We start from the raw sequence: 144,179 nt of genomic DNA on the forward strand, positions 1-144,179 counted from the left end.
TGATGAGTTTGATATGTACTATGTGTGCCACACAGTGCATTACATAATCTTAAGGGAGCGTGTGTATGTCGCAGTTGCAAGGACAGAATTAACTCTGTTTTTACAGCAAGCGTGTCTTGCGCAATGCATTGTTGTGATTAGAAATCCATTGACTGATGTTATCGCATTGTTTGATTTCAGGGGAGGAGTCAAGGGGAGAGAAAACAAGAAATCTTGTTCGAAGACAGACACTGATGTTGAAATTCAGATCACACACACGCCTGCAAACCATGTTGCTCACTGGGGGGGTGGGGGGTGGGGGGCAGGAATGTGACAGGGTAGACTATGAGTCTAAATGACAGAGGAAAAGCGATATACATTTAAATCACTTGCATGTAATTAGATGACTTTCAGCAAAGTCACAGGACTGAGGAGCTGTCATCGAAAGAAAAATCCATCACATAAAGTCTGTAGCATATAATCATATATTATCAGTGATTGAACTTAGATATTGCTTGTTTGTAAATATGAGGAAAAAACAAACAAGCAAAGCCTTATAGCCTCATTATTGCACAGCTATACCTAAAACCATACAATATTTACAAAAAAAAAACCCCGACTGTTGACCTGGGTCAGCTTAAGTTCAGATCAACAGGATAGCAGATAATGTTGGCTCATCAATGTTATCTCGCCAGATAAAAGTAGGCTGTGGTTCACCAGAACAGTTTTGTCTGGTCAGTCTGTCTGTGGTGTGGTAAAATCTACAACACAGATAAGCCAATGTTGATGTTGTTTCCTTACAGACAGTCTCTCACAAAGGAACAAATACTGATCATATCGTTCCAGTAAAGTAAGCCAATGAGACATTTGCTTTTGACACAACAGCTTTGATTTGATAGATAATTATGTTATGAAATTGTTTGTTTATTTGTATTAACATGTTAAAATGCATTGGACTTATATACAGTAAATCATGTTCCTGTCTCATTGTGTTTAGGGAACTTAGTTGTCCATTTTGTTGACGCTATCTTACACCTTATTTTTCAAGACATTTTTATCAGATAGCAGAGTCGAGAGGAAACAGGGTTAACTGCGCAACCATTTTAGCAACATGTATCTTGACAACAGCCTATCCTGAATTCTTTAATTGATTAATGTGCTTAAGATTCAACACAAATTTGAATGCCAAAGAGTGGTCTTAATGTTATCAGATATAGGTCATTGCACAGTCAACATTCCTGGGTCTAATGAACATGTTAGACATGAAGGATTTTCAACTCGAACTATATTGATATTAAACTTTGACTGAAATTCTCTTTTTTCTTATTTTGTTTTGTTGTTGTTGTTGTTGTTGTTGTTGTTTTTCCCTTGTGAGTTTATGTTCTTGTTGTTTTATATTGTTGACTTTTACATAAAGCAAAATCAGTATTATTATTAATATTAGAGTCAGATTCAATTGAATCTGTTTTGCTACCGATTCATAATAACACATGTCAGAATTTCATGTCAGCAATACCTGACACAAACAATTTAGTGCTCATAACTCTCTCTTCTTTGATCTTTCGTCATCACAAAACTGTCCAGCAGCAACTGTGTCAGCAATGTTTATTGTTGTCAGTTTGTGAATTTCAGTTTCAAATCTGTGAGGTTCTGGGTGGATACTGGAGTAGTTAATTGCATTTTCTGTTTCATGTGCATTTCTGTGTATGTAGATGGAAACGGATCTTGATGAACTAAAGTCACTTTGAGGACAACATGTGACTGCAATTGGTTGCAGACCTGGTCCCCATCTTCAAAGCAACCACTTCAAAAGGCATCAAGATCACTGCAAACAGTTGCAATACTTTTGGCGTGCTATGCTCTCTAATAACTGTTTTTCCCAGTGTGACTATAGCGTTAATGGTGATCTCATAGAGTGGCTCACAGAGTGATGATCAAACAATAGTAATCATCCAATTCTATAACTTTGATTTAAAACTAATTTTTAGCCAAGATTACATGTTGACACTGGGCTTTTCACCGAACAGTAGCACAGTACAAATCAGGTGTATTAGCTACGTTAATCTGCCTAAGAAGATAGGAAATAAGCACCCTGTACAACTTGCTTCTGAATTCCCCGTATCTGGTGATTATATCTAAAGTTTTTTAAAAGGTTCATTTTAAGGCTAATTCCAATAATATGGCTGTAACAGTGACCAGGCAGCCAAGCACATATTATACACCCCAACAGACAAAATAATCTCAAAAACACACAATCACAGAAATAAGCTATTTTAAGAAATAAGTAGGCCAATAAGTGCTTTTCTGGTGCCAGCAGCTTTGCCCTCAAGAAACTTCTACTGCTGGATCCTGGTTTGTCTCAGTTTTATTGGGACAGTTGTCTGTCTTTATAAAGACTCTCTTTACTTTGTAGTATCCCTGAAACAGCACTACACCACTTCACTTATCTGTGTCACGTTTGAATAATGTGGTATGGTGACAAATGTGTACACAGAATGAAGGTGGGTGCATGCAGATAGAGCCAGGTGAGAGAAAGAGAGGCAGACAGCAAGCCAGATGAAGAGCCTCATGATTCTGTAACTGCTACTCTCACTTGTTTGCACACTAAAACAGATGGATCAGTGAATTACAAACACACATGCACAGAGAGAGAGTTATTCATCACAACATAGCACAGCAGATTACAGACCTAGTGCCTGTGCTTTTCTGCCAGCTCAAATATTTAAGGGTGGAAATGTTCCCATATTGAACAGTATTGCAGTGCAGTTTTAGATTCATTCATTCAATAAATTATTACTAAACCATGACTTCCTCTGACTATCCAGAAAGCTTTGAGTTAAACTGTTCATAATGGATATCCTCACAAAATTCAACGAGTTGCTTGTATGATTTTTGTTTGGATTTTAGTTTTGAATTCAAGGCAAAGTAAAATGTATATATTTCTGTTGTTATAATGTGCTTTTTATTGTGCAGACTTTTTATATTGTGCTATATTTGACCTTTTCCTTCCCTCCTCCCCATCTAGATGATTCCACACATTAAGAGAGATGAAAAGGCGTCTTCACGCTGTGAAGAAAGGCTAAAGAGAAAGAAAATTTTTGAAGGTGTGTGCTGTAGCAGGCAGGACTCGTACACGGAATGAAAACTTAAAGTGGCAACCTTTATTGATGGATGACTTTCCATAGAAAATAAACTCTCAAAACACAAACCAAAACCTAGAACATGAAAACTAGAGACTAAACTGGAAACTAGAAAATAAGAAACCCAAACAAGGAAAACAAACCAGGGACTGAACACAAGAATTTCATCAGGAACATGAAGGGGGGGAAACACAGCACAGAGAGGGTATGACGGGACACAGGGCTTTAATGCACAAGCAAGACAACGAGGCACTGGGAACAGGTGGGAACACAGCTGGAACAAATCAGACATAACAAGACAAAGGAAGCATAGCAGAATACATTGACAAAGGACACCGACTGTCAAAGTAAAAGAGGAAGCATAACTCAGAGACACGGACTTGACACAGACATAAAAACATGACACACTGTGGAACAGTTGGAACATGAAGCACAGAGACAAAAGTAACAAGACGTGGGACACAGGGAAGACATAGAGATAGAAAACTAAGACTAGGCATATAACACACAGAGAGCAGAAACAGAACAGAAAGCTAGAAACCAGGAACTGTAAATACAGTACAAAACAAAAAAACACATAATTCAAAGAGTATAACTGAACCCCCAAAACACAAGCACTGGGTCATCAGACCCAGTGGCGTGACAAAAATCCTGTTGCCTAGTTGGGATTGTTGTTTTGCCCACTGTCCAACTTCTTTGTTTCAACCAGTCCTCCCTGCTGCTGTCAGAATGTTTGAGCGTGTTTATTCTGGGTCAGAGGAGGTCAATGAACTGGGGTCGTTTCTCTGAACCAAGCTCAATGCCCTCCATTGATCAGGAAATGAGGGAGTGAGGCACTGAAACACTTTTAGCTCCTTTTGTTGTTTGTTTGTTGTTTACTGTCCTGAAATATTTGACTTTGTGCGTGTGTGTTTGGGTCATGCATCGTTGCAGGGGCCCAGAAGAAAAACGATTTGCTATATAAACAGTTGATGGAGACAGATGGGGCAAGAGCACTAACACGTTTAGGGGGGGAAAGCAGAATAGAAGAAAGGGAAATCGTTTGTGCCATCAGTTTTGGTTGGAGAATATTTGTAATAAAAAGTGAGAGATTTGATGATTACAAGCTGAGAGGGTAATATTTGTCCTACATGTCTGGCTCTCAGTTTTCCATCAGTATTTTGATATAAATTCTAGGGTGAATTGTTCCATGTGTACTATCTAAAAAGGAATCAAGTGCAGAGAGCAGCAGATACAGATCAGTGCTGAATATCAAATTCAGAGATGTTTTCACTGCATTGGAGGTAAATGGAGCCTTTGCCACTTACCAGATGGTACCGCATTCAAAATCTGATGTTATTTTACTACATTCGTAATTTAATCAAAATCTCCAACGTCAGTTCAGTTTAATTCCTAATATAGTGTTCAGCTGCTGTAGATGGTTCTTGCGGCTTGGCAGTTCTATTTTGACCTCTACTTGTTAAGTTTCCTCAACTTTTTTAAGGACACACTCCACACCATAACAAATTATACCACATCTGGGGGTTAACAGCTGCTTTGATATCATGGTTGGGAAAAAATAGTGCTTTATTCTTGTCAAACTGTGTTGTTTTTTGGGCATTTTTCCTAAATTCAACCAACGAAATGGGAAGAATGAATTTGTTTTTGTGTTAGGTTGCTAACATGCCTAAATAGTCAGTTTATAAATATTTTTTGTTTGTTTTTGTTACACTAATACAAAACAAGTAGAAGAACAAGTGAAAGGTTTGGTGCCAGCAGACCACCACTATAAAGATACCCTGTTAGAATCATCCTTGCAGCAGAGGTGGAGGAAGAACTCAGGGAGTGCAGAATTATTAGGCAAGTTGTATTTTTGAGGAATAATTTTATTATTGAACAACAACCATGTTCTCAATGAACCCAAAAAACTCATTAATATCAAAGCTGAATGTTTTTGGAAGTAGTTTTTAGTTTGTTTTTAGTTTGAGCTATTTTAGGGGGATATCTGTGTGTGCAGGTGACTATTACTGTGCAGAATTATTAGGCAACTTAACAAAAAACAAATATATACCCATTTCAATTATTTATTTTTACCAGTGAAACCAATATAACATCTCCACATTCACAAATATACATTTCTGACATTCAAAAACAAAACAAAAACAAATCAGCGACCAATATAGCCACCTTTCTTTGCAAGGACACTCAAAAGCCTGCCATCCATGGATTCTGTCAGTGTTTTGATCTGTTCACCATCAACATTGCGTGCAGCAGCAACCACAGCCTCCCAGACACTGTTCAGAGAGGTGTACTGTTTGCCCTCCTTGTAAATCTCACATTTGATGATGGACCACAGGTTCTCAATGGGGTTCAGATCAGGTGAACAAGGAGGCCATGTCATTAGTTTTTCTTCTTTTATACCCTTTCTTGCCAGGCACGCTGTGGAGTACTTGGACGCGTGTGATGGAGCATTGTCCTGCATGGAAATCATGTTTTTCTTGAAGGATGCAGACTTCTTCCTGTACCACTGCTTGAAGAAGGTGTCTTCCAGAAACTGGCAGTAGGACTGGGAGTTGAGCTTGACTCCATCCTCAACCCGAAAAGGCCCCACAAGCTCATCTTTGATGATACCAGCCCAAACCAGTACTCCACCTCCACCTTGCTGACGTCTGAGTCGGACTGGAGCTCTCTGCCCTTTACCAATCCAGCCACGGGCCCATCCATCTGGCCCATCAAGACTCACTCTCATTTCATCAGTCCATAAAACCTTAGAAAAATCGTTCTTGAGATATTTCTTGGCCCAGTCTTGACGTTTCAGCTTGTGTGTCTTGTTCAGTGGTGGTCGTCTTTCAGCCTTTCTTACCTTGGCCATGTCTCTGAGTATTGCACACCTTGTGCTTTTGGGCACTCCAGTGATGTTGCAGCTCTGAAATATGGCCAAACTGGTGGCAAGTGGTATCTAGGCAGCTGCACGCTTGACTTTCGTCGGTTCGTGGGCAGTTATTTTGCTCCTTGGTTTTTCCACACGCTTCTTGCGACCCTGTTGACTATTTTGAATGAAACGCTTGATTGTTCGACGATCACGCTTCAGAAGCTTTGCAATTTTGAGACTGCTGCATCCCTCTGCAAGATATCTCACTATTTTTGACTTTTCTGAGCCTGTCAAGTCCTTCTTTTGACCCATTTTGCCAGAGGAAAGGACGTTGCCTAATAATTATGCACACCTGATATAGGGTGTTGATGTCATTAGACCACACCCCTTCTCATTACAGAGATGCACATCACCTAACATGCTTAATTGGTAGTAGGCTTTCAAGCCTATACAGCTTGGAGTAAGACAACATGCACGAAGAGGATGATGTGGACAAAATACTCATTTGCCTAATAATTCTGCACTCCCTGTATTGTCTTGTGTCTGGAAGATAAGTGGATGATGGGGTGGGTGCAGTTTTCTCTGTGTTGGGGTCGGGTGGCGCTGCTGAACTGGAACCCGGTCAGGATGGGCCTGGGCCCCCTTTCCCTGGTGGGTTGCAGAGTGTGGGGGTGCCTACTGGGGTCAGCGGGGGAGCTGGCCCAAGGGAGGGGCCACTTGCCACTTGCCACGCTACACGTCATCCAGAAATCCATCAGGGTGTACAACCTCACCCCTGGCGTCGTTGCCCACCTTTCAATTTTAAATACACGTAGACATGGGAGGAAGGGGGCGATCGTGGCTCAAGAGTTGGGAGTTCGCCTTGTAATCGGAAGGTTGCCGGTTCGAGCCCCGGCTTGGACAGTCTCGGTCGTTGTGTCCTTGGGCAAGACACTTCACTCGTTGCCTACTGGTGGTGGTCAGAGGGCCCGGTGGCGCCAGTGTCCGGCAGCCTCGCCTCTGTCAGTGGTGGCTGTGGCTACAATGTAGCTTACCATCACCAGTGTGTGAATGTGTGTGTGAATGGGTGGATGACTGGATATGTAAAGCGCTTTGGGGTCCTTAGGGACTAGTAAAGCGCTATATAAATACAGGCCATTTACCATTTACATTGAGGGCAAACAGGAGGGGCTATGGGCTTACCTGCTGCTCTCTGGCAGGTAGCTCCATGCCCCCCTGGGTTTTCACACATGCATCAACACTACATATGAGCGGGTGGACGGAGGTTTGGAGTCTTCACACACATCCCTGTTCTCTGCTGCCTGTTGGGGCGGGGGGGCTGGGAGGAGGAGTTGGCCATCCGACTGGGGTCTGGAGTGTGGGGCCTCCCTGCTGCTGCAGAGTCAGGGCGGTCTGCTTCTCTCCACCCCAGGGAAAAGGGTAATACTACCTGGGTCTGGGTGCGGTTTCCCCCTCCGGGGGCAAGGGTACCTAGACCTGGAGTATAGAGTACGCTTGGGGAGTGTGATCGTGTGTACAGTGTCTCTCTATGTCTGTCTCCACGTTGGGTGAGTGCTGAGTATTTGCATATGAGAGCATGAGGGTGGGAATGGATGTTTGTATCTGTGTGTGCCTGTTTTTCTTTGTGTCTATATGTCAGGTCGGGTATCAGACGGCACCTCTCTGGGGACATCTCAGGCCCTCCAAGGTATGGAGGCCTATCTCCCCCTACCACCACTTCCCCTGCCAGTGGCAGACGGCCTCAGACATCGGTGCATTGGTGGTTCTTTGTGTCCGGGGATGGGCATCCAGGTACACACCAGCTCACTCCTGGTGGCTGCTTGTCGGGGCCTGGAGCCTGGGGTTCGATCGGGCTCTTTTGGGGGTGGGGTGCCCTCGGCCTCTCGGCCTGGGTCACTCTGGCACAGCTGGCTGCCGGCGGAGCTCACGGGTACGTCACTGCAACCCCCCGGCTTCTGCTCCGCGGCTGCTGAGCGACCCCTCATTTGGGGCTCTCCTCAGCTCTTTCTGGGATAGTGGTGCAGCTGCCCCTCCGTTGGTCTTCCTTGGTCTCCTTTGCTCTTGGGGCCTCTGGATGTCTGGAGTTTTGATCTCCTCCATACCTGCTTTATGCCCTGGAGGACGGGGCTATGGCCCCCACACCCTCTAGCAGATCATTACATGAAGGAACCTTTTAAATACAAGCGCGCTCATGCTCACAGATGTACACACGGGTGCTCACACAAACAAACTACACCCTTTTTGGCTGTTACCTCAAAGCACACTGTGCGCTGTCGATCTTACGTGCTGCACAATAATATTTAATATTTACTGTTATATTCACATAGATCATCACGATGATGTTGTTTATTATATTGCTCTCTTTTTCTTTGCTTGTTTTCTCTTTTTTCTTTCTCAACAGGTGATCCAGGTGATTGATATATGTATTTTTAGTCTGTTTGTTTTGTTGCTTTAGCCCCGTCCCTCTTCCCCGCTCTTTTTCTTTCCTTCTTTCTTTCTCCCTTTTCTTTTCCCCAGTCAAGTCTGTCCCGTATTCAGCAAATGAAAATTAAATAAACAATAAAAGCAAAGGTGAATCAAATAGATCTATACAGCAAGGCTGGGATGGTCCATTTGGTAAAGTAAATCCGTTGGGCATCTTTCTTTGCCTTTAGACAACAATTCTGATGGCAAAAGAACCAAACGGGACAGGCAAAAAAAAGAAAAAAAAAAAAAAGAATCATGCTTGCATATTGTGCAGTCAATATTTTATGATTTATGAATGTATACTTTGAAAAGGCTATATAATTTTCCAAACACAGGAATCCATTGAATAACACCAGTACCGATTTAATCAGGTCAACCTCTGAACATTGTTCTACTGTCCTGTTCTATGTAAATAGCACAGGACATATATAATGTAATCATATATAATTTTGCCATTTGTTTTTGATGGCAAAATTATATATGATTACATACAAAATATGAGTTTTCCAAAAGATTTTCCAGGAGATGTGTTTACAAGAAATGGCTTGTTAAAAACTAAATTTAAAAAAATCAATAGTTTATGTCCACTGAAATGTTCATGGGCTTGAAATAGACACAGAATTCATTTTTAATAGTTATGACAGTTAATGCACTTAATATACAGTTATAGAGTCAGGTCCATCATGGCTGTTGGCTAACCCATTACATTCCTAAGGTCAGATTTTGTGTCAAGTGAAGTGTCACTCTGCTCCCCTGCCTTTTTCTCATATTTAAAAGATCATGGCTCAATCAGGAAGAAATGATGGAATGAGCCTAAACTTATTCTCTAGGCTAGAATTCAGCTCTGGATCAAAACAAAAGCTGACGACATTGTTTTGCACAGTATATCAAGACTCATTGATTAAAACTGTGACTGTTGTGTACAATATCTTTATTCATTTATTTTTTAACTATCATTATACAGGATTTGATACTGAGGGCCAGTATAAATTGTTACCATGTGGTAGATTAGTCATTACTAAAATGTAGATAGTAAGCACCTAGACAAACCTACTGCTATAGGTATTTACACGCATACATCCATTATATACCCGCTCATCCAATTCAAGTTTGTGGGAGACTGGAGCCTATCCCAGCTGCCAGAGCAAGAGTTGGGGTAGGCCATGTACAGGTCACCAGTCTGTCACTGGGCTAACAGAGACAGACTGCCACTAACTGCTATTTAGCATCACCAATAAAGTTAACCCCACTAACTCTATTTGTTAGTGTTGTGGTAGGAAGCTAGAGTATTTGGAGAGAACCCATGTAGAAATGGGAGGAACAGCCAAACTCCACAGAAAGGTGTCAGATTGTTACATAAGGCTGATATGAAAAAAAGGTTCTCTGAATGCACAGCACAAACAGTACTGTTAAATCCGACAAATCATTTTTAACTTCTGCACTCAAGACAGACAATATCTAGTATCTGGTCAATACCTGCAGAAAGCTATTGCCTCACCCATGAGCTGAACACAGTCTTAGCTCTCATGACAAGTGGAGAAAACACATTTTGACAACATGAATTTATTTTAAAAAAAAAAATCCAGATGACAGCATTGCTATTGCTTAGTAGAGCTGTCATGAGGATTTTTTTTAGCTTAAAACTGAGGACAAATGTTTTAATAAACAATCACTTAGATGCTCTATGTTCAACTTTATATACAAAACTAGATTAAAACTACAGATTAAAAATGTAATGTTTGCTACTTTCTTGGACAGACACACACAGTGTCCTCTGTAGCACCTACAGATAACTAATCACCATGGCAACCAAATAGAGCCTCATTTCCTTCTCAGCTTCACCTCATTTAAGAATAACAATCATGCTACAGCATCACTTTGTGCCCCCATGTAGTGCCATACCTAGCAGTTGATCACATATTCTGGTATTTGTCTTGCTGTGATCTGCTCTGTCTGCTATCCAGCAAGGTGTAACTGCTTACAGAGGTAATTAATGGCAACAAGCAGGACGCTTTATGACGTGCAAAGTTGCTTTTGATAGCATGCATAAATAAGCAGTAAACTGCTGCTCACCACTGAGTCTGTTTAAAACAATTAATGAATGAGCCAATGGAGGAGATTAAAAACGGCTGCAGTCTGCACTCCAACATCCGCCTAATCATTGTTCATTGATTCCTGTCCAAGACTAAAGGAGGACAATAAATGATGTGTAAAATTGTAACATTAAATGACTGTTAATGTTACAATTTTGCTGGTAGCTCTTTTGCTGCTCTGGTTCGGTCTCCACCTATTCACAAGGAAAAATATTTGAGTCTGGGTCTGGTGATGGACAGTGACACTTAAAGGGACCCGTCAAATGACGTAAATAAATTCACAGTTATTTTCAGCTGTGTTACATAAAAATCTGACTGTTTTTACCACAAAGGCATCTCTTAACATAAGGTTTAAAGTTCCAGCGTTTTTCTCATCTCAGATAGTAATAGAAGACCATTTTGTCATGTTACAGGCAAGGTGTTGTTTGCACAGGGACCCTGAGTACAAAATTAACCACCAAGAGAGAACATTCAGATTTTAGAGGACTTCAAAACCCACATGAGAAAGCTAGAAGCTATTTCCGTTTTCGTTTTCCTATTTCCATTATGTTTTGCAGCGTTTTTCTTATTGCTGGTGTTTTCTTAAGTTGCAGTCCGTTTGGCCTCTCAGGGCCACCGTAAGATAGACTGAGTACTGATTTGATTTGCTAATTTACCTAAAAACAACCTTGATCACTAGTTGATTCAACAGCTTGACATTTTGTGTTCATAAAGACAAATGTTGCTTCCAGTAATACAGTAGCTATCAGTAATGTTATTTGACATTATCCATGTCTGAAAAATAAAGGTTTTTAGACTGTATTCTTTCATTCAGTATTAGATAACAAAAAGCAACAGTGCTGCAAATTGCTCAGCTTTATTGCCCTCAGTGTATATAACTAATTTAATACAAGGAGGAATGATGGCTGTATGTCCTCCCAGTGTCTGGTCCCCTGTGAAGGATGACGACTTGATGATTCAGCCACTGTCCAGAGCATGCGAGGGAGATGGTGTGGGCGTACACAGTGTTTACTTCCGTTAATTTGGACTTTAGGCAGGTAGGCAGACAACCAGAATCACATCAGTCTGCTTAATCGGACTGAATGAAGTCCTGGTTTCTGTTTTAAGCATTTGTAACAACCACTTTCTAAGCTGTGTATATTCTACAGATCATTTCCAGTATCACATAATGTCACTATGACGCACTAAACACAACAGAAACTGAGCCCTGAGGAGGATAATTTTTCAACCACAACAGCCACAGTCTCACCCACCCACCCCCAGTCTTTTATTCACACACACACAGACACACGCATCACAGCAGCAGCAACAATAGCCTGTCTCCAGTCTCCAGGCTGGCAAAGTAAAGGAATGGAAATGTATCAAGCCTAAAACATCTCCAGGGAGACATTGTGTGAAAGAGACACTACTTCACTTAGAAGAAATGCCACACAAGCTGATGACAAACGCAGAGTGGCTACTTATAGTAATAGAAAGCTGGGTGCTGCAGACCTCTGAGGCTCTTTGCTAATTATGCAAGTCAAAGCATTAGATCAATGACTTCAGGTAGCTTCAAATTATTATGTACCTTTATTAAAGGTGTTAACAGGGGAGAAAGTACACTGGTAGTAAATGTAAATGAAAGAAAGGAACTTTGCAGTCCACATCAAGGAAAAATGATAAAATAGCATATAATAACATATATAACATAAGGAGGCTTCAAAGACGATCATAACACAATTAGAAATTTAACTGATCTGTTCTTGTTGCATAGGTTTTAAAATTACCATTTTGAATTTTGATCTTAAAAGTCACTAAAAAAAGAAAATTTTAGTGTCATTTAAGGTCAAAGATGACATTCATATTAGAGGTCACTATCTTTTTATAATCTGAATTACCAACTGAACCACCAGCACAACTCCTGAAGAATTAAAACACCAACGATTTTTAAAAACACTCCTCTTCAGTGTGTCTGCCTCTGCATCACTGTCCTCACCATCATCTGCAGATTCCCTAAATAAACCCATTCTCTTAGCATACATTGTAGCTATAGTCAAAAAATTGTATTAACTAAGTATCAGGTCATTTGAGTTCTGGTGTGGGGAGGCTGACCCACCAGAAAAATTCCAGCCCCTCAGAAAGAATTTTAGTTCTCTGCATTGCCCCATCTCCACATCCCTTTCTTTGTTCTGACAGGATTAAGTATACCTGCAGGAAATATGAACAACATGCTAACTGTCTAACCCCTGACCCCGTCCTGCTTATTCAGTGTCACTCATCCCCATATATCTTGTACCTGCCAAATCCCCCTGGAGTCTCACCAGCTGGTATCTCTTACTCTTCTAGTAAATACCTTACATCGCCTGCTGGTATTCACCAGCTTCGGCTAAAACATTAAAAGAAGATAGAGCCAGGAAATGTAGATTCTCTATTTTGCACATTACATTTTTGATGACAGGCAAATATACATACAAATAGACATTTGTAGAGTAATAAAACATGTCCCCTAAATAAAAGCATTATGTGTAATAATGTATGCAAAAAGACATGGACCAGAGCCCTCAAAGAAGGCATCCATGGCAACACTGTGTCAAGCATCGCTTCTCAGAAGCTGTGAGATGTGAACATCCATAATCTCAACATGAGCTGAAACACTTTCAAACATCTTACTGCCTTGAATAGGTGGAATTAGCTCATCACATACAGAAACAGATTTAGTGAAGATTACAAATGCTCTTCTTCTGATAGTGGACTCTTATCTGTGCTTCTCCTACTAGACCTCAGTGCAGCGTTGAGTACTGCTGACCATATTTTAATTACAGAGAATGGAGCATGTGGTAGGTAAGTAAGGTAAAGCGCTGCAGTGGTTTGAATCATATCTATGGAAAAGACTCCAATTTGTCCACATAAATTGAGAGTCCTCTTCACACAGAGGAGTTACAAAAGGAAATTTTCCTTTTCCTGAAAGGGTGTTGTTTGATTGTTTGGGTTTCCTCTCTATTTTTCTATGGTCTTTACATTATAAAATGCCTTATAATATAAAGTGCCTTGAGACAACTGTTGTTGTGATTTGGCGCTATAAAAAAACTGAACTGAAATATCACTGTGTTATCTTAAATGATGTTTAAGGGGGAAACTATATTTCATGACCCAGTGACGCGCCCACAGAAACCACAACAGAAACATATGATAATTTAAATTCATTACTAAATAAAAAGTCATTAACAGATTTTTTTCCCCCCTAACATTAGTGCAGCCTGATACTCCTGTTGATGTTTCCCGGTAATTATCTTCTTGATATTAAACCTGGTGGTATTGTACAGTGTTACACAATGGCGAGCTATAAAGAGTTAATCAGTGCAGCAGCTACTGCAGAATGGTCATGAAATGATTTTGCATAGATTGTACCATCTTTCCAACAATCTTACTGCAAGAGCTGAGTTATAGGGTCATAGAAATAAATTACATCCAAAAAGGCCAATAAAAAGTGAGTCACACAGCATCAGTACTGCTATGAAAATCTATTCCAACACAGGCTGTGAAAATAAAAATAAACACATTATCTTAACCAGTAAAGACATATATTTTATTGATAAGTATATACAGAATATGCAGTGTTGACTATCAATGTTAAGTGGACATTTTTGTGAGAAGATGTTAAAATAATGTCAGCATTCTTTTTAAAGTATGTGATTTTAAAAAAGTTTGGTTTAAAAAAAAAAATTAATCTTATATCTTATGAATGTTGCCAATCAACATGCCTGTGACTGTGTTCACACACACACATGATAAGACCACCATGCAAACCAAACACGTGCATTACATTATGTTTGGTGTTTCACATCCTCGACCCACTCATTACATGTTCACACGTTCAGGAAAATAAACAAAGGAGGGCTTTCAAGAGGTCACTTTTGTGTGTTCTCAATGCATGTGTGTGAAATGTGTCTGCTCTGTCTATTAAAGCTGGCGCCAGCGTTCACATCCGCCTCTGTAATGATGGATGATACAGGCACTAGTGATCATGAGTCTCTGAAGACTGTAGACTTGTTATCATTATCCACATTGGACTTTTCTCTCCAATAAGCCATGTGTAACTTATTCTGCAAAATATAAAAATAAACTGAGTGTGTTGAGAAAGTGCAAGGAGTACTTTAAAGAGCTAAGGAATGAAGAAAATGAAAGAGCAAGGAGGACAGACGAAGGACAGTTATTAATTCAGGAAGTGCAGAGGATCTGTAAGGAAGTGAGGGCAGATATGAAGAGGATGAAGAGAGGAAAGGCTGTTGGTCCAGATAACATACCTGTGTACAGTAGGTGTGGAGCTGTCAAGGAGAGAGGGCAGTGGACTTTTGAACCAGATTGTTTAACACAGTCTTGGAGAGTGAGAGGGTGCCTGTGGAATGAAGAAGTTTACTGGTATCAATATTCAAGAACGTGGGTGATGTGCAGAGCTGAAGTAACTACAAAGGGATAAAGCTGATGAACCATAACATGAAGCCATGGGAAGGAGTTGTTGAAGCTTTCTTAAGAAGAGAGGTGATGATCAGCGAGCAGCAGAACAGCTCGAAGCAGAGAAAGAGCACTACAGATGTGATGTTTGTTTTAAGAGCATTTTGCTAAATACTGATTGTTTCTTATATAGCACTTTCTGCTCTACCTGAACATTCAAAGTCTTTTATACAACTGGCCTTATTCACACAACCACCTTTTACTATGACAAATGAGAGCAACTTGGGGTTGGAGTAGCCAGGGTTTACAAACCTTCCAATTAGTTAGATTAGAAGGCAGTCTTCATTTTAAGGACAAACCCTTCTTTAGAGCATCATACATGCACTTACCATTTTACTGTATATATTGAAGATTTAAAATATTGGGGGATATATCTATCTATCTTCATCATTATTTTTTTAATTAGCTATCATTAGTTATTATCATAATAATAGTAATCTGTACTGTCAAACAGAGTTCAAAGAAAAGAAAAACAAATACATGTGAGACTGGAGAAATGAGGAGAATGAAAGCAAGCAGTTCATCTCATCAGATCTGTTTTGCAATCATCACAACAGCTTGTGAGCTCCTGCTGTAACTCCTTGCGGAACGAACACACCTCCACTTCGAGCAGATTTAGTTTGGGCCTGCATGCTCACTCTTGTCACCTTCTGTTATTATATTGCGTTTACAGTCAGGTGCATCAGATGTGCTGCACTGTATGTGTGTTACTAGTATCATGTCTGCAGTGGAAATGCAGGCAGGCAGGCTGAACAGGCGGCAGATGGCCAAACAAACAGACAATTGGTGGTGGAGATTGGATTAATACAAGGATCTAATTACATTTGAGAAACCAGAGAAAACACGTAAGGAAAAATTAAAAGTGGCATCCAAATGATGCCTGGGTTTCATAGCAACCTTGGCACAAACACAAGAAGTCTGAAGTTTACAACAAAAGCTCTTTGGTGGTTGTCACAGTAATTAGGGCTTAAACAAAAAAGACTATTTTTAGTAATCGTCTGTCAATAAAATCTCTGGAATCTCTCATAAACCAAAGGGTCTGAAGTGGCCCTCCAGGCCAACAATATTGATCTCTTTATAAAAGATTCAGTTAAGTGTAGACATGTATTAATTAAAAAGCATTCATTAGGTAATAAATTCAGTTATTGATTCTGTGGTGCTACAGATATATCTTCTTTCCTGTTGTGAAAGTGTCAAAAAAATATATACATCTCAATAAAAAAAATAGATTTTCTCTATACAGTTAATTGTTTATCTTCAGTTGACTTTTGGTTTTTTGCATCTAAAAAGAACAGTTGTTCTAAACACTTGTATGTAATTACATGTTGAGTGTAAGCCAGGATCTTAGTATGTGGAGACTTACGCTCTGTTATATTTTCAGCCATATTGGAGGAACAGTTCGCAAACTGTAATATTTATGTTTCAGTTTGCATGCATAAGGCAAGAGGTGTATTTCTGTGTGAACTGTACATATGCGTTGTATTGGTCTTGATATTCTTCAACTCTGATCAAGAAAGACAATTAGCTTAATTCCCTAGCTCTTTTTACATGTCCACAGTTGCCACTAGTCTACAAAGCACCACACTAAGGTGAGAAACTATTTGATTAATCATTCAATTTTGGGTAAAAATGGCTTGCAGTGTATTCAGTGTAATACCATTATAAAATAGAAAACAAATGTACACTAATATCCTTCTTTTGGTTTTTAATTGTGAGATCTATGTGTGAATAGAACTAAACATGATGAATGTTTAATTTCTCACCTTGTTTTTTCTTTCCAGTAAAGCTGAAGACTGAATTTCTGTGAAGCCTCTCTGTGGTTTCCCTGGGTGATGGAGGCTAGATGGAGGCAGCAGGATTTTAGGAGGGCTGTGGGGCTTTACTTTTGAGGAATAAGCCCTCTCTCTTCTCTCCCCTGAGCAACTGGAGTGGAATAATTACATAGCATGTGCAAAACTGAACCGGGACAATAAATGGTCCTTGTGAAAGAATAGACTGGGTGGTAAGGAGAGACATGAAGCAGAGAAAAAAGAAAGATGGCTGCCAGATCATTTGGGTAACTGTGGAGACCTGCACAGCAGTCATCACATTATTTACAACTGAGAATTTAATGCATCGTTCAGTAATGAGCAGCCAGCCAATGGCCTGTGATCTGAAGCTCAGTTATTCACTCACTGGGCTGAACTCCAGGCAGAAAAAAGCTGGAGGAGTCCCTCCGGATGGAAACAAAGCCAGCTCCCATTGCTATTTTTCACTTTATTCTTTTGCAGTCAAGTGTAATTCATTATGTGTGTCTGTAAAATGCATGTGACATCAGTATTTCTCATATACTGCCCTAAGTGTGTGTGTGTGTGTGTGTGTGTGTGTGTGTGTGTGTGTGTGTGTGTGTGTGTGTGTGTGTGTGTGTGTGTACATATATATCTATACATCTCTCTCTATATATAGAGAGAGATATCTCTCTCTATATATATATATATATATATGTATATATATATAAAAAAAACACCCAGCACGCCCCTGCGGGCAGTTTATCCTTCAAGCTCGGGTCCTCTACCAGAGGCCTGGGAGCTTGAGGGTCCTTGTCCATGTTGTACGCCACATCCTCATTGAGTTCCTGATGAAGGCTCTTAGGGTCCCATTGAGTCATAGGCCTTCTTGTAATCAATCCAGGCAGTGCACAGGTTGGTCAGTCTGGTCTTGCAGTCTCGGCTGACTGTTCTGTCTACCAGTAGCTGGTGTTTTGCGCCTCTGGTATTCTTGCCAATTCCTTTCTGTGTCCCGCTCATGTATTGACCCATGTGCCTGTTCATCTTAGCCAATATGATGCCTGACAGGAGCTTCCATGTAGTACTGAGGCAGGTTATTGGTCGGTAGTTGGAGGGGACCGGTCCCTTCTTGGGGTCCTTGGGGATCAGGACCGTCCGGCCTTCGGTTAGCCATTCCGGGTGTCTCTCGTTAACTAACAGCTGGTTCATTTGTGCTGCCAGACGCTCGTGGAGTGCAGTCAGCTTCTTCAGCCAGTAGGCGTGAACCATGTCAGGCGGTAGGCGTGAACCACCTGGTGCTGTCCAACTCTTCATACTGGAGACCCTTTCTTGGATATCTGCCACTGTGATGCTTACTGGACCCTGTTCAGGGAGGTCGCTGTGGTCTGCCCTCAGATCCACTAGCCACTGAGCATTGCCGTTATGGGTTGCGTCCTTCTCCCATATGCTCTTCCAGTATTGCTCCGTCTCCAGCCTTGGTGGTGCTGTTCACTTATTGTTCCCTTGCCACTGAGAGTACACCTTTGCTGGTTCTGTGGAGAACAGCTGGTTTATTCTCCTGCCTTCTATCTCTCTGGTGTACCTCCTCAAGCGGCTGGCCAAGGCTGTGAGTCTTTGCTTGGCAGTTTCCAAGGCCTCAGATATGGACAGCTTGCTGTATTTCTTAGGCACCTTATTTGTCGCACCTTTCTGCAACTCCGTTAGTTGGCTAACCTCCCTCCGTGCTACTTTGATCTTGCCCTCTAGCCTCCTTCTCCATGGAGGGTACTGCCCCTTGTCGCTGTTCAACTTGTAGCCAAGCATCTCACTGATCACTGCTGCCGTATTGTAGATCAGCTTGTTAGTGTCGGTAATCGTGGTTGTAGGTATTGCCCGTAGTGCTGCATTAACATCATCTAGCAGACCTTCTGAGGGTACTTCACGTAATCTTGGTAACCGGCTACGCGGGATCCAGGTTTCAAGCTTGGCCATTATCCTATTTTTCAGGTCAGTTCCCCTCGCACTCAACGATCCTTCTCCTATCGCACTTGGGGCTATGTACCCAATCTCGGGTGGGGGTGATGATATCTTCCCCCTGACCTGGCGTCCTGACTCCTCCTTGCCGTAGCATTTGTGTTATACCTCGTCAATCTCTAGCTGTGAGAGCAGTCCCTTCTTTCGAATGTTGGAACACTGAGCTACTAGTTGTTTCGCCGTCATTGTGGATGTTGGGTATCGAAGAATCCATAGGTCCCTCATCCTATTCATGTAGCCCCTTCCGCCGGGGTTACTTGCATAGTAGCATTCCAATAACGCCCTGTTTTCGTCTCTTGCCCACCGATGCCTTCTTGTTCCAGTAGCCCACTTTTCGTCAGGGTGCCCTGGTTCCTCAACACCTGACGCGGACCTTGTTGATCCGGGCGACGTCCGAGTCGGCATGCCTTCATATTTATCTGTCTCGCTCATGTCTGCGGTAGGCTTGCTTAGCATAGGGGGTCTAGCCTTAGGACCCTTACTGGATACAGACGCCCCAGGCAGGAATCAAACTTGCGATCCTCTGTTCCTCTGTTCCAAAGGCGTGTAGTCTAACCACTACGCTATCCAGCTGCTGGTAGCAGAGGATGGACCGTGAGATTCTATATATATACATATATATATGTATATATATGTATATATATATATGTATATATATATATATAGAATCTCACGGTTCGGATCGGATCATGGTTTTAAGTCACGGATCGGATCAATTTTCGGATCAGCAAAAATAGAAAAAAAAAGACCAAAATTCGACTCGCCATTTACGTATTTAAGTATTTTTTGCCTATTAAAAAACATTCAACTGAAGACTCATTCCATGTACTTATTGTCACGAATCGCTGTGCGGCAGGCAGGAGTAGGACCCAAAATGCAGGACTCACAGGCACGAGGGAATGAACTCAAAACTCAGCTTTATTTGCTGGCAGAACAAATATACAAACTAAACTAAACTGGGAAACCACAAACTAAGAACTCACAGAGAGACACAGGGAGATCCACACAGCATGAGGGACGACGTCACGCTGAACAGAGGGAGACGCAGACAGAAATACACAGAGGGTTAACGAGGAAAGTGGGAACACACGGGGAACACAGGTGACACTGATAATCATAACGAGACAGGGCGGGGTGAACTGAACATGACATGTACGGGCGTGAGAGTCACAAAGTAAACAGGAAGTGCACAGAGGTTCAGACAGGAGGAGAGAGAGAGCACGGGGAAAACACAGACATAACGGGCTGGGAAAACATGAAACAACCACAAAGGGAGACGAGGGCTCATAAATACATAGAGGGCACACAGGGGGAAGAGAGAGCACGGGGAGAACTTAGACATAATGGGCAGGGGAAACATGGAATAAAACATAAGGAGAGACGAGGGCTCACAGATACACAGAGGGGCACACAGGGGGTAAAAGCCATGAAGGGAAAACACTTAGGGAACAACACAACAGGGCAACTCAGAAAACATGGCCTAAGCAAGGAACAAAATACAAACATACAAGAAAACTAAGAACACTGGGCCAACATGGCCCAGGACCATGACACTTATATAAAAACAAATTAAGGTGCAATATGGACATTATGGATCATGCTGGGCATCCTCTGCATCCTCTGCACACGGCCAAAAACAACCAGAGGAGTCTGTTCAGTGACAGGTTGCTTCTCCCAAAGTCAAGGACCAGTAGACTTAAAAAGTCCTTTGTCCCACACGCTATCAAACTGTTTAACTCCTCGCTGGAGGGGAGAGGGAAGGAAAACTGGGACAAAGGAGGGGGGAACAAGTAAGCTGTAGTGCCTTTTCACTGTGCAATAGTTTTTGTTAATATCCAACGGTGTAATAGACTCACAAAACTTGAAATGTGCCGTTCCCTTGTATTCTTATTCCTATTTATTCTATTTATCCCTTTTGTATTCTCTGTATTTATATATGTGTATATATGGTATATTTCTGCTCACATTCTGCAACTTCTGTCAGTGCTGTGCTACTGGAAACTGAATTTCCCGGAGGAACCCATCTGAGGGATAAATAAAGTTTAATGTAATCTAATGTAATCTATAGGGCAGTACAGGGCTTTGTATCTATCACTCGCTGTGATATAATGAGCGGTCACGGTCACGTGGCTTTCCGTTGCCCTGGAGGTCCACCCATTTGTAGTTAGAGCAACAGAAGACGCCTGCACCAGTTCAGCCATAACTTTAAACTTTTCCTGCTCATACATGCTTGGAACGATCTTGTCACACTGAAGTGGACGCGCAACGAGATATCATAGCATGGCTTAAGCACGTTCATCCAGAGGGTTGGTTCATCACAGTTTAAACCTCTTGTTTTACACAACGGAATACGGCCTCCCGTCTGCAGCTAAACACCCCAATAGCTTTAGCCCGGTCGGATTGGGCAGCAAAAGGCTGCTTAAATGCCGCAAACTCATTTATATATATGTATATATTTAAATATATATATATATATATATATATATATATATATATATATATATATATATATATATATATATATATATATATATATATAGATCTACAGATATCTATATCTATCTCTGTCTATCTATAGATCTATATAGATCTATGGATCTATAGATAGATGATGGAAGGTGTTGGAAGTAGTTTTAACAGTTTATGGCTCAGGTGACTGGAGTGTTTGATGATCCTCCCAGCTTTCCTCGGGCACCGCTTCCTGTAGATGTCCTGGAGGGAGGGAAGTTCACTTCCAATTATCCTTTCGGCACACCAGACCACTCTCTGGAGAGCTTTGCGGTTGTAAGCGGTGCTGTTGCTATACCTGGTGGTGATGCATCCAGTGAGGATGCTCTCAATGGCATAGCGGTAGAAGGTCCTGAGGATGCGGGGACTCATGCTGAATCTTTTCAGTCTCCTGAGAAAGAAGAGGCATTGCTGCACCTTCTTCACTGTATTGTTTATGTGTACTGACCATGTAAGATCCTCCGCCAGATGTACACCTAGAAAAGAGAAGCTGCTCACTCTCTCCACAGCACTGCTGTTGATGGTGATGGGGGTGTGTGCTTCTCTGCACCCTCAGAAGTCCACTATCAACTCTGTTGTTTTTGTGACGTTGAGGGTGAGATGGTTGTCTCGGCACCAGTATGTCAGGGTGCTGACCTCCTCCTTGTAAGACCCACCACTGTAGTGTTGTCCGCATACCTTACAATGATGTTGGAGTTGCTTGTGTCTGTGCAGTTATAGGTGTAGAGTGAGTACAGGAGAGGGCTCAGTACACACACCTGTGGGGCACCAGTGTTCATTATGACGGGATACAAGGTGATGCTGCCCAGACTGACCGCTTGGAATCTGTCAGACAGGACGTTAAGGATCCAGCTGCACAGAGAGCTCGTCAGAGCTGCCTAGATCTTGCCTTTTCCTGTCCAGCTTCGAGGGAACGATGGTATTGAATGCTGAGCTGTAATCGGCAAACAGCATTCTCACATACATGTCTCTGTTCTCCAGGTGCGAGAGGGCAGTATGCAGTGGCAGGGCTATGGTGTCATCAGTGGACCTGTTGTGGCAGTAAGCAAATTGTAGAGGGTCCAGTGAGTCGGGTAGTGCAGAGCAGATGAAGTGAATGTGAATGGCCAAAATGCAATGGTAGGTGTGTGTGGCTGGAGTTCTTTCTCTCTACCATCACCAAGAGATTGTTAATATGATAAAAGAGATCAGAAATTGTTCAGTAAATTACATTTTTTTGGCATGGCTTTAAGAATATTTGTAGACTGAAACCCTGAAAACAATCACTGAAAATTATATTCAGTCCTTAAGTCGAAAGCTTGTTACACTGTGGGATTTTGGCCTGTCTAAAAACCAAAGTTGTATCCCAGGGAAAAATTTAGAATCCCTGCAAATTTCAAACACTGACTTTGTAGATCAATGAGATCATTGCATTACTGTATCTAGGGAGCTGGAGCAAGATGGATGTACTGTATGAACAATCTGACAAAACAGGATGAAAACACATTGAAGAATTATAGTATCTTTGGTCACAGCTCCAAAACGGTGGTTCGGTGTTATGTAGTGAGAGAGGTTCAATATTGGTAATTTCACAAATTAAGAATGATCACAAAATGTGATTCCAGTTTTAACATACGCCTACTAACAAACAAGCAACAGAAATGCACAGGCTGTTCAGAAGCTTGCTTGCACGATGTGTCCTCCAGCTGTTATGATAATGGAGCCAAAGACCATGTAGAATGAAAACGGATAGCTTAGGAATCGTAGCAGTGTGTTTCAGGCTGTGATACAGTGCGTGTTATCATTGTCTTTGTGTCTTACCCAAGTTTAGTCCATTTGCAACTTGGAAATAAATTTTAAGATTTCTGATATTTCCCTTTTTGTTTCCGCCTTAAAGTGGATACATGAGTTCAACTGACACTTTTCACATGTGGAGGAAAATACATTTATAACTGATATGAAGAGAGGACACTGATAATACACAGACAGATAAAACAGAGATGAAAGCACAGACCAACCACCCTCCTCCAAGTATCTGCTTATTTTGTTGCTGCTGGTCAGCAGCAGCAGCCACCAACCACCTACAGGCAAAGTAGCACATTTAAAGGAAAAGCTGACAATGACTCCTGGTGGTGACCAGGAGTCATGTTTTCAGTTTTTCTTCTAATGATGTTTTTTTGGATTGAATTTAGAAAATATATTTGGTTTTTATAGTTATCTTGAACAAAACAGAAATCATCACATTGTTTGGAGCAATTTTCCCAAAAAGATTTTTATGAAAACACACATGGAGAAAATAAAAACATTAAAAAGTATAATTTAACAAATAAACACTTGGGTCAGTGACTGAAAAGTAATGATAAAGTTTAAGATGTTACTATTTCAAAATAAAATCTCCACCACAATCAAACATTACAGTGAAGTGAATACATTTGAAGAAAGACTGAAGTAGCTGTAACCTGTGACACAAAGGTGTACATTTGATAGTATGCAAGAAATCAAAACCTTTGCCTGTTATACTAAAAGTACAAAATGTAATTGTGAATAAAGAAAAAATGTTCCCAGATCATTTTCACTTCACTAAAATGTTTCAGCTTAAATGAACTTCTGCATTTGCTGTGTATATGATTGAGTTACAGACCACTGGGCACAAACGTTTGATGGGTCCTAGCTCCTTACATGACTACTGCTTTCTTACACTGTCAATCCAAATACTGACGTCATTACTCTGGTCCAATCATCTTCTCGCTTGCCTTCTTTGAGCCAATTAGCCTCTGCTTTGCATGGTTTAAATTGGTGCTCTCCACCATTCTTCCTTTCAGACTCCTCCCCATTGCTATCTCAGACACAGAGGAGTTCTGTCCTACCTCAATGAAAATACAAACTTCCTCGATCTAAATGACACAAAGTAAAGTTTGGGAGGGTTTAGGCTCCCAGTGAGCAGAGGGTAATTCAATATAAATCCATCTACTTACCAAGTTTACACTGGGACATGTGTCTTTTTTTATTCTGTTTTTTGTAACAGTGGTGATTTGAGTGTAAAAAAATATGAATTAATGAAATTTAGTTTAAGGTGGGACACAAAGATCATGTAGTGACTTAGCCATTCATGGAGATGCAACAATGTACAGTGTTGTGAAAAAGTACTTGTCCCCTTCTTTTCCTCATTTTTTGTGATTTTGTCACAAAAATGACACGAGTAAGTACAAAATGTAGTTTTTTATGTTGATGGTTGATGATGATTTAATTTATTAAGGGAAAAAAGCTATCCAAACCTAACTGGCCATGTGTGAAAAAGTAATTGCCAGTGCCATCCTTGGCATAAAGAACTGCAATTAAGTGTGATAACCAGTAATGAGTCTTTCACATGGCTGTGGAGGAATTTTGGCCCACTCATTGAAGAATTGTTTTAATTTAACCACAATGGAGTGTTTTTGAGCATGAATGTCCTGTTTAAGGTCATGCCAAATCCTCTCAATCAGATTCAAGTCCAGATTGTGACTAGACCACTCCAAGACCTTTGTTTTGTTGTTTTAGCTATTCAGTGGGAAGTTTGCTGTTGTGTTTTGGATCATTGACCTGCTTCCTAAGCTGTGTGTACTTGAGCTTCAGAGCACGAATTGTTGGCCACACAGTCCTTCAGGATTTTCTGGTATAGAGCAAAATTCATGGTGTGGCACTGTTTTTTACTTCAAGTCATGTTTCTCTATTGCTATTGCTTTATGCTATTATGCGTTTTAAACTAAACTACAGTGTAGTTTAACTAAACTAAACTACACTGTAGTTTAGTTTAGTTAAGGTTAAACTAAACTAAACTTTAGCCCATCCTGGAAGACGGCAACAACCAGTTTACTGCCAACACTTACTTATCACTCATGCTTTCGCTTATGTCCAGATCTGTCCTGCTTCCACGGCATCTCCACACCAGACTAGCAGCTATTTATAAACACAATATTCTCAAAACATTTTGGGAATTTTTACTTTTACACAAAGTGATCACTAAAAATCTTAGTGTTTTAATTACCAACAGTTTAACTTCAGTGTAATCAACCAAAATCAGTTACTGCAGAGTGGTGGGGCTGCTTTCAAGGGCTCCCTTAATCACACGGATTTGCCACATATTTGTTTTGGATTTTTTTTTAACATTTATTTTTATCCCAAATGCCCCACTGACACAGCCCTCAAGAGATCTGTGGTTCCTCCCGGGACTGCGTCAGGGGGCTTTTGCTTGTTAGGGAAAGGTGTGAAAGGGAGAGTGGCTAAACTGCTGGTGCAGAGTATCAGTGCATAATCTGGTTAAAATGACAGATTAAGGTTTAAAGAGATCTCTATCTATACAGTAGTATTCACAGTTGATTTTATGTACAGTAACTACATTATTGGTTACATTGTGCTGCAAAGGAAGCAACAGCATTATTATTAAAAGGTGTTTCCTTCATTCTGTTGTTGACATTTTTATCAGGCAAGTTTTTCCAGCAGGCGATGGTGGAAAGAACGAAGGCGTGCCAAGATCTCCTCCAGAGTGGAAGGAGGAGTCAAAATACACAGCCTGAGAGAGAAGGAAAAAGAAACACACCAACACAACATTAACATATACTACCTTGAAAAAGAACAGTCACATGAAAACTACTTACATTTTTAATGTGTTTAGATCACCAAGCATTTGACCTTTGGAATAGTGCCTGCATTTGCTCGATTTTACCAATTTTAAATATATACAACGAAACTAAATAGAGCCCTACATTTCATAAAGTTACAAATAAAGGATCCAGATTGTGTGCTAATTATTAGAACCTAATTATTAGTATCTGATTAACTAGTACTTATATAGCATTTCTTGCACTTGCTCTAACTGAGCACTAGAAGCACTTTATTACAAGACATGTTTCCCTATTCACACACATTCATATAATGCTTTAATCTGTACTAAAGTGTTAGCCAGTAAGCGTGGCTTCACAGAAAGATCTGTGAAACTGGTTTATTTTATTATATGTCTTTGTGTTGTTTCTGTGCTGCTAACCAACCAGGCTAGCAATAGCTGACAACTCTGTAATATGGCCACTTCTGGCTTTAAAAAACAACAACAACACAGTTAGGGACTTGAATGTTAACATTGAGGCTTCAGAAACCAAAGAGTGACAGTTCGTGGGTTAACTTAATCTTTTACATACAGTTTGCTATTTAAGATTTTTCAAAAACCTCTTTAAATAATGCGGTAGGAATGAGAATGCAATTCCAATAAAATTAAGCAATTAGCAATCAAAAAAGACCCAAGTAAAAATGTTAATGAGATAATGGTCAGCACAACAGCATCAGCAAACTGTTTATTTTGTCTACAAATCATTCTCTACATTTTTTTCACAAAATCACACATTTAGGGGACTAAGGGCTAATTAAAGATCTGACTAGAAACATAAAATAAAATTTTACCTGATGTGATAGTTTTTATCTTCCTGTCCATTCTCACAACCTGCCCCCACACAAATACCCTCTTCTCTCAGCAACCTCTGACAGTAAAGCACATCCGCCTTCACTTCCAGCCTCTGAAATTAAAGACAGTAAAACATTGTATCAATTTATGATTTTCACTGTTACATAAAAATGCAAGCAATTAAATGCTGGATTTTTAATGTTAACAATTTTTTTTACTCATATATACTGCTCAAAAAATGAAGGGAACACTTGAAAAATCCTAACTTTTCCTGACTGAAATCCTTACTTTTGGTAAGATTATAAATCTCGCTCATCCAAGTTGTGGGAGACGAAAAAATGCTTCTCCCGCTAAATTGATTCTTTCATTCACCCAAGTGACAGAAGAAGTGACTTGGGTGAGATCCAAGTGAAGAGAGACCTTTTTTTCTTCAGGGTGCATTTATGTTCCCAAACTGGGAAGTCTAATGTGATGTGGGGCAGTTTATAAGTTAATATAAACTGCAGTGGGCTTTTATTTTGACATTATTTTAATCTTAAAAGCAAAGCTGTAAAAACATACTGGATTAAATTTTACCCCTGAAATTTAAAAAAGTAGGAATGTAAAGTTCCCTGAAATCGAATTAAAAAAAAAACAGGCACACAATCAGAATAACATCCATATTTTTATCTTTGAAATCTCACCTTAGCCTCCTCTACGATGTGAGGTGGCAAGTGTACCCGGGGATAAAGAAAGAGTCCTGCCATTGATGTCTGACAGCTCATCCCTTCTACTCTATTCAGAAACTCACACGCCCGTTTAGCATTCTGGGAAAGAGTATCCTCAATATGATGAATCTCCTTTAAGAATAAAATAAATATTACTGTAGGCTGGGGAGCTCCTTGAAAAACACTCATTTACTCAACTGCAGTTTTATTCAACATATTGTATCTCATATCCTCTTGGATGCTATGGCTCACTGGGTCATGCTGACGCTGCACCAATGCTGTAAATATTCACAAGACTTTGGATTCACCTAACAGAGTATATCAGGGAAAGGAACAATCCCCCTGCCAGTTTAACAGTTCAAGTGTTATGATAATGGTAAATGGCCTGCATTTGTATAGCGCTTTTCTAGTCCATAGGACCCCAAAGCGCTTTACACTACATTCGGTCATCCACCCATTCACACACACATTCACACACTGGCGATAGCAAGCTACATTGTAGCCACAGTTGCCCTGGGGCGCACTGACAGAGGCGAGGCTGCCGCACACTGGCGCCACCGGGCCCTCTGACCACCACCAGTAGGCAAACACGGGGTTAGTATCTTGCCCAAGGATATTTGGCATGCAGCCAGGGTGCAGCCTGGGATCGAACTACCGACCTTCTGATTAGTGGCTGACCTGCTCTGCCACCTGAGCTACAGCCACCCTCAAACACCCTTATTGGGATGTTTACATGCCTACATGCATTGAGTTGCTGCTGTGTGATTGGCTGATTAGATATTTGCATTAATAGCTGAGTCGGTGTACCTTATAAAGCATCTGCTAAATGTACCATGACAACATGTAATGTGGATGCTGCGGCTTATGATGATAAACCAACAGCAAATCTAATTTCTCTGCAGTTTCCTTTAGTTTTGTGAATGTGTTTATCCTTGTTAAGCTCCTTATTGCATTTTTCCTACAGCATAACTGTTTTGTCTCCATGATTACACTTTAATACAATGCATTTACCAGAGATCCTTTTTGATTAAATAAAGACGTTACCATAGGACAGTCCCCTTACCTGTGTGTATGAGTTATAGGAAGAATCTTCAGGTCTAGGTGGATTAACACTAAGTTCCAGTGCCAGCTGTGGTAACACTGAAGCGCTGGAAATGACAGTTAAGTACTTTTTCACTGCTGGGTCAATGTTGATTACCTCCATATACCCTCCTCTCAGACCACCCCTAAACAAAGCAAATGCAGAGTTTAATAAACAGCATTGATTAACACTGATGAATGCTCTATCATTCAGGAAAGGAAATTCCAAAAGGTTAATTGTATTGATCTGGACATTGTATTTTCAGAGGCAGAGAAAACGCTTCTCGAACTCATTCCAGTGACTCCTTCAGTCACTCAAACCAGTGACTGACTAGGATGAGTGACAGAATCAACTTTGTAGGGTGTTCTTATATTCCCATCAGCAGTCGATTTGTATATTAAAAATGGACCCTATCGAGATGCCAACCACTTTTATGCTCTGAAGCTTTAAGAAAAAGTCAATTTTAGAGTTATTATATTTGAAGGCAAAAGTGATCATATTTAGACATGAGTGTTCATTTATCAACTAACAGTAGCAAGCTTGGTTAGAAAGTCCATAAACTGTACAAGTACATAGATATCTGTGAAATAGAGCTAACTAATAAGGACATTGGGATAATAGGGACAATGACTAACACATGTTGAGGTTAGACATTGATCATTGAATGACACTCACTCTCCTATGTGGGCTGTGGAAATTGAATGGAAAGACACCAGCTCCATTGTCTCAGCATACATTTTACCCATCTCAGACAGCACTTTCTTGTAGGAAATAAATTCTTTGTCCTGGCCGTACACACTATCCTGGTGCACCTAGACAGTACAAGTGACCATCAAAAGAAAAAGTGAAAAGTGAAAACCTGCACAACTCCTCCAAAGGGCAAGGGCTAAACTAAAACAATGAGGTTTTATGATATTTGAATTACTACGTGCTGACCTCGAGCTGCTTTTATAATAGCCCACTGCTTTCTGACCTTGGAACTATGATCTTGAAGGATTACATACTAAAATTGTGTATTTTATTGTCTTTACCCATATGGTTGGAGAAGAATTTGCTTATGTGTGATTTTCTGAAACATTATAGCATCATTGTGGTAATAAAAACTGTTGTATAGCTCTCTCCATGCCCTTTTTAATATGACATATTACTTAACATGGTTTCTTGAAGTCAACCTTGGATGCTAACAATGAAAGTTTGAAGACAATCTATAAAAAATTGTGGGTAATATAAGTTTGTTTGTTTTTTTTTTTACATATTTTTATATTTGGTTTCACTTGATTTTCACAAACATTAAGTCAGCTCGAGCTGTTACTGGTAGCTACCATCACACAAACTTTGTACATGATATTTTGAAAACTGTGGAGGTTAGACTGCTAACAAACAGGCAGGCAAAAACAGCCAGACTGATGATGTACTCTTTCTCTTTGAGGGGAGAGTAAACGTTATGCTTGTGGTCACCTCTTCAGCCAGTATGATGAGGCCATTGGTAGCAGCAAAGTGAATCACCTTCTCAATAGTTTCTCTGTCTTGCACGTAACCTACCAGGGGAAAAGTCACATTATTGAATGAGCTTCTATGAAGTAGCTGTAAACCACAAATCCACATGTGCAGTGCAAACAGCTAGAAAGAGACTCACATTTTAGTTTTTATTTAACTCTTAGGCTTTAAGACAGTTGACCTCTTAGCATGATATAGTTTTAAAAAGAGGACGAGGATTCTCTTAACGTATACACGAATATAGAATAGATCAAAAGCTGTGCAGGATGTACCAACAATGGGCTGCTCACCTGTAGGTTTTCCTGGGTTGCTGATGTATATGGCTTTGGGCTCACAGTGGACTCTTCCAGCCTCTAAAGCTGTATGCAGCTCATCCAGGTTTACAGCCCAGCCTTGTTCTTCAAAAAGACGGTATGGAACCAGTGCCAGCCCAGTCATGTCCAGCAGCATGGGCAGAGTATGTGGACAGGGCATGGGGGTCAGCACACCTGTCTGAGTTTTGCCCTCTCCGCTGGTAAGCAGGTTCAAAAACACCTATAGTGCAAAAATTATGTTGTTTTTGTCATACTAATAATAATAATAATAATAATAATAATAATAATAATAATAATAATAATAATAGATGAAAATAGTGGGTAGTTTTGTGCATGATCAAAAGATGTGGTTGCAGCAAAGTGGTGAATTCACAGTAAGGAATGGTGTGGGACTGATACACAGTGGCGGTGGTGCTCATGGTCAGTGTTCGGTTACATCAAGCATAGCAGAGATTAATTTTAATTTAAGCTGAAGAGAGTTGATTACAGCTTAGACTCATTCACTCAAGTCCTCCTTTATGCCAGTTATATACTATGATAAAGACACTGTTAGTGTAGGAAATAGAAATCAGTCTAAATAGCTGGGGGGGTTTTTGTTTTTCATTCACTGCTTGTATCCTAGATACAGATTCAAGCTAAGTACATTTGTATTCTCGTGTGCTGATATTTTTATATTAAGATACCAGCAGGTTCAGTTACCTTTGTATAAAAATAGATGGTAGAATTGTCCTTCAAGGAGCTACCTTTTACTTTCTTACTCTGAGTACATTTCAGAGTCTGCACTTGTTCGCTTCTGCAACTTCTTAAGTGAAGAAGTTGCAGAAGTACGTTAACTTTTACTGCATTTTACTTTTCCTTTTTCTTGGCTTTGCCAAGTGGTTACATTTCTGGTGGTTACAAGTTAAAGGAATGGTTGGCCTGCGTCTCACAATCAGGATTTAAAGTGTCTGTCAGAGTCCAGAGAATAAGAATGATTTGCTAAGAAACACACCACATCACTCACAGATTACATCTGGTGGAACACCTTTCCAAGAATTGGCCAATTTTTAAGCATTTCTTAAGTAACTAATTATACAAAGCAGAAAGATATAGCTTTATTTAAAAAAGAAAACAAAAAGAAACCTTCATTAAAATGTTCAGTATAAAGTGTCACACCGACAAACTCTTCTGTAATCCAGTAGTTAAGATAATGTCTTCTGGATGAGAAGGCACGCCACCATCTCGCCTTGTGATAAATTCAGAAATGCTTTTCTGGACTTGTGGTAAACCACCGGAGGTTGTGGAGTATGAACCTGTCACAGGCAAAGTGATTAGACTGGCCAGCAGAAGCATTTATACTCACTTTGTGCATTGCTTGCAGATATAATTGTTTTTTCTCACCCACACTCCCTCCAGAACACATGTCCAGAAGCTTCTGTGCCCTTTGCCTGACATCCAGAGGAAGGCTTTTTTCTTTGAGGAGCTCAGGGTACAGACACACTGCCATAACCTAAGAAAGCAATCAGAAAGTGATGTGCTCAGGTTGACAGAGAAGTGCAGGTAAAATTCACAGATGATACATAAAACACCAACCTGGCGAATAAATGAGATAGGTGGCATTCCTGCCTTGTGTGGATCACCTGAGCTGACATCAATCACACTCTTGAAGGGTTTTTTTACACTCTGGAAAAATACATCAGTGTTTATCAATATTGACCGTTTTTTAAATTGACAGCTAAATTCTATCTATGCCAATCATGTACTTATCTCTTTAACCCTTTGACATTTGGTTTTCTCTTGGCTAATTTAAACTATATAGAGATAGAGAATGAATTCAATATTAACCATATATGACATAACCATAGCTTATACTTGTGGTTAAAAATGTACACTCATCCTCATCCATTTCCTTGACGTGGAGGTCAAGGAAATGCTGGCCTTTTTTTTTGAATAAGTAGAAGAATAAGAGAGCACAAGGGAAAAAATAGTCTGATCTGTGGCCTTAATATTTATTTGGTTTTCAGACATTTCATTTGTAGTAACTATCAAGTTACTATATATATATATGTATATATATATATATATATATATATATATACCACACCACCCAGCACTAGGTGCGGTGACTCCCAAGCTAGGCGAGTGGCTCCAGCAGATCCCGAGAACAACATCGGAAATCTCTGTCCAGAAGAGCGCAGTCCTGGGAACAGCTAAGATACTGCGCAGGACCCTCAAGCTCCCAGGCCTCTGGTAGAGGACCCGAGCTTGAAGGATAAACCGCCCGCAGGGGCGTGCTGGGTGTTTATATATAGATAGATAGATAGATAGATAGATAGATATACCACAGGTGGATATAATCCTTTGACAAAAGAGGATAAGCTGCAGATGTGTGGTTGACCAAATTGAATGACTACTATTTACTATTAAACTGCTAACAATGACTCATAATTTATACTGTCTCTCAACTTCTTTACAGCTGACTCACCTGTGCAATCTGCTCTGAGATGCATGCTGCTAGACCCTGCAGGTTCACTGGGGCTCGGATCCCACGCACCCTGGGATTCACGTCCTGCACAGTGCTCATCTCTCCTGATTCAACTGTCTAACTGATCAAGGTCCAGTGAGAGGCCTGGAAATACACTCAGGAGGCGGGTACTTTGTAATTAGAATACCCGCCTCCTGATGAGTCTGGTCTTTAAGAGAAGACGGTGTCAGATTATTCAGCACCTTTTAAATTCAGATTTAGAAAAGAGCAAATGAGGAGAAACTAATACGGAAGAAATATACTCTTTCCTTCAAAGTTGCTGCTGACTGGTACACTCCAGGCTAATCACAGTTTGCCAGTGGTAACGCAATAGTGTTATCTGATTATATCTGAAGTTTTTGTGCCTTAATTGTTAAACTGCCTTTAATATCTGAAATTGTCCATATGACTTTTTCAACTGTGACACTTTTTGTATAAATAAAGCTTAAAAATGAATTTTACATACTTGGATATCAGCATATGTTTGAATCGGAATCCTTTGTAGTTTTTCTGCAGTCTGTTCATTTTGTTCGCTTTTAAATGTTTACCAGAGAAGTCTACTATTCTTAGAACTTGAACTTGTTCGTTTAAGACTTTTCCTACTTTAAAAACAAAAGAAATGTTTTAACCTTGTGACAAGCAGCACAGTCTGGAGTTTAAATATAAAACTAACTGCTTGTTACTGACTGACATAATGGGCCTTAAGTTCAAAAGTATAATCATACAGCAAAATAAGATCTTTTATTATTCCTTGGTGTAATAACGTTTTAAAGAGTTAGTACAAGCAGATATTGTCATGCCTTTTTAAAAAACTGAGTATATTTTAATCTGGGAGTATTTCCTGTAATTATATCTATTGTCGCTCTATGAATTATGTTAACTTTGCAGCTTTCTTCTTGTTTGATGGCAGATACTCCCTTCACCCTGGCCAAAAAGCCTAAAATGACCAAAGAAAAGTGGGAAACAGCTAAACATGAGAGGTTTTTAGACAAAATTGGTGTTTTTTTTCCATTGATTAAGCACTTTTTCCAGCCAAGAGTGATACCATATATGCCCTATAGCTGCAGAAAAGGCTAACATTGTTATCTTTTTACAAAAAAACCCAGCTAAACATAAGAGGTTTTTGGACAAAGTGTGTGTTCTCCATTCTTTAAGCACCGGTTCGAGCACCAGTTCGAGCACCGTTTAAGCACCGGCACCATTTCAAAAGTACCGGTTTGTTACTGGTATTGAATAAAACCTAAACGATTCCCATCCCTAGTGCTCAGTGTGTCTGGTTTTGCTTCCCCTTGTCTCATTAGGTCTGATTCATCCCAGCTATCTTACCACCTGTTTCCATCCTCTCGTTGTCCTGCTTGTGTATTTAAGTCCCGTGTTCCTTCCTGTTAGCTGTTATGTTGTACCTTCACTATACTGTGTTTCTTCCCTCCGCATTCCCACTTAATTCCTAGTTGTCAGTTCCTCATTTATTTTGTAGTGTTTTAGTTTGAGTTTTTTAGTTTCAAGTTTTCTTTTTGTATTTGTAGTAAGTTATTTACAGCGAAATAAAAGCTGCTTCCTTTAGTTCATTCCTCTGTGTCCTGCGAGTCCTGCATTTGAATCCAATATCCTGCTTGCACACAAAACATGACATTAATCGTATGCTAATTGTTGCCTACCTACCGAGCTATGGTTAAGATAAGGTAAACACATTAGAAGAGCAAAGATGGAGGATGAGTGTTAGAAGGATGAGAAAATAAACTTTTTTCAGTAAAAGTTAATGTGGGAATCCCTGATAGGCAGAGACAAATGCAATCATATAGTAAAACAGACGCTGAAAATGGACCAGACTTCAGTCAAGACAACATCTGAGATCCATCCACAACACAAGGTTAATTAAGCTCCATTCTGTCCATGTAATCTTTCAGATATACCACGTGTTCATGTGTGTGTTTAAACATTCAACGATTACATTCCTTTTCAAGATAAATAAAGCACATAGAGACAACATGTTTCCATGCACCTCAATTTATTTAAGATTTCCACAACACATATGAATCAACGATAAGACCTAGACAGTTATAATTCATCTAAAAGCGTCACTCTTAGCTTTGTTCACATTAACTGGAAAACCAAAAAATCTGTTTTATTTGTTGTTGGATATCATCCACCTATGCTTTATTCAAATTTTTTATACAAGCCCAGATAAATGGTGTGGGTTGTATCATGAAGATCATAAAGAATGAAATTTCTGTACCACTTTGTTCGTGGCCCAGGTTAATAATGACTGACTCTAGTGTTGTAAGCTGACAGAGTGCTGGCTAACACTCTAACTTCTAAATAAAGTGCTCTGATTTGTAAAGCTGATATGATGGAGAAAAGGAAGGTTTTGCGTGTGAATGAGACCAGGAAAGAATGAGATGGACATCAATGATTTACTGTGGCACACAAAAAGGGAGCAGCTGAAAGAAGAAGAAGAAGAAGACGCTCACTACTGAGAATCATGAGCATCATGTCAAAACTTCAATATAGCCTATGTTGTTTTTGGCTAAATTCTTTACTGTTGGAACTGTTGCAAAGCAGATGTTACTATTGCAGAATGACACTGAAATCTTTCTAAAAAAAAATATTATTTTAGTTATACAGACAGTTATTTGAATTATCCTCTTGAGATACTTCACATAAATCTGACCAATCTCAAGTTTACACTTAGTTTAGGCCACCCTTCTCCACAGGGCACTATAAGCTGACTTCTTGCTTCTCTTTCTTTACACTTCTGTTGGGGTCACAGTGCCACCCATGAGACGGCAGTGAAAGGAGGTGAGGCGAGCTAGGACCTCTACCAGGGTGTAATGAGGAACAAGGATGCATAATCTGCGGGAGAGCACCACAAACAAGAGTCAACTTTTTGAAGCAATACAACATGCAGTACAAACCTCAAAAGGTTTTATGATTTCATATACTTTACCTCAAATGGAAGCTGTCAGTCATTTCCCCATGTTCACCTGCACCAGCTAATACACCCTCCTCTTCCAGTAATTTCTGACAGTACAGAACATCAGCTTTCAGCCCCAATAACTGAAAACAGAAGTGCATATAGGACAGTATGGCTTTCAACTTTTGTACCATCAGAATGATGTTTTTTTTTTTTTAATATTCACATTTTTTTCACAATCCCTCAATAGTCTGTTTTCAAGGTTAAGCCATGTAAGGAATAAAGATGGAATCAGGTTCAAGTAAGGATAATGGTTTGGCATTAATTTGTAATGGCTAAACTTAGTGGTTAGACTTGGTATTCCATTAACATTGATAATAGACTGATGGAGAAAGAAAGATGGAGGATTGTTGGAACATTTCCCACCTTGGCCTGCTCCTTAATCCCACATGGTAAGTGCAGGCGAGGAAAAACATAGATTCCTCCAAGCACTGGCTGACACCTTACCCCTGGCAGTTTATTTAGGAGCTCCTGAACCCATTGAGCATTATGGGACAGAGTAGCCAGGATGAAGAAGGTCTCCTTTGTGAACAGAACAACCAGTAATTAAAAGTAAGAGTGTAACAGAGGACAACTGTTGGCTTTTGCTGTTTCCTCACCTGCATGTATGTGTGATACGATGGGTCTCCAGATTGTGGCGGATTGACCATAAGATCCAAACCAAGCTGTCCTGTGACTGGAGTACTGATATCACAACACAATGTGTTATCAAAATAATAAATCACCTCTGGATCCATATTAACTACCTCCATGTATCCAGCCCTCAGACCACACCTAAGATGCAGACACAGATTATCTTAATTAATTTATCAATATAATGCATTTAAAATTTGAGAAATGTTTAAACTATTCATTTAAATGCATGTATGGTATAAGAAGGCATGAAAAGTGAAGCTTGAAAGTATATTTCAAAGTGTATTTAGCCTACATTAATTCTAATGATCAGTATGTGGTTGCATAAACAAGCTATGCTATAGAAGCCTAAAGCCCTTTTCACAAAGGATACGGCGCATACAGTGCTGCGCACAGAAACACATTCATTTCTATTGCTTGTGGTGCAGAATAATGGTTTACTGCTGCGTCAAGCAAAGTGCAGCGCAAGCATATCAGCAAAAGGTACTGACACATCCCGTGGTCAAAGTTCAAACCAGTTTAACTTTGACTGCTGCGCGTTGTTATGTAAATTTGTGCAACCAATAAAAAAGAAGCCCACAGTTGCACTAAGTTCTATGAGGTGCCGTAAGGGACATTATTACTGAAACGCTCTCACACACACTACTGAAACGCTCTCACACACACAACTGAAATTTTAGCTCTCACACACACAACTGAAACGCTCTCACACACACTACTGAAACGCTCTCACACACACTACTGAAACGCTCTCACACACACAACTGAAATTTTAGCTCTCACACACACAACTGAAACGCTCTCACACACACTACTGAAACGCTCTCACACACACTACTGAAATTTTAGCTCTCACACACACAACTGAAACGCTCTCACACACACAACTGAAACGCTCTCACACATACAACTGAAACGCTCTCACACACACTACTGAAACGCTCTCACACACACAACTGAAACGCTCTCACACACACTACTGAAACGCTCTCACACACACTACTGAAATTTTAGCTCTCACACACACAACTGAAACGCTCTCACACACACTACTGAAATTTTAGCTCTCACACACACAACTGAAACGCTCTCACACACACTACTGAAACGCTCTCACACACACTACTGAAATTTTAGCTCTCACACATACAACTGAAACGCTCTCACACACACTACTGAAATTTTAGCTCTCACACACACTACTGAAACGCTCTCACACACACAACTGAAACGCTCTCACACACACTACTGAAACGCTCTCACACACACAACTGAAATTTTAGCTCTCACACACACAACTGAAACGCTCTCACACACACAACTGAAACGCTCTCACACATACAACTGAAACGCTCTCACACACACTACTGAAACGCTCTCACACACACTACTGAAACGCTCTCACACACACTACTGAAATTTTAGCTCTCACACACACAACTGAAACGCTCTCACACACACTACTGAAACGCTCTCACACACACCACTGAAACCAGAGGCATTTCCGCTGAACAGGAAGTTGTTTCCTGACAAGGAAACTGATGGAAAAAGTGGTATATTTCAAAACACTACAAGGATGTCTACTCAGCAACCTGCTAGTACAGCAGTCCCCAACCTTTTTTGCGCCACGTAAACAATATAAAAATAAAAAAACGATAAATACCATGAAAACCATAAATAGAAATGTGTTCGAATTTTTGTGGAGGAATAAAACCCATTACATAGAAAGATCTCAGCTTGTGAAGGGATACAATAAAGGTGGTATCAAAACTCCAGAATTGGAATTTATGGTTGGCACCCTTAGAATTAAATGGTTAAAATCTTGTCTGTCACAGCCAGACTCTACTTAGCTCCACATCCCATGATTCTTGTTTAATAAAATAGTATACAGGATTAGAATTTATTCGAAATGTGATTTTGCGGCAAATAAAATCCCCATAAAGATATCAAACTTTATAAAACAGACGTTGCATTTTTGGGAAAATGAGATTTACCCACAACTTCTCCTCATAATTCAACCTTATGGAATAATAGGGTAATAACACTTAATCAAAAATCAATTTTCAAGAGTGACTGGTTTGAACAAAAATATTATATTCATAACAGATTTGTTGGATGATAACGGTGTCATTCTAAGTTACACAGACTTTTCAGAAAAATATTGTCTAAACTGTTCTCAAAGAGAATATAACAAATTTTGTGAACTGGTCCCACTGCCTCTGCTTCATTTGATTAAAATTTTTATGATATACAATAATTTCTCATCAGTGCTCCCAAATTTATTGCTAGGGCAATGTCAGCTGTTTGATAAAAATGCAATAAGAAATTTGTTAGTAGTTTCTTCAAAGACAAAATATTTCATAGTTACAACAGAATGGTTACATGGCATGGTTCTAATTTAGTTATTTCATATACACTGGATAAAGCATACTAAAAATTTATGAAATAGCCTATTCTACCTAAAGTTAAAGAAACACTTTAAACAAAACTAATACTGTGGCAGAATTTCTAAAAAAAGAGATTTGGCTTTGAGGTGGATCAGTGTTCTTTTTGTACTGATGAAAATGAAACCCTAGAACATCTTTTTTTTTCTATGCCCTATCAGACAATGTATTTGGTGCAACTTAAAAAATTGGATTTCCCTAAATATTAATGATGTGCCACTGTTTGAATTACATCATAATTTTTTTTATATGGATCATCTAGCATTGGATGTCTCAGACATTATTAACATCATCATACTTTTGAGTAAATATCATATCCATTGTGCTAAATGGAGGAACGCTAAGCCTTCTCTCCCTGGTTTTATTGATGATTTTAAGATATTTTTCTTTGCTAAAAAAGACAAAAAGCACATATGCCAAAAAAATAACCAGGATAATGCACGTCTCCCGCTATTCTAAATTTTGACTTATGCTGAGGCTAATATATTGTTAAGTAATGCAGCTGTCTCACTAAGGTCCAGAATCGATTTGTTCCACGATTCGATTCAATTCAATTCAATTCGATTTGATTATGGGGAATTTTGACAGTCAGAAATATTATAATTCAGATCAGTACATTTACATATTTTTGTATTTAAAAAAAGGAAGCTGACACACGCAAGACTTTATCAAAGGTGTGAGCATCACAGCAGATGCCTTTGTGTCAAAGTAGCTGAAGATAAAACACATAAAAACATGAAGGTGGTTTTCCTGGCCTGGGATTTTATAAAAAAATATTCTGCAGTACATCAAAAACGAAAGAAAACCATTAATCAACATATGAACGTTACCTCTGACGTTACAGCGGTTTTATTAGAGACACGGCTAACGTTTTGCATTTTGCATAATTTTAAAAAGTTTAAATTTATTCAGTATTGAACGGCAGAAATTAGGTTTTCTTTTCGGAAGTATGTAAAATGAAAAAAAAAAAAAACAGCGGCCGACTGCGCTGTAAACAACAGTAGACTTGTGCCTAACAAGCAAGCGAATAATGCAGAAAACAGATTTTTAAACGGAAAACTGTTCTTGAAGTACAGAGAGAGAGAAAGAGAGAGAGAGGGCTGTGCATGACGTGCGATTTTATCGTGGTGGAAGCAAAACAGTGAGGGAATTCATGACGATGTTTATGTGAAGCGCAGTTTGGATCTTCTTTTGCTGCTGGTTCAGTCAATATTGTTTGGAGAGAGATAAAACTAACAGCTTTAGAATCGGCGCAAAAACGGCGTGAAAACGAAGCGCGGACCTGCCGACAGATCAGAGTCAGCGAGCTGTCGGCTTTCAGCCCCGACCGTGTCCGTGCTGTCGGGTGAGAAAGGCGACATCTCACTGATTCTGATCCGCGGGTCCGCGCTGTGTGTTTACGTCTTTGTGCAGAAGCCGTGTACCTGCTCTGATTTACTGTCTTAGCTGTTTGGTGGTTGTTGAAATTTTGTGAGGTTTCACCAGAGATTCTGGCATTTCGGGCAAAATAAATTTATATTAAAAAATCGATTCAGGATTTTAATGAATCGATTTCACGTTATCCAAGCCAGAATTGATTTTAATCAATAAATCGATTATAAAAACCCACCCCTAACTAACAGGTTGCTGAGTAGACATCTGTGTAGTGGTTTGTTTGAAATCTAACACTTTTTCCTTCAGTTTCCTTGTCAAGAATTAACTTCCTGTTTAACTGAAATGCCTTCCTGTTCAACTGAAATGCCTTCCTGTTCAACTGAAACGCCTTCCTGTTCAACTGAAACACCTTCCTGTTCAACTGAAATGCCTTCCTGTTCAACTGAAACACCTTCCTGTTTAACTGAAATGCCTTCCTGTTCAACTGAAATGCCTTCCTGTTCAACTGAAATGACTTGGTTTTTCAGTTGTGTGTGTGAGAGCGTTTCAGTAGTGTGTGTGAGAGCGTTTCAGTAGTGTGTGTGAGAGCGTTTCAGTTGTGTGTGTGAGAGCTAAAATTTCAGTAGTGTGTGTGAGAGCGTTTCAGTTGTGTGTGTGAGAGCGTTTCAGTAGTGTGTGTGAGAGCTAAAATTTCAGTAGTGTGTGTGAGAGCGTTTCAGTAGTGTGTGTGAGAGCGTTTCAGTAGTGTGTGTAAGAGCGTTTCAGTAGTGTGTGTGAGAGCGTTTCAGTAGTGTGTGTGAGAGCTAAAATTTCAGTAGTGTGTGTGAGAGCGTTTCAGTAGTGTGTGTGAGAGCGTTTCAGTAGTGTGTGTGAGAGCGTTTCAGTAGTGTGTGTGAGAGCTAAAATTTCAGTAGTGTGTGTGAGAGCGTTTCAGTAGTGTGTGTGAGAGCGTTTCAGTTGTGTGTGTGAGAGCGTTTCAGTAATAATGTCCCTTACGGCACCTCATAAAGTTCAACCATAGGATGAAGAAAAAATTTTTGCGCATATTCGAGTTGGGTGAACTTTTTGACAGAAGTTAAGGTGCATAGTTTTTAAACTTCCAGAACTTCTTCTTTAAAGCTTTCTTCTTTGAGAGATACTTTTTTTTTCTTCACATTTGAACATAATACAACACAAACTCTCAAAGAGGACACAAAGTCACAGAGATACATGTTTTGAAATGACACGGAGCTGGGGCATCTAGTACATGTAGAACGGCCATAAACAAAACTGACATACAAGCAGAGCGCAGCGGCATTTTTAATAGATAAAAGGCAAATGGTTTGAACATGAATTAAGGCTGTAGATTGGGGAGAGCCTCAGGTGGGACTGGCGGAGGCTCTCAGGCCAGGCAGATCTCCGTGTACTAATGACAAGCTTGTATAGCAGAGTGTGTCAGATATAGATAGAGCCAAAGCAGACCCAGCAGACTTGCTGTGGTGCAAGTAGTGGTAGAATGGCCTGTTCTGGCTGGAACCAGGCTGGAACCAACTCCGGTGTTTCCTAGCATTTGCTACAATTGATTCATTTGCAACTTCAGCCAAATAGCCCAAACACTCACTAACCTAACATCTCCCAAAATTCCTTTTCAGTGGATGCCTCCACTCAAGAAGCCTTTGACACACTCTTCGGTTCAGCCTCCATCCCCATTAAGCCACATCCATCTCAGGTAAAATGCACCCATATGCCTTTTTCTCTCGCTGTCTCTTTCCCAAAAAACAATAGACAATGATGTTGGAGACATTGGCTAGAAGGAGTTGAGCACCCTTTTCTTTGCATGGACAGACCTTAGCCATGCCTTTTGCTCATCAAGCCATACAGATGCAATTTTTTCTGCACAAGTCTGGAGGCCTCCACCCGAGCCGGAGGTTTCTGCACCTGCTGGTCCCATCACCTCCGCCGGTCCACAGTGGAGCATCGCTGGACTGGCAATATCTCAATTATAAAGTATAGAAAATTGACTGAGGCCTAAAATGATATTATTACAAATATCTTTAAAAAAAACTACATTTTTGCGCCTCCAGCTTCCAGTTGAGCTCCAATGCCACCACTGTCCATGCGGCCATCCACCAGAACTTTTGTCTAGGATCCTGTTGGAAATTGTTGTTGACAAACATAAGAGACAGAACTCACTCTCTAATGCAGGTACTGGATAAAGAGTGGAAGGAGATCAGCTGCACTGTTTCTGCAAGCTCTATATCCATTTCAAACAGGACTTTCTTATAGGAAATAAACTCTCTGTCCTTCCCATACACGCTGTCCTGGTACACCTGGAGTGCAGAGGAAAGAAACTGATAGATAAAGAAAACCTGACAAATGCATAATAAAAAGCCAATCTGAAAAGACAGCTCATGGTCACCTCATCAGCTAACAGTAGGACTCTCTCAGCTGCTGCGAACTGAATCACTTCCTCTATTGACTTCCTGTCCTGCACATGGCCTAGAAAGACAAAGGTAATATAAACAGTGATGAAAGAAGACTGTATCTCCATCTAATGTACAGTACAGTGCAATAGTTACACCATTTGGCACATCCTCTACAGTGAAAATAACAAATAGCAAAGTTTTACAGATTACAGTCTAAAGTAAAATGTCAGTCATATATATTTAACCTCTTTAATATTCTGGATATTTATAATTGAGCTATTTGTATATATTAGAGCTATTTCTAATATTTTGTAACTTTTTAATATATTGTATTATTGAATTTATTTCAGTCAGTTGCTGTCCAGCAACTGTAACCACATAATTTCCTTCGGGATTAATAAGGTGTGCTGATTCGGATTCTCATTTCACTTAGCTACTGTGTTTTACTTACCTGTGGGATTTCCCGGGTTGCTGATGTAAATGGCTCTGGGCTCACAGTACCCCCGAGCAGCCTTTAAAGCTTGATGCATGTTGTCCAGGTCTACAGCCCACCCTCTCTCCTCTGTCAGCTGGTACGGTACCAAGACTACCCCAGCCTCCTCCAGCACATTGTACAGCATGTGTGGGCAGGGCCCAGGTATCAGCACGCCTGTCCGAGTATTCCCCTCACCACTGGCCAGCAGTTTCACAGCAATCTTATAACAATAATCGAAAAAGCTATATTTTTTTCCTTTAGGGAGAGCAATCTTTTCTGTCACTTTTTGCTACAGGTTATTAAAAAATCAGGAATAAATGAAATAAAATAAATGTTTGAAGCAGAAAACAAAGTAAAACTGTTTCCCCTCGCAACTCCCTTTGCAACAATGAGAGATCACTCACACATTTAAGCTTTTCTTTACAACTAACTCAATAAACTATGTTTAAAGGCTAAATTAATACAATACACCTGGTTGTTTCAAAGATTCTAAAAATATGTTACATGTAGAAGTAAAAATGTTTAAGCTGTTGTTTGAGAATATTTTGGTTATTTTGGTTGAGGTTTTTACAATGTGTAAAGACTGGACATTATTATTAATACAAATCATATTATTTTTCAGTTAAGTGCAAAGATAAAATGTGAAAGCTAAACAACTACTACAGTTTGCTATAGCAGAAGATACATAAAAAAGTCATGGAAAGGATTTCCACGTCATCAAATTGCTTTATTTCAGCATTATGCAGGTCTGTTATTCCAACTTAATGTACTTGAGTTGGCTTATTAATTAATGATGAATCAACTTATTTACTGCAGTTGAGTCCAGCTTAATTTAATTGAGTTGATCCAAGCCACGCAAATTACATTAGTCCAGCAAAAGCACTTAATGCTGATAAAAAGTCATTTATGAACAATAAATAGCAATAGCATACACGTGGTGTGTGTATAATTTCCTGCCTCTTGTGACCCTAGTGATTTTCCTGTGGTTTGTAATGATTTTGTGATATTGCTAGTCCAGGCAACTAACCAGTCTTGCTAGCTTGCATTATGTCATCTCAACAAGAATAAATTTAGCAAGTGTTATGCTGATGAATTTGATGCAGATTGTATATGTTTCAACTATGTTCACTATAGAAACATCAAATTGTTTAGTTCAAATTACAACTTAGACTCTTTAAATGAAATAACTATCCAATTTTAGTTTTTTGAGCGATGGTAAACCCTAAAGATTTGTGGGTGTGTGGTCTGAGTGATAGGTGTGTTCACTCAGATAACTGCACTTTCCAGCTGTCTGTTTTTATGCTATTGTGTCCTTTCAAAGCATTTTAAAAAAGATAAAGTGGCTGATAAAGTTGGACATTGCATCTTGCTTAAAATGTGTTTTATTGTGTGGCCTCCCTTGATGTTAGACATGTTTAATTATGTAGTGCAGGGGTCCCCAACCCCCCGGGCATCGGACCGGTTCGTGAGTCGTTTGGTATAGGCTGGGACTGATCCACTGCCCTGCGACTTATAGGAATAGGTGGCTGAGATGAATGTCATATGTGCTGTTGATATTAGTTTACTTGTTTCTAGTTTTCACGGTGCTCCATGATTGTGAGAGGAATAAAAGAATTGTGGACATCAGTATGAAGCGTGGATTCTTTCGACCAGAGTAGATACATGTAGCATTTGTGTAACTAGAAATAGTACGAATAGTGTTCAAAGTCATACCATTATAGCCCTTTGAGAGCCAGCAGAAATAAAGATGTTTTGGGCATATGAAGGAACTCCATCTCTTTTTGTGATGAACTCAGCGATGCTTTGCCTCACATGACGAAGACCAGAGGATGCAGTGTATGAACCTATCAAATTATAATTATTTAAGTATATTTCAATATACATGTGAGTTAAAATCCCAGACTCTCAAGTTTAAAATTCAGTTTGTACATGCAAATTTTTTAACCCTCACCCACACTTGCTCCGTCACAGGCCTCCAGGAGTTTCTGAGCTCTTATCTTGACATCCAGAGGAAAACATTTGTCTTCCAGCAGCTGAGGGTATATACACACTGCCAAGACCTGAGGAAGTAGGCCAGATTCAGAGAGGAGTTTGTAGACAAGACTTTTTGAACAAGGAAAGTGTTTTTAACACATTAAGAAGACAACATGGTTACAAATATAGGATATGTATGGTGCAAGAGTAATATAAAATGCAGGAATTAACAATAATCACTATACATTACATCCACTGCAGAAAGTAATGGACATAAATAAAGCACATGAAAATAAAATGGATAAATAAGATTACACTTAAAAAATCACAACTTATATGACAGATACACAAGTTTGACAGGAATGCTTACACAACACAAAAAGTTACACAACACAATTAATGAACACTAACCTGTCGAAGAAATGAAACATGTTGTAAATCAACTCTGTGGGGATCACCTGAGCTAACATCAATCACCTTCTTGAAGGGTTTCTGCGCCCCCTGCAGGACAACACATGTTTAGGACTCAATTCTCTAGACCCGAAACAGATTTTCTCATTTCTCGCAACATTTCTGAGGTTCTCAGCTCCCAAGTTAGCTAACAGTTTTAGAGAAACAACTCAGTTAAAACAATTAACTCATAAATGAAGAAGCAGTTTGAATGTTTATTACAGCTGAAAGTTTCTTTGATTTAATGAAAACCAGCCTGGTTAAAATATTTAGATTTTTAATCAAAATGGCAGTGGACCACAGAAGTGTGTTCCTCATCTTCAAATTTTCTTAACTCTTTAACCCTTAAGTAACCCCTGAAGTTCCTTTCTGAAGTGAGCCATTTCTGTCATATTTAACGCTTTTGGTTTAACTCTTTCACTGAGACTTCAACTTTGCTAGCTCTTCATTCCTCAAAGATTTTATCCAAGCAGCTCCGCTATGTTTGAAATTGCTGCAAACCTGTTGTGTGTGTGCTCTGTGAATATGCTTACATATATCAGGGGCAAATATGGGTTTAATATCTTGCCCAAAGACACTCAGTTAATCAGACTTGAAGAATCAGGGACTGATATTGTGTTTAATTAAAAATATTAAGTAGGTTGAACTCAATTTTTAACAATTTGTTATTAGAACTCAATTTAAGTAAGTTACCAGTACTTTTTATGCAAAAACGCTGATCAACTCAATTTATTTGAGTTGTCTTAACTTAGAAAAACTAAGTAAGCTGGAAATGTTGCTTCTCAGTGCGGAAGGCTGAAAGACGTGTTTTGAAAGTGCCACGCCACTACTGTCCCCCTCCCTAGCATGGATGTTAATGTTAGCTATGTTATATTGCTGCCTCTGTTCGGTGGTGTCGAGCCAAACGGACTTTAACGTGTGTTTGAACGAGCTGACGGTTCACTCGTTAAGCTGAAAGAAAGATGCTTTAATCACAGGAGTCACACGTGTCCACTGAACCATCTGGGAACTCTTCTTGTTTCGTAATAACACAAATACTAAATCCTCCTTCTTTTGTGCTGTTTTGTAGCAGTGTATACACCTGAGACTGTCACCTGTCTGTCTGTGCTGCACTCTCTCTCTGTTTCTTTCTCTCTGTGTTGTGTAATAAAAGTATGAACATGTATTTATAAGTTACACTTGTGTTTGAATCCTGCAGCTTATCACACATTTGATTTCCATGTGTGACAACTGCAAGTGTCCAGAGTGATGACAGACTGAGGGACCCACTGCTGCACATCATCTGTGAGGCATTGCACTCACTGAAGGAATAACTGAAGGAACAACATTTGTCTCTTATATATGATACACCTATATATGCACTGTCAAAGATACTTGTCTTTGAGTGAAGATTTAAGGTGATAAGACATATAAATAACTGCAACTTGAATCTGTACTGAGGCTCAGTATTTGACACAGAGTTCATGTTCACTGCTGTAATAGCTAATAATGATTAATATAATAACTATAATAATATTGGGCATATTATATTTACATTACCAAAGTGATATGACTTTAGTCTCATGAACAACATTAGCTAATTGTTATTTACTAACTAATCTTGAAATAACTGTTCAGTACAGAAATGAAGCCCAAAAATCATGTTTTACTGTCCTGTGGTCTCAGCCTCAGATACTTATCAAATCACACAAAGCTCATGTAGAAACAAACAAACAAATGAACAAAATATGTTCTCCTTCATTTCTGTCAAGCAAAGTTGTATGACACATTTCCAGCGGTTAGTATCATGGTTGCTAGGCAACCTGGGAAGCGCAACGGAGACTAGACCGTCGCATACAGACAAACTTGCTGTTTAATTTGCAAATCGAGCTCAACACTGCCCCTAGCGTCCTGGAGCACTTCCGTTGTGTTTTGGAATTTGCATGTGTTTTGGAGTTTGCATGTGTTTTGCATTTTGCAAGTGTTTTGGAGTTTGCAAGTGTTTTGGAGTTTGCAAGTGTTTTGGAGTTTGTACGTGTTTTGGAGTTTGTACGTGTTTTGGAGTTTGCAAGTGTTTTGGATTTTGCAAGTGTTTTGGAGTTTGTACGTGTTTTGGAGTTTGTACGTGTTTTGGAGTTTGTGAGATTATAATATTATTTTATGCCATGTTATACCCCTAATTAAAGATTGTGAATTATTATGTAGTTTTAGTTTGCATTATTCTCCTGAATTAGAAGAAGGTGATAACTATTGCATTTGTTAAACTGATTTGCATTACATTAGATTGCTGATTTATTGTGAATGAATGATATTGTTTTATGATGCATTATACTGCTGAGTTATAAGAAATACTGTTCGCAGAAAGTCATCGCCTTATTTGTCTGATTAGAAGAGAACAGAACATACTGGAGTTTTCTGCCCCATCTCAGCAGGAGCAGATAAACAGGGAGCCAAGGTCGTAGCTTAGGCACTGTGTGAGAGAAAGCATGTGAATGTTTAGGCTTTTATGATAAGGTGGGGGCCACTAGAGGCTATAAGAGTTTGATCAATGCTCCACCATTTTGAGATCTGATGCTGTCTGCGTACGGTGTCCATCTCCCACGCGTGTGATCATTAAAATCATTGTTTGACTCAACCCGGCCGGACCAGTGTTGTTATTGTGGTTTTTCCTCTTGTGTCCATCCCCAATATTTGAATCTGTAACAAGTTTGCAAGTGTTTTGGATTTTGCAAGTGTTTTGGATTTTTCATGTGTTTTGGAGTTTGCAAGTGTTTTGGAGTTTGCAAGTGTTTTGGAGTTTGCAAGTGTTTTGGAGTTTGTACGTGTTTTGGAGTTTGCAAGTGTTTTGGAGTTTGTACGTGTTTTGGATTTTGCAAGTGTTTTGGAGTTTGTACGTGTTTTGGATTTTGCAAGTGTTTTGGAGTTCGCAAGTGTTTTGGAGTTTGTACATGTTTTGGAGTTTGCATGTGTTTTGGAGTTCGCAAGTGTTTTGGAGTTTGTACATGTTTTGGAGTTTGCATGTGTTTTGGAGTTCGCAAGTGTTTTGGAGTTTGTACATGTTTTGGAGTTTGCATGTGTTTTGGAGTTTGCAAGTGTTTTGGAGTTTGCAAGTGTTTTGGAGTTTGCAAGTGTTTTGGAGTTTGTACGTGCTTTGTCTCTAGGGGCCACCGTAAGAATGTAACCAAACTGTTTATCATTGAGAAAGTGTGATGGAACATTAACATAGTGTTAGTTTTTAACCAGCTGTTGTTATTATTTAGCCAGTTTTTGTCTGTTGGAATCTTTCTCCTACAACAGAACATAGATGTGATGCTTCATATCTTGAATATGGAGGAGCAGACATGAATTAAAATGTATCCTCACAGTATGCAAATGCCTACGGGGACTCTCTTCTCTTCTACATTTGGTATTTTACATTTGGCCCACATAAAACGTGATTAGTCTGATCAAAGAAGTCCTTCCCGACCACTGCATTCAAATAGAGTGGGACAACATTGCTGCTTCCACAAACTGCAAACCCACTGATGTGTATTTTTAATAGATTAATTATATGTTTGTTGGAAGACGTAATTACACACCAACCTCCTATATATTTCGGAGTACACTATGGTTTTTGGCTATTTAATAGTGTAAAATAAATTACTGACTTCACCTTTAAAGGTGGTGTAACACTACTGCTGTGTATGTGGAGAAGATGTAGACATTTGTTCACAACCCTGTGACAACCATTAAAAAATAAACAATTAAACAGGAATCTGTAACTCTCAATTTGTAAGACCTTCTGATTAGTAGACGGCCTGCTTCAACATCTAAGGCACAGCCGCATAGTGTAGTTGCATGTTGTCACCTTACTGAGATGCTGTATGTTACTTTAACTCCTTTAATTTAGCACTCCTCAGTAGATCTAAGAGTGTGTAGATAACTGTAAATCCTGTAAGCAAGTAGAGCTGTCTTGTCACAAGTGATTTTTGTGATTGTTTGCTATGACAGATCTGTAAATACCTTTTATGTGTAAATCAAGGAGTTTGGCAAGTGTCAACTTACCTATATTTACATCTCCAGTAGGGAAATGTATGCATTCTCATTTACACATTTGGCTACATGTTCTAAAAATAAAAAAATAAAAAAAAAAAACCACACATTGCGTTACCACTTGAAGAGAGGCTAGTCTTTCCCGATGTTTGCTACAGAGATTGCATTTACTTTATTCCACGGACACTTTTACTTAAAAGAAAGATATTTTGGATATATAAGTTTGAGCTGATTGCCAGGACTTACCAGTGAAATCTCTTTTCTGATTCGTTCAGCCAGATTCTGAAGCATAGTTTGCGGAGAGTCTCTAAGCCCTCTCACTGTGGGGTTCACATGTTGAAGAGAAGTCATCATCTCCATGAAACAGTTGAACTCAAATGTTGGAGCTGTCCATTTAAAACTATTGCAGTCCGAGGAGCTTTGCCAGACAGACACTGCTTCTTCCAAATTACTTTCTAGCACAGACTTTCCCAAAATGTGGGGCCCGCCCAAAGCCATTGCGGGGGGCGGGGGCAACGCTTGGACACTGCTAGCACAGGGCGCCACACAAACGCAAAGCAGGAGATGAAGCATCGCTGAATGTTTCCAAACCAACTTCATTCTAAGCCAAAGACTAGAAAATATGGTGAAGCATATCTTCCCTTTCAGATGTTAGCTCTTTATACAGTAAAGTTACAGTGGGATACAAATAATATCAGGCTGATTCTGCCATCCTACCACGATTTGGTCCCCCTGTCTAAACAGACAAATAGTATCCCACAGCTGTTTATGTTTTTAAACCCATTTTGCACAGAGAGGCATTTTTTGAAAAATGTATTGATAGCAATGTTGAATATTATTACACAGAATAAAAACAACTACATGTAAAATAATTACACCGTGACGCCTCTGCCGTTCTAAATAGAGACAGTAACTGCGTGTTTATATGCAAGCGTGTAAAACCTGTAAATCTGAATATCTGCCATTCTGCAATTCATCTCATGTAAACAATAACGTGACGCACAGCGTGACGTGAAAAAAGGCACATACCTTTGACGTTGCATGACGAACTCTGTATTCCTCCTCCACACGTAAACGCAAAAAAGGAGTTTTAAAATCTCAGTTTTCTGTGATTCGAAACGCCGTTTACGTGTGGACAAAACCGCTGCGTTTTCAAAAATACCCGTGTAGGTGCGGACGTAGCGTAAAAGAGTTAGTAGTTTATTTCCTTACTACCTGTAATTTATTGCAATTACTTGTATTTGCGTAACTGTTTACTAAATATTTGAGGTGTGAAACAAACCGCAATGGAGCAAAATATGGGTGTGTGTGGTTGGAGGATGTGTTTGTGCGTGAGTGTGAGTGTGCGCGCGCGGGGGGGGAGGGAAAAAAGTTTGGGAACCACCGCTTTTCTTTGCAAGCTCCTTTGACTACGATGACCTGGATGACTGAGAACCTTCACAGACATTTTGGGAACCACTGTTCTACCACAACAAATTAAAGAATAACTAACTGGTGGACCACTTCAACAGAATGAAATGGGACTGCAGGTTTAATATGTAATTCTTTGACCAGAAAGAGACCTATGTACTGGTCTAAAAGAAAATAATGTAATGTAAAACCCAAGCAAGAATATTTATATATTAACTTGTATTTTTAAATAGATCACAATATTTTAGAAATTTGTGGTTTTAATACGCAACTGTTTTTGCAGTTATTAATGACACCATTCCTTTTATAAGGCTCTTATTTAATTTACACTGGGGCTCCAGTCACATACATATCAGCATGTTCCGAATAAATAAACAAGGGTCAATAAATATTTTTATCATATGACTACCTGTTGAACAAGCTCTTTGTAATGCTTGTAATGTAATGCTTTGACAAAATCAGAATAGAAATCTACTTCATTTGCCGATCAAGGATAAAAAGCTTGGCAACAACTATTCTTCAGAAATGCAACATAGGAATAAGGATAAACACCGTACAGAGGAAAAATAATAACTAATAAAACAACATTAAAATAAAGTGGGAAATCTTTTTACAGACAACTATGACAAAGTGCAAAAGTAGAATATTTTGGGAAGTTTGGAATGAAATGGATTGTGCTAGCCCATAACTTTGAATTTTCTTTAACTGGTAGCAGCATAGCAGCATTTAAACAGTTCTTAATTTGGTTCACATAATGACTCAGTGAAAAATGTTGCTTATCAATTACTTGACACATATATAATTGTATAAGTTTAGCTTTTATACAACAGAGCAGACTTGGACTAGACCAGGGGTGCCCAATCCCGGTCCTCGAGAGCTACCGTCCTGCAGCTTTTAGATGCATCCTTGTTCCCACACACCCGAATCAAATGAATGGCTTGTTATCAGGCCTTTGCCAAACATGATGGCATGCTGAAGAGGTAATCAAACCATTTGATTCAGCTGTGTTGGAGTAGGGATGCATCTAAAAGCTGCAGGATAGTAGCTCTTGAGGACTGGGATTGGGCAGCCCTGGACTAGACGGTCCCTTTCCTGCCATGGGGTGAAATTACCTGAGACGGTTAACCAGGGCCCCACCCTGGAGCCATACCTGAGGAGGGAGCTAGGTGGAGAGCGGCTGGTTGCCGCACGTTAGGGGACAGAATTTGTTTGGATGCAATTTTTTGTAATCATTAGAAGAAAAAAAAAGAAGAAAAATATATATATATCAATAAAAATGTGATCACTCCTTTTTCTGGATTTTTGTTTTAAAATGAAAAGACACTCTGCCGATTACATGAAAGAGCTTTATTAAATGGAAACTTGCACATGATTTGCAATGCAGAATAATAATACTGGACAGTTAGCATAGGTGCAGAGAGAAAAACACAACTTGTGTCAACCGCCTAATACACAATGGCTATAGGCCAAAACGATGACCTTTGCATAGAAGTCCCTACCCAGTGCAACTGCAGTGTAGGGAGAAAGAGAGGTTTGTGTCTACGGGGACAGTTAAAGGGAGCTCCAGGTACACAATAATAATTTCTACATAAAGTTATAGTATCTTCAATCTGAAGTCCGCTAGCATCCTTGTAGCACGTTCTTTTATCTATTAAAACAGGATCTACAGCTGTCTGATAAATAAAAGAAGTTATATACAATGAGAAATCAGACAGGGGAGGAGATGAAGTAGCTACAGGGGTGGGTGGTTAAATATAAAGTCATGCAGAGGGTCCAATCAAAGCTGCTTTTGGCAAATTCAGGACCAGTTGGGCCACATCTGTTGATTAAAGTCAGATGATGGAAACTGATCTTGATCGATGGTTTAGAAACAAGGCATGAAATCAGAGCTGGCAGGTAAAAAGAATGCTTTACTAGGTTTTTTTTGTTGTTGTTTTTTTCTTTCCTTGTTTTTTTTTTTTTTTAGTGATAGCCCTTTATTTGTGGGTGTTTCCCTGTAGAGGCGAACACATCTGAGCCCCTATGCAGACACCCAGGGGAGCGTTCTCGTCTCCTCCCCCACTCACTGTTCTCACACTTCTCTGAAGGTAGTATAGATACATTTAGAGCCCTTTGAAGAAATATTAAAAAAAAACTTCTCTACGTGGTTTGGTGAGAATTTGTGCTCTCCCCGGCAGAACAAGAAAGTCTATGACAGAAGCCCCCACCACCTGGAGGCAGAGTTCAAGTGATCAACCGAGGACTTGGTCTTGATTAGGAGGAACAGACTTGCATCTTTAGATCCCTTTAAACCCTATTTCATGGGTAGTGGTCAAAAACCAAATGAGCATGTTCCTCTAGACTGTAGATCGTTTTCCCTAAAAGGGAAATTATTCCAGTTGTAAAGAGAGCTCCTGTTCTTTCTTAAATACAAGAGTAATTACACTCCAGAACAAAGGCACATACAGGATACTTCCTTTTTGCTACAAGTGCCCTCTAACCCCTTTTTCCATCCATTACGAACAGTTTAATTTTTCATTCCCCACATTTGTGTAACCTGAGTTTTCGTCTCCCTTTTTATCCTGTTTTTCTTGGTAAAGCCTGAAACAAAGTAAGTGCAAATTTCAGGGGGAGCTTTGTAGGTAAATTATTGTTTAAATTGTACAGCATTCATCTGAAAATGTCAAATGGAAATTTATATTGTGTTTGCATTTGAAAAAGTGCTAGCTGTATTTACTGCTGATTCCCACAATGACTCTTTATAATAATGGCAAATAATAATTAAAGAATAATTTCATTATTTGTTATTGTACTGATTGTTTTTCCTTTTTAAATAACTTCCAGGTCCATCAAAATAATGAATAATGTCTGTTTTTATAAATATTTCATTTTCAAACACTTTCTTTTTCTCACCAATGGTTTAAACTTCCCCAGATTCCATTTCATTGGACACTATTGCCAAAAGTATTAGAAACACGTTGTAGTTTTGTTATGCGATCTACTTTTCATGAAATCTGTCACAGAAAAACCAGTTTGCAATTAATATGTTTCAGCCTTTAGTCCACGATTGTTTTTATAGCTTAGTTTTATGTCTTTTCAGTCCATGAGATACTTATGTTTGTGTTTACTTTTTTCATTCTGCCCTCAGCACAGAACGTTGCTATACTATATGATATTTTCTCGTCAAAGAACATGTTTTCTTCACTTCTAAATGGATTGCATGTGGCTGCTGTAGAAAGCCTGCTAGAGTCTACTCCAGGAAGCAGGTTTATCTAACAACTCTTTGTTAACCCTGAGATGAGGAAAACGCCAGGTTTTCTGTTCCAGAAAGCGAGTTAACTTAAACTCAGTCACTGGGTAAACAGAACTAAACCCACTCAATGTCCTGCTGCTGCTGAATCAGCTGACTGATACTCTGATTCAGCTCCTCATTCACTATGAAAGTGCATAGCACAGGTAATTCATTTAAGGAAATTTACATTTTTAGAAAAACACAAATCCCAGTTAGACCTCAGTTAGCTGTTTTTAGATTTGAGTGCTTTTACCCTCACTCAGATCCATCTCTTCTGTGACCCTGTGGACAGCTGTGTAACTGTCAGCCTATCAACAAGTTTAGAGCACTGTAGCAATTACTGTTTATGTTAAATTGATCTGTATGAAGCGTTAGACAGACAACACACTGGTCAATGAACTTCATTTCCCGTGTTGCTATCGGTCATACTATCAGTCACAGATGTTGGAGATGAATATTTGAATGAAGATTAGGCTGAAAGGGCATTAAGAGTCTAAAAATGTATTTTAAATTGGCTTTTTAGGCAAAATGCGGTGTGTTCTGTAGATTTCATGTTGAAATGTGTTCACAGATTGATATTCAGTCATTAACTCATTAAATTAAAGTCAAACATCAGGCTGAATGGTAGAGAGTCTGAAAATCAGAATTTGAATCTGATGTTTTCGACTAAAAAAATCACCTGAATCTTTCTCATTGGATCAACTCAGACCCAGATTTGCCCACAGGTAGCCTATGATAGGCTCCACAATGGATCAAAAACTATGTTCAGGTTGGAGTCCACTTGCACAACAGAAAAGATTAAAAATGGACAAGAATCACAGATTCATACTGGATCGGGCCTGGATTGAATTCGGCTTCAGTAATTTCCCAGTTCATGCGTTTTTGGTCCGTTTTGGATGCACATCTCATGTAAAGGACTGTGAACACGATAGAAAATTTTAAATTTCATATAAAAGTTTGTAAGGTCTGTAATGATAACAGACTGGTCCAAGCAAATTAAAATGAGTCCCCCCCCCGATAAATGTCATAGTCAGCACTGGCACATGTTCACATTCCTCCATTCATTTGATTAAAATTGAGACTCTGCACTATATTCCCCTGTTGCATTGTGGTATCTGATCTTCAGTGATGAGTGTTTCCTTTCTCTACTCATGCAAGTGAGTAGAGAAAGAAAACACTTATGAGCAGTTCTGAAACTGAAAACCTTGAGCTTCTGATATCAGAGTTAATCAACTAAGAGTTTATCAGACTAACAGTTTATTGAATATGCTTCCTGGAACCGAGCCCTGTTCTATTCAGGCTGTCACCACACAACCTATGAGGCACAGTTTGTGTTGGAGTTTAGCGCTCTCGGGTGGACGGGAGGATTAGCTGCGCTTTGCTATCACCTGTTGTCTCAGCTTCTCCCTTCTCTTCTTCTCCATCAGCCTGAAAGAGCAGCAAGAAAAACAGTGACAGATTAGTGGAAGACAGACAGATAGCAGATGTAGCAGATACAGATGTAATTTGGAGATGTTAAATTAAAGCTTGCAGGAGCCACTGCTAAGGGACTAACCTGCGGTTGCGAGCCTCCACCAGCTCACTCAGCTGGTCCTGAGCGGCTCGGAGCTCCTCCAGACTTTGCTGATAGCTCAGGTCTGCGGAGCCTGACCTCTCCAGGAGAGAAACCTGGTTGGACAGCTCGCAGGTTCGATCTCGCAACCGCTGGATGGATGTGTACAAGTTCTCATCGTCTTCCTCCTTGTAGCCACAAGGTGGATAGAGAATACAACAGCTTTATTTCAGAATGTAATACTTAACAGTGGGATTTGATAAATGTGGATTTGTAATGAATCATAAATTTTGAACATTTTTAACAATTCATGAATTTGTGACTTTTAGTGCCTAGTTGAAAAAAGAGGCTGTGTGATATTTGTTTTGTGGAAATAATGATGAAGACGTGTTCAAAAAGGTTATTTCACGCTGGAATTTTCACGTTCAGATGGTGGTGTTCAGCTTCAACTAACAGCAGTGCTGCTAACTGGAAATCCAGAAATCATCAAATATGACTGTGCTTAGTGAACTTTATTTGCTGATACCATGTTATTTGTGGCTATGTATCTCACAGCGGTGAAAGTCAGGGGTTCTGTGTGTAGATTCCACATCAACAGATCTTTGAACTACAAATGGAAACCAAAAATCTTGCCTCATGCCTGCAGAGTACTATTATTCAGATGTCCTGTTTGTTGCAGAGATAAAGTAGCCCAAACCTTAGCATTGACGATTTCTATGTGAACCAGAAGGGACGCTAGCTCGAGCTCCTCACTGTAGCTGTTCTTTAGAGGTACACTCCTGTAGCCTGGTAAAACAGAAAATTAAACCAATTCAATGTAAATTAAGATTAGGAAATATTTCCAGAAACATTGCAATCTAAAAAATACAAAAATAAATAACTCATAAGTTTGTATTCTGGAGACATTTGCGCACTCACCTGTTTTGAGCAGACGGACTGGGTAGGTTGCCTGTGCCAGGAAGTTGGGATCGCTGAACATGTCCTCCTCGTAGACAGTGAAGCGCAGAAAGGCGAAGGTGGGGTTGTGGATATCAAACACAAACTGCTTCTGCACCCACACAGGATTCAGACCATTATCAGCTAGGAGGGTGGAGAAAAGCAGAGGGTTAACACTGCAGTGAGTGCACATAAACTGCTGAAATGTTGCATTTTCATTGCTGCTATGCAGCAGCTGTCTTACCTACAACATCTGTCTTGCACTTGTAGCTGTCATAGTCGGCTCCACAGATTTCCAACTCTACAAAAGGACAGACAATGCTCCGACCATTCTTAGGCAGATGGCGAGCTCCCAGCACCTGGGAAACAGAGCAAGAATAAGCAAGACAGTGGGAAAATTGGACACTTAGAATATTAAAGTGGGCCAGGAGCACTTATAGACAAAGTAAAATCGGTCTGTATTTTTTAGAAATCAGCTGAAATTGGCTCATGATCATATTGTCAGACAACTGACTTCATATGATATTTTTTTCACTCCGCTTTGAAAAAAGGGGGGAGCAAAAATACCACCTTCTGTATGAACTGATCTGCCAAAACGGTGGCTGAGTGTGACTTTGTGGCCTTTCTAACTCTAGCTATGGTCAGTTTCTTCCATTAACTTTCATTATGGTTCAAAGAACAATAAAAGTGTAGTTTTAAGCTTGTTCTCACCTAGAAAGGGAGCATGCCTGGACAATGTGAACTGCTCCTTTGCTTTCTCTTAGGATTGACTTAGCTGTACAATCAAACTCCCTCTATCCTGCTTATTTAATCTGACCTGTAATTGGATGGTGATTGGCTCCACGTGCAATGTGTCCTTGTCGAAAGGGTCAAACATGTCATCCTTCATGATGTCAGGCTGGGGAACATAGCCACTCCCACCTCCAAGCATGAACAAAGCTTGGTTCAGCTGCATGGGTTTATCTACAAACAGACAGGTTTTAAAGAATGAGTGTAAAATTGTATTTAGCATCACTAATTGATTACTGATCCATCACAGGTTGAGTATGTGGACAGACTGCGGCCTGTTGTTCTTAGAGGCAAATAGGAGCTTTTCTGTTAAAGTAAGCCAGATGTTACACTGTATCAATGTCTCCCCCTGGTGGCCACTGCTTGAGTCAAATTTGTTAGGAATTTGTTAGCGATAACTTGCTCAGGAGCCAGGCCCGGGGAGCGTGCCTGAGGGCAAGCATCAGCCGAGTGTAAAGCAGTGGGAACAAGAGTCTGCACCTCCAAATCTGAGGCCATGGTACTCAGCTGGAAAAGGTGTGTGTCCACTCCAGGTCAGGGACGAGTTCCTACCCTGAGTTGAGGAGTTTAAGTATCCAGGGTGACAGGTCACCAGTGATGGTAGAAGGGAGCGGGAGATCCACAGACAGATTGGTGCTGTGACTGCAGTGATGTGGATGCTGTTACGGTCTGTCGTGGTGAAGAGAGATCTGAGTATAAAAGTGAAGCTCTCGATTTACCAGTTGTTTTACGTCTCCACCCTCACCTATGGTCACAAGCTGTGGGTAGTGACCAAAAGAACAAGACTGTGGATAAAAACGGTGGAAATGAGCTTCCTCCGAAGAGTGGCTGGCCTCTCTCTTAGAGATAGGGTGAGAAGTACAGCCCTCCAGGAGGGGCTCAGAGTAGAGCAACTGCTCCCCCACATCGAAAGGAGCCAGTTGAGGTGGTTCGGGCATCTGTCACGGATGCCTCCTAAGTGTCTCCCGGGTGAGGTGGGTCTGCCCGGCCTCTTGCTCCTCCTCACTCCTCCAATGGGAGGAGGCTACGGGACAGACCCAGAACACGCTGGAGAGATTATATCTCTCGGCTGGCCTCGGAACACCTTGGTGTTCTCCCACACAAGCTGGAGGAGGTAGCCAAAGAGAGGGAGGTCTGGGCTTCTCTACTTAGGCTGCTGCCCCCACAACCCAGCCCCAGATAAGTGGAAAAAGATGGATGGATAAATTTCTCTGAGAACAGACATGAATTAGTGTCTGAGATGAGGAAAATCTTACAACTTGCCATCAACCCATGCTGTCTTGGACTCACTGTGTGGATAGAAAGGCTCTCTACAGTAATGCATCCACACACTAACCTGGGGTCTGGAAATTGAGTGCAACCAGCTGTGAGCCGCAGAGCCACATAGGTAGAGGGTCATAGTTGGAGGAGTCCAGCCTCTGTCCTCTGGGATAAATCCTGGAAAGCTGACGACGGTTGTACTGCAGAAAGCGTTTCCCTCGGCCACGGGTCGCAAACTTTTCTGCCTTTGTCTCCGGGAAGGAGGACATATCCCGGTAACATGCTCGCTCCGTCCCAATCTCTGCAAATGAAACAGGAAGTGAGACATGAGATTGCATACAGCAACAGTTTATAATGGTAAAAGAAATGAAATGGTATGGTCCTTACTGTCCTCATTGAAGGGCACTGGTCTGCAGTAGACCACGAGGTCAGACAGCTCCACTGCAATCTTCTTCCTCCTCTCCATCTGTTTCTCCTCCTGCATCTGTTACCATGGAGATGAGACAACCATACAAATATGAACATTTCTTAAACATATGTCACATTTTTTTCTGCAAACGGTTTTCACACCATGAAAACAACAACATGGACAACAAGGAGCAACATTCCTGACCGCTCCGCTCAGACTATGCATGTGACAAATAAAGAATCTTGAATCTTGAACATGGCATCATCTTCTGACAACATTAACTATATTTTCTATAAACAACCGACATTATAACAGCATGTATCTGACATATGAGTATGAGGAAACTGTCAAGTTTGGAGTTTCACTATTTGACAAGGTTGTCCCGTAGAAAACTTTATACATTCACACTCTCTACTCTAGCTGAGATTACTGCTGGTGGTGTAGCAGTTTGATTCAAAAACATGCTTCAGCAGCTTCTAGGAATCCCATTTGGAATGTACCCACCTATGACCTACAACTCTTATATCAACTTAAACTGACAGCAACTTCCAACTAAGTTCCCCATGTATCATTCTGTGATGTAAACAGTGGACTAGGAAACAGATCCAAGCATCTTGAGGGGATTGCTTTCTCCACTGCCATGTTGAACCTAAATGCCCAGACCCGGTTACAGAGACAAAATCCAAGTGCATTTATTGCTATCGCTTGAGAATTTAACCACAACACCTTTGACACCGCAATAACCACCTTCACCCAGCAGGCTAGCTGCCCCACCAAAAATGACAGGACAATAGATCTGCTCCAAACCTGATCCTCCCCCCCACACGCTTAGTCGTTTGGATCACAGCCTGGTTCACATCACTCTGTGCAATGCCCCTTTAGTCAAGAGATAGCCTGTGACCACAAGGACGGTGGGGAAATAATCAGTGGATGCTTTTGTGGCTCTCCAGGGCTGTTTTGAGGTGACTAATTGCCAAGCACTCTGTGGGAGGATATCGATGGGCTCACAGAATTAACCACAGACTACATAAATTTGTACACCGACTCCACAATTGCAACAGAGAGTGTGAAGTGTTATCCAAACAACAAGCCATGGGTAACAAAGGACATCAAAGCACTGCTCAACAGGAAAAAGAGAGCTTTGAGGTCTGCTAACAGGGAGGCAGTGAGAGAAGTTCAAAATGAACTGAAGGCATAAGTCAGGGAGGCCAAGGACAAATACAGGAGGGAGCTGGAGTGGAAATCTCAGCAAAACAACATGAGGGAGGTCTGAAGACCATCACTGGTTTAAGGCCAGCCAACAGCAGTGGAGTCGAAGAAGTGGGGAGTTAGCATGCAAGAGTCAACAAAGTGATTCCCACAGTGTTTTTGTGTTTCTCACAGACTTGTGTGTTGCTGATCACAAAACACAGGAAACATATCTCCTATCCCGTCTCCCTTTCTCTTCACCCCAAACACCACAGACTTTAGGCTGGTGATGAGGAAGAATGCAGCAAAGCACAACCATCTGCAGCTTAATGAGGTAACGACCTAGGAACTGGTTGTGGGCATGAGGAGGACAACAACACCAGTGATCCCTATTTCCATTCCCAAGCTCTGTTTGGAGACAGCAGAGGGTTACAAGAACCTCAGTGTTCACACTAACAGTAAAGTGGACTTCTGCAAGACTGAGAGCGTGTTCAAGTTTTACACTACACCATAACGTAGGGGTAGGGAACTGCAGGTTTTAGATGTGTCCTTGATCCATCACAGCTGATTTAAATGGCTAAATGACCTCCTCAACATGTCTTGAAGTTCTCAAGAGACCTGTTAATGAACTAATCATTTGATTCAGATGTGTTGACCCAGGGTGAGATCTAAAACGTGCCCTCGAGGCCTGGAGTTCCCTCACCCCTGCTGTAGTGTATTAAAGAAGACATGAAAACGTGGTGCATGTAGACAATTTTAAAGTGAAATCTGAATACAACATTGTCAGGAGCAGATGATGTCCTCGGCAAGTGACTAAAGTGCTTTGACCAGGTGAAGAGAGAGCCCCCTTCATAGCACAGATATAACTCACCAACCCATTAATCTCTCAGTTTGTCACCCCCAAAATTAGATATTCAGCAAGACAAAACTGCTAAGCTCACCACAGGCTCGGACCCATAAATCCGCTTAGAGATGAAAACATTTCCTAATCTCTAAATTTTTTATATGTAGTTTCCTGCTTTATGATCAAAAGAGTAACCATAAGTCAGTTTGACAAACACAGCAAACATCCAGTCCAATCGAGCATAAAGATAAAACAAATCATTTTACACAAACATCTGAAAAATATTCATACTTAATTGTTCTAGAAAAGCCACATATATCATATACATAGTCATAAATATTGCTATTTACAAAATTTAGTTGTGATGCGAAGTGTAATCGAGGCTCTGTCACGTTTTCATGTAAGCAAGGAAAGTCCTTAAGTGAAGTCCTGACGACCTGCGGTCTAATTATTCAAGTAGCAAAAACTCTAACAGATGTGTTTGCACTCATCTGTGTATGTGTGCGGAGTTGCACTCACTCGTGCATCAGCATTCTGTGCAGCCTCTCTGATCTTGCTGACCCAGCCGGTGAGATCTTCCAGACTGTCAGCTGCTACGTCCAGAGTCTGGACCGGATGAGAAGAGAGGTGTTGGGAGTGGATAGTGAACACAAAGGCCCGGGAATTCTTTCCGTCTTTATGCACCACTGCAGAGATTAAAGGAGGTACAAGTGGAATGAGAAAAAAGGGAGGGAAGAAGTTAGAATTGGATAAATGTGCCTGTGTAGTTTCTCATTCATCTAGGTCATGATAGTCTTGAGAGCTGGTTTATGAAAACATTTTACTGATCATCCAAGAGGCTTCTTCAGTCCTAAAACAACTGGCTGGACTTCCTGGTTTTGAATTTTGAGCCCAGTATCATCTACATGTGCAAAGCAGTATTATGCCTAGGTAAGAGCCCAGAGCTTTACTTTCCACTAATGAATCCACGCAAATCTAAAACCCTGACTAATTTAATTTAGGCCAATCTCACCTTCAAGTTCATCATCTTTTGCATTTCTGCCTCGCTACCAGTGATGTTTTTTTTTTTTAGACTGCTCTGTTTTGTGGCCTCTGTGATGCACGACAAGTCTCTTTCATTCTGTGTCAAAACACAGAAATCTTGAACTTGAAATTCATGTTGGTGACGATGATGAAGTCTTAAAGTTGAGAAAGTTGAGACATGTGGAAGTCACAGCAGGGGCAAGCCTGCAAGGAGTGAGAACAGGACTTCCACAGAGCAATCTAAAAACAGCATTAACAAAATCTGTTATGCTGTTTTTACTTTAATACTTCAATACTAATATAACTCTGTAGAGCCCAGTTGTCACCATGTAAGTGCAACCGCTTCACCCACATTTGTGACTAAAAATACACCTGCAGTAGAAATGTATCATGTGTATGAATAAAAAGTGACGCCCAATTTTTCAACAAAAACACTGATTCAGATCAACTGTTAACTTAGTCTGAAACCATGTTTCAATTTGGTAGCTTAAGGTTGACAGCAGCTATCCAGCTTTAAATAAGGGCTTGGAGTGTACAAGATGTATGTATTTCACATAAAAACCCACAATTACCTCACTCAGGAGATACAATACTGTCAGAGTCCTTTTTTGCCTCGTAATAATGTTGGAAAGCATTCCAAGAAGATAAAGGCTTATTTTTTTATATACCTTATTTAGGTTGCATGTACACCTTATCTTATTTGACACTACTTTACTTATTTCTTTTCTTTTGCATGTAAGAAATTGTTTTCTTTAAAATAATATTTTTTAATATGACATGTAAAACAATAAATTGTTCTGGTAAACACATGTATGCAGTTAAACTATTAAAAACATTGCATTGTCTAAAATACAAACCAGAGAGCAGCTCGTTTTAAAAGACCAAATCCTCGATTTCTAAAATAGTCAATGATCCTAGTTGTGGACTGATCTTTTTGATCAAGGTTAAATTTCAACATCATTTTGAGCAGGAACTAGTCCCTTCCTGCAGTAATTATTTAATATACCTGATAAAACTATAACACATAAGAACGTTTATCCACTAACCCAGGTGGCAGGTTGGTACATCTATGAAGCCTTTGAGGAAAGTTCCCAGAGGACTGTTCTCTGTGGACTGACACAAAAGAATAAATATTTGTCAGAATAATACACAGTGAAAGCTGGAAGCTCATTTGAAAGTAGTGAGTGAATCAGAGCTCACTGCTTCATCCATCTCTCTAGTGGGGGAACTAGGGACCTCCTCTACATAGTTTGCAGGGAACCACAGCTGCTTCTTTCCTCCATAGTCACCTCTCCACCTAAAGGCAGGTTGCATATCAACAGCAAGAAGGTATGCAGAAAACAGAAGAAGGTACATGTGCACCTGAGCGTCACTCACCAGCCGCCCTCCTGCTTATCCACATTCAGGATGAGCGCTTGTTTGGGGAAACATAGCTCGTCTTCTCTCTGAGCTCGATAGTCATACAGAGCTTTGACCGTACACTAAAACATGCAGGGAGAAACAGGACCAATTCACAAACTCTGATGCAATTAAGAAAACACAATTTTAGAGAAATGAGAACGCACTTTGAGACATAACTAATGCTGTGGAGGTTTGAAACGTGAATTAAAGTGATAAGAAGCATCACATGTGTTGCTTTCACTGAGTTCATTGCAGCATTTATGCCACTGTTACGGCCCTAGCTGGGCCTCCTGATACTGCCCTTGTGTGGGCGTGGTGTTTTCTTCTCCCTCTCCTCCTCCTTCGTTCTGGCCCCTCCCCTTGTCTCTCTCTGCCCCTGCCTCCTTTAGGTCACACCTGCTGCTCATCTGCTCTCGTTACAACCAATTACCCTCAGGGGTGATATAAGCTGGAGAAGAGCAGTGTGGAGGAGGAGGGAGAGGTTTCGGGTGGATTTCTGCTGTGCTGGTCAGAGTGTGCTGGTCAGAGTGTGCTGGTCAGAGTGTGCTGGTCAGAGTGTGCTGGTCAGAGTGTGCTGGTCAGAGTGTGCTGGTCAGAGTGTGCTGGTCAGAGTGTGCTACTGGCTTAGGTGTGGAACAGCCTTCTGGTGTGTGGCTCTTTGTGAGTAGTGCTTAACTGAGCAGTGATTGCCCATGAGTGACGGCAGCCTTCATTAGTTTGTGTGGCCTGCCTGGATATTGTTTGCTAGCAGCATTGCTGTCTCTTTCTGTTGAAGCCTTATTGTTGCTTTCTTTGTTGAAGTGGTCATTACCACTTTGGGTTGACCTCCCTGATTTCTCATTAAAGCAGCGGTGCTGTCTCCTTTTGTTGTTGCCATTTATATGATTATTGAGGTGTTTGCCTACAATAAAGATCTATTTTATATTAAATACCTCTGCCTGGCGTTCTTTTCATTCCACCTGGATCTAACTGTTACTGTCCCCCACCCTCATCGCCTAGCTTTTAAGTGGGGACGTAACAGCCACATTGTGCTTTAGATGCAGCCGCTTGATGGCGCCAAAGTTAATTACATTTTTTTTAAACTGTCTCTTAAAAACACAGCTGGTTCTTTCCTTCTGTTCTTTCTTCGTTTGTTTCTTTCAGTCACAGCTTCTCTTTTTAAATAAAGTCTCTCTTTTTGGTTCCTTTAATTATTCTAAAAGCACAAACCCCACTCTCTTCTTTGGTGCCAGTAGTTTTACTGTTAGCCCCTCAAGAAGGACATTGGACTCCCAATACCCGACTGAAAACAAACATTTCCTGTACTTTGTACTTGTGCTGCTACTGCAGAGAGCTGCCAAAGGCTATTAGACCGTGTTTCCATAGTAGCAAAATGAGGCAATTAAAACTACTAATCATTTACTAAAGAATATGATAATATGTGATAATCAATAAACAAACCCATTAAACTTAAGGGCCATAGGCCATGTGTTTCCAGTCACACTCACCCGTGCTGTGGGCATCTTATTAGCCTCCACATAGAAATGAGGAGTGCGAACTTCATACAGCGCTCCATAGTCAAGCTCCTGGAAAAATAAATAATCAAGTTTTCAGCCACCGTTTTTGTTTTGTTACTTCTGACTGACTTTGAATTAATTCAACATACACTAACATCAATATTTGACTTTGGCAATGTTTAATAGAAGCATTCCACCATTGGAACAGTGTGCATGTTTAACAGGAAATACAAGGTCTGCCTTTTTGTTTGCTATTGTCAGACATAGACTAAACAACAACGAAATATTAAGCACATTAAATTATTATTAGATTAATGACTCCGTTGCACCCTAAAACTCTGAAAATCAGCTTTTTATATGTTCATATTGAATGGAAATTCACTTAGTTGTGTAGCATTTCTTGATGAGTAGTAGTAGTATAATGTAAGAACTGATTTTGTACAATTTTAACAAGCATGAAAGCCAATATTTAGTATCAGCACCTTTATTCTTCAACATAGCCTGAGATCTTTTAGGCAAGGTTTCTTGTCATTTCTGTAAATATTCTTCAGGAATGGTTCTCAAAGCTTCTTTAAAGTCATTCCAAAGCTCTTCTTTGGATCATGGCTGCCTTTTGTTCTGTTCTCTGTCAAACTGATCCCGCACCACTACAGCAATGTTGGGACTCAGGATCTGGGGGTGCCATGACTGACAGCGTTCCATTGGTGTGTTTTTGTATGCAGCTATGCTTTTACTGCATACGTAATGTATCAGGGATCATTCTTATGCTGAAAAATATAGCTGCTGCCATTCAGGTGCTTTCCAGATGCTATTGCATGACTGATCAAAATCTGATGGTACATTTCTACATAATTCCATCAATTCTATTAAGATCCCCATCCCCACTGGCTGAAATTCAATAGTGTATAAAAATGGTTGCCACTGATTTTCAGTCCAGCTCTTCTGTAATTTGGCATATGTCTGATTTTTCACTGTGCATTTTTCGTGATTCAACCAGTGAAATGTAAACAAATGATGTGTCTTTGTGACCGGCTGCTAGTTACAAAACGATAAAATGTAAAATTCGTTCTTTGCCAAGTTGTCTGTTATGTGTAACAACACAGGTCCGTGCCTTGAGTTAGATGCATTTTTATGTTTGAATAATTCAGTGTTGAGTGGCTCAACAAACAATCAAAACACTGAAAATGGTCCAGTACAAGGACTGGACTGAAAAGGAGTGAAAATTTCATTACATTTTGTCTCTCTGTAGAGAAAATAAAAAGAAATGAGGGGGCGCTTAAGACTACACAATACTGTACAACAAGGTTATGCTTTGAAGTGAGGTGTGTCTTGACCAACCGTGGTGCCCATCCGGTCCAGAGTGTCTTCATTGATGGGGTAGCGGAGCCTCATTTTACGATACAGAGGATGTTTCTCATAGTAGCTCACCAGATCCACCAGACTCTCAAACTCTGCCGAGCTACCCAACATGAAGAGACGGCCTTCTTGCTGGATACGGCAGTGTTTGATCTTACCCTCTGCCCTACACACAAAAAAGTTATAGACAAAAATAAATGACATTTTTATGCTGGCTTTAAGAATTAACTGAGCAGAGACCAGAACTCATATTTTTGTCCTTTACGGTGTGTCAAGTTCTACCTGAAGGAGATGGCGTAGGAGTTGTGTTCACTGCGTTTTCGAACCAGGAAAGCTCCGTCTCTGGGCACACGCATCAGCATGTGTTCAGCCTGAACACGGGACAGGTTGGAGTGGTACCACCTGAACAGCAACAAACTTCATTTTAACAGTTTGTTATTTGCACTGTCACTTGTGGAGTACATTGAGCAATGAATTCAGTTTGCTCCCTGGGCTTCAACCTTTTAAATTGCTGGCATTTTAATTTTATGATTGTTTTAATGAACTAATTACTAACATAATTCAAAGACGATTTGATTCAGTAATGAAAATTATGTAACCTGCAGTCTATAAAATACAATAAATATTAAAGGCATCAATAATAAAGATTCATATTTTTTCCTCTATTCTAGCATCATTTTGCTTACATTACAGGACATTTTTAATGCACGACTTGAATATATTTTTACACTAAAGTATCAATACATTTACCCTCTACTTTATTATATTAAGATGTGAGTCACTCACTCTCGGCTTTCGTGTGCATTCGGCTGAGGTACAGGGTTTCCCAGCCTCATCTCAAACTCGTTGCAGCGGAGCGGCGTGTCTCTATAGTGGCAGATGAGCCGGTAGAGGCTGTCAAACACCAGGTTATCAGTCAGGTAGAAGCGGGTGGAGCCAGACTCTTGACGTGAATGTATCCTGCAGTGCTGGACCCGACCAGAGCGCCTGGAAGGCGAATAAGATTGCATTAGTACTGTGATTTAGTTCCTTCTCTCTAGTCTCTTTAGTCCTATCTTCTTCAGTCAGAGTTTTATCATATGTGGGTCCCTGAACTGTCGATGATTTATTCTTCTGTAGGCAACTTCTAAACATTTAGGTTCCTTATTTGCTAAAGTTTTTTTTAAGCCTAGTTACCGCTAGTCATTTTAGGAAAGCCTGGGCTTTCCTAAGCGAGTCTGTCTAGTGTGTAAAGCTGTTCTGTTAATGAACTTTCAAGATAATTAGAAACCTTTTCTGACATTCCTGGATATGGGGTTTGGAGATAATTTAAATTTGAGATGTCTGATCATGAAATGGCAATTTTTTTTTTACAAATGTTGTTTTTTTTTTTCTTTCTCTGCACCAGATTGTGTTACTAATTTATCAGCTATTTTATGACAGAAAACACACGGACCAGAAGGAGAGGGTGTAGTCTCCAACAAATGTCTCACTCTCCCGGACCAGGAAGGTGCCGTCTTTGGCCCCGCCCTCGCAGTACTCCTGCAGGAGTTTCTCAGCCACCTGTCGGCCATCGCGTCCTCCACCCAGCTTCCCATGAAACCAGCGCTCTGCACAGTGCTGCTCATTGTTGTTGCACTCCTGACCAATTACAAAGACATAGGAGGTAGTAATACCAAAGTTGGTTGCGAAAGCACCAAGTTTTGCCATGTGTTGCTATGTGCCACTTTTCTACCTCCTTTCCTTCATCATCCTCCTCTTCATCAGCTGTCTGATAATGAGACGTCTCCTCAGAGTAGTAAATCTTATTACTGGTCAAGACAAAATAATGTGGCGTCCATGTCTGCAAATGGATACACACATTTTAGACACACAACGATCAGTATAGTTAGAGTTAGAGGTTAAAGTATATTTTCTTCATAATCACTTAGCCAAGCTTACACAAACTCACATGGTCAATGGGGTCTTCGAGGTAAAGGATGCCGTTCTTTAGGGAGTTACTGATGTCGTTTTCAGAGTAGCTGGCTGACGTCACCTCTTCATACAGGGTTCCTTCAACCAGCTTCTTGTGCTGTGACAGAGGAAGAAAGAAAGATGCTGAGCACCACAGGTTTACTGTCCCAGGAAAATCTCAACCAGGTGTATTTTCCATTAATGTGGAATCTGAAATGTTAATTGACAGCTCAAGGTAAACAGTGATCTCATTGTCAGACATCACCATTTAGGGAATGGAACTGTCAGTGTTTGCATTTGTACGATTTCAACACGGCCTGAAATGATGTCAAAGAACTGGCCACCATGCCATGACATACAAGCCATTTTTAAGTAAAATCAAGGGGAAGAAAAATCTACACATACAAATCAAAACAGTGTATTATTTTGCCGCACTCATTACCAAAGCAGTTTTTCTTGAGTTTCTTGTCATAATCAGAAACCTTTTTCTCTTTTTAAATTATGACAAATTGTGTGGAAAAAAATGTGGGAAAAAATATATCTTGCCTAGGTGGAGGTAAGAGTATGCAAGTGATATCAAGACAAGAAATAAATACCTGGCATTATAAATTTTATAGTGGTTTGAAAAAGTGTTTGTCCCCTTCCTGATTTCTCCCTTAGCAGCAACAACTGCAATTAAGCATTTGTGATAACTGGTAGTGAAGCACTGTGGAGGGATTCTGACCCACTCATCTTTGCAGAATTGTTATAATTCATCCACATTGGAGGGTTTTCCAGCATGAAACACCCTTTTAAGGTCATGCCACAGCATCTCAGTCAGATTCAGGTCAGGACTTCGACCAGGCCCCTCCAAAGTCTTCATTTTGTTTTTCTTAAGCTATTCAGAAGTGGACTTGCTGGTGGGCTTGGGTTCATTGTCCTGCTGCAGACCTGAGGTGTGCTTCAGCTTGAGGTCACAAACAGATGGCTGGACTTTCTCCTTCAGGATGTTTTGGCAGACAGCAGCATTCATGGTTCATTTAACACAGCAAGTCTTCCAGGTCCTGACCTGCCCCAGACCATCACACTGTTAATATGATGTTCCTGTTACTTTTACGCCAGATGTAATGAGGCACACACCTTCCACAAAGTTTAACTTCTGTCTCATCAGTCCACAGAGCCTTTATGTTGCTTTTTGCCCAGTCTCTTTCTTATGGTGAACACTGACCTTAACTGAGGCAAGTGAGTCCTGCAGCTCTTTGGATGTTGTTCTGGGGTCTTTTGTGAGCTCTTGGACTAGTCGTCGCTGCGCTCTTAGGCTAATTTTGGTCAGCCGGCCACTCCTGGGAAAGTTCACCTCTATTCCATGTGTTCACCATCTGTGGATAATGGCTCTCACTATGGTTCACTGGAATCCCACAGCTTTCGCAGCAATCACATTTTCACACAGGGCGATGCAGTTCATTATTAAGGTTTGCCCCTTAATAATAAAGACCTTCATTTAGAAATGGCATGCTGTGTTTACTTGTGTATCATTGTCTAATATTTACATTTTGTTTGATGATCTGAAACATTTAAGTGTGACAAACAACAAAACAAAATAAGAAAACAGAAAGGGTGCAAAAACACTTTTCCACACCAATGTATAAATATAAAACGATTTTTCGACATTTCATTTAACACCTTTTTTGTAGGTGGCATTTCATTAACTTAAACTTCAAAGAGATTTTTGTTTTTCAAATGGCCAAAAGTAACTCTTTGTCTTAACTATAGGCAGACTAATTGTGCTTGCGTGCATTTCTAGCCTATAATCAGGAAGGATTGGCTGGTCATAGACAGGGTGGGACGCTGTGCTTTGGGGCTGATGACAGAGAGCTGAGGGCAGCATCGTAATTACTGTCAGCTACTCTATCTACCACTCTGTGGAATAGTCAAGCTTTCTGGTGAACATGTGGTGTAAATTTTCAGGATATGATGAAACTTTTGACCAGATATATACAGAGCTGAGAGCAATACAGCTTTGAATCTATTTTGAAGGCAACCTTTAAAAATAGTTTTATTTTTCCATTATCTACACCTCCTCCATTGTTCTGAATTAACTCACATCTCTGCACACATTGTTACCACCTGACAAACATCACTGTGTGATATTAACTTCAATTTAAAATGAAAAATCTCTTCAGTGTTGAGGTGTTGAGTATATACTTTGATGAGGATCTTCCTGCGGAGCTGGTAGGGCGAAGGAAGCTCCTCTGCGTTATTGTCAACCGGTTTGGTGAGCAGCAGATCTCCGAAAACTTTCTTGAAGTGCGTGGCCATGTTCCTCTGCTGGACCACACTGCAGTGGTCCTCGATGGATAAGATCACAGGATACCTGCAAAGACACAACAGTAGGTAGAAGAGCTGTAATGCTAAAGAAAAAAAATGGTGATTCAGTCGCTACTTAAAACTGCTACTTTAGCAATACGGCTCAGTAAATGAACACAATCATGTACTCACTCAGATATAACAAAGGCATGTTCTTTGATGGTATGCAGCACATCCAGGAATTTGATCTTGGAAGTTAATGTGTGGCCGTGGTAGATGATTGGCAGGTCATCAGGTCCATCCCAGCAGTCCACTTAGATTAGAAATTAAAAATCAAACATATAGTTAAGATTTTAGACCCTGAAATGAAGCCTGTATTGGTTAACCCAAAGCTTGTGGAACAGCACTATGTATGTAATAAACTGCAGGAAGGAGTAGTTCACCAGTGAGTTTAAAAAACATCTCGCATACGTTCAATGCAGCGGCAGCCCATCCTCAGACAGCGAGCGTAGGCTTCTAGAGATGATTCACTGGAAAACTGGTCACCTGTCAGGTACCTGAAAAAGCATGAATGTAGAAAACAACCTGGTTATAGCAGCGGTGGTTATAGAATAACTAATACTGTAGCAAGTAAAAATATACCGTAATGATATTTAAAAAAATAAATACTAACAACCCCCAGCACTACCCCTCGACGCAACTAGCAAGCAAAAAAAACCAAAAACAAAACAGACTCCAGTCTTTAAATTTCCACAGAAATATTGAATCGTATTGTTTTCAGCAGTTACCAGCAAATCCGAGGATTTTGAATATCTCTCTTGAAATATCTCTGTCATGAAGGACTTTTCAATTTCCAATTTTTTTAACTCAACATTTTTGATAATAAGATGTCAAAGAACAGCAATATCCCTTTCACTTCTGCGTTGGAAAAAACATTCAAAAAATGTATAAAAATCCTAAAAATATTAGCAAGCAGAATAAAAATTCCTATCTGCAAACTCAGTCTCTAATGACATGCTCTCTATAATAAAGTTGGTAGTTTATCACTGAACTTTTTAAACTGTCATCTGTGTTTAGCTTAAAAGATGTTCTTATTGAATTATGAATATTTGTGAACTTGAAAGATTTCCTGTGAGACCTACGTGTTGTGCGAAGATGAGATCCAGTACTGAGACAATGGCCTTTTCATGTCATCAGGAACTACGGGTGAAAGACGAGGGTCACACACAGAATTCTCTTTAGAGTACAGGAAGGTCAGGAACTAAAAAAAAAACAAAAACAAAAAACAGCAAAAAGATCTAATTGTCAGGAAAACACTGTGATTTGACTGTATGCTCAAGTTTATCGAGAACATCCATCAGGCCAATGGCATTTCATCTCAGGTTAGGGTTTCACTTCAGTAATGTACCATTTTCCTTTGGTCATTTGGAACACCAGCACTGACCACGTATGTGTCTATAACAAAAGCAGCCGTACAGCGAGGTTGTCAGTGACCTGGTGGATTGTTGAGAGGTTAACTTTTTGTGCTTATTTAGTGTGTCACCTCATCCAGTTGTAGCATCGGCTCAGGCTGTGGTGCCCCCCTCATGTAGCCCATAAGAAACTCCCTGACACGACCAAGATCTGACGCCCAGGACTCCTGAGACGAGCCGGATAAAGAAAAGTAAGCGCAAAGAAGTTTTGGGAAGCTTTTTCTGTGTGCTGATGGGCACTCAATCTTTTCTGTACCTTCTGGTCCATCTGTAAAAACTTTTGAAAGTCATAGAGGGAGATTTGACATAGCTCTGGTCTGTCAACATTTCTGAAAAGACAGTGATTTACAAGATATTAGATGGCAGACGTCTGAAAGTACTATTGAATGAGAAAGCAGGCATGAAACATCAAGAATTTTAGTGATAGATAATTTCATTGTGATAGCTTTCTTTATTTTATTACCACCGCCCCATCGCATACATAACTTTAAGAAAACATTTCACTTTTTTGGACATCCAAAACAATTATTAAATTTCATTAATGTGACAAATCATATAAAGATTTGAAATGCAAAACTTCCCTGATAAACTGGGAAAACTGGAGGAGTAGTGGGATAGCAGGGGATGTGAGGATGAAGGACAAGACACTGAGGACAAAAAGGTGGAGGAACTCACCGCAGAGGGAAGGAGAGCTCCAGCTGCTCAATAATCTGAAGAACAAAAGGGAAGGAACCAGGTGATGGACAGGTGGGAGGGAGCAGTAAAGGACAAAGTGAGCAAAGCGTGCATGAGAGCAGAAGAGGAAGTATCACAGCACTGGTGTGTTTACTTAGTGGAATTCTGAGCTACTGAAACTTTTAGCTAAGTGATATTTAAGTACAACAATCAAGATCAGATAAATATAATACTGTATAAACATATAAAATATTGCTGTTGTTTCTTCCTTGAGCTAGCCCCTCAGGGGTTGCCACAGTGGATCATCTCACCCTATACTTTGCAAACTCTTCTGTCACACCAATCCTCTGCATGCCCTCCTTCACTACATTCATGAATCTTCTCTGGAATCTCCTTCTTTCCTTCCTGCTGGCAGCTCAATGGTTAACATCCTTTGACCAATATATCCCCATCGCTTCTCTGCACATGTCCCAATCATAGGGTTGCCAACTTTTTAACTATCAAATAGGGACACTGGTGCACCAGAAGCACAATGCACAGTCAGCTGGGCAAAGTTTAATATGCACTTTATGTCCATATTCTTATAATAAAAATGCAGTAAAATGTTGGTAATCAGTTTCAATGCCTTTTCTAACACAATAAAGAAAAATAAAGTAAATGATGGTCATTTTTTTGAAAAATAATCAGAAAAGAAAAAAATATTCAAATAAAAATACTGTAAATACAGGCTTCAATTACCCAGTTTATTATGCTACGGAGACCAAACGTTATTTTTACGAATCACGTGTTACTCCTCACATGTGGTGTGCCTGATAGGTCATCAGTGTTGGTTGTGACTGGACACAAGCATCCAGGGACATTAATAAGGAACAAACTAATTTGCCTCATTATACGCCATGTCTAGGCTAAAACGGGATAGTTGGCAACCCTACCAAACACTCTCATCCTTACCTCTTTAATTTTGTCTACAAATGTTTTGAAAACAATTATGTTATATTGCTGTTGTAGCAGCCAGAGCTTTAGAAAATTGAAGAATATAAAAACGACTAAAATCGTGCTGCATGATTTCTTGAATAAAACATCCTGAACAGGATTTCTCTGTTTGGTCTTAGGTATCAAAACCAATGTGTGCTCGTAGCATGCTAACACAGACACTTTGCTAGCTACTTAACATAGCATAGAAGTCTAGGAAAAAAACAACTTCATGTGTTGACCATAGTAAATTGTGAGCTCAGTTACTCATTTTGGGATATACTAAATAAAAAAATGAAGCCTATTTTGTACATTTTGGTCATGCTGTGTTTCAAAATGGAGGACCCGTGAGAAACAGCAAGCTAACTGCCTAAAGAGTTGTTAGTGGCATCATTTGCTAATGAGTGTGCTTTTCAGCCAGACCTGCCTTTCATGTCAAGTTTATTGCAACCAAGATGAAGACAGCGAAAACATTCATCTTGAGGGTTCAAAAGTTACTTCAGAAACTGATGGTTGACATCATGACAGCTCCATTTCCTTCACTGTCTATGCTTGCTAAGTCAACAACAAAAAAAGGTTCTTGAAAGATTTTCATCAGTTGCCACTTTGGGTCATGCTGTATAACACCCTGTAGCTACGAAGCACTAACAACATGTAATGGCATCCTAAAAAAGGCAACTGAGTCTCAGTTTCCTCAGTAAGCTTATTCCTGATCAAAGTGAAAATTGTCGCAGGACGTAGCATGCTTAGTTTATAGCGCTAGTTGCTGATATTGAACTTAACCCAGATTTTTTCCTACAGTTCCTAATGTCAAAATGAATCCTCCAGAGGACATGAAACAATTTAGCTGGTGAACAACCTACTATATCTCATCATATAGATTTAATGAAATCCAAACTCCAATAATGAGTTCCTTATCATATCATTAGTGTAGGCTGTGCTCAAGCTCAAGCTCGCTGGCTTATTTCACATTCTGGTGTGGCAAGGTGTACCCCCCACCCTTGAAACCACTTGGACAGTAAAACTTTCCTTGCATAACATTTAGTATATGGTTTATAATAGTGACTTAAGAAAAACCTTCTTTATTGTCTTTTCCATCCTGATGATGCTACTTATTAAGTATACGATTTTAATACTTCCTCCAGTGCTCTGCAAATGTATGTAGGTTTATATCTGACACTCACACTCCTCTGTGCATCAAACATCAGTGTTCTGTAGAGCTGTGCAAAGTTGGGGTATGACAGGTCGCTCCTGGCCTCCACCTCCTATGTAAATGGGTTTGTTGTGAGTTACAGTGACACCAAACAGTGCTGTGGTCAAGTCAGAACATGCAGGAGAGCAAATTCAAAAAGGCAAAGAAGCTGCAGGCAGTAAAACATTAAAATGATCCTCAGACTTATGTTTCACTCTAACCTGTAGCTTGTCTTTGAGAAAGCGCATGTTGGGCACTCGATAGTTGACCTGAGGCAGCAGAGCTTTCACATCCTTTACTGTAATGCTGGGATGGGAACAAAAGAAAAGAAAGAAAAACCTTATTCAAGTGCAGTGAATCTAAACTCAGCACATGAAAAAATCATCTAGTTTGTTCAGAGTGAGTCACATGGTGGCAAATACCATACCGTTACATATGCAACTTCAGAAATCAATAAGAGATTACAGAAGGAAGCTGGAAAAGAATCTAGGCCAGCGCTCTTGGGATCTTTTAGGTTCAATGACCGCTATCACTACTGGTCTCAGACCTGCCACCTCCCACCTCTTTCTCTCTAGCTACTGTTACTATTTTCACAGGAGACAGGAAGTTGCCCTCTCCCGGCATCGCATCACATCACTTCCTCCTCCTTATCAGGGGGTGGCAGGCTGTTTGTCCTGGAGCTACTTCCACCCAAACAGAAGCCTGGATTTAAAATAGTCTGCGTGATATTTGCCTCGGAGCATGGAGGTGTATGGGCAGGTCCCTGGCAGAGTCTCTCTGATGAGATCTGGATATGATTTCACCGTAATTCCACCTGCTGTGGCACCCACTAATGAGCAGCCGTCATAGGCTTTACAACTGGGTGCTGAAGGCCTGCATGTCACTCACCTGCCCTCGTGGCTCCTGTCCATGACTTCAAACTGTTTCCTCAGCCACCTACAGAGGGAGAGAGGGTAAAGTAATAGGAGAGAGAAAGCATTTAAAAGCATTAAACTCTAACATACACACTTCTGGGTACTGTGCTAAAACACTGAAGTTAAAGGAAAGCACTGAATATTTTTAGACTTTGTTTTAACTGTTAACATAGAAGCAGAACATGTATTCTGACAGACTGTGCTCTGAAAAGAAGTCATTCTATTTTAGGTAAAACTAATAAATAATTTCCTGATGATAATGTGCCCAGTGCATCATTTTTGGTCATACTAACTAAAACATTAAGTCGATGTTATCGATTTTGGTTATTCTTAGTGTGAGGAAGGAACATTATCCATGGTGTGCTCATTTCCTAACAACTTGGGATTGCTGCAGATGGCTGACTCTCCCTGAGCCTGGTTCTGGTGGAGTTTTCTTCCTGTTAAAAGGGAGTTTTTCCTTCCCACAATTGCCAAGTGCTTGCACCTGATTGTTGATGTTTTCTCTATATTATTATAGGGTCTTTCCCTTACATTCTAAATTGCCTTGAGGCAACTGCTGTTGTGATTTGGTGCTATATAAATAAAATGGAATTGAAATTGCCGGTCATAGTGCCAAGTCATTCAAGTAGGATATTTTTATTGTCTTTCATTAAGAGTACCCTTCTTTTTCTTTCTTTTAAAAAGATCATCATTTATATTTGGGATGAAAAAGTTTCACTTTTAATGTCTTCAATATTAGTGCTACTTACAACATACTGTAACATTACAAAGCTAATCTAATTAGTGTTCCAGTGTTAAAACACACAAAGACACACATTACCAATGTTATACAGAGTTTCCCTTTTTGTTTAACTATTAAACTTTCAAAGACATTGAAGTTGACTTTTGTCATAATGCCTGCGTCTATTTTAAGTATTCAGCCAATGGTTCTTCTCCTTAACTTCATAAATAGATAAAATTATCCATTTCATTCCCTTCGACCACTTCCAAACATAAACTGTGCTCACTATGTAGACAACAAAACTGTCTTTCTGCCATACAACACCTCTCTGTTCCTCTGCTTTCACCACATAAGCCAAAAAACTGCCTCCGCACATTTGTCCGGAACAAATATTTTCATCCCAAAATAAATATTTGTCCTCACTGCTGACTCACAATTCCGTTTCTGTCCAGGTCACCACTCGTTTGATATACCCAGATCACAAATATAGACAGGTTTTTTTTAATTGTTTCCATTACTTCAGTTTTGTACTTTTAATTGGCACCAATTGGCCTCCCGTTTTGGTGGTTGTGGGGAGCATTGTCCAGTTTAATGTTTCATATTAAAAACAACCCAATTTCCGCACGTATATACAGCGAGGACAATAAGTATTGAAGAAAGGGAGGTGCAAAAAGGCATGGGACACCAGCTGATATCTAGCATCTGCCACTTAGTGCAAATTAAAATCAGCTTTTTCAGTCCCAACTGATGGCTTATAAAATGGTGTCTCATTACCAAGTTGTCACAGAAGAAACATCTCATGATGGGTAAAACCAATGAGCTCTCTCAAGACCTTTGCAAAGTTATTGTTGCAAAATATACTGTTAGTATTAGTCACAGAAAATCTTCGGAACTACTCAAGGTTCCAGTGAGCGCTGTTGGATCCATAATCTGGAAGTGGAAAGAACATAATTTCACCGTAAACTGGTCACGACCAGATGCTCCCCACAAGATTTCAGACAGAGAACTGAAAAGAATTATCACAAGAGTTTCCCCAGAGCCAAGGACCACTTGTGCAGAGCTAGAAGAACAAATGGAAAATTTACTGAGACATTCTTGTGAGAAACCAGCTTCCATCTATCAGGATGATGAAGATAAAACAGGGATGGAAGTTTCAGCAGGACAATGATCCCAAACACACAGCCAAGAAAACTCTCAATTTATTTCAGACAAAGAAAATAAAGCAGCTAGAATGACCCAGCCAATCACCTGACCTGAATCCAATTGCAACCTCATAGAAAAACAGAAGCCTCAGGATTTGAAGACTCTTTGTGTAGACCAAAATCACATACACACATATGTGTGTCTTATTTTGCCTTCCACACATTGTATTTCTAAAAAGCCCTAAGTTATACATTGCTACTCATTAATAATGGATAGTGGCTGCTGTGCATTTGCCCCTCTCTCTTGCTGTCCACTACAACAAGAATTGAAATTGAATTGAAAATGATTGCCAGATGATGTGAATGTATAGGTAACGTGAGATGCAGAGACATTGCAGGTGAGGCACTGAAAAGCCTTTTTTTTTAGTTTTGGGGAAGAGAGTGGGAGGGGGTGTATAATTTTCCTGCTCATTTTGTTTAGTTTTTGTTCAACAGTTTCCTGTTTTTTCCCAGAGAAAAGGAGAATTTCCTGTTGTTACTGCACTGATTATCTTCACCCCTATTTAAGTCAAATTCAACGTAGATCTTTTTTTCATTGTTAATAATCGATAAAAAATGTGGGCTATGGGGCTTGACCCGTTGGGCTGTTGAAGTGGGGCATGCCAGAAAAAGTTTAAGAGTTCATGTTTAGATTTTGACTAAAGAAAAGCTACTTGTTAACCTATAGCTTCTGCTGAACCCAGCTGGCCAGTCTATATAGGTTCCTGTGGGCAACTTTACAGCATTTAAAAGCATGTTCATAGCCTTCTTTAGAAAGCTTCCCTCTTCATAATAACTCTGAGTGGGGCTAACTTCTTTTTAACTAATCAATCTGAATAAATGAGTTATAGATAATCAACCAGCCAAACTCCTTTTCAGGGAAAGGAAAGAGAGCATACTTGCTCCTTTATTGACTTCGTACACATCCATCACATCGAACTGACATCATTGACATCAACTGGAGTGAAATCAGAAAGCCAGAAAAAAAACTCTTAATAGGTTGTCATGTAAATAGTACTAACACAAGAGACTACAAGTTAAGTTTCCTACACATATAATCTTATATTAACACAATAAGCAGGTTAGAACTTCTATTACTGGTTTGTCACAAAACACACTATAATCAGTTCCCAAAGAACTGATGGAACTCACATCCTTTGCTTTCCAAAGGATTGTTTTGATGAATGGTCTCAAAGGTGCAGCCATGCTTTCCCCACTATTCTCTGAACCTCCAGCTTCCTGTTTATTTAAATGTCAAAATAAAAGCTTCACAAACTTCTGACATTTAATAAAACATCCTGTACATTAATACTTAATAAGTAAGTAAGTAAAATTTTATTTATATAGCACATTTCTAGATAAAAGATCACAAAGTGCTTCACAAGGTATAAAACAAAAACAGACAAAAGTTAACAAAATGCAATTATAAAAAGATGTGTTTTTAGTTGTTACTTACTTACTGTCTCTTTAACACACCGAATAAAATCAGGACACTTGACATATTTCTATGTAAAGCAAAGCTGCAGAGTGCCTATATCACCATACTGCAGCAATTGGATCACTATTTGTGGAGGAATTTCTAACTTTCAGTTTCAAATCTATGAGGTTCTAGCTAGACCCTGGATGTAAGTAGTTAATGTGAATTTGTGAGAACAGCACCCCCAAGGCTGGAGACGGAGCAATACTGGAAGAGCTTATGGGAGAAGGACGCAACCCTTAACGGCAATGCTCAGGGGCTAGTGGATCTAAGAGCAGACCACAGCAACCTCCCTTAACAGGGTCCAGTAACCATCACAGTGGCAGAAAGGGTCTCCAGTATGAAGAATTGGACAGTACCAGGCCCCGACATGGTTCACACCTACTGGTTGAAGAAGCTGACTGCACTCCACAAGCTTCTGGCAGTACTAATGAACCAGCTGCTAGACACCCGGAATGGCTAACCGAAGGCTGGACAGTCCTGATCCTCAAGATCCCCCAGACCGGACCGGTCCCTTCCGGTGGTCTATATATGTGTAAGTATATGATTATTGTTTTCTACTCTTATTATTACTCATAATACAGATTTTCACCCAGAGTTTCTTCTGATGTTTGCCACAGGTTTCTTGTGATACTTGTCATTCTGGTACAAAGCTACACTGATGTGATCAGAAGACCAACTGTAATAAATCTGAGAGTCTCTTTGTCGTTCCTCTACCTTCCCAGCACAAACTGCCCTTTAAGATGATGGACAGGAATGATTTGTGTGTTGATATAGGAGCATATCCATTTGTGTATATGAAGCCTCAGGTTTACAGCTCTCTCAAACACAAACACACAAACCTGTCAATCTGTTGTGGTGCCGGTGCCCTCTGCGTGTCCATCATTAGCCAGTTGAGTCCAGTGATCCACATGTTGACTTCCTCTTCACTGAAGGCTACAAACACAAATTCACAGAGCAAGAATGTTTTTAGGGCAACAATTGTCCTGCTAAAACTGAATTGTAGGTATTTTAAATTTTGTAGTTTTATTGTTGTCTTGAATTCCTCCAGAAATAAAAGACCATACCCAACAGTAAAATGATTCTCATAACAAATATAACTCTGTATCAAAAACTATTAAAAACACACACTAACAAATAAGAGTTCATTTTCCCCATAGTTGTTATTTTGAAGATTTACACCTTCACTTGGAAACCAGTAGTTTTAAACCCACGTAGGTTCCAGGTTTACTCATTATAACTGAGGTCTGTACGATTCATTGTAAAGTAACAGTACAATATAAAACACGGTTGTTTTATTTGTTGTTGAAAATCAAATTTTAAGATGTGATTTTAAGTTGATTACATAACTAAGCTTTGCTTATATGGTTACTTGGCAAATTATGATACTGTACACTGAACACCAGGGGCCCTCCAACATATGTTTGCAGTAGAGCCTTAACATCATGATAGAGAAACCAAGCACATTGTTAGATTGTGTCAAAATGTGGCATTTTGACAGTAATTAAATAAACAGCAGTGCTAAACTGATTGTTTAAGATGAACAAAGTTGTGAAAATGAGTAACAGAAAATATGTTATGTGATGTGATGCGAGTTCTAGTTGAGCAGCAGACATGACTGTGAGAAAAACCAAACAGTAGCTGTGAAAACACTTTGGGAATCATCAGTACACATACACAGACAGTAGCTTATATACACACACACACTGACCAGCTACACTGAGGGTCCGGAGGCGAAACTCCAGGCCGTACAGCACTATAAAGCAGTGGGTGGAGTCCAGCTTACGAGCCTCCTCAGGGTAGCGCTCAAAATCACGGGAGCCCTTCCCCAACCGCAGCTCCCGGATCTCCCGTATGTCGACTGTAGGAGGGAGAGAGAGAGGAAGGAAAGATTGTGTTGCATGAATGCAAATATGCACAACCATAAATCACACTTTGGCACGTTGTTCATTTCAGTGCCAAACACACAGAAATCTGCTGCTGAAGAGCTGAACAAATACTCAGTGTTTGTGTGTGAGATCCCAAAAACACACACTAACATTTCTGCTGACTGCAGAATGTCTGCAACACACCGATGTTTACGCTTTCCTTCCACATTATTAAAGGAAAAGATTCTCTAATGTATTTTTAATTTGAGACTCTAGTAGTTTTGCATTATTAACAGTGCGAGATTATACTTTCAGTCTCCCTTCTGATTGGCTTCTCCTTGGAAAAAGAAGTTTTGAATAACAGGTGGGTGGGGCTTCTGTACTCACAGCCAGAGCTGTGTGCCTGAGATGACCATATTAGGTCTATCTGCTCTCAATGACATCACAGAGCAAAGAAAAGAAAGAAAAATGTCTCAAATTGCGAGTTTAGAGCTAAACTTTTGGGTCATGGGAATTACTTAGAAATATTCTGAACTCACTGAAACAGAAAAATAGATTAGGCCCCTTTTTATAATCATGGCTTTAAGCCACTAAATGTACTTAATTTCGTTTATTAACTTAATTAAAATGTACTGAGGATGCTCAACGACATTTCAAGAGTCCAGGGTGTACTCTGTTTCTCCCCTTATGACAGCTGGGATAGGTCTCAGTCTTAAGCATCTGGACAAAAAAATATTCGGCCTGCTATAAAACCAATTTGTACCTTTAGTCTCTGTGCAAGCAGCCAGGCGGTGACCATGAAAACAACATAAATAGAGATAAACTTTGGTTAGAATTACAAAACGAAACATGAGAAAACTTTACTTTGGTTCTGATGGTTGGAACTTCTTCTGGAATTCTGAAGCAAATTGTGAACATGCCTGTTCAATGTCAGGGTAAGCACACAGTCCGAAACTATTCTATGACTAAGACTGCAGTGCACATTGTAGGCACTGCAGTGCCTACAATATGCACTGCAGTCTTAGTCATAACATAAAGTTATTATAAATAAGTCATTTTTATTTCTCAAAATATAGCACGTCAAGCAGTTTTGTTTATTTGATGAAGATTTACATGCAATCTAACCGTTGGCTTATTTCCTGTGTCATATAAAGGCTTTCATAGATGTAATGCACAATTGTGGCTCAGTCAGTGAAAGCTCCACTGGCAGGCTTATGGAGTCGGGTGACAGACCGCCGAATATGATGTAAACTCCGGCCTCTGCTTTGACACTGGCAGCAGTCGACACACCCACAAAGAAAACCCCAGCTTACTGACATAGCAGATGTCTTGTGCAAACACACATAAACATAGGCTCAAAAATGCTCTGCCATTCACAGACCACAGAAAGACCCACTGTAGCACACACACACTTGAACTGAATGTGACTTTTATAAGCCTGGATGTGATTTTTCCACCACAGAGAAGCTTCTTCCGAATAAAAACAGGAATCAAGCAGAAGCCCAACAGCTTTTTTCCCATTGGCATAAAAAAATCCCACCAGGAAAAAGCTATCTTTCCAAAATGTACACTGCAGGGCATACACAACAGGGAACACACAGCAGGGGAAAGAACAGTGTTCCGGGTCTTTATCAAGCCAAGGCCATCCTCAGCAGGTTGTAAATAATCTGGAATCAAACAGAAATCTGGTTCCTATCTGAGCCTCCTGCATGTGGAGATGACATGGAGCACGTTTGGCATGAGATTAAGAGAAAGCCATTTTCCTCAGATGGAAATGTGGCCGTACTTCATTGAGATGGGGTCCAGCACTGGAAGCAGCAATTTCTTAACCAGAGATCTGTTTGGTTTCAGTACATGGAAATAATAACTTTATAAGATGTAAAAAAAAACACCATTATAAACATAAATGATTCACACATACATTAGCTTAAAAAATATCCCTTTGATTGTCTCAAAGTGAAAATCATGGTGAAATTTAAAACAAGATCCAGGTTATTCGTACTTGGAAATACTAACCTGGTGTTGCACTCAAACTAAACCAAGAGGAAACACAGCTAATGTTTGCTTGGTAACTCTTAATAGCGGTCTTCATGATCATATACAGTCATGTGTAAAAGAAAGTCTTCACACGAATGAGGACCAAGAAAAACCTCTAAAAGCACATAGAGCAGAGCTTAAGGTTTCAAAGGTACATCTGAACAAACAACAAGACTTCCTACAAGAAAAGAGACAAAAGTGGAAATGTTTGGCCATAATGCACATAATGCACAAAGCATACCAGCGCAAACACCTCATACCAACTATCAAGCACAGTGGGGGGTTGGGGGGAGTGGACTTGTTTTGCAGCCACAGGACCTGGACACCTTACCTTGACACCTTGAATCAACTATAAACCCCTTTGTATACCAAAGAGTCAAATGTCTGACAGCTGAAAGTTGTCTGAAACTGGGTTCAATTCAATACAATCTTATTTATACAGCGCCAAATCAAAACAACAGCCACCTAGAGGTACTTTATATCGTAAGGTAGACCCTAAAATAATACATACAGAGAGAACCCCAACAATCATATGACCCCCTATGAGCAAGCACTTTGGCGACAGTGGGAAGGAAAAACTCCCTTTTAACAGGAAGAAACCTCCAGCAGAACTAAGCTCAGGGAGGGGCGGCCATCTGCTGGGGAGAGAGAAGACAGATAGATGTCATGCAACAGGACAGTGATCCCAAACACAGCAGCAAGCCTGCAACAGACTGGCTGAAAAAGAAAAGACCTAGTCAGAGCCCAACACCAAAAACTTTCACTTTTTTAAGTCTAATTTTATTTTTGTTTGTCTGATGCATCATAAAACTCCTTTTTAGGCCATGGCCTTTTTTATATCCCTCAAGCTAGACATGTAAAAAACAAAAATGCCTCACTATATGCATCAGTCATGAAGCTATACAAAGTGCTTCACAGTCTAAGCTGAGTCACTTTCTTCCCAAACTAATTTTAGAAATACCTCAAAAACCTCCTATTTGTTTTCCTCTGCTCGCTCTCGTTATTATTTCCTGCCATTTCGTTTGGACTCCGGACAATAAGGCAAACAGGCGCTCGGCTCACCAAACGTCACACTTCGCTCACCATAACTATGGCAGCACACACCCAGCCTTTCCCACTCCGCAGTATGCAGAGACTGATAAATACCACACATATTACGGTCTTTAATCCGGGTCTAAGCTGTAAACATAGCTGTGATAAAGACACACAGACTCTGCAATCTAAAGTAAAGTTTAAAGAATAAGTAGGGAGACGTATCCAAAGGGCCAATTGCACATTTAGCATGTAAGAGTGTGAGGTAATGTCAGAAGCCTCACAGAAACAAAATACAAGGTAAACCTCCATCACAAAAAGAGATATAATCAGTTGTTTTATCATGAGAGCAGCTTATGAACTTCTCTGGTTTGCTGTCAATACTCAGTGCTAGACGGACACTGGCTGTAGAAACTCTCCTAAAAGCCATTTTGTGCATAGCTGACCTAAAACCACACACCACTGATAGCTGCAGTGGACTTCCAGTGAAACAAATTTCTTCTGGTACAGCTAGTAACAGAATTTCCTGCCCGTTGGAACAAATAGTTTATGGCAGCTCAAAGAATTTGAATTGAAGGGAGGGAGGTGTTCAGGTTAGACAAGGACTAAATAATGAACAGTTAGAAGGACTCGTCATTGAAAAGCTTGATATGACATAACTGTAACATGGTTTAATAGTATTATTGCTGCGCAAAACTTCTAAGCTTTCATTATCGAAGAACTCAGCTGACATCCAAACACAGATGTATAGCCCAGCTAGACAAGGCAAAATGAAGTTAAATTTAATGGAGATTACAAATTTGGAATTTAAATATTTAAAAAATAATCAAAAAATCCCACTTTAATACATATTATGACTTATGGAAGCTGTCATTACCGTGCATGAGCAATGCACTCTGGGTCGACGATGTGAACCTCTTGCACTTGCTGTAGTTATATAAAAAGCATCAAAAATGCCACGTTGCCCCACTTCTGGCTCTGATTTCCATTTTCTACTGTAATTCACAGATGTTTACTGTTAATAAGAAGAGTAGAAAGGAGTGGGAAAGGCTGTGGATGAAGACAACTTCTAAAAGTTACAGCAGCTTTCTTCAGGCACTTCAAATACATGTAAACTGGTCATCAGAGGTGGACTGATACTGTGGCCTCTAATGGACAAACTATGCAACACGACTAAAGGATATTTCTCTTCTCTCTTCTTTACTTTTTAGTTTTCATTTAGTTATAAATGTAGATACTGAAAGACTGCCAAACAGCTTATAACAGACAATAATTTAGGCCCATGTATAAATAGGTAGGGCTCTTCAGACGCTTTTCTTTCCAAGCCCTTAGACCTGGATGACTGAGAACCTTCACAGACATAGGGCTCTACTGGTAATTATGTTGCATCTTCAGGAAGAGACATGCGTGGTAGCCATGCAGGGAGCGATGGAGAGCCTGAAGCCAACCAACACTGTGCTCCAGGACTGGTGAGGTGAAACACCTCTGGTGATCTGTACACAAAGGCACCTACCGCTGCTAATAGGCAGGTTCACTTGTCAAAAACCTTTACACCTTTTACTTCTTTTAGACAATCTTGTCAACCAAATAATGTAGTTGAACTAAATTTTGAGTTGGCTCTGAAGGAGGGGAGAAAGTGCATTGCTGTAAAGGAAAATGTTCATGCTAGACAAGAGAAAATGATAGTAAAAATGAATACAAAAATGCAATTTATCCAATTTTTTGTGCTGTCAGCATTAATCTCGTTAAAATGACGTTAACGCCATAACCACATTAACACGGCAAATCTCCGTTAGCGAGTTAGCATGGGTCGTCCTGTGCGTGGGACTGCACGGCGTCAACACATTAGAGCGGTTAGCTTGTTACCGCGTTAGCGCCGTACAGCCCCATGAAGATTAACGCTGATAGCACTACTTTTTTTTTCATAAATACTAAAAGACAAAATCATACCTAAAATTTATATTCGATTAACTGTTAAGCACTGAATAATGCCTGGCTCTATCCTTGTTTTTCACTCTAATGGAGACAATAAATTAGAAGGAAAACATTTACTGAGGTCACAGATCAAATAACAAAGGAGAAGTTTTTCCACATACTTACAACCTTCTTTTAGTGACCACAGGAGTTGCCCCCTGCTGGCCATTATAAAGGATGCAGACTTCATTTTTCAGATTCTGAAGCTACTTTTCTATACTCTGTATGGTCCCAGCTTAATGGAGCTAAAGAAAAAATTTAAAGATGGGAGGACAATCGACACCGCTGAGAGCAATCTCATATTTTTCAGCATAGTGATCTTACATATGCACATTTCAGATAAACTGACTCTGGCTAACCCTAATCAAGAACAAAATTGTTCTTTGTTGATTCAAAATACTCTGAGTATCTCAAACATCCAACTCCTCATTTGTGGACCATGTCTCTGCTTCCTGTAGATGACGCTGGGCCTTTTGTTTTCGGCCCTTCAATCTGAAGCAGGAAGTGAGACACTCCTTGATAACCCCATACTTCCTTTGCCTCAAGACTTAATACCTCCACTGTTTGCCAAAGTGCTCATCTCAGACAAAAAACACTGAATCCAAGCATGCAGGTGTGTACATAGCTGAGCAAACAGTAGGGAAAAAAAACAACAAAAACAAAGGAAAGAAAAGCAGGAGAGAAGGGGAAGGTCATGATGGTCTAAGCGTGAGATAAATGAGCTTGTAACTACAAAAAGAAAGTGAAAGAAAGCAGAGTGAGAAAATAATGTGGGAGGTCAGAGAAAATCTGGAAATGAGAAGGGTGTTTAGGTGAATGCGTGGGGGCAGGAAAATGAGAAAGGACAGCTGGGGGAAGAAAATGGAGAGGCGAGAAGAGGAGGGATAAACATGGGTGGCTGAGAGTAAGAGCTGTGGGAGCTAAAGTCAAAGAGAGACCTGCTGAATTCCTAGAATCTACTGATGAGTTTTTCCAGTGGGAGGATTTTTGTGTTTTTGTGTAAACGGGGTGTTTTTGTTTTTACCATTGTGGGAATGTGTAGACTTGGACAGAGTAGGTGTTCTCTGTGATTTTGTACATGCTCACACTTGAATGTTTTTCCCTTCATTAGCCAAGGTGCTGTTTTTTGCTAGGTTTACAATTAAGGTTAAATCAGCCTCTGAGCGTTCAGAGAAAGATTGGCAGAGGAGAGTTCAGAAGAGAGGAGGGGCAACTACAGATAACTAAACAGTATTAATAAATTCTTCATTATTCACCTACTGGACATCATCTGCAGAGCAAGTAACAACATGTGATTGTGAAAAATGAGATGCAGAGAAGTCCAGAAACCATCTTTTACTTACAGTCTGTGGTTCTAACAACTGCTGACTTGCCCAACCCCTTAAATGACTGCTAGCTTAAGAAATGCTTACTGATACTGAACTGTTTGTTGTTGAAACAGAGGGCCGAGATGGCACACATGAACTTTGCTACAGTTTGAATATCACAGCTCAACAATTTTAAAAAAAAAGGAAGGTCATCTAAAAACTATAGGCTAGCTTTTCTGTGTTCTCCCAGCTTCTGTGCTGTATGTTTTAGCTTTTCATTGTGAATGTGTTCATAAAATAAAAATTTCATTCTGCTGCTCACACAACAGACAATGATCGAAACCCTCACAAAGCAAATAACACAAAATATCTTATTATTAAGCCAAATTACACAATGACTTTAATAAAAATCAGTGGCAACAGATCCTGTAGTGAATCCTAATTTCAAATGTATGTCCTGGTTTAGGGCTGCTTTTCAAGGAAAATGTCTGATTGGCAGCAGCCTCATTTTTCAGCATGACAATGACCCCAAACACATCCAGTAAAAGCATACTTAGATACAAAAACACAATGAAATATTATCGGTCGTGGACTGGCCTCCCCAGAATCCAGACCTGAACTTTATTGAAGTGGTGTGGGATCATCTTGACAAATAACAGCACAAAGGGCAGCCACCATCCAAAGAAGAGCTTAAGAAGCTTGGAGTGCTACTCATGAAGAATACTTATCGAAATTACAAGGAGGCTGTTCTGAACCACTCTCTTGTTGCCTTATAGATTATATATCCATTTATGTTTGGATAGCTTTCAATAAATCGCTGCACCAATTTCCAATTTTTCACAGAAATTCAGTTGTCTCAAGACTTACAGAATACTGTATATATATATATTTGTATATATGACCTACTTGGTTTGGTTTTTAAAAAATCATGGCTTGGATCAAAATACAACACCTGACACCTATTTAAACCTCAGTTTTCTTGGTTGTCAGGGTGATGCGTCGCCTCTGAAGAGTTGCTGGAGTTAAAATAACACATGGCAGACAGAAGGAAACTCTAGCATGCCAGTTGTGAATACCATAAGTTTTCTCAGTACTAACAGAATCTGTAACAAATCCACTCCCGGGCAACAAAATCCAGGACGCAGACAATAGCGTCCACACCCCAGACAGGACGAATCAACAGCCCAACAACAGCCGCCTGCTTTAAGTTTACCACTGCCACTTGACTCCACTCCAATAGGCTGTCTCAGTCGTCTAAGCCCACAACCTGCCAGTCAGTCAGTCAGGATGTTGGGCAGCCGGCAGAAAAGCTAAAGCTGGCCAAAGATCCACGCCGCAGCAGCATGTGTGCTGAGAGTGACAGGCAGGCTGACTTGGAGGAAACAGAGGTCACAGGGTCATGATCTGTCTGTCGTCTGAGGGCCCTGTCACAGTGTCGGGACGGGAGACACTCCGACACTGTGGGGAACAGCCTGCCACAGCAAAATGTCATTTTACAGCAACGCTTAGAACGAAAACCCCAGAAACCTGTTTTTTCAAAGGATCAGTATTGATTTTGCTTCAAGCTTAAGCAGCATCCAGATCTCAGAGCTTTTTGCATCACCAGCAAAACAATGCCTTTTTCCTGAGCTTTCAACCACATCAGGTCTGGTTTTCATCCAGTGACTACAGAGGGAATCTCATAGCTCAAAACCCCCGAAAAAGGAAAGCTACTGAGCCATGAGTTCCATGAGAAATCAAACTTTAAAGCTCTAAAACACTCTTAAAATTGTTAAATACAAAACCTTTATAAGGAATCTGAATTAGAGCGTAAAACTGGACAAATTTAGTTTTAAATCAGAAGAAACTTGATTAAACAGTTGGCTAAGCCTTCAAAGTCAGCTTTTCCTACATTTACTTTGAAGTTGGTTTTATTTTAGGCTGTCAAAGTTTCTTTGCCCACAAGCGCACTGTGGAGAAAGAAAGTGCTGTACACACAAACACACACGGTGTGCATAAATATTTGTGTCATTTGGTTTGTAAAACCTCACTTTCTTTATCCATAGTGCACTTATGGACAAAGAAACTGAGACAGAAAAGCAACAAAATGTGTAATTTTTGTACATTTGCACTGTCTCAGTATAAGGCCTCACTGGGCACTTGACTGTACTTTTATCCTTTATCCTGCTGCCATAACAGATAAAAATTAACATTAAACTGCATCTTAATGGGTCACAGCTGGTATGCTGTATTTAAAAAAAATGGATGGATGGATTTAAAAGATGTAACCGCTTGAAGGTGGTGTTTTCAAGAAGTGGATTTCACACTGTTTAGGACATTAAAGCAGAGTGTGGTTTAGGACAGGTCTCTATTGACAATGGCACCTGCAAAAATCCTCAGCTTGAGGCTTTAAAAAGCTTTGCAGCCCAGTGACCAACATCAAGGTGTCCATATCCATCTTTTACATACAGTCTATAGTTGGTAATCACCTCTTAAAAGCGTGAACACAGAGCTGAGGAAGCAGACTGTGGTGTCCTGTTTCTTTGCTTGTCAGCATATTTCACTGACACCTAATCGTTGGCTGATACTTCAACATCTTCTGATACACAATCTGTGCATGTGATTTGTGGAAAACAGCGCCATCATATCCTGTATGAATGTGTTATTCTCAATAGTTAAAAGATTTCTGAGCACAAATATTTAAAATCAATCAAACCTCTGCTATAGAGAAATACACCCAATTATTGTTATTTTGCATTTTTATAAAGCTTCTTCATAACTATGTAATCACTGTATGTATCTGGATATTTGTTTGTTGTATATATTCTTTTTTAATAATAGACATAGATTCTCTTTTTTTCAATAAAGAGAATTCTCTGTATGCCTGCAACCCTTATTTACAGCAGTGTTGCCAACTATATATCTCTATATCAACTATTTTCTCTAGATTTACCCACTTTTTATAGCCCTACAGCAGCCCCACCTCCCAAAAAAGAAAAAAAAATACACAGTACCACATCACGCAATTATGCCTTGCTTTCAGAACAAGGTATTCTCTTTGTACGGATCAGCAGTGAGCACTCAGACAGAGGCTGTACTGTGTGAGGTGTGTAAAAAATGTTAAGAAGTTCTATGGGATCTATTGTTCTCCTTCATTTAACTCATAAATATAGCGTAAACACAGCCATTCACATTCATTTGTGTGAATACAAAACTTTGTCACATCCGCAGATTTATCTTTGAGGCTTGATGAGTCTGTGAACATGGGTGTGATGGTTCAAGACAGAAGGCCTTTCTGTGCTGCTGCCTCAACTTCAGGTCATCAAACACATGATCCACTGCCCCTGCTGTTGAGCTCTCATTATTTAATAGCACGATACAGAAATCTTGCATAAGTGCAGCAAGTTAGGGAGCATATGAGCATACACATAAATACACATAATAACTCTTTAACATTTTTATACAGACTACAGTTTGTAATGGGATGATTGTAAATAAAGAAAGGAAACAGGGGTCAGGACATAATTCTGATAATGTGAATTATATATTGATGGCTAATTAGCCAAGTGCTCATGTTGCCTATGCTAGTTAGCCATGTTAAGCAGATTAACGCCTGGAGAAAACTGTATTGATCACTGCCTTTCATTTCAGCTTTTAATGTAACTGACGTGGGAAAATCTGCTGTCTAGTGTTGGCACTGCATCTATGTGAGACTGTTTCTAACCACTTTTATATGACGCATAATATCTATTTTGAAGATTTTTCAAATAAAGACTGAACTGGAACATCAGAATATTGGATTTTCTTTAATAACCTTGTCTTGATGAAGTGATGGTGGGGTTTTTTTTCTAAAAATTCTCATTTACTGCCTTTAAAAAAAGCCAGGTATCAACCTAAACCAGACAGAAAACAGCGAGCAGAGGAGAGAATCAAGCACAATGGTACCAAAACAGCAGTAGAGACTTTCACAATGAGCTGAAAGAGTCCACATAAATAACATCATACTCAGATTTCTAATAATGCGTTACATGCATGGTCAGCAGCTCTGACCATGTGTCAAACTCCAGTCCTCGAAACTTTGAAATGTGTCCTTGCTGCACAAACCTGAATAAAATTAGGTCATTGGAAAGACTTGACTGCATGCCGAGGTGGCAACCCCTAACCCTTGTGCAAGTAAGTTTAAATAAATTTAAGTTTTAACTTCTAAAAGTACTTTTATTGCACCATATTCATGAGCTGCTGTACCATGAATCAAATGGCTGAATTGCCACCTCAGCATGCAGTCAAGTTCCATAGAGTTCTGATAATGACCTACTAATTTTCTCCATGTGTTGCAGCACAGACACATGGAAACGTTTCAGGACTGCGGCCTTCGAGGACTGGAGTTCGACACCTGTGATGTAGTGCAAACCTATACGTTTATGGGATTGGTTCTTCAGGTTGTTTTATATGGAGCGCTGCTGTCTGAATCTGTGGTCTTGTTTCAGAACAGCTCCAAGATGGAAAGGCTCAACCAGGTTGACTCTTTGGTTGACTCAAACACACTTCTGCGTGTTATAAATGTGAGACAGATGTTTCCATGGTTTAAACATGCTTGTGTTTTGCGGGCTGGTTTAAACTTGGCAGACGCAAACATTGGATTAGCCTTAAAAGCCTTAAAAGCACAATTGTTTCACTGCTGCTAGTTTAGAAGAACTGTTTGACTTTTCAACATGAATTACTGACTTTAAACATTTCACAGAAATCAATCCCCAATTTTATACTTACTCTCTCCTTCTATTTTGTCTGGGTTTCTGCTCCACACTATCTGCCTCGTGTCCTGCCTTATCTGGAACGTTCTCCTCTCAGGGCGCTGAGACTTTTTCTGATAGAAGATGGTCATCACTGTGCCCATTTCCAGGCTGTGGAGGATGCGGGCACCTGCCTCAGACCAGTCCAGCATCCTGGAGACCATGACTGAACCAGCAGCCCCTGCAACACTACTGGGGGCCTCCTCAGCACAGCCATTGAGGCAGCCACTGAATCTGGCTGCACACATCTTCACTGCATCGCTAAAAGTAAACCTTGCTGGATTACTAATCTGTTGTGATTTGTCGAATAGGATGCTTATCCTTCAGTCACCAGCTGCAAGCAACCAGGACAGGGGTATTCAACATGTTCAAGCCCACTGGGGTCAGGAGGAAATCTGGTTATGAACTGTGTCAGTTGGGGCAGCCAGAGTGAATAAAACTATTCCCCAATAAAACACAAGCTAAAAGGCATCAGTCAGCAGCTGCACAGCTCAAACACCGACCCGTCTGAGATGTGAACTATCCTCTGGTACTCTGGAGGGGGGAGTGTATTCCTGTCTTATCCTTTCCAGATGCTTCTGGCAGCACACCAGTGAAATCCACTCGGGGTGAGTTCTCATCACCGCCAGACAGCGTGATGATCCGGCTTAAAATCCTGCTTGGACGCCTCGCTGCTCTCGCTGGGCCGGTAAACAAGATGTGGATCCCCTCACCGCTGACTGACGAGAATCAAGTCGGGGCTGGTGACAAAGACGCTGGGTTATGCAATAACGAGCCGGGCAAATACCCGGAGTGGCGGCGGAGAGGAGGACGGGCAGCGGCGGCCGCTATGTGGCGGCTTCACGGAGACGAAGAGACGCGCGGATGGGAAAGCACGGAGCAGCCGCGACGAGACTCGGGAGCGCTCCCATCTGCCGAAGCATTCTGCTCCCTTCTCCCTCTCTGTTCCTCCTCTCCCTGCTCACAGGATCCACTCACCCGTGGTAGAAAACCCCTTGAGACGGGTGCAAGACTGTGCGGTTAATTTCACCAGGTCCTCCCTGCTGCTCCTTCCCCAGGATGTCGCTCTCTGTCTCTGGATCTGTGCGTATCCTCAGCTTCAACGCCAGAGGTCTTGAGAGGAAATTAGTGCCAGCAGACCGGAAAAGCTTGATCCGACTTTTTTTTTTTGCCTGCTGTACAGTATCTGAGGGAAGATGAGGGGAGTAGAGGGAGAGTCGCAGGGACAGCCAGAGAGGGAGAGAAGCCAGAGAACAGAGCGCCCCCTGCCGGCCTCTACAAGATCTGCAGGTGAAAGCGTTTTCTGCAGCGAATGCGCAGTGGACTCAGCGGGTATCTGGGCATGTCAGGAGGTTAAGTGCGGTTCAAATTACAAAGGTCACTGATGTGTCACCCAGTAACAGTAAATCAAAAGACTGGTGAGCTCGCTAGAGGTTGTTCTTTTTGTTTATTTTGTTTTGTTTTTATGTCGTAGCTGAAATTTAGATTTCCAGGACATTATACATATAATCGTTTTAAACTAATACTGTTAATAAGGGGAGCATGTTTGGGAGCATTTTGATGGATTATCTGACCAACATGTTTGTAGTGTACAACAGACCATTCAGCAAGTTTGTGCTTTAATTCTGGGGGGTGAAATTGTAGTGGCTTATCAGTCCATTACCTAGCACTAATTAGCCAATATGTCTGCATCTTGCGCTTATTTTATGGATGCACTTTGCAAATTGCGTGTGCTATTTAATATGCCCCCCCTCTTTCCAAATATAGTAATTTATGTCCTTGAAATAAAAAGAATACTGGTTAGAGTCAGAATCTGAGTCTAAAACCAGTTTGTCATTTCCAGCTAGTATATACAGTATTTCTTAACCGCTTCCACTCCCTCCTCTGGGGTATCCCTAAAAAGTCATCCTGAACTCTGTTCAAAATGCTGCTCTGTGGTTTCTTAATGTACCTATTAGAACTAATTTTAGGATTGTATTGATCACTTTTTTTCCCGCGTCACTGTAGCAATCGGAATTGTCTTCTGAAGTCCAAGGAAAATGCCCAGATTGATTGTGCCAAGTGGACCTTTTGCTATTCTGGTCCACTTGATTGTCATAGTTAATTAGAATTTTGTCAGGATTTTTTTTTATTACTTTTTAAATTTTAATATTGTTATTTTATTTTAAGTCATTACAATCAGAACAGACATAACTGGGGGATGACGAAGAGAAAGAAAAAGGACAGAGAGGTTGGGAGAGAATGAACAGAAGGATAGGGAAAATAGAGAAGAAGAAGTCCAAATATATGTGGACCTAACAGGATAATAAATTGATTCTCATCTTACTGCACAATGCAAAACTTTAGTAACTTTTATTATGTACAGTACTTTGCAGAAGTCTTGAGCCACTAGTCATTTATTTTTCTTATAATAAAAAATGCATTCTTCTAACTTTTAAAGTGGTCCCGAGCTTTTTTGTGTGTGGAGATTTTCACTCGTTTTCAGTCGCGTCTATGCACATCGCCACTTTTGTTTTTTAAGTCACTTACCACTGACCTATCAGCCAAGCATTAAAAGCAGTGTATCAGTGTGTTGTCTGCAGGAAACAGAAAACTTAGCAAAGAAACAACTTAAAATTATACCTTTAGACACTTTGTTACTAGCAGCCAGAGGCAAAAAGCACATAATTGGTTCCCATTTCTTTACACAAATACAAAAAACCAAATTGACAAATTGCTAAAGAAAAGACTGTTTGACAGGCATTGAGTTGTATCTTTGCACAAACAAGGTGGATTTGAATTGCACTTCAGCCAGTGGTGTTGGGGAACTTGTCAAAATTGATGGCATTAAGAACACAAAAATAGAAAGTTTTTTTTTTATCATGACAATGATCCCAAAACAGTGTTTTATCCATGACACTATCAATCATGGACTGGCCTCAGCAGAGACCAGACCTCAACATTATTGAAGCAGTGTGGGATCATCTTGGCAGAGAACAGAACAAAAGGCAGCCAACATCCAAAAGAAGAGCTTGAATGTCTTGCAAGAATCCTGGAGAACTATTCCTGAAAACTACTTATAGAGTAAAGGTGGTCATGCCTTACAGACTTTCAAACTATAGAACAGCACAAACTGTTTTTGCCTTATATACTACTTTTCCATATATTTGGACATTCCAATAAATCACCTATTTCCCATTTTTCCAGCAAAATATAAAGAGATTAGGGATGGCTTAAAAGTAGTGTCGTGGAATTTTGGATATGGGGATCACAAGGCACAAATCCTCTAACTAAAGGAATAACTCGCCCACTACTGACCATTATTTATGTAGTGAAATAGACTAAAGTTCAGTAATGTGCATTAGCAGGACTCCCTGAGGCTGTAAAAGAGTGTGGACTGATCCACCGCTGAGACAGTCAAGGATGATATCACTGCCTCTCTGTTTTTAATCAGCTCCATATGTCCACTGGGTGTATCTCCAGTTCCACTACCACTGGTCAGCAGGCAGCCAATCAGAATTCAAGGGAACTCTTCTCACATGTCCTGCAGCAGCAAGGAAAAGAGGCTTGGGGGGTGGGATGTAGAGAATTGTTGCCAACAGTTTTCAGATTGAAGCAGAGTAAAGAGGAATGGTGAGCATTCAGTTAATCGCCTAAAGGTTAAATTTTACATCTAAACTAAGAGCAGTACCATTACACTCTGTCTCCATCTTCACTCTGCTGCTTCTTTTCAAACTTAAAATGAATCCTGCAAAGAAACCATAAACTGCAAAAAGCAGAAAAACATGTTGAAATAAACTTAAAGTTGTTATCATGGCACATTTAATACTGTTTTAGTGGCATGCGTTTGGTTTGTAGGTAAATGAGAAGAACACTTGGAAACAGCTGCAGTCTTTGATTTTCAGTTTCTTTACCATCACTGGACAGAAACACAGATACTGTCAGAACAGCTGAAAGAAATAAGCTACACGTGAGTCCAAGGACTTATACACAGCTTTAGAACTTTCTTTTTCTGTGTGGATTTAACACAAGCAGCCATTTATCTTTTACTGAGTCCTTCCATTGGATTTGAGAGACTTTAGTTGTGAATAGGTTTTTATTACTAACACATATCACTACGAAACTGGGCTTGTTTATTACTAACATAAAGAATATGTTTACAACTTTTTTGTTACATTTCTATGTTTAACTTGAGCATACCTTTTCAAAACAAATGTGAATATTTGATAAAAACCTCATTGTTGTGTCATTTTATTTTCATATTAAGAGCCCAGAAAGAAACACATTAGGTAAAACTGTTCCATAAATCAAGCACTCAATGACAATCAATACACTTGTTGGTTAAAAAAGTGCTATAATTTGCAGTAATACAGCAGGAAAGTTCAGAGATGTAAATACAACTGAAGTGGTGATTTCTTGCTCACAAAAAGCAGCCTTTGTTATTGAAGATGAGATTTTATTATTAAATACAAGTTATCAGTAAGAATTTTAAAGACCCCCACACTCAAGGTGATTATATGAAGATAATTTACCTTTTTTTTGCATGGCAGGATTTCTGGAATTTTAACAACAACAACAACAACAACCTTTATTTATAGAGCACATTAAAAGCCTAGGCATACCAAAGTGCTTTACAAAAAAAACAATAAAATAATACAGTTAAGAGCATTAATATCAAATATAATAAGAACAGCAGACAATGTTCACAGTAGAAAGCCACTAATAAAATGGACTGCAGCACATAGATTATAGCAGACCCAGTGCCGCATGATAGAGAACACCAAGAATGAAGGAATAGTAAAAAGTTAATGCAATAGGTCGCAGTTAACAGTCAGCATTTAACGGGTAGAAAAGGCAAGTTCAAAAAGATAAGTTTTAAGGCGTGCTTTAAAAGAAAAAATAGAATCAGACTCCCGAATGCCAATCGGGAGGCTGTTCCATAACTCAGGTGCAGCAAAGGCAAACGATCGATCGCCTCTAGATTTCAACCGAGATCTGGGCTGAACTAACAATAACTGCGAGGATGACCTTAAAGCCCTGGCAGGGACATAAGGGTTTAAAAGTTCCTTAAGATAGGTTGGTGCAGTATTATTGATAATTTTAAAAGTAAGCAGCAAAATTTTAAATTGAATACGGTATTTGATAGGCAGCCAATGCAGCTCAGCAAGAACCGGAGTAATATGGTCAAACTTCTTGGTTTTAGTTAGAATACGTGCCGCAGCATTCTGAACTGTCTGTAATCTATGTAGAAGGGTAACATGGAGACCAGAATAGAGTGAGTTACAGTAATCTAGTCTTGACGTTACAAAAGCATGAATGAGCTTTTCTAAGTCATTATACGGGATATAGTGTCTGGCCCTGGAGATGAGACGAAGCTGATAAAAACTAGATCTGACAACAGCAGACACCTGTTTATCAAGTTTAAAGGATTACAATTAAATATGAAAAGTGTGTGTTTTACATATTACATATGAATCATTTTACATTAATATCATGTAGACAAAGGAAACGTAATCTATAATCTGGTGATTTCCTCTTAATTTAAGTGAAAAGACGACAGTGTGATGAACCTAAAGTAACCTGAAATTTCGATATTCCTCAGTGCCTTCATCCTGTGTAGTCTCACCTACATAAAAATGTTGATTACTGTGATTATGGATGAAGTGTTATGGATAAGAAAGCACAAATACTTTAGGGTCAAACTTCCTTAGCTTCTATACTGTCAAACAAAATCATAATCTTTGACAGGAGCTAAAATATCAACCTGTAATTGCTTCCACTTTTTCAAAAGCATGATCAAAGGGTCTGAGGTTACATATTTATTTAAAAAATTCCACTAACCTGAGTCTTAGTCCCAAGTTTAGAATATTATTAATATGAAAAAATAATTAATGCACGGGCAGCTTTCTATTTTTTTTTCTAGTTTCCAACCACGTCTTTCTTCAGCACCTTAACATGAACTTAATGATATTAATCTGCAACAAGGCAGCAAAGTCTGGTTCAGAGAACATGATTATTTCTGCACTGTTATGTCTTCATTTCACAGTGCGGCTCCTGTTTTTAGATTTGTTGGATGTTTATTGTCGAAAGTTTCCAAATGTAGAAAACATAACTATAAGGATATGTCTGAAAGAGTGTCTAACCCTGATGATCATTGCACTAAACACCTTTATTTTAATCCTTCTTTAAAAACATTCGTTACATCTGAATAACACCGGCGACACAACAGCTGTTATTCCAGTATTTGGAGTGTCCCCACTGTAAGGGTTCATTCAGACGATGCTCTATAAATATAAGAACTTCTGTGAGGCAATTTAGGAAACACTTGATTCGCTTTAGTTGGCTAAAAGAAAGTTGGTGTTGTTGCTGCTTCCTTTTTGGATCTCTTTGACCATGTTGTGGAGTTTCTGGGAGAGGGCCACCTAGTGGAAGAGAAAGCCACAGGCATAGGTAAAGAAATCTTTCACAATCTGTGAGAGTTAATTTCTGCATCTTAGTGAAGGACTAAGTTGGTCTGTACTCTTGCATTCAGTACAGCTTGTACTGAGAGACTTACTGTGTAGGAATCCGGCTTCTGCAGTCTCTTGTGCCGAGGGTGCAGAGTCTGGAGGGAGCGCTGGACCTTTGCTCTAGTTTCTGCAGTGCTGCACAAAGGCTGTGTGACCTAGAAAATGTTGGAGACACTCATAAAGGCAAAGCTCCCACACACTATAGTGGCTTGTTTGGTACTGTTTAGTACATGAAGTGTGATTTTTTTTTAATAGTTTTTAAAGAAAGTACTTTTCTTTGCTGTTATATTACATACGTTTGGTGTTCTTTGTAAACTTATTAGTCACTGATTAAAAATCTAAATGGAAAATCTTTAAGATACAAAGCTTAAAAAAAAAGTATGTATTCAGTGTGATTATCCCACAATTCTTCATAAGCTGTCTGCTAATGTTTGAGAGAGCGGCCCATCCTCACCTGTCCTTTACTAAACACTTCCTGACGCAGACAGGTGACCCGAGCTGGAGTGACTGAGAGGGCGGTGTGGTTGCATCCCAGGGGGTAACAGCTCAGTGGGAGTCCCGCCTCTGGAGGAGACTCCACCGCCAGACATACCACGTCTAGAAATGGATGACCTGCAGAGGAGAAAGGACAGAAACCAATTATAGATTTACAGGAACATATTCATTTCTGCCTAAAGGGACGATCATACTGCCATTCACGGACCTGTCTCTGATCATTTATAACAAGTAATTTGTGGCGTTCCTGTTGTTGTGCCACACAGAGAAAGAAGCTCAGCTGCAGCAGGTAGTACTCAATTCTCACCTTCAGGATCTATTAGCCGGTAGACAGCTTTCCTCCCAGGAACAGTGCTCTTTTCTGGGTCCTCACTGACCTTCATCCTGGGTCTTCCTCTCACCTCCACCAGCTAATGAACAGAGGAACAAACAAAACCATACAGGTGTTAAACATGGCAGGAGAGGAGAGAGGCTAGTAAGTGTGAATTCTCATTAAATCACCTTATATACACAGCCAAGGGAAGGTTGTTTTGTGCAAGTCACCAGATGTGTTCCAACACCAACTACACTGATCGCGTTCTCCTAAGACAATGACACATCAAGCTGACATGGAAAGGTCTTGCAGGGAGTCACTTTTACAAGTCACAAAATTTGACTGACTCCTAATGAATTACCCTGTATGGCCACTCAATTTACCTTACTGTTGACTTCAGCCAAGCTCTCTTCTGAGATGTTATTAGTCCCAACGATGATCAGGGAATCAAAAGCAGGAATGGAGAATCTGCAGAGATGAAATGAACAATAAGAGAGGAATCAAAAAGCAGTGACACAAAATTAGACGCGAGCCACAGCTCTCTGGAGGAGTCAGAACATATCTCACTGTAAGTTTAAAGACAGACGGGAGGACACCTTACTCACTGCTCGCTGCAGAGTCTGAAGACACGGTGCACATCAAGGGACTGCTTGCAAAGGTCCCCGCTGTCAAGACGAACCCCCACCGGCCTGTAGCCCAGCTCACACAGTACCAGTGCCACAGCACAGAAGTTCAAGATGCCGCTGCTGAAATTATATTTACACACAGAATAGATGAGATCATTGAACTGCTTTGTGTTTAGCTTTGTTTAATGGAAACAAAGCTAGGGAATGGAGAAAAGACAAGGCTTAAAAGAGAAGGGCCAGTCAGTGATATCAATTCCTTCGTCCTCCAGGAGCTGACTGCATACTCTCATCACATGAAACTGATACCTAATGTAAGTCAGGGTGCCACTGCCTAGCCTGTACAAGTCTGTGTCCTTCCATGGATATGCCTCCCCTGACCATCAATGACCCACCACCAATCCAGTCATGTTTAATGATTTTACATAACATTCCCCACAGCTTCTCCAGACACATCAGTCACATGTGCTCAGGGTGAACCTGCTCTTAAACTGAAAATCACAGGGCACCAGTGGTGGACCTGTCAGTTCTAATATTGTATGGAAAATGCTAATTGTGCTCCAAGGTCATCAGGCACTCTTGTGAAGTCTGTTTGTGATTGTTAGCTCAGAGACATTCACACCAGTGGCCTGTTGAAGGTCATTTCATAGGACTATGGCATCACTCATCCTGTTCCTTATTGCGCAAAAGAGCAGATACAGGTCCTGCTGGTGGGTTAAAGACCTTTTCCTGCACAGTCCAGCTCTCCTAGAGCAACCGCCTGTCTCCTGGAATCTCTTCCATGCACTTCAAACTTTGCTGGAAGACCCAGCCTACCTTGTGATAGACTGATGTGGAGTTGGATTACCTCTACAACATCAATTCGTAGGGTCCAGGTATCACCTCATGCTAAAAGTAGTGACTCTGACTGTAGCCAAATGCAAAACCAATGAATAAATCAGTCAGAAAAGATGAGGGAAAAATGTCAGTGGCCTCCACCTTTGTTTTGGGGCTTGTCTCATTATTTTAACTCTAATCCCAGAAGTTTCAGTGACTAGATGCTTTATTCTGATTAAAAAGTGTTCCTTTAGTTTTTAGAGCTTCTTAGTTTTCTGGCTTTCATTAGCCAAACTGCCAATTTGTCAGCTTTATCTCATATATGCAGTGTAAACTTTAACTTTAACTTAATGTAAGGCAGGAGTTACCAGCCAACACTGTAGCTGTCAATCACTGGGAGGAAGTTCTGAGGATACGCGATGGCATAAGACAAGAAAGCAGCCAGCTCTCCCTCATGGATCTTCCCTGGCTCTGCTCCCAGAAGATCACACACACGACTCAGCCAGCCTTTTGTTAAAGAAATGATATCGACTGGATTATGCTCCCCGTTCACCGCCGAAAGTGTCTGTAAAGAGACAAACAAGACGTTTAAGAGTTTGTTAAATGCAATAGAGCATTTCAGTTACCAAATTACAACATAAGGAGAGCCTAACGTGTGCCTCTCCTGTGAAACCAGCCCTCAGGAGACTGATACCCTCTCTACTTTTGAAATTAGGGTTCAAATGGGAGCTGAATCTTTTGAACCATCCCGTAGTTTTGGTGGTGATAACTCAGGTGGCTGGGGACTGTGGTGTTTATATGCCACTGGTGCACGTCATTCATTTTCATTTGTCAACTCTCTCTGGTAGTTTGTGTTTTTTGGACGGACCGAATCCCGGGCCCAGGGGCCCACTGTCAGGGGGTGCCCCACCCCCTAGAAGGGGCCCGACCAAGTCCCGGGCGCCAGGCCTTGTCAAGCAGCCACTGGGAGTGAGCCAGTACATACCTGAGCGCCCAGTCCCAGACACCGGGAACCACCAACACACGAGGGCATCAGGCACCGGCAGGGAGTGTGGTAAGACAGGGGGGGGGGGGGGGGGGTGTCCTCCTCACTGTCGCCGAGTGGTCTGATTCTTGCATTCTCTCTAATATTACATCACCTTTACCTTACATAAACTCCCAGACCAGCTTTTTTGGTAGACCTTGCTAGTATAGTAATGTTTTAATTCGCTTAATTGCATTGCTGCCATAATTGCATTGCTGCCATGTGATTGGCTCATAGGATATTTGCATTAATGAGTCGTGGAACATGTCACAGCTGATCTTTACAAACCCTGCCGAGTGTAAAATGGAAGTCATGTTCTGGTTTGCCAGTATAAACACATAAGATGTGTAGCTCAATTATCTGAATGGTATGGTTCCATTCAGATGACGTAAAGACAGAGTGCACATACTCACTTGCGGCCACACTTCCTCCAGGGAGGTAAAAGAAGTTACGTACGAGTGTGCCATGGTCCCTGCAACTGGGATTCCAAACAGGAAACCAGCCTGAACATTACTGGTAAGATCAAACCCTGAAAGATGGAATAAAGTCTCTGTGTGTATGCAGAACAGAAGAAAATCATTTCCACATTATTTCATGCATTATTTCAACATAAAACATGCTGGTTTTTGTTCATTTGATGTCATATAGTAATGTTCTTTGGGAATTTCAGTAAATACTGCAGACACGCTGTGTAAGACAGCATGGAAATGAAGTCCAGATCGCTACCTTCCTTCAGAGGTTACAGATGGATGCTTTTATCCTCTCATTAAGACAGGCGTCCTCTTCATGAGTTTCGTTGGATGGAATGCCAATATCAAAAAAATCACATTTCTGATTTTTGATATTGGCATTTAAAAAAAAATATATATATATAGGAAAGCAGCCTTTAAGTGACAACTCCACAAATGTGCCAAGTTATCTGTCGAGATCTGGGAGGATCAAAACAAAGTAATCACACAGCAATCACCTCCGATGTGTGTGTATCGGGAGGCGGTGAGTCCTCCATCTGGACCCTGAGCCCTCCTGAGGCCCATTTCCAGCAGCTTCCTCTTAGGGCCTGCCGCCAGACGGAAACGGGCAGCATTAGTGCAGACCAGACTGACAACAGAGAAGAGAGAGGACACTGAAGCAACAGTCCATTATATAAATTTAGCTTTGCTTCAATGAAGCTACAGTATATGACATTTATATTCCATGAAAGCAACAAACAAAATATCGCAAATAAGCTTATTTACATTTTCCCAAATATGAAATAGAATTCTTCAGAAATATATTTCCTAAGGTCCTCGGGGTGAACGCAGTAGCTTTAAAGATGGCACAACATGGGAAAATAACCAGGACGTTACTTTTCCAGGAAAGACAGAAATATGACTATGTATTACCTGGCATAGTTGACAAGACACAATAGACTTGTCTCCAGTAGTTGTACCACAGCCAGTGGACCAGCCACTTCCATGAGAGGCACCTGAAGATATGATGACATGCAGCACTAGTTAGTCCCTCAGACTGTGACCTTTGAACCTCAGTTTAACCTTAAAGACTCATAGCTCACCCTGGCAAAGACCACAGTGCCTTCGGGGACGGAATGGAGCGTTACACCCGAACAGTCGAGGCATCGCAGAAACTGGAAGAAGGCAGGGTCAGTGTCTGGAGGCATGACAGAGCGCAGGAACTCCACATCTGGATCCATGAACACAAAATGTTAACACAACCCTGTAACACTCTCCTGACTCACTTCTCTGTTTGTCCTCCTGTCTCACGCACCTACACTCACAGGAACAGAAAAAAAATAAAAATAAATCACATCGTTTCCTGTAAATCAGTGGTGCGACTATAACGAAGGTTAGACTAAACATGTTTGTTGCACAAGTGTGGCACAGTGATCCTGTCTTAGCGCTGATTACTTTTCACCTGTGCAGCTGCTAAAGTTTTAAAAAGTGCATTAATTCAAGTATTGCAAAGAAATTGGTGGTTTTACTTAACTGATGATGTTATGCTACTTTAGACCATACTTTTGTGGTAGAGAAAATAGATTTCCTGTTTTTACTCAAGTACACGTTCCAACACATGTATAGAAGAAACATCATAGGTCCACCACTTTGAAGGCAGTGTGAAACAGTGCTCCTCTGCTGTGTACTACTGTGCAAACCTCATCACTTTCAAACACTGAAACAGTCCTATATCAAAGCGAGGGAAGCACATTAACATTAGTTACTGGGATAGGTAGCAACATCTAATGCAGTCATGTTATCCGATACTGATGCTGGACTGGCATATCTGTGTATCCAAAATCAACAGTGGTCCCACTCGGACTGACTGCTGTCACTCTCATACAGACAGACAGAGCACTAACACCTCGCAGTCAGTCTGAGTAGATGTGCAGTGGGCTACAGATGATTTGCTTATATTCCTACATAAAGCCAAGGTTGCAGAGCCCCTGTGTGCCTTTTGCGGTTAAATCGGTCCTGGAGTAGCAAAGCTGCTGCTGGTGGAACAAATAGTAACACGATCATACGATTAATGGTGGTATTCTTAACGGCTTTGGGGAAACTGGACTTTACGAACTTAAAGAAGCACAGTTGCTTCTTGGGCTTCTGTAAGTTTTCACAAGTCACTACTTTCTCTTTTCCAGTTCTTAAGAAATAATAAGTAGTATTGCGCAACCAGTTCTGTATGCCTACCAGAGCTCCACGGGAGAGAAACGTGACTGTCAGCGGATTAATAACGAGACTTTTATTATTTAATCTAGCGTTTATGTCCAGTTTGTAGTCAGTGACAGTAACATGTAGTTAGTTGATCTCCTCACCTTCGTCTGCGAAGCGAAAGCTGCGCAGGAACAGCAGGCAGTCGTGCACCCCGGCGAACAGCGAGAAGCCTCCGCCGAACGGATTGTCCCTGAAGAAGAGATCGAACACGGCGTGCTCGTCGTGGCGACCGGCCCGCCAGTACGCATACGCCATGGTGAACTGGTACAAGTCGGTGAGCAGCGGGGGAACCCGCTCCCGGATACACCGCTCCATAACCCCGCTGCACGTGCTGCTGCTGGACGGCGCTGCCATGTTCTCCCAGGGCGATGCCGAGACCTCTGGGACTTGCAGTTCTCCCACCGACTCCTTTACCCCCTGAGGCAGAGACGGAGCGGGGCAGCTGGGAGATACAGCCACGGCTCACGTTGTTGCATTAAAGACTTTTCAGTTAGTCTCTTTGTTGGCGTACATTTATGGTCTAGTGATTCCCATTAGTGTCAGCCCGTGTCACGAGTCATGCGCTTAACCTAACGCAATTTTGGATGATGAAAACTGGATTCACTTTCAAAATATCGCGTCCATGTGGCCACCTGCTGTGAAGGAGCGAGATCCTTCAGCTCGCAATGTAAAAACCCACCATCTATGCATATATTGCAACTACAAAATTAGTCTTTATTTATAATGAGCCATGAAAATGTTGGAATATCTTATTTGATTATTTCTAATTTCTGACTAAATTTATTCCAAAATGTCAGCAAGCATCCTCTGGTTTTAACCTTATTCAAGATTCTTTATTTGTCAGTTGCATAGTTATGAACAGGGTTGGTCAAGTTACTTGAAAAAAGTAATCAGTAACTAATTACTGATTATTACCCCCCAAAAGTAATCCTGTTACCCTACTGATTACTTATTTTTGAAAGTAATTAGTTACTTAGTTAATCTTTAAAAACATTTACACCATTTTTCTGCATAATCCATCATATAAAATGTAATCAAATGAAAAAGTCTCTTTTTAAAACTTGTTTTATTAGTTTTAATTTTTAAACTTTATGCATCAAGCAAAACTTTAATTATATGCAACATTCTCTGACTGGAAGAAATTTGTTTAACATTTAAACCTATTTTCTGCACATTCCAGCATATAAAAAATAGGCTTTTGTGTTTAAACTCACACTTTCAAACAGATGCTGTAAAAGTTTTCTTCGAACAGCAGACGCTAATGTTTTTGTCACTTACGGAATCAAACTCAAAGTAAGGTCAGTACTTCCACACTTTAAATGCTGCACGGTCATACTCTCTCTCTCGAGATATATTATAGTATCCATTATATTATCCATTGTTGATCTGCACGCAGCTGTTGCCACGAATGCCGCACTCGCTTAGGTCACTGTCGTGAGACACTCACACACAAAAAAAATCATGGTTTTAGTAATGCAGTAACGCAGCGTGCTCACGGGAAAGTAACAGTAAACGAATTACCTTCTTTGCAATAGTAATCCCTGTCTTTACTCATTACTTGAAAAAAGTAATCGGATTACACTAACGTGTTACTTGTAACGCGTTACTGCCCATCTCTGGTTATCAACAATCTAGTAATGACTGGTCTTAGTTTGTTCTCTGCAGGCCACTATGTCAAGCTGAAATTAAATCTGGCAATGAGCTAGAGTCATGTGAAAAAGTCTTCCCGTGACTCTATGCAGTCCTATGAAAAACTAACACATCCTTAGTGCTTCCATAGGTAATTGAGAGGGCCAGTCACAGCAGGAGTTGTTTTAACACACTCCCACAGTGTTCCCAGACTTGAACATCACACAAATTTACTCCAAGGTCATACTGCTTTATGCTTAGAGAACATTAAAAAAAACAACAACCATAAAGCCACAGGCCTCTGGATTTTAAATGTTAACCATTATGACAAGAGAATGTAGATAAAAAAGAAAGAACAAGCATGTCTTGTTTGGAAGGTTGCTATGAGAAAGTCTCTTCTCTCTAAAAAGAACATGGTAGTACGACTTAGATTTGCAGAGTTGCACCTGAACAAATCTCAAGACTTTTGGAACAATGTCTTTTGGACAGATAAGAGCAAAGTGGAGAAGTTTAGTTGTAATACACAGCACAGTGGTGAAGGGTTAATGATTTGGGCTTGTGCACCCATAGGACCTGAGCGGTTTGCAGCAGGAGCCTATCCCAGCTGAAACAGGGGAAGAGGCACCAGTCTGTCGGAAAGCTAACACAGAGGGGCAGACTATTCAAACTCACATTCACATGCATGGGCAATGTACAATCATTAGTTAACCCAGTGGTTCCCAAACTTTTTTTGCTGGCCCCCCTTTGTTTTACAAGAAAAATGTTCGCCCCCCCCCCCCCCCCACCGCGTGCACGCGCGCACGCACACGCACTAACACATCCTCCAACCACACACACCCATATTTTGCTCCATTGCGGTTTATTTCACACCTCAAACATTTAGTAAACAATTAAGCAAATACAAGTAACCTGCAATAAATTACAGGTAGTAAGAAAATAAACTACTAACTCTTTTACGCTACGTCCACATCTACACGGGTATTTTTGAAAACGCAGCTGTTTCTATGCGTTTTGACCTTTCGTCCACACGTAAACGGCGTTTCGAATCACCGAAAACGGAGATTTTTTTTAAAACTCCTTTTTTGCGTTTACGTGTGGACGAGAAATACAGAGTTCATCATGCAACGTCAAAGGTATGTGCCTTTTTCCACATCACCCTGTGCGCCACGTTATTGTTTACATGAGATGAATTGCAGACTGGCAGATAGAGACAAATGTGTTAATCTGACCATCTTCAGGTTTTACAGGCTTACATTTACACACGCAGTTACTGTCCCTCCATTTACAAAGGCAGAGGCGTCACGGTGTAATTATTTTACATGTAGTTGTTTTTTTTCTGTGTAATAATATTCAACATTGCTATCAATACATTTTTCAAAAAATGCCTCTCTGAGCAAAACAGGTTTAAAACATAAATAACGGTGGGATACTGTTTGTCCGTGATTTGAACCGGGGGAACAAATCGTGGCAGGATCAGCTTGATATCATTTGTATCCCACTGTAACTTTACTCTATAAAGTATAGTATGTATATCTCCAAAATGTCAGGAGTAGTTAGTCATTACAAGAAGTGTTTGTGAACTAAATCACGAATGTGGGATACTGTTTGTCCGTGATTTAAACAGCCCAGCGCTGCTCCCGACGAAGGGAAAACCAATTCTGCAGTGGAGACCTACCTTGGCACTTGTGCAGGTGAAACCAAAGGGAAGATATGCTTCACCATATTTTCTAGTCTTTGGCTTAGAATGAAGTTGGTTTGGAAACATATTCAGCGATGCTTCATCTACTGCTTTGCGTTTCTGTAGGCGCCCATGCTAGCAGTGTCCAAGCATTTTGTTTTTTGTGTGACAAAAATAAACTGAAAACTAAACCTTGGAATATGTTATTAGTTTAATTCCAAAATATTTCCAAAGCACACTTCAGTTCACACTGCTTGTGATTTTACAGTGTTCAAATGAATACTCTTAGACTTTGCATTCAACACAATGAATGCATTTGTATCACGTTTCAACTTTTAAAAGTGAGGCTACATCTGAATCTTTCTTTAAAAGGAATTGCACCTAAATTTGCAAAAACTGTAACTATAATATGATATATACAACTGTTAAAAAAAACTCAGTTTTACACCACATTCTATTGTGATACAACAACTTGGATTTCTTTTCAAGTTTCCTCAGGAGAACAGCTTAATTAATAGAACAGAAGTATAAATAATATCCTTCCTAAAATACGCATATCTCAGGACTGTGGGAAAGAGCAAGAGGAGGAAACCCACGTAGGCACAGGAAGACCACAACAGAGCAAATAACCCACAGAAAAGTCCCAGCCTGGATTTGAACTGGGTACCTTCTTGCTGCAATGTAACAGTCCTAAACACTAGACAGCTGTACTCTTTTGACTGTCTGGATAATTTCATCGCTTCAGGCACATAAACCGAATTCAAATGTGACACCTTTAGTGGGCTACAGCCTCAAACACGGAGACAAAAGAAGGCATTTCTTTGTTTGCAAGCCAAAAAAATGTTGGAGCTATTATTCATTAGTGATTCTCATTTCTCACACATCCCATCCCTAAGAAGATTTTAAACTCAGTCTGGAATCATTACCAAATTATCCCACTTCTCCCTGGTGTCCATTGCCCTGCTCAGCTACAGGGAAGTATCCTGCAAGCTCATTGGTCAGTGCGTGCTTCTGTCCTGCCCATACAAAGTATGTAGGCTGTCCTGACTGGTCTCGCTCTTGTGTATACACAAAGAAGGGGCTGAGTTCAATTGCCAGAGCCGACCTGACCAGGCCGACTCCACCTGAAAGCTCTGAGCAGGGGTGGTAAACTCGCCCGCTGACAGGATGCATGTACAGCGCCTCGGGGCGGAACAGGACGGAGAGTTTCTCTGCGCCGCCACAGTATGATAGCAGCTCCTGCTCGCCCTGCGGTCCAGTGGGGCTCTGCAGCAGGTGGGTGAAGACCACAGGTCGGTCATCGCAGCGCAGGAAATTCCTCTCCCTGCCGCACAGTGACAGGAAGGGGAAGTCATCCTCGTAACGACCACTATGATTCATGCGCAGACGAGTGAAGAAGAAGACTAGGAATTCCTTATCTGGTAACAAAAAACAAATAAATAAAAAATGAGGGCATCAGTAATGGTCTCACAAGTGGTATTAATGCAATTTACTTGAAATTAAAATAATTCAACTGTATATGAACATCGCACTACATTTTGTATAAAACTTTTTTAGTATAACATAAGAATGTGATATTAAATCCATAATTAAATGTCACAGTTTATCATCTCAGTGTAACACAATTTAAATGTCTCTCAAGGATTATCACAAAGTAAATTTTTTTTTCTTTTCCCAGTTTAATGTACAACACTACAATGTATTCAAGCTGGCTGCAATTTAAGTGAATTGCGAATTGTGAAATGTCACAAGTTACCTCTCATTTCTTTAGTCTGGTTCCTTGCATCCAAGAATCCAGACATTTTTATAATTAACTGAAATACCTGGTATAAGTGGTCTCAAGCACTTATTTTCTGAAGTATTTCTACATCATGTGTTTAATGTACATAGCTAAGGACCGGCCGCATATGTAATACACCTTATAAGTTGTTTTTAATTTAAAAAGCGCAAATGGTTCAAATATAACCATTTAACATTTGTACATGAATAACAGTAAGACAGAAGGAATAAATAACAAACAGGAGAAATATATACAATCAAAAAGGAAATAAAGGCACACACTGGAGAACAAAGTGCTTGGAAGCAGTGCATTATCACGTGTATCATTCTTGTAAGTGGTCTGAATGGTGAGGTTTACTCAGACCATAGCTCATATTGGTGAGGATGGTGGGCAGGGGTGGGGTGTGGGAGAACAATTTTTGTTAACAGTCTAAATGTCCCAGGGAAGAACCTGTTCATGAGTCTGGAGGTGTGGGACATCCTGGGCTCAGTAGTGGAGTACAAAACACCCAGGCAGTAGGACGGCTCGCTCTCCACTGAGGTGTGGTAGAAGACCAGCGGCAGCTTCTGGTCCAGGTTATTCTTCCTCAGGATGCTTAGAAAGTGCAGCTGCTGTTGGGCCTTCTGCTTGAAACACTTCATGGCTACAGACGTAAGGGCTATGGGTCTGTAGTCATTGAGGCGGTCTATTCCAGTCTTTTGGAGGATGGAAATGATGGCTAAGGCAGACAGGTGGGAATGGTGGCATGAGTCGGGGAGAGGTTGAACAGCATGGTGAGGATTCCCTGACAGTTGTTTCACGCAGGCTTTAACAACATCCCATGGGATGCCGTCAGAGCCGTCAGTTCTCCTGGGGTTCACCGCAAGGTTTGATCCACTTCAGAGAAAGTTTCATCAATGCTGCCTAACAGCAGCTAACAATGGTAAAACAGCACCGCTAACCAACAGAAAAATTCAGGACATCCTCATCACCTCATCTCAATATCATGTCATCTGACAGATGTGAGCTTAAGTGATTCATTGATGTGTATCAGACTCCATTCACAAAGTTTTGCAGCATCCTCCAGAATAAACAGATGTGGACACTCAGAATTCTGATGTTTGAGGTAAATAGTGGACTGACTGCCTGCTCTTACTACAGATTAACGCTGGCCAGAGTTGTTTGTTCTACAGAAGTCACTAAAGCTACGATAATGCACCTGATTTGGGAGGCGTAAGAAAACAGAAATCAGTCAACTGCAATCTACCAGCATATAGCGGTGATATTTTACACGCTGTACCTTTAAAAAAAAAAAAAAAAAAGAAGAAGAAGAAGAAGAAGAAGAAGAAGAAGAAGAAGAAGAAGAAGAAGAAGAAGAAGAAGACATTCTTAAGGATGGGAAAAAGGGGTGTGACCATTACACCAGAACCGGACTGAAAAATCAATGACAACTGGTCGTATGGAGTGATGAATACAAACTTTACATTTTGGGCTCAAATTGTCGGCAGTATGTACTGAGGATACCAAACGGGACGGAAGAACAAAACACTATCTTCCCTGAGCCTGGACCTCAGAATTAATGAAGGGATGAGAACAAAAGAGTGCCAAAATCCAAGAGAGAGAGGTTCCAAGCTCGTTAGAATTATACAAACTGTTTATGCCTTAAACTGTATTTCCATGCATGTTTGGATATTTTAATAAATCGTTACATACATTGCCCATTTTCAATTATAAAGAAATGATGGGCCAGTCAAGAGTTTTGCTGTGTACTGTAACGCTGTCATTTCTTAATGTCAAAATAAATAATAAGTCTGTGCTGTATGTTTCTTGGTTACCTTTAAAGCAGGTGACAAAGTTTTTCACTTTGGTATCATCGAGGAAAAGCTGCAAGTAGAGGAATGAAAGTTAACATGATATTTACTGCTAAAGGGAGACTCCGGATGTTTACTTTTTGAAGAGCTAGTTTACTTTCTTACCTGTCCTTGATGGTCGATATAGTAGAAGTATTCTCGGATGCGTGGTGTGGGGCTCTGGCCCTGGACGTACGTAGCGGTCGCTCTGGAGGCGGTTAAGCCGGCTGGTCCGCGGCGCAGAGCGGCCAGAGCTCTGGCGCTGAAAGCCGCGGTCCGGAGGAACAACATAACCGAGTAATAGTAAATAGGCTCCGTATTAAACACGGGAACCGAAAATGTGGTGTTTCACAAACGACAGCCTGTGTGTTTCTGCTATTTGCACACCTTACACAACTCAGATTAAAGCCCCAAGTGTTTACAATCGAACAAACGTTACCCGGAAGTGTTTAAGTGGTGCAATGTGGTCATTTATTTTCTGCTGCCACCTAGTGGATGATATCATGCACACGTTTGAAATGCAGATGTAACGCGCGTATATTTCATGAGAGGCTCGACAAATTAGAAAAGAATAATAGAATTCTAATTGTAATCTTTACATATTAAATACCTGTGTTGTTATTTTACTTGGCCGTATCTAAAAATGTAGTGAAACAGACATTTTTAGACTGTAGATAAGAATCAGGTCATCCTAAAAAAAAAATCTGATGTGTTTGACTTGTCGGTTTGCGGTAGAAAAATGTGAAGTCCAACTCCAAGGTTATGATAGATGGATGAAGCCTTTATTTGTCACATTTGTTTTTTTACAATTATTATTGTTTTGTTCTTATTCTTTCAGTTTTATCAAATACTATTTGGTCTTTATTATCAGTCAATCAGACTTTATTGCTTTTTTTATGTCAGTTCTTTCAGTGCTAAATGTACAGCACCCGTTCTGCAATGTCTGATTCGGCTGGTTCATATTGAACACCATGTAAAATCTCTCACATCAGCTAAAAGTGAAGATGTTTGAGAAGATATAGCCATAGCAATTTTTAAAAAAAAGGCCAGGTGTACAGCATAGACAAAGTGAAGGTAAGAACAAAATACAGAGTATAACACATATGTATATGGATGTTACATGTTTGACAGTGACTGGTTGCATTAGTTGGTACTAACCTCATAACCACAGAGTACATATTGTTTCTTTTACAATGTTAGCTCATTGTATATTAACTGCTAAAGAAAGAGTGATCAGGTTTATTTGAATGCACCCTCTACAGGGAGTGCAGAATTATTAGGCAAGTTGCATTTTTGAGGAATAATTTTAATATTGAACAACAACCATGTTCTCAATGAACCCAAAAAACTCATTAATATCAAAGCTGAATGTTTTTGGAAGTAGTTTTTAGTTTGTTTTTAGTTTTAGCTATTTTAGGGGGATATCTGTGTGTGCAGGTGACTATTACTGTGCATAATTATTAGGCAACTTAACAAAAAACAAATATATACCCATTTCAATTATTTATTTTTACCAGTGAAACCAATATAACATCTCCACATTCACAAATATACATTTCTGACATTCAAAAACAAAACAAAAACAAATCAGCGACCAATATAGCCACCTTTCTTTGCAAGGACACTCAAAAGCCTGCCATCCATGGATTCTGTCAGTGTTTTGATCTGTTCACCATCAACATTGCGTGCAGCAGCAACCACAGCCTCCCAGACACTGTTCAGAGAGGTGTACTGTTTTCCCTCCTTGTAAATCTCACATTTGATGATGGACCACAGGTTCTCAATGGGGTTCAGATCAGGTGAACAAGGTGGCCATGTCATTAGTTTTTCTTCTTTTATACCCTTTCTTGCCAGCCATGCTGTGGAGTACTTGGACGCGTGTGATGGAGCATTGTCCTGCATGGAAATCATGTTTTTCTTGAAGGATGCAGACTTCTTCCTGTACCACTGCTTGAAGAAGGTGTATTCCAGAAACTGGGAGTTGAGCTTGACTCCATCCTCAACCCGAAAAGGCCCCACAAGCTCATCTTTGATGATACCAGCCCAAACCAGTACTCCACCGCCACCTTGCTGGCGTCTGAGTCGGACTGGAGCTCTCTGCCCTTTACCAATCCAGCCACGGGCCCATCCATCTGGCCCATCAAGACTCACTCTCATTTCATCAGTCCATAAAACCTTAGAAAAACCAGTCTTGAGATATTTCTTGGCCCAGTCTTGACGTTTCAGCTTGTGTGTCTTGTTCAGTGGTGGTCGTCTTTCAGCCTTTCTTACCTTGGCCATGTCTCTGAGTATTGCACACCTTGTGTTTTTGGGCACTCCAGTGATGTTGCAGCTCTGAAATATGGCCAAACTGGTGGCAAGTGGCATCTTGGCAGCTGCACGCTTGACTTTTCTCAGTTCATGGGCAGTTATTTTGCGCCTTGGTTTTTCCACACGCTTCTTGCGACCCTGTTGACTATTTTGAATGAAACGCTTGATTGTTTGATGATCACGCTTCAGAAGCTTTGCAATTTTGAGACTGCTGCATCCCTCTGCAAGATATCTCACTATTTTTGACTTTTCTGAGCCTGTCAAGTCCTTCTTTTGACCCATTTTGCCAAGGGAAAGGATGTTGCCTAATAATTATGCACACCTGATATAGGGTGTTGATGTCATTAGACCACACCCCTTCTCATTCCAGAGATGCACATCACCTAATATGCTTAATTGGTAGTAGGCTTTCGAGCCTATACAGCTTGGAGTAAGACAACATGCATGAAGAGGATGATGTGGACAAAATACTCATTTGTCTAATAATTCTGCACTCCCTGTAGGAAGTTGGATTTAGATTAAGCCAGTACATTTGCAGTGCATCAGTCTCATTGTACTGTTCATGCATTTATTGTTAGCTGTTCCACTTTGGAGACAGAAGAGGAACTCAGCCTGCAGCAGCAGACAGACTGGTAGAAGAGGAGCTCCGACCTGTCTGGATCAGATCCCAGATACACATCAACAACTCAAGAGTTCATTCAAGGTGTAATTTTGGTTGCTAACGGGGCCAATGGCGCGATATGGCAGCCTCACTTCTGTCAGTCTGCCCCAGGGCAGCTGTGGCTACAACTGTAGCTGCCTCCACCAGTGTGTGAATGTGAGAGTGAATGAATAGTGGAATTGTAAAGCGCTTTGAGTGCCTTGAAAAGCGCTATATAAATGCAATCCATTATTATTATAACATTGTTGCGTGTGTGTGTGTTACCCAAAAAGCCATTTTGCAGGACAGAGAAATCAAAGCAATTCTTATAATTAGTATTTAAATGCATTCAGTTTGTTTGTTGGACGACAAAGAATCACTGAACACCGCCGTTTAAATTGTTAGAGCTATAGCAGGAAGTTGCCTTTATCTTTAATAATGTACCAAACTTTTTAAACCATCTTAAAAAAAAAAAAAGATAAAATGTCAAAGAAAACAACTCCTCAAGAACTTGTTTTTAAGTTTGTAGTTGGAACCCATTGTAGCAGGAAGCAGGTATTTAGGGCACCTGGACTAAGACATTAAGGATTTCTTATGAAGTACAAGCTTCTTTTTTCCCTTTTTGCAACCCTCCTCCATTCCACCTCCATTCTTACTTTTGCATATTAAAGGTAAGAATTGTGTTTGATTTGAACCAAAAACTTCCCCACATAGAGCACCTTGTAATAAAATAAAATGCATATAAAAGTTCTTCCTGCTTAATGTTCAGGATCATTAGTTAGAGCAGTTGCACTGGTGAAACATTTTAATTTCATTACGGACACCTGCTTTTAAGTCTACCAGTTCAGTTTGATTCATCCATCCATCAGTTCTCTTATTCAGTTCACTGGGGAGCTGGAGCTTATCCCATACACACCAGGGAAATGTCGCTGGTAACCTGCTAATCTAACCCCACCAACTGCATGTATTTGGACCGTTGGAGGAAGTTCAAGTACCTGGATAGAACCCATGCAAACACAGGGAGAAAATGCAAACCGAGTTCAATTCATATAGCACCAAATCACAACAACAGCTGCCTCGAGGTGCTAAGTCAAAATATGCACAAAGGGTAAAATGATGGACAGGGGTTCAAAATCTAAATATATCATTAGGATAGTACCAAAAAACCCCAAAAAACAGAGTTGGTAACATAACAGGCTCTGAAATGGCACGTTTGCTGTGGCTGCGGGTACCATTATAGGATAGGTCTTGAAGTAATCAACTGCTCCTGTATTAAACACGGCTTCCCAGTCATAATAAAAGCTCCTGGTGAAATTTAAAAAAAAAATTTTTTTATTTGAGAGCATTTGCGTACGTGCTTGTCATTCTGTCTATAAAAATGATTGCTCAAAAGGTTTTCAATAAATTCTGAAAAAAAGTGTGTTGCATTGCATTTGGATAGTACTTGTTTTGTATTGAATTCTATTCCTTTAAAAGTGAATAATGCCCTGAGAGTCAATTGCCTTGGTGGCTGACTTGGCCTCAGGATGTCGCCAGGCAAGAATCAAGCGCACCCAAAGGGAATCAGTGATCATGTGCGCAGCAGAGGGGGAGTGAGAGACGAAAGGAGCAGCGGCAGAGCATGGCAGTTGGTGTTGTGTGATTACACGTGCGTTATTTAACCTGTAAGTGTGATTAGCTTTGACGGGTTAACTAGTATGATAATAGCTATAGTTGTCTGTGCATGTTAAAGTTATGCCTCGGTATATTGATACCATATTGGTAGGATTATTTAATTATTTAATTAATTTGTTAATGCCAGTGGCCAGAATGTCCTGCAATAATTACATCAAGCCGTTAAAGGATTTTTCTTTTGTTTATTGTTTAGTTTAACTGCTGTTAGCTTGCCATGTTCTTGCCTTACTACTAGTAACTTGTAGTGATGGGTCGTTCGCGAACGAAATGGCTCTTAGAGCCGACTCTTTGACGTGAACGACGCGAGCCGGCTCCTTATCGCGAGCCGTCACATTTTTTTTTTTTTTTGTTTTTTTTCCCCCTCTTTCTCTCACCCTCTCTCTCTCGCACTTTTTTTCCGCTTCACTCTGCACGCGAGTCTTGTGCTTTATGCTGGGCAGAGGGGGGAGGGGCGGTAGTTACACTCTTTGGAGTTGACTTCACGCCGCAATGCATTATGGGAGCGCAGCGCCATTTTCGGGGTCTACGAATCAAACCAAACACACTGTGTTAGAACGACGACTACAAGAAAGATGCTTAAAAGCAGCTCAAAAGAGAATGAACTGTATAGAGACCGATTTCATTCAGAGGCAAAGCAGCGGTACTTGCAGAAAATAGCCTGCATTGGAAATGTGAACCCGTATGAAATACGGCCGTGGAGTAGAAACCCTGAAGACCAACCGCTATTGATGTAGCCTGACATATTCTCGTACCTTGTCTGTGGAGTCAGCGCGTACAAGTCGTCATTCAAGCAAAGGTAAGTCAGCTCGAGTACTGCGAGTGAAATGTGTTTGATTTCCCTGCAAACATTCAGATTAGTGCAGCATAAATTCATTCATGAGGGGAAATTACAGTGAGAACATGTGGAGGCTGTTAGAGGGATAACATAGTGAGTTCAGTGCATTGATGTGACACTGTCCTGAAGGATTGTTATTCTTTATGGTTAAAGAAATTGCACTAATTTATTCATATTTATTATAAATAATCCTAATTATACATCTTGCTTCCATGTTTGTATCTTGTGTCACTAAAAATACATTTTATTTTAATTTTATATATTGATCAATGACCTGCAGAATCTCCTTATCATATTAAGTGATTCATAATTGTCACTTTATGCTTTCTCCATCTCTAAAGTGATGACATCCTTGCATTACATCCTTTAGGTTCATTTTCTGCAGGCAGGTTTCTGACAGAGAACAGGCAGATTTAGAATATAACATGCAGCGTTCTATAGATGGAAAAAGAAATGAAAAATTACATGTATGTGCTAACTTTCTAAACACTTTGTTACATTTATGATAAAGTAGATTAAACACATTTATGTCTGCCTTGGCTCATAGTTCTTGTCTTTAAATGAACTTTGTCTGTGTGTGTTTCAGGTCCTGCACTCTCAAAGACTGCACCTGTATGGCCAGAGTCGCAGAGACCTGCAGCCATGTCGCTGCTCTTCTGTTTAATGTAGAAGCAACAGTGTTGATCCGTGGCACAAGGACTGTTACAGATGAACCTGCATACTGGGTTTTGCTGGGTAATATGACCAAGATACAGCCAGAGGTTGGCCATAAGATAGACTTCTCCTCTTCAGCTGCCCAAAAAAGGCTCTCAATCAAAACATAAACAGACCATCTGTAGTGACAGGTAAAAGGAGGGGTCCTCAAAACAGAAAAATCCCACCTGCTACTTTGGAGGAGTTGTCACTGCTATTGGATACTTTGCTGGAACACAGTAAAGCTGTGGGTTGTGGGAATGACCCATAATGTTTTATCTAGGGGTCTAGATTTATGCCTGTAGTGCACTGCCATGTAAATAATTTGCATTTACTGAATATATACTGACTGAGTACCACTGTTCAAAAGTTGAATAAAGAAACAAACTAATTTTTGCCTCTTTTTTTTTTTTTATTGAAACCACCTTATAGAGCATCACATCAGTTACAATGTAGAATCCATGTCATTTATAGTTTACAAATGACAAAATGTTTACACAAAATCACGAGTGTTTACATGACATCACCCACTACTAACATTATTTACTGTATCTTTTGAAAAAATACAGCAATTTTAACAGCACAAGACTTAAGAATATTTAACAGGAGCAGGTTTCATTTTCCCCTGGTTTTATTATCACACTGTTCACCAAAACGCAGCAAACCTTCACCATCTTATCCAGGAGGGTCACCTCTTCACCCTCACATGGAAGAAGTAATCTGATTGGCATGGTGGTATGTTTGAAGCAGGTCCCTTGTGTAGCGCTGGAACCCAGTCATGATGTTTCATCCATTTCATAGGCTGGTTTGCTGCAATAATGCCAAATAATTAGCATCTCTATAGATAGAAGGTAGTTCTGCAAAATCACTCAGTAGGATGTTTGTTCTAATTTGCTATGACTTCAGAGCGCATAGAAAATAAAACTAATAGGCTATAAAGAGTGATATGAACATATTTAGAACTTACCGGAATGAAAATGTCTGGAGCACCAACAGATATTTGGAGATGGAAGAGAACTACACGTCAGCTCGTCTCACAGCTGCTATCCAGGCTGGACGCCTTCGTTTGGTAACATCAATACACGAGCTGCCTCATGTTGCTTCCGGGTTGGGAAAGAATGAAAAGATAAACCCTTTTCAAGCTTATTCTCTTGCCGGTCGTGCGATCGAACATTGCAGCCGACCACACAGCAAATACGAACCATGGCTGTTGTGTGTGACTTCGCTCCCTTTTCACTTGCGCTAGACCCCCAAAATGGCGGATCGGGCCAAAATCCTTTCCACGGCCACCCCCCGTGACATCACGCTCCAAAGCCCTATAGTGCAGGAACAGAGCAGGAGGTAGAGACAGAGAAAGAGAGCCAGGGACAACAACATCACATTAGAAAGGTATAGTAATCATACACAACTATTTTCAGTTGCAGATGATAAAGGATTCAGAAAGTTTATTCATGCGGGCCCATATGACAGAGAATATGCATGTTCTTTTTGTTTTCATATTATAATTTATATTTAATTGTGTTGTGGTTTGCAGTGTTTTGTGTTGTTTCACTTTAAATTTGTAAAAGGAAAAAGCGGAAAATTGAAATAGTTAAAAGTTGAAGTGTGAATAGTTGATTTTTGTATTATATGATTTATTTATTACCTTTTTTTGTGGAGTGAATAAATAAAAGTATATTTACGGTGGCCCCTATAGACAAAGCACGTAAAAACTCCAAAACACGTACGAACTCTGAACCACATACAAACCCTGAAGCACGTACAAACTCCAAAATACGTAAAAACACGTAAAAACTCAGAAGCACATAAAAACTCAAAACACGTACAAAAGACAACAGAAGTGCTCCAGGATGCTGGGCGCAGTGTTGAGCTTTTGTTACCTAGTGGCTACACAAGCCAGCAAGTACCAACGACCGGATTTGGTGTGTGGTAATAACAGGTAAATGACCTTTTTTTTTTTTAAATTATTTGAATATATATGAGTGCCTGTGTATAAATACACAAACAATACACACATGCTTTCAATTGTGTAATTTAAGTGATCTAGTAGCTCTGCTTTGGAAGTTCAGTTCATGCTAGAAATGTGTTTTATATTTATATATAAACATATATAAATAAAACCACTTTTTTTTTTACGTTAGTAATTCCTTTTGTGCACAATTTTATATTATTGTTAATAATAAATTAATTAAAGCAACAAAACAACCTGAAGAGTAGTGATGGGCAGATGAAGCCCCATGAAGCACTGAAGCTTTTCATCCAATTGGTTCACCCCAACGCGAAGCTTCATGAAGCTTCATTTGCTCTAGCAGGACACCTACTGGACGTAAAAATAATAGCTGGCATGAATTTGAAGAGTGTGGCATTTTGCACACAGCCTGTTGAAGGATATAAAAAAAACAACAACAGCAATAGAATAATATTAAACACAAAGTGAACCCGTCTTCCTTCATTAAATAGGTTCTTTTAGATGTTAAGGAGGAATTGACTTAACCAGGCTGGCGGAGAATGAAGACAACCGGACACCTGCTGCAGATGGGGAATCAGTGAACTTTTATTGAGACAGAGACAACCTCTCAACACAGCTCACATCAAGAGATTCCTAATATTTGCTGTGAGGATGGGTAGATATTCTCTAAAACTTACAGGAGGGGGTTGTGAGGAAAGTGCTGCATTAGCAGAAAAAACAACTCCATAAAAGGAAATCGGCCTTGGGTGTTCTAGTCTCTTCGCTTGCAGATATCTTACACCTGCAGGATGAGGCGATCGCTTCTTATCGCTCTCAAGGCCAAAGTCGTGAGCACATTTTTATTACACAGTTGCACAGTAACTTTAAAGCTGAACAATATTTAAAGCTGAATAATGTTTGATCAGATTATATTTTCTTCAAATCCCCCTTTTGACCCATCTTAAATGGGTCAACACACAAAAATAAGTAACATTCAAAGGAACACAGAGACGTGTCGAAGCCTGGCTCGAAAAACTCCTCGGGTCTTATCATTTGTCTTTATCTGTCATTGCAGATGAGGAGAAAAGAGTCCAGGCACCACCCTGCCCAGGGGTCGGCTGCAAGCAGTCTCGGTTCCCGACGAAAGCAGTAACAGCTGTCCTGCAACCAAGGATACAACGAGTTAGTGCAACCAGGGTAGTGACACAAAATTAACAGTTCCTGTAAGTCAGCAACCAAAAAGCATAAGTAATGATAAAAATGTGGAGAGTACAGAGTATACTATAATAATGAGAGATATAAACGTGAAAATGTGAAAGAATAAATCAACCGTAAAATAAACCCAGAACGGTAACTGCTAAGGACATTCAAAAGTGAATATGTTAAAAAGTGAGGAAGGGGTGTGGAATAAAACAATTTATATCCAGTGGTGGGAGTACACATTCGCTCAGGCTTAAGTCCGGAGACCCTGAGAACATCGCTTAACCCTCACAACCCGACCAGACACAGTTCAACCAGATATATCCTTCAAGAGGAAGTGGGTGAGGGAAACAATTAATAACAAGCCTAATACAAAACACCACAGAGAAACAACCATTCTAGAAGCATTTAAACAAGAGAAAGACGATAATGTTCGTCACCCTCACGATCAGAGTTTTCATCATCCGTTGGCGAGGAGGTCAAGGCCAGATCCTTTAGGGTAAAAATTAAGCCTGAAAGATCCGGTTTTTTTGCTATTCTGAGCATATTTTGGTTTCTCCAGTGCAAAGCCTGACCCCTAGAGTGCTTGGACCAATCGAGGTCCGTTTCTGACACTAAACTGGACCACTTCCACTGATGCCAACCTCCCAGGGTTATATACCACACTGAGGAGGAGAGATGTACTGCAAGGTTAAAAAGATCCCCCCCTTGGTCTTTGGTGACGGGAGTGACTGGGAAGCTAGCGAAATCTATTTCGACTACCCAACTTTTATTGTTGGGGACACAGAGAGTAATCATTCTAGTCGTACTTGGGGTGCAGGAGGTAACCGTGTGTCGTTTCTTTCTAAATGGATCGGGCGTGGGCAAAACTGGAGAGGAAGTGGTGGGCAAGACCCTAGGGGCTACATCTGTCAGATTGGGACTGTCAGAAGGGGGCGAAGCTTTTGAACTTGAAGGTGTCAGAAGTGTCGGGGGCCCTTCACAGATCAGGATTATGCCAATGGGAATGAGACCCAGGGCCAGGAAGCAAACAAAGACGCAACATCTTTGCCTGCCTGTCATTTCAGGGGGAAAGGGCCAAGACATGTTTACTTAGCTTGGATGTGTTCTAATAGAGGATGATGGGGCACAGAAAGGTGGTCCAGTTCCCCCCACCTCGCCAAGGGCGTGTTCTAGGAGTTAAAGAGCAACAAAAAGTATCAGTGACACAACTTTAAATGAGCTTTCAGCGGTTAAAACTATTGCAATGTAAAATGTAAATCTTAAAAACTCAAGCCAATATAAAAGCAAAGTCATAAAAGATGTTAAAAATAGAAAAATAAAAATGTTTAGTTCAGTATGAAGAACACCCCCTTTTGTAACCAGCCGGCTTGTAGGTTGAGCTTTGGCTCCCTCAAGTGGTTGGTGATGCTGTTGCAGCTCCTTCTGACAGGTCCTTCTGCACCTCTCTCAAGGTTCTTCCTGGTTCGGTGGCAGCAGCGCACTGTGTGTAATGAAACCAGGTGTCACCTTTCCCTTCGAGCCTGACAGCGTGGGAGGTCCGCTCTGTTATGCGGTAAGGGCCTGTCCAGCGAGGCTCAGCCCACTTTCTCTTTGTGACTTTCAGGAGGACGTAGTCCGTTCCAGGTGTAGCCGCCTCTTTCAGCTCTTGCTGGTTTCTTTCAGCGACCTGTGAGGAATACTGGGCAACAAAACTGCGGAGCATGTTATAATATGTCCTCGGATCGAGGTCTGAATCAGCTTCATCCGACATTAACAGGCGAGAGGAGGGGCCAGGAAAAGGCCTGCCATGCTCCAACTCAAATGGAGTGTAACCAGAGGTTTGATTTACTGAGCATCTTATGGACATTAATGCAAGAGGCAATGCCTTAACCCAATCTAATTTGGTCTGTGCACAGATTTTAGCCAATTTAGTTTTTAGAGTTTGATTCATCCTTTCCACTTTCCCTTGAGATTGGGGGTGGTAAACTGAGCCAAACTTGTGTTTCAAACCTAATGCGGCTTCAACCCTCTGCAGATCGTGGTTCCTGAAATGTGAACCATTGTCCGACCTTATGACCTCGGGAAACCCATGCTGTGGTATATAATGATTAATCAGACACTTCACCACAGTTCTACTGTTTTCACTTGCTGTCGGCCAGGCTTCTGGCCAACCTGAAAATGCATCCACAGCCACCAGCAGGTACCTGTAACTACCTACTCTGTCCACCATGTCTGTGTAATCAATGATTATTTCTTTCCCTGGGCAAAGTGGGATGGGGAAGTACCCTGCTATTGGCTTGAAGGCGGGCTTGATTCCAAATTGGTTGCACTCCTTACAGGTTTTAACCATGTATTTTGTCATGTCTTTTAGATAAGGGTGCCACCAGACGGCTAAGTTCCTCATCATTTGTGCAGGTCCCACATGCCCCACTCCATGTGCCTCTTCCATTGCTGTCTGTCTGACCCCTGGCGGTAGAATGGGCCTTCCATCTGGGCCACGCCAGACATCTGTGTTTGTGGCCCCTCTTGTTACCCATAATGATTTTTCCTGGGGGCTGGCTTTGTCCTGTAACTCTCTGATTGTGGCTAGGCCTAGTTGTATGGGTGGTCTTTCTGGAGGGGGTGTGGCTTCTGGGTCCATTACCATAATCAGGGAGGGTAAGTAACCAGCTGTCTGCTTCGCTACTAAGTCGGCCTGTTTGTTACCTAATGCCACTAAATCCAATCCGGCACTGTGACCTTTGCATTTTACCACTGCCACCTTAACAGGTAACAACAGTGCTTCCGCTAATTCCCTCATTTCTATCTCATGTTTAATGGGCTTTCCGCTGGCTGTCAAAAAACCAGCTCTTAGCCACTGCTTGAGCTCCACATGCACTGCTCCCACAGCATAAGCTGAATCACTGTATATATTCACTTTCTGTCCCTTTCCCATCCTTAAGGCTTCAATCACCGCTCTCAGTTCAGCTCTCTGTGCAGACTGTTGTCCTGTCAACTGCTCTGCTTTCACTGTTTTCCATCTCATGTCTGTCTGTTCCACTATTGCCCATGCAGCCTTCAACATTCCACTTTCAGTTCTGAAACAACATCCATCTGTGAACCAATCTTTTTCTGCATCCATTAGAGGTTCTGCCTGCAAATCTGGCCTGATTTTCTCCTGTACCTGCACAACCTCTTCACACATATGTGGTTCCCCTGATCCCATGTGATCAGCCATGTTTATGCCTTCATGTGAGTAGGTGATGTGTGGTGCTTCCAAAATGGTACTGAGGCGTCTCTGCCTGAGTGAAGTGAGTGTGAAGGCCTGTGAGGAGACGTAGGCCACCACACTGTGTGATGTCAAAATTTTTAGTGGGTGGTTCATCACTATGTGTGCTGTTTTCTGAATGATTTTTGCAAGTCCAGAAACGTGTTGTGTGCACGGTGGGTGGCGTTTTTCAGTGTTGTCAAGCATTACGCTTACATATGTCAACACTTTTCTCTCTCCCCCTTTTTTCTGGAACAGGATACCATTGATATGGGTTCCAGTTCCAGAAACATCAAGATGAAAAGGCAAAGCATAATCTGGCACAGCAAGGTCAGAGGCGACAGAAAGCTGTTGTTTTAACTTTATAAACGCCTGTTCTGTTTCTGTAGTCCATGAGAGGGGAGCAGAGAGGTTTCTCATGCCTTGTTCATTTACCAAAGCGCGCAAAGGGGAAGTAAGGCCAACATAGTCTGGGACATAGGTCCTGCTGTAACCAGTCAGGCCCAAAAATGACAACATGTCTTTTACAGTTAGAGGTTTCGGATGGTGCAAAATGGAGTTCCTGTGTTCTGGGGACAAGGAAATACCGGACTGTGAGACCATGCGGCCTAGAAAAGAAACCTGTTTTCTTGCAATCTGTAGTTTGTTTTTGCTCACTTTAAAACCTGTGTTGGCCAGGTGTTGAAGTACCACTCTGGTGGCCTCCAAACAGATGTCAGCCGTGGGGGCAGACAGCAAAAGGTCATCCACATATTGTATTAACATACAGTCAGATGGTAGTGGGCTGGTTTGTAAAAGTTCTTTCAAACACTGATTAAACAGTCCTGGGGAGAGGGCAAATCCCTGTGGTAAGCGAGTGTAACGCCATTGTCGGCCTCTAAATGTAAATGAGAAAATGTCACGCAGTGACTCACGAAGTGGGAGGCAGAAAAAGGCATTAGCCAAGTCAATGCAGGTGAACCAGGCATGAGATGGTGGGAGGTTGGTCAAGGCAACATAAGGATTAGGCACAGGCAAAGTAGGAGTGCCAAGTAAGGCATTAATCCTTCTCAAATCATGTGCCATTCTGAACTTCCCCGTGCCTTTTTTCTCAATGGGTAGGATGGGCGTGTTCCAGTTAGAGCAGGAGGGCTCCAAGACACCGGCAGTGACCAAACCAGAAATTGTTTCTGCAATCCCAGCCTCAGCCTCCGGTTTGTGTGGGTACTGAGGCTGCCACAAAGGGGTAGCAGATGACAGTTGAAAAGAGACTGGCTCCACATCAACTAAACCTACATCTGTGGGTCCAAGGGACCACAAACAATCTGGAAGAGAGTCGAGTAAAGGCGCAGCATCACAGTGGTCTGTGTGTTCTCTGCCATGTGACCCGCTGACCACTCCATGTTGCAGTGTTGAGGAATTAAAGCAATCATTTAAAATTTGGTATGTGTTGGTAGATGGAGAAAACAAAACCTGTGGGAGTTTTGTAGGTGTCCAGTCAGTGGCCGCAAGGGAACGTTTAACCATTCCACCCAGCTCCTTAGCCTGGTGTCCAGGATGTAAGGCCAGTGACACATGGGGAGCTGCCTCATCAGACATCATGTACCACTGTAATTGATCTGTTGTTAAAGTAACCGCTGCTGCCACTCCCTCCGGTGCCGCAAAAATGCACGACATGTTCAAAGACCAAGCCCGCCCCTCACACTGCTCTTGGAACATGTGCTGGTACCAGGTGGTGTCATGCCTGTCATAAAACAGTGTAACATGAGGTGGGTCAGGGGGAGGGACATAAGGATGTAGGAGTGAGAGCCACGGCCGCCATTGCTGAAAAGCAGTCCAAACTCCTGGTTCAGCAGGTGTTTCAACTTCCAATAATGCCCAGTAGATGTCAGCAGAGTCCGCCAAACAGGAGGAGGGTTGCAGCAGAAACTGACCACCTCCCTCTGGGCCCTCAGAGCAGGGAAGTACAACCCCAGTGATTAAATTTAGCTTTGCGGCCTGCGTGCTTATCTGCTTCCTTTCTGTGTCTCACCCCGCTCATCACACCTGCACCTGCTGCTGCTGAGTTGGCTTCTTCCTCTTTCTCTTTTGCCTGCATAGCCTTATTCTGCCAAATTATTCCCCAGTTACCACTACTCCCCTCGTCCTTTCCCTTTTCTTTCATTAACCTTTCAGCTGTTTTCCTCAATGACTCTTTCTGCTTTTTTGCTTCTTTAGGCTGGTGTGTGGAGTTGATGACTGTCTCAACACATGTTAATTGTTCTCCCAATGTGCTAAGAATAACACCGGGACCCCAACCATCATCATTAGTTTGTCGATCTAATTCTCCATCCATTTTACTGTCAATGGAGGAGTGTTCTTTTATTGATTTTAAAGGAGAATTTGGGCCAGCTGGGTTTCTGCCTCTGTTAGGCACTAACAGCTGGGGCGCTGCTTTAAAGGTGAGTCAGCACTGAAATATCCCTTCAGGTGTTACCAAGCTTCTACCAAACCGGAGTCTGGCGGGTAACCTTGCCTAGAGCTTCCTGATAGGGGTGCTAGTTGGTTGTCACCTTGTTCACACGTCTCATTCACACTTCATACATTACCTGCAGTCACTCATTACCCTCCTTATGTATGTAATAAATGTGTAAAAAAATTCTATGTGTGGTGTATTATTTTAACCAAAAGAGGAACCTAGTTCCTTTAATTGTGTAATCTGTGAACAACGGAGAACCAAACTGTCCTGCCCAGTGTTCCACAGCAAGCATTCAGCGTGTATTTATGTGTGTCCAATATCAAACAGAACATCAAAACATTTAAAACACTAAAATCATCGGGGTTTTAAGAAGAGATCCGTTTTCTCCTATTGATCAAAGGGACCCCTCCTTTGGACTCCAACCAGTACTTCTCCTTTTTACGTTTTAGAGGATCTTTTCTAATAAAGTCCTCTGGGCCTTCCTAACCCTTCTGTAGTTTAGAGAATATTACTAAAAAATATTCTCAAGGCCTTTAACCTTTTAATTTGTTTAGAAAGGCGTTACTAATAAACCCTTTCAAGGTCCCAGACCTGCACTGAGGTATTTATCCGACACCGGAGAGCAACCCGTCGGCTGCAACCGTGGTCAGACCTCAGTTCACTCTTATCTTTATTCACTTATTCACTTATTTCTTATTCACTTATCTCTTATTCACTTGTCTGATTCTCAACAAGCCTTAAGTAAGCCAGACAATTTTGGTTATGAATTACTAGGAGTTTGGACACTAAGTATTTTTATAGTGTTCAATATAGCAGAAATAAAAGGTCTGCTTACCTTGTTTTTGTGTGCACACAGCTTTTGTCCAAACTCCGTTCACTCAGACCACTGCCGATGTCCTCCCATCCGGTCCAGTTGACCTGGAGCGGATCCTGTTCCGTGACGCCAATTGAAGGATATAAAAAAAAACAACAACAGCAATAGAATAATATTAAACACAAAGTGAACCCGTCTTCCTTCATTAAATAGGTTCTTCTAGATGTTAAGGAGGAATTGACTTAACCAGGCTGGCGGAGAATGAAGACAACCGGACACCTGCTGCAGATGGGGAATCAGTGAACTTTTATTGAGACAGAGACAACCTCTCAACACAGCTCACATCAAGAGATTCCTAATATTTGCTGTGAGGATGGGTAGATATTCTCTAAAACTTACAGGAGGGGGTTGTGAGGAAAGTGCTGCATTAGCAGAAAAAACAACTCCATAAAAGGAAATCGGCCTTGGGTGTTCTAGTCTCTTCGCTTGCAGATATCTTACACCTGCAGGATGAGGCGATCGCTTCTTATCGCTCTCAAGGCCAAAGTCGTGAGCACATTTTTATTACACAGTTGCACAGTAACTTTAAAGCTGAACAATATTTAAAGCTGAATAATGTTTGATCAGATTATATTTTCTTCACTGTAAATGTCAACAACAAAAGGAGTGTGTAAAACATGTATATTGTAGTGATGGCAGTATACTGTGTATATTTATAGTGGCAGTATGGGAAATGATTATTTGGAAATGCTTGAAATGGAAATGATCATTTACTGTGAGGTGAGGTGTGGTTGGGGTGTGGACAGTGGTTGTGCTTTTGTAACGTTGAGGTATGGACAGCTACACACTCCTGCCTGTTCACATTTTATTCTGTAAAAACTAAATTTTCACTGCTTTTATGACCTTTTTAGTGGGGAGAACATAGCTAGGATTGAATGATTTAACAAATCTTTTGAATCCTTTGTCCTCCACAATGCTAAATGGCTGGGAGTCCTCAATCACCATGCTGACCAGGTCTTCATCTATTTGAGATTGTTCTCCTGAGGAAAGACAATAAAGATAAAGCACAAATATAAATATCACACACGTAACTTATTACAGTTGTATAATATTGTTATATCATTTAGTAACATTACTGCATGCTATATTATCATGGCATTTGATGGCTCACCTGGTCTTGCTCCACAATCGGTGTCCCCCTTATTCTCATGCAAAGCTCTGTAGTGCCTAAGCATGGATGAGGTGTTGTTGTTATATCCCAGCTCCCTGGCACATAGAAAACACTTCAACTTGTACAAAAGTCAAGACAGCTCAACATAAATTGTATTGCACCATCAGTATCATGAAAATACATCTTCTGTAGAAATTTACATACCTTGTTGGGAGGAATAAGATCAAAATGTTCCCACACAGGGGAGGACATCCTCCTCTTCTTAGCTGGCTCCATTCTCTCCTGACTTTCTCTCCTCACTCTCATAAACCTCCAAACGGTCTCCAAACTCTCACTAACCGCAACTCTCCATCAAACACCCACATTTTTGAATGAAGTCTGAGGGGTTTATATCGCTGTCATATCTCGCGGCAAAGTTCGAACCACTTCATGAACCAGTCACGTGGTACAGCCGGGCAGCGAGGCTTCGGACGTCATCATTTTCAGCTCCTCCCATAAATGAAGCAAGCCTCGATACGCGCTTCGCGGAAACGCCCCCTCCATTACTCGACACACGCTCCGAAGCCTCGATACAGAACATCCCATCACTACTGAAGAGCCGGTTCAGAGCCGAAAGAGCCGGCTCTTTTTAGTGAGCCGAACCGAAAGAGCCGGATCTCTAAAAAGAGCCGGAAATCCCATCACTAGTAACTTGTAAGACATGTGCTATTTAGCCAACTAATGGTGTTACAGTGACCCCTTGTGGACATTGTCAACTATTGCTGTGTCTGAGTAGATGATGTGTTATGCTTGGTTCTTAGTTATCTTTGACATAGAATTCCCTGTTTCTGTTTCCAGACAACCATGCTTATAGTCAATTATACTGCATCCGCTCTAACCATAAGTTCATGTCTGGCTGTCCCACATTTGGGTTAAACATGTCAAGCTCTGATGTAACTAATTCTTCTGTGGAGCGCAATTAAAGACAGTGAACTAAACTCCTGGACTGCTGCAGTCTTTTTGACTGAAGACTTAGGCCAGACTTGTATACCCAGCACTTTCAGTATACCGTATTTCCCGGACTACAGAGTGCACCTGAATATTAGCCGCACAAGCTAAAATCAGGGGAAAATCCTGTTTTGTACATACATTAGCCGCACCTGACTAAAAGCCGCAGGTGTTTCAATGTTGACTTATCATATGTAAGAGAATATGCACAAAGTGAATTGTCAGGAAAGAGATGGCTGTTTGGAGACATCACTTTTATTAATATTTTGAAAAACAAGTTATGGGTACATATTTGCATAACTTTTTAGGGTATATGTACAAGTACCGGTAATTACAAGTACGAAACATGTACTGTGCTTCATAAATGAGTAACAAATGTAGTACATAACAATAACCTACAGCACACCAGAAAAATAGATTCGGCCTACCTTTTGGGCTCAGGTGCAGTGACACGGCTTTAACAAGAAGAAAAGTCAGTCATTCACCACCATCTTTCTCTTCTTCCTGCGCAAAAAACCACTAAAGTCCTCTCCTCCAGTGTCGGAAACGAACAGGTTCAGGATGGCTTCGTCATCCACTCTCCGCTTCTCTCCTTCGTTGTCACTTTCAAAACCAAAGAAATCCTCGTTGTCAGTGTCGGAGTCGAACACCCTCTGAAGGGCCATGGCGGTGTCCTCCTCTCCATCATGCAGCAGTCCAGCCCTTCGAAATCCGTTCCACGCTGTCAGAATCCAATGGTGGAGTTGGGCATAACTTGCTTTTCGCAAGTTTATCGCCGCTCATCATCCACGCCTCCAGCTGAACACGTAGTGCTACTTTGAAGTTTGTTTTTCGCGCTACTTCGTACGGCACTACGTTGCCTGGCGGATGGACATGTGACCAACATACCACTCTTGAACCCCGATCCTTCCGCCAGGCAACGTAGTGCCGTACAACAGCGGAACAAACAAAACAAATCCGCTCATGGACAATCCATAGAAAAGCCGCACCTGACTAAAAGCCGCAGGGTTCAAAGCTTGTGCAAAAAGTAGCGGCTTATAGCCCGACAATTACGGTATATATGTATATCTGCAGTGGAGGTTTGTGCTTGGAGTCAGGGCCGGCCCGTGGCATACGCCGTATAGGCAAATGCTAAGGGCGCCGTCCATCAGGGGGCGCCATGCCAGTGCCACAAATGTTGAAAAAAAAAAATGAAAAAAAAGTTGGTACTATTATTTCTAAATACAAAAAATAATCCCACGTTAATTTTAAATCATGCTTTTTATTTGTTCTTGTTTCTAATGTCTCTGTAAAGCACTTTGAATCACCTTGTTGTTGAATTGTGCTATACAAATAAACTTGCCTTGCCTTGCCTTAATTAAAATGCAAAGTAAAGCTTATTTAATAGAAATATTATTTGTTAAAACATTACGCCCCCCCCCCCCCCCTCCCCGCACGGTGCGCCCCCTCCCTTCCCGTATCATGGTTCCTTTTGGACGTCACCACATCAAAAAATCAACACAAGATGTCAAAACGGCCAAAACTGTCAGGTGCCCAGGGAAGAAAAAAGAGAAAAGAAGAGGAGGAGAAACGAGAAAAAGACAGAGGTAGGTAACGTTAGCCTACATGAAATTATTTGTCTGAATGTGATAGTAACCTAAATTTTTAGCATTAAGCTAATGTTACATGATTCGCTAATTGCTAATCAATAAATAGCTAGTTAACTGTTTTAACGTCAGTTAATATTGTGGAGGGGGCTAAATTGTTATGGAAAATAATAATGTAACGTTAGGTAATTACAGTACTCCCACCTTTCCCACCATTCCTAATTTGTATTCATCTTTTAAGCAGGTGTTTTTTGTTTACATTGTTATTGCCTTCTGGTTAGCTAACGTTTACCCTGCAGGTAATAGTCACTTTTCCACCCCTGTATATATTATAGTTGTAAGCCTAGTTGTTAAAGTGCACATCATTAATGTTAATTAAGCAATATCACATGAGAGGGAATGCTGTTTTTTAATATGAGCACTGCTGTGATTCGGTCAAAGATAATCATAACATAACATTCTCATATGATATTATACTGTTACTTTGCATTCTGCTATTCAGCATTTCACTGTAATGATGACAATAAATTGAATCTAATCTAATTTGCATATCAGTTAACATCATACATATATCTCTTTGGTTTTTCATTTATATAATATCATTTCATTTTATTCCTGGAATCATATGTTTTTATTATTAGACTTTAATACTCAGTGGTGTCACATACTCCTCTCTTCAGATGCACTGTTGAAGTTTCTAAATCCCACCCCTGGGCCATCTACCACATCTACCGCTGCTGCCTCCACTTCAGCAGTACAACCCACCAGTGATGCAGCATCAGCAGCACAACCCAGCCATGATGCAGCAGGATCAAGCGGTCTTCCTGTTGCCTCCACCTCAGCAGCACAATCCACCAGTTTTGCAGCAGCATCAAGCGGTGTTATTGTATTTCATATATTCATTTTTTTATTTTTTGTATTCATTTATTTATTCATATATTTTTTTATCTTGTTAATTATTCTGATTGTGAATTTGCTTTCTTTAAGTAAAAAAAAAAGGTCAAAGACAAAGCTATTCGGTTTCTTGTGAGTACATACACTACACTGCCAATGTAGGGGGGCGCCACCTAAAATCTTGCCTAGGGCGCCAGATTGGTTAGGGCCGGGCCTGCTTGGAGTGCTTCTTGTTCCTATTTAGAGAATAGATGTCTGCTTTCTTTGTCTCCCTGAATGCACCATTTAAATTATTAGAACCACAGAAGGAAGTTATCTGCATCTTTACTTACTCATTAGACTAGCTCAAATAAAAACTGATAAAATGCCAAAACAAACAAATTCCTAAGACACCTTATCACAACATCTGTTATGTTATTATGAGGTTGGGGTTTGTGGCTGGACTCCATTGTAGTTGGCATTTTCAGCATTTAGACTGAACTTCTCATAAAGCTTTTTTCTGTTTGCACTGGTTAACTTTGTAATTACATCCTATAATGTGTTGTTTGACTTGGATGAAAAAACCGTCCTACATACCAGAGTTGTTAGTTTAGAATTTTCTAATAAGTTTTTATTTTTTATTTTATTTTGACTTTTGGATTTTGATTCAGTTTAGTTTCAGTTACTTTCCACAGTGGATTTTTTCTTGTTTCAGTTTAGGTTATATGGTTTGAAAATGTTTAGTTTTACTTCATTTATTTAGTTTCATTGTTGATTTCAGTCTTTTTCATTATTATTTTATAGCTGGCATGTATCGGGGGCACAATTTTGAAAACCAGCACAAACGTTGCTATAGAAACACAAAAGCTTTTGAAAGCAGTTAATTTAGACATTTTAGACATCCAGAGTCTCATTAAATGTCAAATCAAGCAAGTTGTAATAACATTTTGACCAAACTAACAGGAACTAAAACTAATATTTCCTCTATATTTCTCTTTTATTGTAGTAAATTCTGCAAGCACAAAATCACTTCAGTTAGTTTACTTTTATATTTTTATTTTATTTTAGTTAAGTAAAATATTTTTTTCACATCTAATTTTAGTTTTTCAGTTTAGTTTTAGTTACCTACAATGACTTTGCTACATGCAGTACATTTTATTAAAGTAAGATAGTCAGATGTTGTCCTATATATTCCTGTTTTATGTTGAGGATCATGCAGATACAACCATCAAACACTTCAGAACACCATTTTATATTTGGCATTTCTGCAGCTTTGGAACTCTAATGTATGTAAGAGAGTAAACAATGATAGCACTGTAGTTTCCGACCATGCACCAAGTTGTTTTGTGATAATACCAAGTTTGAGAAAAGAAAAAAAATATCTGATGGTAATTTAAACCCAAATGACTCAAGGATCAAGAATTTATCAGTTATGTGGGAATCCTGATAGTTCTGAATTCATGATAGCACAAACATGCTTACAAGGAGCAACTCATTCTTAGTCTTACAGCTGCGTTCTTCAAACACTATCATTTTAGGAGAGACACCTGTAGCTCTAACAGTTCATCTGCAAAGGGTCTAAGCCTTTTATATTTGCCATACCTACATGGGAATCTCCTGTGTGTGAGGCCATAATGCATGTAGGAAATTCTGAAACTGTGCTTGTTTATTGTGTAACTAAAATGCGATCAAATCTTAACATACCGGGTGGCACGGTGGTTAGCACTGTTGCCGCAGAGCAAGAAGATCCTGAATTCAATTCTCTCATGAGGCCGGGGTCTTTCTATGTGGAGTTTGCATGTTCTCCCGGTGTTTGTGTGGGTTCCTTTTGGGTACTTCAGCTTCCTCCCACTGTCCAAAGACAGTTTGTGAGGATAGGTTAATTGATTAATCCAAATTACCCATAGGTGTGAGCGTGAATGGTTGTATGTCTCTGTGTGTTAGACTGGTGACCTGTCAAGGATGCCCCCGCCTCTCGCCCTATGTCAGCTGGGATAGGCTCCAGGGCACCCTGCGACCCTGAAAAGGATAAGCGGAAGCGAATGGATGGATGGAATCTTAATCTACTTTCAGTTGGTTAGCAGTTTAAGAGCAACTTTGAGCAAGGAGGAAACTAAGATCTTTTACCTGAGTGAGGAGGTTTGGCGGACCTCTATGATTGCCCATTGACACATTCTGACACATTCTTTCAAATTACATGGAAGTTTGATTCAAATCATTGATACAGAAATAAATCTTACAAAAACCTAAAGTGGACTGTGAAACTGACAAACAGAATTTACAGTACCCTGGATATAGTGTCATTATGAATACTATAATATAATAAATATACATAAATTGGAAGCCATATCATTATAACATTTTTTAACAGACCTGGTTGTGCAACAGCACCACCAGGAAGATCATTATGTATATGAAGGATTTTGTAAGATTAACATATGAAAAACAAAGTAAGTGCATCACAGTAGTGAATGTGCTGTACTGTTTATGGGCTCAATTCATCACTGCTATGTTGTTGGACTTTTCAAATTATGAGATATTTTTGTGTTTTGATGCTGACTTTATTGAGTTGTGAGATGTGAGCAAATCTTCAGTGAGATTGTGCAGGGATCATGTTTGTGCTCTAACCTGCAGGATTTCATAACCGGCTGACAGTATAGTAGCAATGCTAAAGACAGAGAAAATAAAAAGTGAAAATAATTTGCAGCAAAGAGTGAAGGAATGCAACACCTTGTTGTATCACCTGACTCTGGACACATAAGAATCAGTCAACCATGAAATCAAAATGCAATGTATATCTGTTACAGCTTCTCAATAACATCCATCCATCCATCCATCGTCATCCGCTTTGTCCGGGGTCGGGTCGCGGGGGCAGCAGCCTAAGCAAAGAGCAAAGAGAGTGTGTGTGTGTGTGTGTGTGTGTGTGTGTGTGTGTGTGTGTGTGTGTGTGTGTGTGTGTTCTCAATAACATTCTCCACAAAATATATTTGGAAGTCAGTGTTTTATGTTTTATGAGTATATAAGTGCTGTCAGTTGTGGGACTGCAAGGGCACCCTGAATGCACCAATTAAATCATTAGAACCACAGCAAGAAGCCGTCTGTACTATGTGGCAAACTTGTTAATCTGGTTTGGGCGGGAAAAAAAGTGAAGAAGTGTCTTCAAAACATCCGTCGAGTTATTATGGGTGTGGGGTTTGTGTTTGAAATTTAGTGAAGCAGGTATTTTTGCCATTTGGACAAAAGGACTAGTTTTGAACCACAAGCTTTTTGCTATTTGCACTACATACACTTCTATTTCCTCGTCGTATTTGATTTAAACCAACAAGTGTCTTTAATGAGTTTTATGTTCAGGATCATGCAACTGCTTTAGTGAAACATTTCAATACTGACACCTGTGCTTCAAATCTAACAATTTTGAAAACCTGAAAAAGTACAACAGAATTCACAAAGGGACAAACATAGAGGAGTACCTGTGGGATTTGAAATGTAAGTATAAAATTAAATAATGGAGAGGTGGTAAATGTATATAGTAAGGCAGGGGTATCCATCTCCAGAGCCACTGTCCTGCAGTTTTTAGATGCTTCCAACACAGCTGAATAAAAGGGTTGGATTACCTCCTCAGCATGCCTTCAAGTTTGGCAAAGGCCTGGTAACAGGCCATTCATCTGATTCAGGTGTGTTAGAACAAGGATGTGTCTGAAGGCTACTGGACAGTAGCTCTAAAGGACTGGAATTGGACACCCCTGTTGTAGGTCTTTGTGGTGAGGTGTGGTTGGCGGTACCGTGCGGACGCACCTGCACGGCATCCGTCCGCAGTATTTAAAACCATGGGGAAGCAGGGGTAGAGAGTTGTGGTGTAGCGTTATGTGTGGCTGGCAGCTTGTGAGTTGCAGCGGAATGAATAAAGATGGCTCTGATTAAAGATGTCTATCTAATTCACACCAGTCTTTAACATACAATATAACAAAATCAGCTTTTAGGTATTGGCTATATCTCATTGACCATTGAGTTGGTAAGCTGGTGGAGGTCAGTGAGAGTTTTCACTTAATAGAACCTTTTTGTCAGGGGTTACATAACATTAAAATGTATATTTATCATTCTTTACAGAATTGTAAAACGGCAATTGTGAAGTCAAACAGTCCCCGAATGCCATCCATTTAAATCACAGCAAGAGGTTGGCTGTACCTTCACTTATGTATCTAAGTTGTTTATTCAGCTTTAAACAAAAATTTATAAATTGCCAGAACAAACAACTTCCAAAGATACTGTTTCTAAGACACCTGTCATTTCTTCTGGGTGTGGGATTGGTGGTTGGAACCCAAAGCAACAGGTATTTTTGGCATTTTGGAACAAGGTAAACTGAGAGACTTCTCATGAAGAGCTAGCTGTTTGTAAAACCAAATATCAGCAGTTGACACACCTTATCTATTTTTCTTTGCAACTCCTCCCTTCTTACCTTTGTGTATTATGACTTCTAATGTGTCATGTCTGATTTGAAACAAAAACTGACCTACATGAAGTTCATTTTTTGTTTCATGCAGCTGTTTTTGCTAGACATTTTAATTTTAGATTGTAATTTTAAAACACCTTTGCTTCTTCTCTAATATTTTAGAACATCTGCAAAAAAGGAAAACAATGAAAGGGAGTAACTGTGGGCTTTGAAATTATATAGTGTTGTGTCCAGTTTTTCCAAAAGTCATGTCAACTTTATTTATCTGAAATATCTGCCTTTTCAAAAGATTTAATTTGCTTTGGCTGTTGAAATTACAAGTTACAGTGCTGGCCCTCTATGTGAAATCAGCTATATGTCTTCACAAAGAGGATGACCCCGGATCAGGCCGTACAGTTTTATACCCCAACAATAACACATTTTATTATTACTACCTTCTTCCGGAAGCAACGTGGCTGTCCTGCTGTCTCCCTTCGAGTCTCCTCTCTGTTCACGTCCAACCTTGTATCTGCTCCTTTTCCTGGAATGACAAAGACAGAAAAAACACCTACCTGCCAAGCCTTGATTATTAATATTATCTTATTGATTCTTTTTATTATCTAAGTTTGGGACAAATATCATCCTGACTGTTAACTAGTTATGATATCTAAGCATGCTGCAAAAAACTCTCTGCCATCTATGTCAATCACAATATTTTGATTCAGTCATGACACTGAATGAAACTTCCGACCCTCAAAAACACAGAGCGCCAACTTGTTAATGAGAATATGCAATGTGTATATAAAAGCAGCTTTATTTAATTATTTTAATCCTAAGTAACACAGTTGGTTCTGAAATGTCATTCATGCTATCACTATGGTCTGCCTGATTAAGTAATCACTTACCCCATACCTAGTAGTTGTCACGGCCAGCGGGGGCAGACCATGTGGAGAGTGTGTGTGGTGGACCCAGGTGCGAACACAGGCGAGGAGACTGGAGTGAACTTAAACTGAAAGCAAGCCTTTATTTGGGCTGATGCAGAAGGTAGTAGACAAAACATAACAGGGACAGAGACTGCAACTAACCAAAAACCTAAACTGGAAAAACACTAACCTGACTGAAAGGAATAACTATGACCACTGTGAACAGAATGCTGTGTAGATGCATGGAAACTGTGAACCAAATGGCGTGACGAAACAGACATGAACATACCTGCACGGAACCTCATCGTGCGGCTGCATGAAAAACAACATAGGCAGGTTTGATTAAAGTATAAAAGCATTTAGTGTCTAAGTATTGAACCTTACATGCTGTTCATAGACAGATATTCTCTGACAAAGTCAAATTTTGTACTTGAGTCTAACCAGCACTATGCTGTAAACCCAGATGACTTTTCATTACATTGTGAAGAAATTTTCTTAGGTAAGAGAAAAATTCTGGAATCATTTACTTAAAAAAAAAAAGATTTTAATAGACTGTTTAGACACTCCCAAAGATCATTCTAATGATGACCAACGTCATCATCGTGTTTGGGCCTCATTCCAGTGAACAGCGAACACATGAAATTGTCCAATTACTTGTGCACATTGCATATAAAAATAACAGTTACCAGGGAAACAGTAAAATAATTTTGTTGTTCTTCCAAGATTGTCATCTTCTCATGGTGGAGAAGCTGTGTGGTTCAGAGATCTCAAGAACAATCAGTGTTGGGGAGTAACGAAATAAATGTCCCGGCATTACGTATTTAAAATACAAGATATGAGTAACTGTATTCCGTTACAGTTACCATTTTAAAAGGTGGTATTCAGAAATACAGTAACTTTGTTGAAATAAAGGGATTACATGGCGGTCTTTTCCTGTTTCATGTGTTCGGCTATGCCCTGTCTATTTTTGGTAATGTCATGGAACGCTGTGTGGCAAGCAGGAGGAGGACCCAAATGCAAAACTCAGACACGGGGATGAACTCGAGAAACACAGCTTTAATGCTGGCACGGCAGAACACAGGAAATACAAAACTAAACTGGGAAAAGTAAACTAACACTCGCAGGTAGACACAGGAAGATCCACACAACATGAGGGAGAACGCGACACAGCACTGAGGGAGACGCAGACATAAATACACCAAGGGTTAACGAGCGGAGTGGGAGCACATGGGGAACACAGGTGACACTGATAATAATCACGAGACATGGCAGGAGTGAACACAACACTGGTGGGGAGACGGTCGAGGCGAAACAGGAAGTACAGAGGTTCAGACAGGAGGAGAGAGAGCACGAGTAGAACACCAACATAACGGGCAGGGGAGACACGGAATAAACATGAAAGGGGACGAGGGCTCATGAATACACAGAGGGGCACACAGGGGGTAGAGTCATAAAGGGAAAGCACTCAGGGAACAACACAACAGGGCAACTCAGGAAACAGAGCCTAAACAGGGAACTGAATACAAAGATACATGAGAGCTAAGAATACTGGGCCGTGACAGCACCCCCCCCCCCCACAAGGGCTGGCTCCCGACAGCCCCAACCCGCGAACAAAAACAAGAAAAACAGAAAACAACCCACCCAGGGCGGGAGGCGGGGGACCAGGACGGAGGGACCAGAACAGGAAACAAAACCACCAACAGAAAACACAGGAGCACAAGACACTAGTCCATAATAAATGTCAGGAGGCCGACAGGCACAAAAGTTCACGGGTCACACGGTCGGGGGGCCGACCAGACGGGTGGCACAGGTGACGGGAGCAGGTACGGGTGCCAGGATGATAGGAGCCTCTGCCAGTCTGGGAACAGAAGCAGGGACCAGCTGGACCTCAGCTACCCTCTCCCGAAGAACTGATACGGGAGCTAGGGAAGGCTGGGCCCACGCTGCCTTGGTTACAGAAACTGAAGCGGGAGAGCTGAGCTCAGGAGCAGAAACAGACACAGGGAAAACAGAGTTAGTGGAGCTAGAAACAGTGTTAGCGAACAGAGATTCATGGCGGGCCACTCCTAGCGACTCTGTAGGCCTTAAGCTGTCCATCTTAGGAGTAGCAGTCTCTAAAACAGTCATTGCACAGGAAGATCCAGGTTTAGCAGAGTCAGAGTCTGTAATACCGGGCACAAAGGGCGTGCCGAGCCTCCTGCCTTCTCCTCTCGTTAGGGAAGGCGGAGTTTGCACGCTGCCGGTTCCGAACGGAGTTTGCTGGGTCCATTACTGGTCGCGTTCTTCTGTCATGGAACGCTGTGTGGCAAGCAGGAGGAGGACCCAAATGCAAAACTCACAGACACGGGGATGAACTCGAGAAACACAGCTTTAATGCTGGGACGGCAGAACACAGGAAATACAAAACTAAACTGGGAAAAGTAAACTAACACTCGCAGGTAGACACAGGAAGATCCACACAACATGAGGGAGAACGCGACACAGCACTGAGGGAGACGCAGACATAAATACACCAAGGGTTAACGAGCGGAGTGGGAGCACATGGGGAACACAGGTGACACTGATAATAATCACGAGACATGGCAGGAGTGAACACAACACTGGCGGGAAGACGGGCGAGGCGAAACAGGAAGTACAGAGGTTCAGACAGGAGGAGAGAGAGCACGAGTAGAACACCAACATAACGGGCAGGGGAGACACGGAATAAACACGAAAGGGGACGAGGGCTCATGAATACACAGAGGGGCACACAGGGGGTAGAGTCATAAAGGGAAAGCACTCAGGGAACAACACAACAGGGCAACTCAGGAAACAGAGCCTAAACAGGGAACTGAATACAAAGATACATGAGAACTAAGAATACTGGGCCAACATGGCCCAGGACCGTGACAGGTAATTCCACACCAATGGAAACAAAACACACATTAAGATGCTCTAATGTCTCAATCTTGCGGCCTGCATAATGACTTGACAATTTTTTAAAATTTTTATTATTGTTCAAAAAACTATTTAATATGAAGCCAGGCTGTGTTGGCCTCAGGTTTATGTAGTTAACTGCTAAGTGTGAGAAAGTGCGTTTCTGGTCATTTTACGGTGAAACATGAAAGTAATGCAATGAGTAATGTATCAAATTAGTTTCTCCTGGAATTAATTAAGCAATGTATGCTGCTAAGTGATGATGGTGACTTTCAAAGAGGAGCAAACAAGAACTCAATGAGAACTGATAAATGAATCAAAAAGGAAGCAAATCGATAGGTAACATTGATAATGGAATATGAATTGCTGAATTCTTATTCTTTTCCCCATACACAGTGCAATATATGAACCATGGGATAAGACGAAAACCAGCATCCACAATGACCTTTCACAGCTGGAGGGTACAGCATAATTTGAACAATAGGTTTAGTGTGGCCAAAGAGTGAAAAGAGAGGGAAAGGGATCTGGACTGACGGGGTGGAGTTCCTAGAAGGCTAATCAGGAGATTCAACAGTTACAAGTACCCTGGCTCCTTAAAAAGCATTATCTCTCTTCAAGCAATGGAAATGTGGAGGATTAATGAATGTCCGAGTCACAATCCGACATGAAACATGAAGCATTCATCTATTATTTCTATTCTATCTGTACATCTGTTACAGCTCCTGGATAACATTCTCCATAAAATACTTTTGGAAGTGATTGCTTCATCTTTTATACAGACCTATCTGTTGTTGGACTGCAAGTGCTCCCTGAATGCACAATTGAAATCATTAGAACCACAGCAGAAAGTAACTGAATCTTGACTTATATGTATGAAACGTGTTAAACCGGCTCTAAATAAAAAGTGTTGAAATGCTAGAACAAACAAGTTTCCAGATATCATCTTCAAAACATCCATTGTGTTATTATACGGTGGGATATGTTTTTGGAATCCAGTACAGCAGGCATGGTGAGGGACTTCTCATGAACCACAAGGTTTTTGTTTTCTGTTTGCACTTTTGATTCAGTAACAAAATATCAGCAGTCAATAGACCTTGTGTCTCACAATCTTCCTCCTTTCTTACCTTACTGTATGGCCTCTCACGTCTCAGATTTGATTTGAACCAGGAACTGCCCTATATACAGTATATGTTATTTAAATAAGAGTTGTAAAATGCAAAAGATTTCCTGTTTCATGTTCAGGATTATGAATGCAGCTGCATTAGTGAAACATTCCAATACTGATACCTGTGCCTTAAGTCTATGATTAAAGACAGAACACACAAAAAGTCAAATATAGGGGGCTAGATGTGGGATCTAAAATGTAAGTATATAGCAAAAGGAATGGAGAGGTGGTATCTTAAACGTGTATTGTAGGGTCTTTAGCATACAATATAACCAAACTTAAGGTAACTGTATCTGTTATTTAGTGCTAAATTAATAAAATTGAACTGAACTAAATACCTGGTTCTGAATTTCTACTTTTGCTGTGGTCATCAGTTTTAAATACCTAACCAACTAACAAAAATAGCAAAGCAATAATTCAGTGGAATATAATGCAAAGCTACTTGTTATTACCACCACTGAGCTGGAAAATTAGTGGAAGGTGGTTGCAGTTTTCACTTAAAAGGAACGTTCAGGTCAGGGGCTACATAAAATTAAAAAATGTATTTTGATGTGCGTGTGTGTTTTGCAAATCTGTTTCAAAATAGTGTTGTTTGGAAAGACTGAAAAGACTCTCTCAAGCATTAGTGAAACCTCAGCAAGAGTGACTGTGGAGGTTGTATGTATCTAAGTTGTTTACCCAGCCTTAAATAAAAACGAACAAAATGCCAGAACAAAGACGTTCCAAAGAAACTGTTTCTAAAACACCTGCTGTATTTTTCTGGGTGTGAGGCTGTGGTTGGAGTCTAAGCAAGTATTTGTGGCATTTGGAACAAGACAAGCTGAGGGATTTCTGAAGAAGAGCAAGCAAATGTTTGTGCTAGTGATGGAGTAAAAAAGTAAACATGCTATGACTTTTGCATACCATGACCTCTAATGTGTCATGTTTGATTTAAAGAAAAACAGTACATTTTACATTACAAAACATACTTACATCCTTACGTCCTACGTAAATTATTGTTTCATGTTCTGGATCATGAAGTTAGACATTTTAACGTTGGTATTAACCTGTATTGAGAACGCCTTCAATGGAGACAATGACAGAAGGGAGCAATTGTGGGCTTTGAAATGTAAGTATATAATTGCTATGTAGTTTTTTTTTTAAATGCATAACTTAGATTATATCATGATTGGATCTGTGTAGTGTAGAAATTTTTTTCTACAATACAATACACTTTAACCACACATCAATTTAACATGTGTAAACAGCCTCTTTGAGTAAATACATTTTCTCTGATTAAATAAAGTAATAAATGTATGATTTATCCTTAATGATGTTTCAGAGAGCAGGGAAAGATCAATTTTGAGGTTTTACAGCACTCATTTTTGGAGAAAAACATTTATTATCACAGAATATCATCTGCTGTTTTTTTTCCCTAAGAAGTAAAAATATAACAACCAGCAATATTTAAATATAAATTATTGAATGGTACAGTGTGTGTTACTAGGTCTAGAAAAGCAGTGGAGTTCACTCCAAAGCAGTGGAGTGAAGAATTAATGCGGTAAATTTAAATTCCAATCATATCTCTTACTGTAGCAGTAACACTGTAGGCCAAACTGCCTCATCAGCTCATCTGTAATCTTGATCTTTAGGTCCTTTCAGAAATCTTTTTGTTTGCTTTTCTCTTTTTTGAAGGAGGAGCTTCTAGGAAATTGATGTCTGTCTTTGTTTTTCAGTCTCTGTAGAGTATATAAATGGATCCATTTATGTTATGTGTAGTGTCACTATCTGGGAAAACAAATCTTCACATTATGATGAAGCTGATTCTTTCCCTGACTCTCTTCTGGGCACTCTGCAGCACAGGTACATCATCTTGTTCTTAAATTTAGACTTCTCCAAAAATGTAAGGACTTAAACGTTTTTACTTCTGCAGAAAACATTTTTTAAAAGGGAATATAAATGTTATCCTGACTAATTATGAACTGACTTCAAATCATGCTTCTAAGCACTATTTAAGGAGTTAGCCTATTTTTGCTCACCATTATTGCACGTTATGTATTGCAAGATCCCTTAAAGCCTTTCAACCAATAAAGCAAAACCCAGCTATCTTCATGAATGTGAATGAAAATGTGATCACAATTTCACTTTTTTTTTCACAGCGGGAGCCCTTCAGTGTTTAACCTGCAAAGATGTGACATGTTTAACGACAAACCCAGTTAAGTGCACTATAGAGAAGGCGTGTGTGACATCTTCTATTCTAGGTAGTCTCTTCTTTATTCCGTCTTTTACTTTTCAGTGAGCATACATGTACTGGGAGGTTACATCAATGTTAACAAACTCCACTTTGATTCTGCAGTGACATCGTCTGGAATTAAGGTACCACAAATCATCAGGGGTTGTGCACCAGACTTCGTGTGTCCTGTCTTAGGCTCTCAGACATATTCAGCAAACCTGGGTATTTTGAGTGCAGCTGCATCTGTTGAATGCTGCAACAAAGACAACTGCAACTTAAACATTTTGCCTGGCAAGTAAAGATAGAGTTTCTATATGACAAGAAAACACAAGCTAGATAATAATGTCGGAATCCTGCCATCTTCTTGACCTGGAATGTTAAATCTGGTCACTGTAATGTTTTCTGTTTTTGAAAAAGATTTTCATTCCTATTTCAGTCCCTGCAGATCAGACCG

The 144,179-nt window shown here is 40.5% G+C and overlaps 5 protein-coding genes and 2 long non-coding RNA genes across 9 annotated transcripts; 1 reads left to right on the forward strand and 6 right to left on the reverse strand.

Annotated features, from left to right (window-relative positions):
* Positions 1-23,556: 23,556 nt before the first annotated feature.
* Positions 23,557-32,888, reverse strand: LOC147309806 (alanine aminotransferase 2-like). Its single transcript, XM_086268851.1, has 11 exons — positions 32,781-32,888; positions 31,889-31,978; positions 31,697-31,805; positions 31,472-31,608; positions 30,293-30,536; positions 29,964-30,043; positions 29,181-29,317; positions 28,488-28,650; positions 27,401-27,556; positions 26,717-26,829; positions 23,557-25,835 (listed from the first exon to the last, which is right to left on the reverse strand). Exons 1-11 carry the CDS (start codon positions 32,877-32,879, stop codon positions 25,745-25,747), a joined length of 1,419 nt encoding a protein of 472 aa, XP_086124977.1. The 5' UTR covers positions 32,880-32,888; the 3' UTR covers positions 23,557-25,744.
* A 1,931-nt stretch (positions 32,889-34,819) lies between these two features.
* LOC147309807 (alanine aminotransferase 1-like) lies at positions 34,820-50,159 on the reverse strand. The gene is made up of 11 exons (XM_086269434.1): positions 49,806-50,159; positions 45,510-45,599; positions 45,076-45,184; positions 44,838-44,968; positions 43,101-43,344; positions 42,643-42,722; positions 42,417-42,553; positions 36,393-36,567; positions 36,160-36,315; positions 35,767-35,876; positions 34,820-35,672 (listed from the first exon to the last, which is right to left on the reverse strand). Exons 1-11 carry the CDS (start codon positions 50,157-50,159, stop codon positions 35,567-35,569), a joined length of 1,692 nt encoding a protein of 563 aa, XP_086125560.1. The 3' UTR covers positions 34,820-35,566.
* A 1,861-nt stretch (positions 50,160-52,020) lies between these two features.
* LOC147309808 (1-phosphatidylinositol 4,5-bisphosphate phosphodiesterase gamma-1-like) lies at positions 52,021-93,528 on the reverse strand. 3 transcript variants are annotated; one of them, XM_086270386.1, is made up of 32 exons: positions 92,281-93,528; positions 81,028-81,177; positions 80,159-80,252; positions 75,912-75,959; positions 75,245-75,329; positions 75,016-75,096; positions 72,860-72,894; positions 72,441-72,513; positions 72,256-72,351; positions 71,855-71,973; positions 71,184-71,269; positions 70,905-71,025; positions 70,611-70,779; positions 68,425-68,544; positions 68,209-68,316; positions 67,930-68,114; positions 67,281-67,481; positions 66,777-66,896; positions 66,477-66,660; positions 65,130-65,207; positions 63,619-63,722; positions 63,442-63,538; positions 63,288-63,354; positions 61,738-61,904; positions 59,165-59,261; positions 58,854-59,078; positions 57,546-57,691; positions 56,973-57,087; positions 56,711-56,872; positions 56,490-56,578; positions 55,796-55,980; positions 52,021-55,668 (listed from the first exon to the last, which is right to left on the reverse strand). In XM_086270386.1, exons 1-32 carry the CDS (start codon positions 92,549-92,551, stop codon positions 55,608-55,610), a joined length of 3,939 nt encoding a protein of 1,312 aa, XP_086126512.1. In that variant the 5' UTR covers positions 92,552-93,528; the 3' UTR covers positions 52,021-55,607. The 3 variants fall into 3 exon arrangements, with proteins under 3 accessions (XP_086126512.1, XP_086126514.1, XP_086126513.1); XM_086270388.1 differs by lacking the exons at positions 72,860-72,894; positions 75,912-75,959; positions 80,159-80,252; positions 81,028-81,177; positions 92,281-93,528 and having other exon boundaries at positions 52,024-55,668; positions 75,245-75,327; XM_086270387.1 differs by lacking the exons at positions 75,016-75,096; positions 75,245-75,329; positions 75,912-75,959; ... (1 more) ...; positions 81,028-81,177; positions 92,281-93,528 and adding an exon at positions 73,171-73,784 and having other exon boundaries at positions 52,024-55,668.
* A 2,724-nt stretch (positions 93,529-96,252) lies between these two features.
* Positions 96,253-105,369, reverse strand: naprt (nicotinate phosphoribosyltransferase). The gene is made up of 13 exons (XM_086270390.1): positions 104,869-105,369; positions 103,615-103,742; positions 103,445-103,527; positions 103,030-103,160; positions 102,476-102,591; positions 101,407-101,603; positions 100,205-100,345; positions 99,983-100,067; positions 99,788-99,868; positions 99,594-99,696; positions 99,246-99,403; positions 98,839-98,946; positions 96,253-98,704 (listed from the first exon to the last, which is right to left on the reverse strand). Exons 1-13 carry the CDS (start codon positions 105,119-105,121, stop codon positions 98,618-98,620), a joined length of 1,671 nt encoding a protein of 556 aa, XP_086126516.1. The 5' UTR covers positions 105,122-105,369; the 3' UTR covers positions 96,253-98,617.
* Positions 105,370-107,318: 1,949 nt separating this feature from the next.
* On the reverse strand, positions 107,319-112,123 carry lg17h8orf82 (linkage group 17 C8orf82 homolog). Its single transcript, XM_086269855.1, has 3 exons — positions 111,810-112,123; positions 111,669-111,717; positions 107,319-109,492 (listed from the first exon to the last, which is right to left on the reverse strand). Exons 1-3 carry the CDS (start codon positions 111,972-111,974, stop codon positions 109,005-109,007), a joined length of 702 nt encoding a protein of 233 aa, XP_086125981.1. The 5' UTR covers positions 111,975-112,123; the 3' UTR covers positions 107,319-109,004.
* A 6,244-nt stretch (positions 112,124-118,367) lies between these two features.
* On the reverse strand, positions 118,368-130,205 carry LOC147309811 (uncharacterized). Its single transcript, XR_015125903.1, has 3 exons — positions 130,050-130,205; positions 118,803-119,151; positions 118,368-118,645 (listed from the first exon to the last, which is right to left on the reverse strand). It is a non-coding gene; the product is annotated as an uncharacterized LOC147309811 (long non-coding RNA).
* Positions 130,206-143,167: 12,962 nt separating this feature from the next.
* LOC147309812 (uncharacterized) lies at positions 143,168-144,010 on the forward strand. The gene is made up of 3 exons (XR_015125764.1): positions 143,168-143,355; positions 143,652-143,753; positions 143,849-144,010. It is a non-coding gene; the product is annotated as an uncharacterized LOC147309812 (long non-coding RNA).
* Positions 144,011-144,179: the final 169 nt, after the last annotated feature.

The sequence above is a fragment of the Aulonocara sp. 'chitande type north' Nkhata Bay genome, linkage group LG17, assembly GCF_057382095.1.
Source record: "Aulonocara sp. 'chitande type north' Nkhata Bay isolate Kocher_YH1m ecotype deep benthic linkage group LG17, A_spYH_male_GT1.1, whole genome shotgun sequence".
Classification (NCBI taxonomy): Eukaryota; Metazoa; Chordata; class Actinopteri; order Cichliformes; family Cichlidae; genus Aulonocara; species Aulonocara sp. 'chitande type north' Nkhata Bay.

What these genes read in the sequence shown, in the direction of transcription:
- LOC147309806 (XM_086268851.1), bottom strand. Translation starts at nt 32,879, where the DNA reads ATGAGCACTGTGCAGGACGTGAATCCCAGGGTGCGTGGGATCCGAGCC. An exon ending in CTATCTCATTTATTCGCCAG is followed by an intron (nt 31,806 to 31,888) that starts GTTGGTGTTTTA and finishes TTGCTTTCTTAG; the next exon opens with GTTATGGCAGTGTGTCTGTA. An exon ending in CCTATAACTCATACACACAG is followed by an intron (nt 27,557 to 28,487) that starts GTAAGGGGACTG and finishes TTATTCTTAAAG; the next exon opens with GAGATTCATCATATTGAGGA.
- LOC147309807 (XM_086269434.1), bottom strand. Translation starts at nt 50,159, where the DNA reads ATGAAGTTGGTTTGGAAACATTCAGCGATGCTTCATCTCCTGCTTTGC. An exon ending in CAACCCGGGAAATCCCACAG is followed by an intron (nt 42,723 to 43,100) that starts GTAAGTAAAACA and finishes TTGTCTTTCTAG; the next exon opens with GCCATGTGCAGGACAGGAAG. An exon ending in TCCTACTGTTAGCTGATGAG is followed by an intron (nt 42,554 to 42,642) that starts GTGACCATGAGC and finishes TCTGCACTCCAG; the next exon opens with GTGTACCAGGACAGCGTGTA.
- LOC147309808 (XM_086270386.1), bottom strand. Translation starts at nt 92,551, where the DNA reads ATGTGTGCAGCCAGATTCAGTGGCTGCCTCAATGGCTGTGCTGAGGAG. An exon ending in TCCTACGCCATCTCCTTCAG is followed by an intron (nt 66,661 to 66,776) that starts GTAGAACTTGAC and finishes TTTTGTGTGTAG; the next exon opens with GGCAGAGGGTAAGATCAAAC. An exon ending in GTGGAGGCTCGCAACCGCAG is followed by an intron (nt 55,669 to 55,795) that starts GTTAGTCCCTTA and finishes CTGCTCTTTCAG; the next exon opens with GCTGATGGAGAAGAAGAGAA.
- naprt (XM_086270390.1), bottom strand. Translation starts at nt 105,121, where the DNA reads ATGGCAGCGCCGTCCAGCAGCAGCACGTGCAGCGGGGTTATGGAGCGG. An exon ending in GCACTGTGGTCTTTGCCAGG is followed by an intron (nt 103,528 to 103,614) that starts GTGAGCTATGAG and finishes TCATATCTTCAG; the next exon opens with GTGCCTCTCATGGAAGTGGC. An exon ending in TGGAGGAAGTGTGGCCGCAA is followed by an intron (nt 101,604 to 102,475) that starts GTGAGTATGTGC and finishes GTCTCTTTACAG; the next exon opens with ACACTTTCGGCGGTGAACGG.
- lg17h8orf82 (XM_086269855.1), bottom strand. Translation starts at nt 111,974, where the DNA reads ATGTTGTTCCTCCGGACCGCGGCTTTCAGCGCCAGAGCTCTGGCCGCT. An exon ending in ATATCGACCATCAAGGACAG is followed by an intron (nt 111,718 to 111,809) that starts GTAAGAAAGTAA and finishes CTCTACTTGCAG; the next exon opens with CTTTTCCTCGATGATACCAA. An exon ending in CTTTGTCACCTGCTTTAAAG is followed by an intron (nt 109,493 to 111,668) that starts GTAACCAAGAAA and finishes TTTTGTTACCAG; the next exon opens with ATAAGGAATTCCTAGTCTTC.